The following is a 144179-nucleotide window of genomic DNA, read 5'->3' as shown; positions in this document are numbered from 1 at the left end:
GCTCAAGTGTTAGCAAAAAACCTAGAATGCGGTAACTGGGAAGGAACATTCCCTTTAATAACCTGGGGAAGAGGTTATGCTTGTGTCTCCACAGGTCATGGTCCCCAGTGGTTACTGGCAAGTTGTGTGCAACCATACCTGAGGTGTGAGAGGCAACTTTTGATAGACACTCAGGAGCCAGCTGTGGGTGATGTGGATGCCCCTGTGCTGACAGTTTGCAGTCTCTTCTACTGATCATTTAAGCCAAATGTATGGGTAATGCTTGCTACTTCAATAGGACAAATTACACTATCTCTGTCCTTAATCACAGTATGGTTGCCAACTCTTAAAAGAGAAAATGTTAACAGTAATTGCAACTCCTTAATGAAGTATATAGACTTACTAGTAAATAGTGAAAGATGTAGCTTAGACAAAATGTAGTTATTAATAAGAATGAAATGCTATAAGATTGTGTGTATTCAACTTTCTTTGTTTAGCAATATTAAGAATTAAGAACTCAAGCATTTAACCTTATTAGAAACTCCCTTGGTTTTCCCCCTTGAGTGGTGGCCACACTCTGGACCCTACAGGAGCATGAAATCAGATGTTTCTGCTAAAAGAAAAGTGCCAGTTATTTTGGCTTATTGATTTAGAGGCTGGACCTTCTTGCAGCGACTTTGGATGCCTCACTTATGGATGGACGCATTGCATAGAATTTCTGGTTTGCTAGGAAGGGTACTCTAAACCCTCATTGCACTCAGGGTTCTCCAGCAATTGTGGATCTGAATATTAGTACCCCATTTAGTAACTGTACTATTCTGTATCTTCCTTATTTGATAATACCTAGTCAAAGACTGTCCTACTCTTTTTAAATAGTAACTGCAACTACTGTTTTATTTTTAGCCTTTTGTAGAATTGTTTTAGGTATACTGTGCTTTTTGAAGTTTGTCTAAACCTTAATTGATAAAGCTCTTGCAGATGCAGCTATAAAACAAAGAAGGGGGAGATATGGGAGACATTGGCCTTTCCAGCCTTGCACATCCTCTAAAAAGTAGCTAGGCTTTCATGAGAAACAGGCCTTGGGAGAAAGATAAGAAACTGCTGAGTTGTGCCAAGGTGGTAAGGAAAAAAACCAGACAGCTGCAACACTGAACTGTGGAGAAGTACTGAACTGTGAGAAGTTACCGCCACGTGAACAAGAAGTTGATTGATCTGTACAGACCGTGTTAGAGTGGTCTTACACTGAATCACAGAATCATCAAGGTTCGAAAGGACCTTGAAGATCATCTAGTCCAACTGTTCACCTAGCACTGACAGTTCCCTAATACAGCATATCCTTAAGTGCTAAATTGACCCTACTCTTAAACACCTCCAGGGATGAGGACTCCACCACGTCCCTGGGCAGCCCATTCCAATGCCTAACAACCCGTTCTGTAAAGAAATACTTATTGACATCTAGTCTAAACTTTCCCTGGTGCAAATTGAGGCCATTTCCTCTTCTCCTGTTGCTTATTACTAGGTTAAAGATGCTCATCCCCAGCTCTCTGTAGCTTCCTTTCAGGTAGTTGTAGAGGATTATAAGGTCTTCCCTCAGCCTCTTCTCCAGACTAAACAATCCCAGTTTCCTCAGCAGCTCCTTGTACGACATGTGCTCCAGCTTTATTGCCCTTTTCTGGACAGATTTGAGTCATTCAGTGTCCTTTTTGTAGTGAGGGGCCCAAAACTGAACACAGTCATTGTGGTGTGGCCTCACCAGTGCTGAGTACAGGGGTAAGATCCCTTCCCTGTCCCTGCTGGCCACGCTATTGTTGACACAAGCCAGGATGCCATTAGCCTTCTTGGCCACCTGGGCACACTGCTGGCTCCTGTTCAGCCGGCTGTCAATCAACACCCCCATGTCCCTCTCTGACTGGCAGCTCTCCAGCCACTCCTCCCCAGCGCTGCTGGGGGTTGTAGTGGCCCAAGTACAGGACCCGGCATTTGGCCTTATTGAAACTCCTCCAGTTGGCCTTAGCCCATCACTCCAGCCTGTTCAGGTCTCTCTGCAGAGCCTCCCTACCCTCGAGGAGATCAACACTCCCACCCAACTTGACGTCATCTGCAAACTTACTGAGGGTGCCCCCGATCCCCTCATCTAGATCATCAACAAAGATGTTTAACGGGAGTGGCCCCAAAACTGAGCCCTGGGGGACACCACTTGTGACCGGCCACCAACGAGATTTAACTCCATTCACCATAACTCTATGGGCCTGGCCATCCAGCCAGTTTTTTACTCAGCAAAGCATGTGCCCATCCAAGACATGAGTAACCAGTTTCACCAGGAGAATGCTATGGGAAATGGTGTCAAAGACCTTGCTAAAGTCAAGGTAAATTACATCCACCTTTCTGCTGGCGGACGGAGTAAGCAAGCAGTCAATTCAATGTGAATAATAAAGCAAGCTTCACTTTATTGCAAGAAAGCACACCTTATCTAAGCGCTCACTATAATTATGCATACTAATCATAAATCTATTGGATACATCTAACAGGTTACATTATAATATCCCAGCCCCTTGTGGTATTTCGAGTATGTCACAACATCCTCCTTCTTCTGGCTTGTTTTTCCCCAAAGGTTGTTTACCATTATAATCAAGACCACTCTGTACCTCGGTTTCTTCCTTTGTTAGCATAACTGTCCTTTGTTAGCATAACTGCGCCCTGAATCTCCTTCCTTGTTAGCATAAATGTACCCTGGGTTTTTCCTTTGTTTACATCAGATGTCTGTAATCAGCTCCTGCACAGACCCATGACCTTGTTCTGCAAGCCATTCTCCAACACCTTTCCTCATCCAACAAGCAAGTCACCCTGTTGTAGAAGGAGATCAGGTTTGTCAAGCAGGACCTGCCTTTCACAAACCCGTGCTGACTGGGCCTGACCATCTGGTTGACCCTCATGTGTTGTATGATGGTATTTAGGATGAGCTGCTCCATCAGCTTCCTGGGCACCAACGCCAAGCTGACAGGCCTGTAATTTCCTGGATCATCCTTCTGACCCTTCTTATAGATGGGTGTCATATTGGCCAATTTCCAACTGGTAGGGACCTCCTCAGTCAGCCAGGACTCCTGGTAAATGATGGAAAGCAGCTTGGTGAGCACCTCAGCCAGCTCCTTCAGCACCCTCGGGTGTATCCCATCCTGTCCCATGGACTTGTGTACGTCTATGTGATGCAGTAGGTCACTGACTGTCTCCTGGATTGTAGGGGGTCATTCTCCCCGTCTCTGTATTCTGGCTGTAGATGCTGGATTTCCTCAATAAAACTAATCTTGTTATTAAAGACTGAGGCAAAGAAGGCATTAAGCACCTCAGCCTTCTCCTTATCACTTGTTACCATGTTTCCTCCTGCATCTAGCAGGGGAAGGAGACTCTCCCTGGACTTTGTTTTTCTACTGACTGTGATGGTTTGACTCTGGCTAAATGCCAGATATCCACCAAGTCGCTCTATCACTTCCCCCCCCCTCCCCTTTGTTTTCTCAACAGGGTAAAGAGGGGAAAGAAGATAAACGAACCCTTGTGGGTGAAACAAAAGCAGTTTTAATATAAGCAAAGCAAAGCAAAAGTCCGCGCGCGAAAGCAAAAACAAACAGATTTATTCTCTACTTCCCATGAAGAGGCCATGTCGGGCCTTCTCCGGAAGCAGGGCTCCAATACGCGTAGTAGTTGCCTCAGAGGACCAAGGGTGACCCCACCCCCTTCCTCCTTTCTCCCAGCTTTATACTGAGCAGACGTCACATGGTATGGAATATCCCTTTGGTCGGTTTGGGTCAGCTGTCCTGGCTGTGTCCCCTCCCAAGATCTTGCCCACCCCGTCCCACTGGGGAAAATATCAGAAAGAGCCTTGGTGCTGTGTAAGCACTGCTCAGCAGCAGCCACAACACCAGGGTGCTACCAACACCCTGCCAGCTCCCAGCATAAACCACAGCACCGTGAGGGCTGCTATAGGGGAAAACCGATTCCAGTTCAGCTAGACCCAATACAGTCTCCACCCCTTATTCCATACCATTTACGTTATGCCCAGGTCCCACATAACACTCATTTATCCATTCCATAAGCTTTCTTCACTCCTTCAGATGTTCAGTGACTTGGCTTCCATCTGCCAAGATAGATGCTCAGGACAGAAGTATGCTTGACCGTTGGACTCCAGCACTGGCTAGGTTTGGGTCGTCATTGCACGTATCTGGTTCACTCTTCATCGTTCCTACTTCCTCCATCACTTCCTGCAACATACAACTCATCCCACAGATTACTTTCCCCCCAAGGTTAAATGTTCTTGAGGCACACACTGAGTAGTCCCATCCTCCCGCATTACCCACCAAGTACATCCAGGTCCCTGAGCAAAGACAATCCCACGAGTGGGCTTGCCTTTTCCCAAGGGAGGAGCAATCCACACTGCCTTCCCCAGCCACCTCCCTGTGTGTACTACAGGGACCTTATCTCCTCCCACAGTATGAAGGGGGTTTGTTTGGGCAGACCCAGGACGGTTAACAGATCCTCTGGTATTAATTAGCCAAGTGGCTTCTGCTAAATTTATATCCCAATGCTTCCATCCCCCATTGTCCAATGCTCTCAACATAGTCTTCAACAATCCATTATATCTTCGAATCTTTCCAGATGCTTGTGGGTAATAAGGGATGTGATACACCCACTCAATGCCATGTTTCTTTGCCCAGGAGTTTATAAGATTATTTCAAAAATGGGTCCCGTTGTCTGACTCGATTCTTTCAGGAGTACCATGTCACCATAAAATTTGCCTTTCAAGACCCAAGATGGTATTTCGGGCAGTGGCATGATTTACAGCGTACGTTTCTAGCCAACCCGTAGTTGCTTCTACCATGGTGAGTATGTAGCGCTTGCCTTGGCGTGTTCGTGGCAGTGGTCCAATATAGTCAATCTGCCAGGCCTCACCGTATTGAAAACTCAGCCATCGCCCTCTGTTCCAGGGAGACTTTACTCGTGTGGCTCGCTTAATTGCAGCACATGTTTCACATTCGTGAGTGACCTGTGAGATGGCCTCCATGGTCAGGTCCACCCCTTGATCATGAGCCCATCTGTACGTTGCATCTCTGCCAAGATGCCCTGATGTTTCTTGGGCCCATAGAGCTACAAACAGCTCACCCTTACGCTCCCAGTCCAGGTCCAGCCGAGCTACTTCAATTTTGGCAGCTTTGTCTGCTTGCTCATTGTTTTGATGTTCTTCAGTGGCACGCCTTTTGGGCACATGAGCATCTACATGACGTACCTTTAGAGCCACGTTTTCCACTCGGGCAGCGATGTCCTGCCACAATGCAGCAGCCCAGATGGGTTTACCTCTGCGTTGCCAATTGGTCTTCTTCCACTCCTGTAGCCACCCCCACAGGGTGTTAGCCACCATCCAGGAGTCCATGTAGAGATATAATACTGGCCACTTTTCCCGTTCAGCAATCTTTAGGGCAAGTTGGATCGCTTTTACTTCTGCGAACTGACTTGATTCTCCTTCTCCTTCAGTGGCCTCAACGACTTGTCTTGTGGGACTCCACACAGCAGCTTTCCACTTCCGATGGCTTCCTACCACACGACAGGATCCATCAGTAAAGAGAGCATAACGCCTCTCATCTTCTGGTAACTCGTTATATGGCGGTGCCTCTTGGGCACGAGCCACCTCCTCAGGCAATGCTCCAAAATCTCTACCTTCTGGCCAGTCCATGATCTCTTCCAGGATCCCTGGATGGTTGGGTTTCCCCAGTCGAGCCCATTGCGTGATTAACGCGACCCATTTACTCCAGGTAGCACTGGTTGCATGGTGTGTGGAAGGGATGTTTCCTTTGAACATCCAATGTAATACAGGCAGCCGTGGTGCCAAGAGGAGCTGTGCTTCTGTACCAACAACTTCTGAAGCAGCTCGAATCCCCTCATATGCTGCCAATATCTCCTTTTCAGTCGGAGTGTAGTGGGCTTCTGATCCTCGATATCCCCGGCTCCAAAATCCTAATGGTCGACCTCGAGTTTCACCTGGTATCTTCTGCCAGAGGCTCCATGTGAGTCCGTGCTCCCCAGTTGATGTGTAAAGTATATTTTGCACAGCTGGTCCTGTCTGAACAGGCCCAAGAGCTACTGCCCAAGCTATCTCTTGTTTGATGTGCTCAAAGGCTTGTTGCTGCTCAGGACCCCACTGAAAATTGTTCTTCTTTTGGGTCACTTGATAGAGAGGGCTCACAAGCTGACTGTAACCTGGAATATGCATCCTCCAAAATCCCACAAGTCCTAGGAAAGCTTGTGTTTCCTTCTTGTTGGTCGGTGGAGACACAGTTGCTATCTTGTTGACAACATCCAATGTCTTGTTGACAACATCCAATGGCACATGACGGCGCCCATCTTGCCATTTTATTCCCAAGAACTGAATTTCTCGTGCTGGTCCCTTGACCTTGCTTTTCTTTATGGCAAACCCAGCTCTCAAAAGAATCTCAATTACTCTTTGTCCTTTCTTGAACACTTCTTCTGTCTCATTGCCCCACACAATGATGTCATCAATATATTGTAGATGTTCAGGGGCCTCACCCTTTTCCAGTGCAGTTTGAATTAGTCCATGACAAATAGTGGGGCTGTGCTTCCACCCCTGGGGCAGTCGATTACAGGTATACTGGACACCCCTCCACGTGAAAGCAAACTGTGGCCTGCACTCTTCTGCCAAAGGAATTGAAAAGAATGCATTGGCAATGTCAATTGTGGCGTACTACTTGGCTGCCTTTGACTCCTGTTCATACTGGAGCTCTAACATATCTGGTACAGCAGCACTCAGTGGTGGCGTCACTTCATTCAGGCCACAATAGTCTACTGTTAACCTCCACCCTCCGTCAGACTTTTGCACTGGCCATATTGGGCTATTAAAAGGCGAATGTGTCTTACTGATGACACCTTGGTTCTCCAGTTGACGAATCAATTCTTGGATGGGAGCCAGAGAGTCTCGGTTTGTATGGTACTGCCGTCGGTGCACAGTCCTCATAGCAATTGACACCTGTTGTTCTTCAACTTGCAACAGTCCCACAACAAAAGGATCTTCTGAGAGGCCAGGCAGATTAGACAACTGTTTTACCTTTTCTGTATTCACACTGGCCACACCAAAAGCCCATCGGTATCCTTTTGGGTCTTTGAAGTATCCCCTCTTGAGATAGTCAATGCCCAAGATGCAAGGGGCTTCTGAGCCAGTTACAATGGGATGTTTTTCCCACTTGTCCCCAGTCAAGCTAACCTCGGCCTCCAATACTGATAGTTCTTGACAGCCCCCTGTCACTCCTGAGATCCCGATAGGTTCTGCCCCTCTATAACTTGACGGCATTAGTGTACATTGTGCCCCGGTGTCAATTAAAGCCTGGTACTTCTGTGGATTTGATGTGCCAGGCCATCGAATCCACACTGTCCAATACACCCGATCATCCCTTTCCTCCTCCTGGCTGGAGGCAGGGGCCCTCTATTCCCGTTCTTGGTCGGAGTATTCACTGTCTGACTCTTGCCGTGCCAGGCCGGAGGTTCCTTCTTCAGGGTCAAGGGAGGTGATCTCAGTCTTTCTGTATCTGGGAGATCGCTGGTTACTTCCTTGTGGTTTTACACCAGCTACGTTAACAACCTTCTTAGATGTCTTCTTGTTGGCAGGGGTCTTTCCTCGCAATTCATGTACACGTGCTTCCAACTTAAAGGTGGGTTGACCATCCCACTTCCTCATGTCCTCCCCCTGGTCGCGCAGGAAGAACCAGAGTTCACCACGTGTCATGCGCCTTGGCTTTCCTTTCCCCCTGACTGGGACAGAAGAGAAATGATTTCTTGGGGAACTCCTAACATCCAGGGCACTCGCCCGTAGAGATGAGGAGGTACCAAGACTCTCTTCAAAGTTCTGAAGCCAGGAAGAGACTGCCTCCACAGTTGGCGTACATCTTAGTCCTTCTCCTGCATCCATTTCTGGGTAGTACATTGCGGCCAAGCCAGCAGAATACGAGGATGGCGCACCTTTAATCACCTTCCTCCACATGGCCCGTGTGCATGGGACATCCTCTGGATTTTTAGGGGCTTCATTATCTGGATCACCATAGATGACTTCCATCACTGCTAATTCTCTCAGGTACTGGACACCTTCGTCTGCAGTAGCCCGCTTCCCTGGGGTGTGGTCCATAAGATCTTCCTTAAAAGGATACCTTGCTTTAACACTTGAAAGGAGCCGTCTCCACAGACTGCAAATTGCTGTCTCTTCTCCAATTCCCCTTTCAATTCCTCAATTTCTAGCAAGGGAACCCAGCTGTTGGGCTTCCTTACCTTCCAGCTGTTGAGCATCTGACCCATTATCCCAGCATCGCAGCAGCCAAGCAGCGATCCCCTCACCCGGCTGGCGGCAGTAGTCTTTCTGCAGATCTCGCAGTTCTGATGACGTCAGGGACCGGGTAGTTTCTGCCTCCTGTTTCAGTTCTGTTATTCCCTCTTCTGATACCTTTGCTGAAGGACCAGCTTCTTCTTCCTCTTTCTCCTCCCTTATTAATCGAGGGTATGGGCCTGTTGTTCTCCTTGTCCATTGTTTCCTTTTTACTACTGGGGCAATCTCTGTTGTTGTTATTGTTTGAGTTCCCATGTCAACCACAGCCCTTTGAGAGTGCTGAACTGCGGCTCGATAAGCACAGGCCAGGCCCCAGTACAGCGCTAGAAGTTGCTGATTCTCTTTGGGATAGGCAAGACCTCTATCAGGTGATGTGTCAATTTTGTGGGGTTGCTTGCCTGTTCAGGGGTGAGATCCCAGGCTACAGGAGGTGATAACTGTCCTAGGAATCTGCCCAACACCTTCCACTCTCCCTGCCACCCAGGAACAGGCCGCCTCAGAGCACATTTTGGCACCGATTCACTCAAAATTTGTGTTCTCTTACACCAAGAGCATACCGAGCTCCACACAACCCACAACAGGCGAACAGCATTAATAAAGAGTATCAGTGAACTAACATAAGGATGGCTAAGTACCTTGGGAGCCTGCAAAATAAAACCACTCATGATGTTCCCGATTCCTTGCAGCATGTTCCCGAGCTTAACAAAATAAAGATAAGCAGTGCAATAAACAAGCCTGTGACCTGCACAAGAGCTTGTTGCTTAATAACTACTAGAGCTACAGCACATTTAATATAAAACTGCCGTTGTTTTGCCCCACGTTGGGCGCCAGAATAGACTGTGATGGTTTGACTCTGGCTAAATGCCAGGTATCCACCAAGTCGCTCTATCACTTCCCCCCCCCCCCCCTTCCCTTTGTTTTCTCAACAGGGTAAAGAGGGGAAAGAAGATAAACGAACCCTTGTGGGTGAAACAAAAGCAGTTTTAATATAAGCAAAGCAAAGCAAAAGTCCGCGCGCGGAAGCAAAAGCAAACAGATTTATTCTCTTGTTCCCATGAAGAGGCCATGTCGGGCCTTCTCCGGAAGCAGGGCTCCAATACGCGTAGTAGTTGCCTCAGAGGACCAAGGGTGACCCCACCCCCTTCCTCCTTTCTCCCAGCTTTATACTGAGCAGACGTCACATGGTATGGAATATCCCTTTGGTCGGTTTGGGTCAGCTGTCCTGGCTGTGTCCCCTCCCAAGATCTTGCCCACCCCGTCCCACTGGGGAAAATATCAGAAAGAGCCTTGGTGCTGTGTAAGCACTGCTCAGCAGCAGCCACAACACCAGGGTGCTACCAACACCCTGCCAGCTCCCAGCATAAACCACAGCACCGTGAGGGCTGCTATAGGGGAAAACCGATTCCAGTTCAGCCAGACCCAATACACTGACATAAAAATATTTCTTGTTGTACTTGATTGCTAAGGCCAAATAATTTCCAGTTGGGCTTTAGCCCTCCTGATTTCCACCCTCCATAGCCTCACAGCCTCTTTGTAATCACTGTGTGTGGCTAGCCCCTTCTTCCAAAGGCTGTAAACTCTCATTTTCTCCCTGAGTTCCAGCCAGGGTGATCTTCTCTGGCATCGGCTTCTCTTAGAGCACCTGGGGACCACCTGCTCCTGAGCCATTAACACTTCCTTCTTAAAGAGCGCCCAGCCTTCCTGGGCCCCTATACCCTTCAGGATGGTCTCCCACGGGATCCTTTCAAGCAGATGCCTAAACAAGACAAAGTCAGCCCTTTTGTAGTCCAGGATGTCAGTCCTGCTTAGCCCTATCCTGGCGTCTCTAAGAATAGAGAACACTATTATTTCATGATCGCTGTGCCCTAGTCTGCCTACAACCACCACATCATCCACCAGTCCTTCTCTGTTCATAAGAGGTCCAGCAAGGCACTTTCTCTCGTCAGTTGTCTCACCAGCTACATCAGGAAGTTGTCTCCCACACATTCCAGGAATGTCCAGGACTGGTCTCGCTCTGTTGTGTTGTATTTCCAGCAGATGTCTGGGAAGTTATAGGTGCCCACAAGAACAAGGGCAAGCAATCATGAGTTTTCACCTAAATGCCTATAAAATATCTATCTCTCTGTCCTGGTTGGGTGGCCTGTAGTAGACTCCTACTACAACATCTGCCCTGTTGGCCTTCCCCCTGATTCTAATGCAAAGACACTCTATCTTGTCTTTACTACACTTGTACTCAAAACAATCATAACAGTCCTTAACATACAGAGACACCCCACTACCTCTCCTTCCCTGTCTGTCCCTCTAAAGAGCTTGTAGCCATCAGTTGGCGCACTCCAGTCATGGGAGACATTCCACCATGTTTCTGTAACAGCAACAACATCGTAATTTTCCTGTTTCATCACGGTTTCAAGCTCCTCCTCTTCAAGTACCCATGCTGTGTACATTGGCATACATGCACTTCAAATGGGCCGATGTTTTGTCCCTTTCCCCCTTCAAATCTAGTTTAAAGCTCTGTCAATGAGTCCAGCTAACTCCTGCCCCAAGATCCTCTTCCCTCTCTGGGATAGGTGCATTCTGTCTAATGTCAAAAGGTCAGGTGCCCTGTATACTAACCCATGATTGAAGAATCTAAACCCCTGATGGTAACACCAGTCTTGGAGCCACGCGTTCATCTGCTGAATTCTCCTGTAATCTTCCTCATCCATCCCCCCAACCAAAGGGATGGAGGAGAACACAATTTGTGCCCGCGACCCCTTAAGCAGTTTTCCCAAGGACCTGAAATCTCTCTTCATTGCTTTAGGCCTTCTCCTGATGATAGGAGAAAAGGTTGATAGCAGTCTAATTGCTGATTTGCTAATTATGAAGTAAGACCTTTGGCGAGAGCATAAGTATGTACTATTAGAAAAATAAACAGCTTTGCTGGATATAACTCTCATAGAGTTGTGCAAGTCTGATATCCTCCTACAACATACCAAGAGGGAATGTTGTTGCTGCCCTTCACCCTCCCTTTGCAGCCTGTTCAAAGCTCTAAGATATTTGGGGCTCTGTGCTTGCTTAGAGCCCAAGGACACACTCATGCTATTCCTGGCCTTCACCATCCAATTGCAGGCCATTCACAGCAGTGTCAAAACTGGGGTTCTGCACCTGCTTAGCCCCCAGACACATGCTCATTGCAGAGCCATCAACATCTAAATGCACCCTCTAGGAATCCCACAGGGAATGTAACAGAAGGAAATGTTATTGCTGGCCTTCACCACCCCTTTCTGTGTTCACAGCAGTGTCCAAACTGGGGTTCTGTGCTTCCTTAAGATCCAAACACACACTCACGTTAGATCCAGTAACAACATCTAAGCACACTATCAAGTAAACCTACAGAGAAGATGCCACGATGGAATATTGTGGCTGTTCTTCACCAGCTTTGCATTATGTTCACAGCCCTATAACAAATGGTGCTCCTCACTTGCTTAGCCCACTAACATGCACTGGTGCCAGAGACAGCAACAATATCTAAACACACTGGTTGGTAATACAACAGACGTACGAGGTGGGAGTGTTGTTGACACCTTTCACCATCCCTTTGTAGCCCATTCACAGCCCTAGCAGAACTGACAGTCTGCTCTTTTTAGGCCCAGAACATGGAACTGTGTTAGAAGCAGCCACAAAATCTAAACGCACCAAGTAAGACGACCACACAGAATGTGCCAGGAGAGAATGTTATTGCTGCTCTTCACCATAAGTAAGCAGCCCATTCACAGCCCTAAAACAACCGAGGCTCTGCTCTTGCTTACCCCTTGACACCATTCTCTAGCTTGAGCTAGAAACAATACCTAAACATGCCATCCAGTAATCCTGCACAAAAAGTTCCAGGAAGGAATGCTTTTGCTGGTCTTTCCCATGCACCTGCAGCCCTCTCACAGCTCCACCACAAATGGTGTTCTGTGCTCACTTAGCACTTGAACAAGTACTCATGCGAGTGACAGCAAAAACATCTAAATGCACCAAATGGGAATGCAACAGAGAACTTAGGAGGTGGGAATGTTGTTGCTGGCCTTTGCCATCCCTTCGTTGCCCATTCACAGCCCTACCATAACTGTGGCTTTATGCTTGCTTAGCCCCCAGACACATACTTGTGCCAGACATGCATCAGACTCTAAACACACAAGCTGCGAATGACACAAAGAGGGTACCGGGATGGAATGTGGTAGCTGGGTTTCAATGCACTTTTGCAACCTTTTCACAAACCTACCAGAACTGCAGCTCTGTGCTTGCTTAACCCCTGAATAAATACTTGTAACACAGCCACCACAACCAATTAAATGCACCAGCTGGGAAGGCTAGAGAGAAGGTACTAGGAGGGAATGTTGTTCCTGGCCTTCACCATCCCTTTGCAACACTTTCACAGCTCTGCCATAACTGTGGCACTGTGCTCTCTTAAATCCTGAACACGTACTCACACCAGAGCTAACACCAACATCTAAAAGCACAGTCTAGGAATCCCACACAGAATGTACCAGGACAGAATGTTGTTGCTGACCTTCAACATCCTTTTCCAGCCTGTTGAAAACCCTAGCAGAACTAGGTCTCTGTGCTTATTTAGCCCTCAAGCATGCACTTGTGTTAGAAACAGCAAATATATCTAAAAGTACCATCTAGAAGTTCCCCACAGTATGTGCCAGGAGAGAATGTTGTTGCTGGTCTTTGTGATTCATCTGAAGCCCCTTCACAGCCCTACCAATACAGCTTGTCTGTGTTTGTCCCTGACTACATACGTGAATTTGTCCATCAAAAACTTGTAAATGCACCATCTAGGAATCCCACTGAGAATGTACTAGAAAGGAATGTTACTGCTGACCTTCACCATGCTTTTGCAGCCTGTTCAAAGCCCTAACATATTTGGGGTTCTGTGCTTGCTTAGAGCCCAAGGACACACTCATGTTAGACACAGCAGCAACATCTAAAGGCACCACAGGGGATCCGCACAGAACATACCATGAAAGAATGTGGTTGCTGGCCTTCATCATCCCATTGGAACCCATTCACAGTCCTATAAAAAGTGGGGCTTTACACATGCTTAGCCCGTGACTATGCACTCATGCCAAAGCCAGCAACAACATCTAAACGTACCATCTAAGAATCCCACACAGAAGGTGCCAGGAGGGAATGCTGCTGGCCTTCACAATCTGTTTGCAGCATGTCCAAAGTCCTACCATGTCTGGAGCTTGATTACCCCTGACAACACACTTACCCCAAAATCAGCAACAGCATCACAAGGCAGCACCTCAGAATCCCACAGAGAACGTGCCATGATGCAATGTTATTCCTGGACTTCACCGTCCAATTGCTGCCTGTGCACAGCACTGTCAAACTGGGGGTCACTGCTTGCTTAGTCCACAAATATGCACTTGCATTAGAACCAGCTACATTTAAACACACTATCTAGGTATCCCACAGAGAAGGTACCAGGAGGGAATATTGTTGATGGCCTTCACCATCCCTTTGCAGCATGTTCACAGGCCTAGAAGAACTTAGGCTTTGGGATTTTTTAGCCTCCAAATAGACGCTCATGTTAGAACCAGCAACAATATCTAAATGCAGTAGCTAGGAATCCTGCAGAGAAGGTACCAGGAGGGAATGTTGTTGATGGCCTTTAACAACCCTTTGCAGCCATGGCAGTGTCAAAATGGGGAGTCTCTGCTTGTTTAGGCTCCAAACACGTTAGAATCAGTAACATCTAAATGTACAACCTAGGTGCCCCACAGAGAAAGTACCAGAAGGGAATGTTGTTGATGGCCTTCAAGATCCCTTTGCAGCCCCTTCACAGCAGTGTCAAAACTGGTTCTGCACTTGCAGTCACTCAGTCTTCTTCATATCCTTGGTAACCAGGTCTTCTATTTCCTTCTGGAGAGGGCCCACATTTTCCCTCATCTTCCTTTTATCACCAATATACCTATAGAAGCTTTTCTTGTTGCCCTTGACATCCCTACCCAGATTTCATTCTATCAGGTCTTTGGCCTTTCTAACCTGTTTCCTGGCTGCTCAGACAGTCTCTTTGTATCTCTCCCAGGCTATCTGTCCTTGCTTCCCCTTTCTATAGGCTTCCTTTTTGAGTTTGAGCTTTAGTGGACAATGGTGCACAGTGTATTCTAATAAATATCTTTGGATTACAAATGAGTGGCAAAAGCATCCTACTGTGTCTGGTCCAGAATGCTTCAGGTACCCTTGGCAGAGACTACTTCAGAAAAGGGTACTTTGAAGACCCAAAAGAGGGATGGTGGGCTTTTGGCATAGCTACCTTGAGTACGGAGAAGTGTAAACAGCTCTCTAGCTTTCCTGATCTCTCAGATAATCCTTCTGTTGTAGAGTTGCTGCACATAAAAGAACAGCAAATGCCTGTTTCCTGCCATGACAGTGGCACTGGAGACAATATCCCACCCATCAAGACTCCCTGGCTCTCCTCCATAAGCTGACTCAGCGACTGGAGAGTCAAGGAGTGATCAGTAAGACCCATTCACCCTTTAATAGAGTGTTCTGTTGTTGCCTGGAATAAAGTAAATAATATATATGCAGTAAAGTTGAGCTATGTGATACCTTACTTGCAGTATATTCTCCCTGTTGTGCTGTTTATCATCCACTGGGCTAAAGTCATGATGTCGTGCTTTGTAAAACCAGTTTATGATATGATAGAATTGCTGGTCATTAAGCTAATCTGGTATTTGTACTCGGCATTGCCATCATCCCTGTGCTTTGGGAGACAACTATTGGAAACTCTTAATAATAACACCTTTTACCTTTTCTCCTTAGAAAGCCAGTCCATCGTGAAGACACTTTCTTTCACCTTCCCATTCTCCACCAGGCAAATTACAATAGCTCTTGAGAATTTTGAATATCCTTGGGATATTCAAACCAGCATATTCTTATTGCTATGTCTCTGAATATGTTCCACGTCTTGTTTAAGGTTAAACAACTGTTTAAGAATATCATACAGAGATCTGCCCCAAGGCTGGAGAATCCTGGGTGGCATGGCATGTGGGAGGGCATGGGCAGGTATCTAGAGAACTTCTCCAGTAGTTTGGAGCTTCACTCCTGAAAAACTAGAGAATGCTTATAAAGTGATAGAATATTTCAAAAGAAAATGCTGTGGCTGTTCCAAAGAGGCACTTACTGCACTGTGCTGAACCCCACCCAGTATCTACCAAACACTGCTCGATATTATGCAGCACCTCAGAGAGATGGACATTGCAGCTACTCCAAACCCCATGACAGGTGCTACAGTTACTTCAACCACTGTGACAGGCACTACACCAGAGAACCAACCCATGCTGGTGTCAGTTGACCCTATACAGAAGAACAAATATCTCAAAAAATCAGTTCACTTAGTAAGGGTTGAAGATGAACCAGGGTTATCACAAGAACAGGAGAAAGAGATAGAACCAATTATAATCTCCTGATACCTATCTCTGAGTAAGCTGCAAGATATGAAAAATATTTCAGCCATTTTCCAGGTGACCACATTGTCATATTCAGGATGAATTGCCTGGCTGACTCTAGCAATACAAAGAGTCTCTCTTCCTCTCTTGTTGTCCTGGTTCAGCTAAGATAGGGTTAAGTTTCTCCCAAGGAGGGGGAAGGGAGCTCAAGCCAGGTTATTCATACCATGCTGACCTCAGGTCCGGCACGGCAGTGCGGGAAGCTTTCATTGTGGCTTTGGTCATGGGAAGCAGGCACGAAGGCTGGCTGTGTCCATTGTGGTATTTGGCTATATAACTGTGGTCTTGTTTACTGTTATTACTGTTCATTGCTGTTATCATTGCTACTGTTGTTGTTCAGATTGTTATTTATTACACTGTTGTATTAAATCTCTTTTTATTTCAAACCCAAGGGTTTGTGCCTCACTTCCAGCCTGACCGGCTGAGGGTGGGGAAGGGGCAACAGCAACGTGATCTCCGGTCCCAGCAGGGCCTAAACCAACACAGCCTTTTTGGTGCACCAACGTGGGGCACAAGAGGGTTGAAATAAGAATCAAAAAGGGACAGACCCTGACCAGAGTGTGTTAGAGTGATGTTGGGTGTAATTTTTCTGTTTGTATTTATACTGTTTGATAAGAAAATATTTTCAATGCTGGCCTGCTTGCTTGCATGGTGGGGCTGGATTATTCCTTATATCCACTGTGTGTTCCCAGTGCTGATATTTGTTGTCTGTGGAAAATGTATAAAGGGGCTCGTTTTGTTATACTGACTACTGACTGCTTATAAGGTGTTTGTATCACTGTTTGTGGGGGCAGGCTGGTACCTGTTTGCTGTCTGGGCTTTTGATAGAGGTCTCACCCCTTATATGGGTGAGAAAGGGGAAGAGATCCTCTTGGTTTTGGGGAGTTTCAATTATCCTGGGGGCATTCAGGCCAGTGTATTTGTGGCACACTGCTTTCTGAGTGTCTGCCAGATCTTGCTTTGGGCCAGGCAGCACTTCTCTAACAATATCAGTGCCCGGAAACCTGCCCTGAGGTCAGAAAATAGTGAGTGGGAAAAGAAGGGCAAAGGTCTGAATCACCTCCTATACTTTGGAATTTCACTCCCAAACAAATGCAGAGCCATACAACTCGCTGCAATGTGTTGAGCACTTGCCCATGAGTACCGTGTCCTCTTTAATACCACTCACTGCCCTCAAGGGGGAGAAAGGGCTACAGGATCTGAGAATGCACTTACTGGTACAGCAGCTGGGCCAGGGGAACAGGCAGAGTCAATATCAGTCGCCTCCACCAGCACAGCAACTGGGCCAGAGAGACAGCCAGTGCCAGTATCAGCCGCCATGATACAGAAAACAAAATATTCGGGAAAGTCAGCTCGCAAAGTGGGGGATGGAGATGAACAAGGCCCAGCACGGGAACAGGAGGAAGGGCCAGAGGTGATCGTCCCATCTCTATCCCCGACTGAGTTGCGAAATATGCGGACAGATTTCAGCCACCTGGGAGGCGAGCAGATTTGCACCTGGCTGCTCCAATGCTGGGAAAATGGAGCCAGTGCTTTTGGAATGGAGGGGAGAGAGAGAAGCTGAGATCTTTGGCCAAGGAGGCTGGCATTGATAGGGAAACAGACTCAAACCCTCAGCTTTTGGAGTTAATTCCTGCTCAGAGTAAGAGAGAGGTACCCCTACAAGGATGATATCCTATGACAGCTAGGCAAATGGACCAGCATTGAGAAAGGCATGGAGAACCTCGGGGAACTGGCTGTGTTTGAGATGATCTGTGGTGATCTGAATGATGAGCAGTCACCCATGGACCCAGATCAGGTCCCTTGCACACACCTCATGTGGTGAAAGTTCCTGAAGAGTGCACCAGAAGCACACTCGAAAGCATTGGCAATAGTGTCCTGGTGGCGACGCCGACACTCTAACAATGGATGGAGTTGTTGGCAAGCTCCGGCAATATGAGGGAAAACTACCTTCATCTCAACATTCCTGGGTCTCAGCTGTGGAGGAACTGTCTCAGAGGGTCCAGAAAATGGAAGAGGACATGTCCTACATTGCACCTGCACGGTCTGATGTGTCAGCCATTAGAAGTAAGCATTTCCCCACCCAAGAGAAAGGCAGTAGAAGGTACACACCACGAGGCACCCTGTGGTTTTTCCTCTGCAACCACGGAGAAAACATGAGGAAGTGGGATGGACAGACTACTCCCATCCAAACTGCACGAGTAGAGCAGCTGGAAGGGAAGACCATCTGGAAAGGGAAGTCCTCCAAGATAAGCGCAGCTCCAGGGTCCAGTAGAAATCCCCCAGGCAGAACAGAATGGTGAACGTTATGTCTGACCCTCTTGAGGGGACCAGTAAATCATTCTTAGAAGAAGTGAGTGATGATGAGCAGGATTAGAGGGGCCCTGCCTCCAGCCAGGTGGAGGAAAGGGATAATCGGATTTACTGGACAGTGTGGATCCGATGACCTGGCACGTCAGACCCACAAGGGTATAAGGCTTTGGTGGACACTGGCGCAGAGTGCACCCTGATGCCATTGAGCTACAGTGGGGGCTGAATCCATTTGTATCTCCGGAGTGACAGGGGGATCCCAACAGCTGAACCTACTGGAAGCTGAAGTGAGCCTGACTGGGAAGGACTGGCATAAGCACCCCATTGTGACTGGCCCAGATGCCCCGTGCATCCTCGGCATAGACTACCTCAGGAGAGGGTACTTCAGAGACACAAAAGGGTACCGGTGGGCTTTTGGTGTGGCTGCCCTGGAGGAGGTTGAACAGTTGTCCACCTTACCCGGCCTCTCAGAGGATCCCTCAGTGGTGGGGCGGCTTAAGGTTGAGGAGCAGCGAGTGCCGATTGCTACCAGGACGGTGCACCGGTGGCAGTACTGCACCAACCGAGATTCCCTGGTCCCCATCCATCAGCTGATCCGTCAACTAGAAAGCCAGAAGGTGATCAGCAAAACTCACTCACCCTTCAACAGCCCTATATGGCCAGTGAGAAAGCCCAATGGCGAATGGAGGCTAACTGTGGACTACCGTGGCCTGAATGAAGTTACGCCAGCAATGAGTGCTGCAGTGCCAGACATGTAAGAGCTGCACTATGAACTGGAGTCGAAGGCAGCCAAGTGGTACGCCACCATTGACATTGCTAATGCTTTCTTCTCCATTCCGATAGCGCCGGAGTGCAGGCCACAGTTTGCGTTCCCTTGGAGAGGCATCCAGTACACCTGGAATCGATTGCCCCAGGGGTAGAACCACAGCTCCACCATTTGCCATGGACTGGTCCATACTGCACTGGAGAAAGGTGGGGCTCCAGAACACCTGCAGTTCATTGACAATGTCATTGTATGGAAGGACATAGCCAAGGAGGTCTTTGAGAAAGGGAAGAAGATAATTTAAATCCTCCTGAAGGCCAGCTTTGCCATTAAGCAGGAGAAAGTTAAGGGGCCTGCAAGGGAAATTCAATTCCTAGGAATAAAATGGCAAGATAGGCATCTCCACATCCCAGTGAAGGTGATAAACAAGATAACAGCCATGGCCCCACCAACCTCTAAAAAGGAGACTCAGTCTTTCCTGGGCTCTGTGGGGTTCTGGAGGATGCACATCCCAAACTACAGCCTGACTGTGAGCCCTCTCTACCACATAACCAGTAAGAACGATTTTGAATGGGGTCCTGAGCAACAACAGTCCTTTGAACAGATTAAACAGGAGATTGACCAAGCAGTAGCCCTCGGGCCAGTCCGGGAAGGGCAGGAGGTTAAGAACATGCTCTACACTGCAGCCGGGGAAAATGGCCCTACCTGGAGCCTCTGGCAGAGAGCACCTGGGGAAACCCGAGGCCGACCTCTAGGCTTTTGGAGCTGTGGATACAAAGGTTCTGAAGCTAATTACACACCAACTGAGAAGGAGATACTGGCAGCGTACGAAGGAGTTCGGGCTGCCTCAGAAGTGGTGTGCACTGAAACACGGCTCCTCCTGGCACCACGACCGCCGGTGCTGGGGTGGATGTTCAAAGGAAAGGCTTCCTCCACACATCATGCAACAGATGCCACATAGAGTAAATGGGTTGCATTGATAACACAATGGGCTTGAATAGGGAACCCCAGCCGCCCAGGGATACTAGAGGTGATTACAAACTGGCCAGAGAGAAAAGATTCCGGGATGTCACCAGAACAGGAGGTGACACGTGCTAAGGAGGCCCCACCATATAACGAGCTGCCGGATGAGGAGAAGCGATATGCCCTGTTCACTGATGGGTCTTGTCGCATTGTGGGAAAACATCGACGGTGGAAGGCTGCTGTATGGAGTCCCACACGATGCGTCACTGAAGCTGCTGAGGGACAGGGTGAATCGAGCCACTTGGCAGAGGTGAAAGCCGTTCAGCTGGCTTTGGATATTGCCGAGTGGAAGAAGTGGCCAAGGCTCTACCTCTACACCGACTCATGGGCAGTGGCGAATACCCTGTGGAAATGGCTGCAGCAATGGAAGCAGAACAACTGGCAACATAAGGGTAAAACCGTCTGGGCTGCTGAAGTATGGCAGGACATTGCAGCCCGTGTGGAAAACCTCGTTGTGAAGGTGCGCCATGTGGATGCCCATGTACCCAAGAGTCGGGCCACTGATGAACATCGACACAACCAGCAAGCAGACCAAGCTGCTAAGATTAGAGAGGCTCAGGTGGACTTGGACGGGGAGTGCAAAGGTGAACTGTTCATAGCTTGGTGGGCCCATGAGACCTCGGGTCACCAAGGTAGAGATGCGACATACAGGTGGGCTCGAGATCGAGAGGTGGACCTCACTATTGACACCATTGCTTTGTTGTGCTGCAATCAAACAAGCCAAGTGGGTGAAGCCCCAGCAAAATGGAGAGCGATGGCTGAAATATAGATATGGAGAGGCCTGGCAGATCGACTACATCACACTGCCACAGGCCTGCCAAAGGAAACACCACGTGCTCACAATGGTAGAAGTAATCAGTGGATGGCTAGAAACTTACCCATCATCCCACGCCACTGCCCGGAACACCATCCTTGGCCTTGAAAACCAAATCCTGTGGCGACATGGCACCCCAGAGAGAATGGAGTCAGACAACAGGATCCACTTCTGAAACAACCTCATAAGTGCCTGGGCACAAGAGCACGGCATCGAGTGGTTCTACCATATCCCCTACCACGCACCAGCCTCTGGGAAGATCAGGCGCTACAATGGAGTGTTATAAACCACATTGAAAGCATTGGGAGGTGGGACCTTCAAAGACTGGGACATGCATCTAGCAAAGGTCACCTGGCTAGTCAACACAAGAGGATCTGCCAATCAAGCTGGCCCGGTTCAGTCAAAACCTCCACGTGCTGCAGATGGGGATAAAGTCCCTGGGGTGTGCATGAAGAATATATTGGGAAAAATGGTCTGGTTTAGTCCTGCACCAGGCAAAGGTAATTGCAAACCCATCCACAGGATTGCTTTTGCTCAGGGACCTGAGTGTACCTGGTGGGTGATGCAGGACAATGGAGAGTTCTGATGCGTACCACAGGGGGACTTGATTTTGGGTGAGAACACACCATGAATTATGCTGTGCCTTTGTTAATTGTTGTTTTGTTATTGTTAACTGCTAAATGGCAGCTGGACATGATGCAGATGGTACAGAATAAAGTGGTGGATTATGTCCTGGTTCAGCTAGGATAGGGTTAAGTTTCTCCCAGGCAGGGGGAAGGGATCTCCAGCCAGGTTATTCATACCATGCTGATGTCAGATCTGGCGCAGTAGCGTGGGTAGCCTTCCTGTGTGGCTTTGGTCATGGGAAGCAGGCGCGTGGGCTGTCTGTGTCCACTGCAGTATTTGTCTGTATAACTTTTGTCTTGTTTACTGTTATTACTGTTTATTGTTGTTATCATTGCTACTATTGTTTTTCAGATTGTTATTCATCATACTGTTGTATTAAATGTATTTTTATTTCAAACCCTGGGGTTTGTGCCTCACTTCCAGCCTGACTGGTTGATGGTGGGGGAGGGGAAATGGCAACGTGGTCTCCAGTCCCCGCAGGGCTTAAACCAACATACTTGTTCTGGCTGTGGATAAACTTCCAGAAATACTAGGCAAGAAGCTGTCTTGAAAGTTCCAGCAAATAAAAAAGGAAATCCTAGAACCCCCTGTATGGACCAGTATCTCAGCTACTAGGAGTAAATGTTCCCCTGCTCAGGAGAGATATATATAAGGTACACAGGAATATAAGGCTCTAGTAGTCATTGGTGTACAGTGTACTCTAATGCCATCAAGTTATAAAGGGGCAGGACCCATCTGTACTTCTGGACTGACAGGAGCATCCCAACAGCTAACTGTATTGGAAGCTGAAATGAGTCTAACGGGGAATGAGTGGAAAAAGTACTCCATTGTGACTGGCTCAGAGGCTCCATGTATTCTTGCCATAGACTATCTCAGGACAGGGTTTTTTAAGGACTCAAAAGGGTGTTGGTGGACTTTTGGTACAGCTGCCTTGGATATGGAGGAAATTAAATAGCTGTTTACCTTGCCTGGTCTCTCTGAGGATCCTTTGGTTGTGAAGTTTCTGAGGGTCAAAGAACAATAGGTGCCGATTGCTACCACAACAGTGCACCAGTACTACTATCACACCAACTAAGACTCCCTGATTCCCACCCATAAGCTGATTTGTCAGCTGAAGAGTCAAGGGGTGATTAGCAGGAATCACTCACCCCTTAATAGTCCCATACGGCTAGTGCAAAATTCTCTGTTAGATAATGGAGATTAGGAGTAGACTATCATGGCCTTAATGAAGTCATGCCACCGCTGAGTGCTGCCATGCTGGATATGCTAGAACTTCAGTACAAACTAGAGTCAAAAGCAGCAAAGTGGTACACCACAATTTATATTGCCAATGCATTTTTCTCAATCTCTTTGGAAGCAGAGTGCTAGCCACAGCTTGCTTTCACTTGGAATGGCATCCAGTACACCTGGAATTGACTGTCCCAGGGGTGGAAACACAGCCCCACCATTTGCCATGGACTAATCCAGACTGCACTGGAAGAGGGTTAAGCTCTGGAACACCTGCAATTCATTGATGACATCACTGTATGGGGCAACACAGCAAAAACTTTTGAGAAAGGGAAGAAAGTCCAAATCCTTCTGAAAGCTGGTTTTGCCATAAAACAAAGTAGGGTTAAGGGATCTGCACAAGATATCGTGTTTTTAGGAATAAAATGGCAAGATGGGTGTTGTCATACCCCAATGGGTGTGATCAGCCAAATAGCAGCTATGTCTCCACATAAAAGGAAAAAGGAAATACAAGCTTTCTTAGGTGTTGTGGGTTTTTGGAGAACGCATACTACAAATTATAGTCTGATTGTAAGCCTTCTCTATCAAATGACTCAGAAGAAGAATGATCTTACATGGGGCACTGATCAAGCAGCAAGCCTTTGAACAAGTTAAACAGGAGATTGTTCATGCAGTAGCCCTTGGCCGGGTCTGGGCAGGACAAGATGTTAAAAATGTGTTCTATACCGTTTCCAGGGAGAATGGCCCTACCTGAAGTCTCTGGCAGAAAGCATGAGGGGAGACACGATGTTAATGCCAAGGGTTTTGAAGTCAAGGATACAGAGGATCCAAGAGCCATTATACTCAATCTGAAAAAGAGATATTGGCAGCATATAAAGGAGTTAGAGCTGCCTCAGGTCCCCTCTACACTTCATGCAACTGATGCTGTATGAAGTGAGTTGCACTGATCACACAAGAGACTCGAATAGGAAACATCAGTCACCCAGAAATTTTAGAAGTGATTATGGACTGGTCAGAAGGGAAAGATTTTGGAATATCACCAGAGGAAGAGGTGACATTAGACCCCACTGTATAATAAACTGCCAAAAGAAGAGGCATTTATGCCTCTGTCACAATGTAGGGTCCTGTCACAATGTAGGAAAGCATCAGAGATGGAAGGTGGAGTCCCCTACAAGTTGCAGAAACTGCTGACAGAAAAGGTGAATTGAGTCAAGTTTGCAGAGGTGAAAACTATCCAGCTGTCTTTAGCCATTGCTGTATGAGAAAAAAGGCCAGTATTTTATACTGACTCATGGATGGTGGCAAATTCTCTGTGGTGGTGGGTGCAACAGTTGAACCAGAGCAACTGGCAATGCAGAAGTAAACCTTCCTGGGCTGCCACATTGTGGCAAGATATTGCTGCCCAGCTGATTGTGAAGTACATCACATGGATGCTCATATACTCAAGGGTTGGGCCACTGAGGAAGATCAAAACAACCAGCAGGTGGATCAGGCTGCAAAGATTGAAGTGGCTTAGGTATATTTGGACAAGCAACATAAGGGTGAATTATCTATGGCTTGCTGGGCCCATAGATATGATACCTATGATACCATAGGTCATCAGGAAAGAGATGCAACATAAAGATGGGCTCATGATTGAGGGGTGGACTTGACCATGGATGCTATTGCACAGGCAATCCATGCATGTGAAACGTGCTTCCATTAAGCAAGCCAAGTGGTTAAATCCTCTGGTATGGAGGATGATGGCTGAAATATCAATATAGGGAAGAGTGGATTGATTATATCACACTCCCACAAACCCACCAATGCAAGTGCCATGAGCTTATAATGGTGGAAGAAATTACCAGATGGCTGGAAACATATCCCAAACCCCATGCCACCATCTGGAACACTATCCTGGGCCTTGAAAAGCAAGTTTTATGGCAACGTAGTACCCCAGAAAGAATCGAAGCAGACAATGGGACAAATTTCTAAAACAACCTCATAGATATCTGGGTCAAAGAGCATGGCATTGGGTGGATATATAACATTCCCTATCATGCACCAGCCTCCAGGAAAATCAGATGATACAATGGACTGTTAAAGACTACACTAAATGCAGTGGGGGTTGGAACCTTCAAACACTGGGGTACACATTTCTCAAAAGCGACCTAGTTAGTTAACACTAGAGGATCTGCAAGTCGGGCTGGCCCTGCTCAATTAAAACTTTTACATACTGTAAAAGGGGATAAAGTCCCTGTAGTGCACATAAAGAATATGGTAGGGAAGACAGCCTGGGTTACTCCTGACTTAGTCAAAGGCAAACCTATTCATGGGGTTGTTTTTGCTCAAGGACCTGGGTACACTTGGTGTATGATGCAGAAGGACGGAAAAATCCAATGTGTGCCTCAAGAGGCTTTAAGTGAGAATAGCCAATGAATTAAATTAAATTATGTAATTACTCTATAACTCTGCTACTATATGTCATCATTACTATAATTGTTATATGCTATATCAATGGCATTACAGTAAGACTCACTTAGATTAATGAAGAATGAACTTTGATAAAACCAAGTGAACGACAGTAGTGATGGAACCAGAACTGACTTCAGCATGCAATCATCTAACACTACACATGATTCTCTTGCTGTGCCCAATGTCACCCACCCACCCACCCCCCAGTGCACTGAAGCCTGATTCTGCTCTGCTGTGCTGAATTTGCACCATCCCTCCCTCCCAGAAAGACTGTTATGACACATGGAGCCCAAAGTCATGAACTACATGAACCCGACATACATTTTAAAAGGACATTTTAATGAACATAAAGGAACATTTAAATTAACATTTTAAAGGCCCATAAACTAAAGAAATTATATCTGTGTGTATACAGGTGTACCAAAAGACAGGAAGTTATTTGAAAAAGGAAAGTGTGGGACCTGGCCATGACATAGATGGTATAGAATAAGGAGTGGCTATTGTCCTGTTTTGGGCTGGAATAAAGTTAATTTTCTTCCTAGTAGCTGGTATAGTACTGTGTTTTGGATTTAGAATGAGAATTATGTTGACAATACATTTTAGTTTTTGTTAAGCACTTTAGTTGTTGCTAACAGTCAAGGACTTAACAGCTTTTCATACTGCCCTGACAGCAGAGGCTGGAAGTGCACAAGAAGCTGGGAGGGGACACAGTAAGGACAGCTGACCCAAATGAGCTAAAGGGGGATTCTATACCATATGACATCATTCCCAGTATATAAAGCAGGAGGAGTTGGCTGGGAGCACTGCAGCTTGGGGATTGGCTGCGCATCAGTTGGCATGTGTTCAGCAATGTGCTGTTCACAATATCACAATGTGCATCACTTGTTTTGCATATTCTTATTTTCCCTTCCTTTTCTGTCCTATTAAACTATGTTTATCCCAACCCGTGTGTTTTACTTTTTTTTTTTCCTGATTCTTCCCCCATCCCACTGCAGGGGGCAGTGAGGAAGTGGCTGTGTTGTCATCTGGGGTTAAGTCACAACATAGTCCCATATTGCCAGTGCAAAAGTCTAACAGTGGAAGCTAACAGTAGTCTACTGTGGCCTGAACAATCATGCAGCTGCTGACTACTGTCATGCTAGAATTCCAGTATGAGCTGGAGTCAAAGGTAGCCAAACAGTGTAAAACAACTGATACTGCTAATATGCTTTTCTCAATCCCTTTGGCAGCAGAGTGCAGGTCACAGCTTGCTTTCATGTAGTTGGCTTTCCAGTATACCTGAAACTGACATGGTAGAAACCATGTGACCCATGCCATTGCCCAAAATACTATCTTGGGCCTTGGAAAGCAAGTTTTATAGTGACAGGACACCCTTGAAATAATTCAGTCAACAGGACACATTTCCAAAACAACCTCATAAACACCTGGGTCAGGAAGCATGACATTGATGAGATGTATCACATCCCCTATCATGCACCAGCCTCTGGGAAAATTGAATGATATAATGTAGTTAAAAACTGCACCAAGACCAATGAAAGCTTGGACATTCAAGCATTGGATACAAATTTAGCAGAAGCCACTTGGCTAGTTCACACTAGAAGATCTGAGTTGACCTGGCCCTGCTCAGTCAAAACCCCTGCGCACTGTGGAAGGAGACAAGGTCCCCACAGTACATAAAAAAAGTCTGGGTTATTCCTTCCTTGGGAAAGAGCAAACCTACTCATGAGATTGTTTTGCTCAAGGACATGGGTGCACTGGGTGGGTAACGTAGAAGGATGGGCAAGCCCAATGTGCACCTTAAGGTGCTTCAATTCTGGGTGAAAATAGCTCATTATTTGAGTTGTATGTTGTCAGTGTTACATGATGCTTTATGTCACTATTGCTGTGGCTACCTTATGTCAAAGGTGTCAAATATTACAGCAGGTACCTCTTACTGATAGCCAGGCTAGAGGCAAGAGGAGGAATTCATTACAGAGCTAAATGTTATGGCCTAGTCCAAAAGGACCAGGGGTGGAGACTGTAATGGCTATATCTTTAAATTGTTGTAATTCACGATTTGTGTTGCATGTTATAGGAAGTACCACAGCAGAAACCACCTCAGCCAATGAAGAACATCACAAGAAGCAGTGCAAGTGCAGCAGTGTCCAAACTTGAGCTGCTTTTCATGCCCTCTCCTGTCCTGAGTGAATACTTTAACAGATGAAGCCTGAAGTCATAGAACAAATGCACTCAATGAACATTTTATGAATATGTATGGACTTTTTACAAACATTTTACAGGGGAAGGGGTGGTTAATGAGGATATATTGTGTGTGGGGGACCTCAACATAACATAAATGGTATGGAGTAATGCGTGGAGAATGCACAGGCTTTGGCTGGGTTAGAGTTAAATTTCTTCACAGTAACTTGCACAGGGCTATATTTTAGATCTGTGCTGAAAATAGTGTTGATACTCTGATGTTTCAGCTTCTGATGAGCAGTGCTTACGCAGTGTCAAGGCCTTTTCTGCTCGTCACACTGCCTTACCAAGTACGTTGGAGATGCAAAAAAAGTTGGGAAGGGAACACTGTTGGGACAGGTGACCCCAACTGGCCAAAGGGATGAATATTCCATACCATCATGGTAATAAAAATGGGGTGTGGGGTGGTGGTGTGTGGCAGAGGGAGCTGCAGTTCAGGGACTGGCTAGGTATCAGTTGGTGGCGAGTGATTTTTTTCATTTGTGTCACTAGTCTTTCTTGGGTTTTAATTTTCCTATCACTTCTTTTTTTCTCTTCTCCTTGCAATTCTTCTTTTTTTTTTTTTTTTAATTAGTATTTCTTTTTAATTGTTCAATTGTTTTTATCTCAACCTTTTTTATCTTAACCTTCCTATTCTCCCTCCATCCTACTGAGGGGGAGTGAGCTAGCACTTGTGCAGTGCTTAGTTGCTGGCCAGGGTTAAACCATGACACCTGACCACACCTGTGTGGGGAACCCTATGTGGTGGATGTCTGTTTTGGAGCTGTGCTCTGGTGGTAGGGGGTGTATGAGCGTTATGTGGTAGAGTAAGTGCAGAGCCATAGTGTTAAGTGGGGCTGGGAAGGGCCTGCCAAGGGAAGGTGAGGGCTGCTAATAGCTTTCAGTCCTGGCCACTTCTGTGTGGGAACCCTAGCAGATGGGTATCTGTTTTGGACTTGGCCTCTGGCTAGGGTGAGGGATCTGGTCCTTGAGATGGTGCAGAGTCCAAGTATTTTGGGGCTGTGAGAGGAAGGCCATGAGAAGGTGATGGATTCAAAATGCTCAGTTTTGCCAGGGAGACACAGCTATTAGAACTGCATGTTTGACCTACACAAGGGCGAGGATCAGGAGAATTAATGTTAGGTGGAGAACAAATAATAGAGATGACTGTTTGAGATTATTTGAAGAGGCTGCCAATAGATGGTGAGAGCTGCCAAATGCTCATTCCTGGGGACTTTTTTATGTGATTCATTGCTGGCAAGGCTCCATTTTGGACATGGGCTTGGGGTAGAGTTGGGTAGGGTAGGCCACAGCAGCAGCCAAGAATGAAATATTCTGGCAGCTCTCAGCTTCCATTGGTAGCCACTTGCTAGTCCCACCAACACTTTGGCTCTGTGCTTGTTCTAGCACTTAATAATAACCCACACCATGACCATAAATCTAGCCACAGCTCAGCCTCAAAATGGACAACTGCCAGCTAGGGTCTCACACAGAAATGACCAACTCAGAAAGCTTTTGGCAGCCCTCACCTTCCCTTGGCAGCCTTTTCATGGATCACCTATCATGTGGCTATATACTTTGTCTTGCAGCAAAACCTAACCTTTTCCTGACCCTCACCCTACCCTAAGCCCATGTCCAAACTGCAACCTTGTCAGCAATGGCTGTCTGTCCTGCATCAGGTCTTAACCATTCCAATCTTCATCAGTTCCTAATATACTCAGAAAGGAAGAAGTATACTTAAGTATTTGTCATGGACGGACTCCAGCACAATTTTTAATAGAGTTGGAGACTCCAGGACAGAAAAATAATTTAAAAATCTCTATAACTGAGATACCAAAAGTGTGCATATGAAACAAAAAGTAAAATGAAAAATTACTCAATAATTCCTCCACAGATCCCCCAACTTCCCAGATTTTCTTGGTATAGTTTGCTGTCTAAAACTCAGCTCCATGCTATTTCTTCATAATTGTCATTAAAGCATATGAATAAAATTGCAATTTTTTTAAAATTCCACAGAAGAAATCAGGAGGAAGATGAGATCTTCTTCCACAGTTTCCATTTTAAATTTTATATGCCTCAATACTGCAGTGAGTGATGAGGTAGAACATATGTGAGGGGATAGAAGGGATAGAAAAGTGGAAGTTTACAACTGACTTCTCATTTAAAATGAAGTGACTAGAAAGAAAAAGAGATGACATATATATAGACACAAATATGCAAAGATGGGACTAGCACTTCTGTAGAGAATCCAAAGATTAAAGGAAGAAATGAAGCCATAACACATGGCAGTACAAAATTTCCAAGAACATACTTAATTACAATTCTAATTCCATAAGTTATTAGGAAGTATGATTTACTTTTAATTATCATACTGCCAGTTTATTCTTCAGTGCATGCAAAAATTATTCATTTCTGGGCCTTTTGGGCAAACAAGTATTTGCACACTCTTAATGTCTAACATTCTTTCTGATAATTTCAAGGTTAAAAAATGACATGTGTGATTCTGCTGTGATCTGGAAAATGGGAGTTTTGACAGATACTCTGAAAAGATGGGAAACGTATGGTACGGCTTAAGCAATCATAGCTTACAATTTCTGCTAACCGAATATACAGCCAGTGCTACAGTTTCATAAATGAAAACATTCAGTTTGAATTACCCTGTGACAAGTTTTTAAGTCCATTAATTTTACTCTAATTCAAAGTCTTATCTTCTTCAGAATTTACTGTAGCTGAAATTTAATTAAAGTAAAATAGCACAACTTTTAAATGTTAGTGCTTTCATCATAGTTTATAACTGATCACATAATTGGATGATAAGACAACGGGTCTGAATCTGCTTGCATGTATCCACGAAAGGTGCATCAGTACTGAAATGAATAGGACAGATCTCCAGATAAGAAGGTATGTTTACTCATGTATGCGTTGTCTATATATGATATAACTCAAAAATGGCCTTTTTCACTGCTTATGAAAGAGATGGAAATTGCACAGTAGGTATTTTGCCTTTCTAACATAGCACATTAGGGGTTTAGATCCTTTTCCTTAAAAGACTTTGAAGATTTGTCTCATAAGGTTTTTCATAACAGGAGAAGAACAAATCATTAAAATGTAAATGAGAACCTTTCCTAAAGCTAATGTCATAGAGTGAGCAATGTTCACAAATTATACTGTGATATGCGAGTTATCAGGAAGGAAGAAACAGAAGGTTACCCAAATGAAGTGGCTGCCACATCTATTAATTGCAGACCATCTGCAACAAGTGATGAAATTAAAAATCAGTGGTCAAAAAGGCACAAATCAGTAGTCAGTCTAACAGATGAACCAACTTGGAAAATCCAATTTCGTGCAGTTGCTTGGAGATCAATACAGCAAACAGCAAAACCAGTTAAAATTCAGTGATTAATGATGAGATTCTCAAAAATGCCTAATAAATTCAGAATAAAAGTTCTAAGGTCACATCAGTATTTCTGGAAATCCTGTCTCTAAACCACTTAGTTTTACTATCTGGATTTTCTTTTTAATACTACTACCCAGCCACTTTATACATCAAAGTGTATATTATTAGTATGATATATTATTCTTATTTTTTTCTGTAATTCCTAAATAATACTGTGAAAATAATAAAACCAAACTTAAATAAAATTGAAATCTTATTTATTTTGCCTCAAGCTGCTGTACTTTAAGATCCACTACTGCTTATGTATCCCAAGTATGATTTTGTTTCACAACAGCTTCTGTATTTACAAATGTGGAAACCACCTACAGTTTTGCATTAAAAAAATCTACTGCTCAGTGGGCAGCCTGCAAAGAAGTAACAGTTTATGGTAACTCTTTGTTTATTTCTGACCCTAATTGTCAATATTAACCCACTGCTAAGAAACTACAACAAACACAACTCCAAATGAAAGGGGATATGTTTCAAATATAAAATTATTTTTAATTATTTGTGGAGAAGTTTGGTCTATAGTTGAAAATAATTTCAGAATAAATATACTTACATCTTACTCATAAATGCTCCAAGGAAAATAATATTTTATCTGAGACATACCCTGAGCTATCTAGACTCCTTAATAGTGCAAACCATGTTGCAGTGATGCCTGGTTTCATCCTGGCTTTTGTAAAAGAAACACAGCAACTGCCCACAGAGCTCCTAAATGGCTGACACACCACAGCATTATGGTCACTACATCAGTTCTTGTAGTTTTGCTAAGTTCCTCTCCATCCACTGGATATTAAGCTGAATTGTGTCAATTGCCTCTTTTACACAGCGCAGTTGAGAACTCTCCTCTGATTTTGCCTCAAAAAATGACTTCACCTGCATAGCAAGATAAAAGAAATAAAAATAAAATTTTCATTAAAATCAACACTGGTCACACAAATAGGTTCAGAAGCAAAGGCTACACATATGTTGCAGGAAATCTATTATTCAGAATTATTTTTATATATGCAGGAAGAAAACCTCTCAAAGGAGTTCCCAAAATGCAGGAAAATATTTTTCATGGTAACAGCAGCAATAACTCATCTGGTTCCAATAAATTATTTCACCAGTAAACAGACATTCACTTATCATATTGATCACAGAGCAATTACAAAGCATCGTTCTGGAAAATGAGTCTTCTTCTGTGACAGTTGATTGTTGCAAGCAATCCTCTTCAGCACTCTAGAATGACCCACATACCCACTCATAACTGTCAATGCTAACACTTAAAATACTACAGAACAAACCTTGAATAACTATCTCTACGAATTAATCTGAACAAAAACATTAGACCAAACCATAAACCATTCTTGATACATTAAATTCAAGGCCTCGTTAAAGAAGACAGCAGGAATTTCTAATGGCTATTGACTGGCTCTTAACTGATATTCAACCTCCACAACATCTCCTTGGGACTGTTGACAGCAAAAAAATAACATAAAGCAATTCCTATGGCACTCCATTGCATTCCAGAGAGGCAGAAAGCATAGCCTGTTTACAAAATTTAGACCAAAATTCTAGACTAAATCATTATTTTGGGAGACAGTGTGTTCCAGTGAACAGGAAAACAAAACAGCATAAACAGATAACTGGGTTCAACTCTATCACAGATTCGGTATGTAAACTTTAACACGTTTATGTATATATTTGCCTTGTGTGAAATAGGGAAAGCAATAGGTGTATATCCTTGCAAAAGGGCCTCAAGGACAGAAATAACATGTTTTCCTCATCCTTCAATTAAATGAAAACAGCACTGGCACTAGAAAATATCCCGTTCTAGTAGATTAAACCACCAACCTCAAGTAGATGTGCCTTTGTTGCAAATTGAGAAGTTGATAAACTAATGATATTCTGGATAGTATATGAGCCTCGGTGAAACCTGAAACACAAACAAATAAGTTATTTTGAACTAGAAGCCACTTTAAGATGCACGTTCAGTACATGTACACATTCTTATTTCTCCTTTTTTGTTTTAGTAGTTGGAAATCATTATAAGAACTTAAATTCAAGTTTACATATTACATATGTAATTTTTCAAAAGAGATACAAGGTCTTAGAAGCCCAAGCCTCTAGTTCCCTAAAAATTAAACTTTAGATCAAAAAGACATGAAAAATTTTCAAACTTCTATCACAGCTCAATTAGTAAAGAACTGAGGACACCACACACTGAATACTAAGACCTGCATTTGTGATATGTATTCAAAAATTCTACAGTAATTGAATTTGCAACAAGATTTCATTTCAAGCAAAGTAATTTTGTAATATTGCATAATAAGAGCTTGCTAGGGCAGAAATTTTCAACCAGGAGAAGCATTTTTAGCAATGTGAAAATGCTCCAGATCAAAACTAGGATTTAGAAATAGTTTTCCACATACTGTTAGCTTTTGGAAGACTTGCGGGACAGCTGTCCTGATGGGTACCCTTCTAGGCCAGTTAAGTAGACATGTATTTCTAAAAGTAAGTGGGATTTTTGTTTATTAGGTTTTGGGATTGCTGTAAAAAGGCAGAAAAAAAAAATCTGAATGAATTCCCTTGGTGTGCTTTTTAATGCGTTTGATCCACATAAATATCCTCTATGTGCAGCAATCACCTTAGAGACAGCATCCTTTTAACAGAAATTCAAATTTTTTTTTAAATTACTGTGAGGCTCTAGGAGGTTCCAAAGTCCCATCAACTACTGGTGAGACTTCAAACTTTATGTTCCAAATTATTTTTGTAAAATCAGATTTCAAAACAGGCTTTACAAATTTAATAGAAATCTTATACGAAACCAACTGTTTACTATCTTGCTCTTGAAAGAAACAAAAAGGTGCTTTTTATACAGTGAGTATGAAATTTCAGCTACATCAGAAGACTTACTTTCGTGTAAGCTTTTCCCAGTTCTCTTTGACAAAGTCCCAGGCCAGCAAATACCCAGTCAAACTCTGGCTAACAGTTGATATGATATGTGAAAGCTCCTGTGCCCTAATGACTTCTCCTTCAAGGCTGTTCTGCATTAACCTAAAAGACAAAGTATATGAAAAGGGACAGGAAAAAACAACTATTCTTATCTTCGCATGATCTCCTAATACTCCTGAATTAGATGGAAAAGGTTATATAATAGATATAATATAAAGATTATGTAATAGACTTCTGGCATCCGGAACACACCGACTCTCCATTTTATAACTACTGTACTTGTTTAGCTTTAGTTTCCAAGTGCCAGAGTGACCTTAGCTCTAAACCAAGTACCTGAATTTTCATTGCTGTTGAAAAAGATGAAGTAAATTCTAACAACTTGTAAAAGAAAACATAATACATTGTGTGGTGGTTTAGGCCCTGCTGGGACTGGAGACCACGTTGCCATTGCTCCTCCCCCCCCCTCAGCTGGTCAGGCTGGAAGTGAGACACAAACCCCGGGTTAAAACAAGAAGAAATTTAATACAGCAGTGTAATAAACAATCTGAACAACAACAGTAGCAATGATAACAACAATAAACAGCAATACAGTAAGCAAGACAAAAGATATACAGACAAATACTGCAATGGTTACAGAACAAGCCCGCCGTGTGCTCCCTGCCACCAAAGCCACAAAGGAAAAAGTTCCTGTGCTCCCTCGACGAACCTGATGTCAGCATGGTATAAATAACCCGGCTGGAGATCCCTTCACCCTCTCTCTCTTAACCCTATCCCAGCTGAACCAGGACACATTGAAAAGTTAAGAGAAAAAAGCTGTAACGAGAATCACCTAGCAGCACAAACTTGGTCCTCCATGCAGTACTGAGAGTTGGTCTATAGAGAGTTGTTGGAGCATAATGTAAAGTCAAAATTTTATGCAAAGAAAGAAAGAAAAGAAAAGAAAAAAAACCCTAAACAATACCCCTCGCCCCCAACTAGTTATTATCTTGTTTATAAAGATAGACCAATCTTTTAAGACTCCATAGGACAATCTGCAATTTTGTTACCTTTACCACAAAGTCTGCAATTTTGTGTTACCAGTAGTGCAAAGCCTTTATGTGAAATTGTTTTCTCTTTACACATATTTAGAATTTCGCCTTTTGAGCTACTCTGTTACATAAATTATTTTAAAGTTAAAAATATCATGTTCTTCATGTTTATGGAAGCCTGTACAAAACATGCAGATAGACCAGCAATCACAAATTTTTTCAACAATTCAAAGATTTTAGCACCTTTAATTTTCACAACATACAATTCTTTGGCTCCCTCATACCAGATCAGCTTTCTGACGTCTTCTGTGGTGGCCAAGGCTTCAATCATCTTGCTTTTCTCTGCTTCAGAAACTGAAGATGAGTACATCTTTAGGAGGAATTCCCAGCCATCACTAGATTTGGCTCCAGCTATAAATATGGCTTTCATAACATCACTCGGCAGACTACAGGGAAAAAGAAAACCAACAACAAAACAACAAGAAAATAAACAAAAGAGGGACATATAAATGCCTATCTGGCAAAAGAAGGAAGAAAAGTTACAAAATTAAAATATTAGCATGAAAAAGATTCCTCTCTTTTGAGCAGTTTAATTCAGTAGAAATTGTAAATTTGCTGGATTGAATTCATGCCAGTCTAATACTTTAAGTAACTGGGAAAAAGCGAATTGTGTTAGTCATGTGAAAGCACAGTAAACTGTGTCAAACAAAAATCTGAGTAATTTTCTGTGGCTAAAAATGCAAGAATACAGAGCAGAATGAATTCTGCAAGATAAAAAGGCATGCTTTGACATTACTACTAAGTAATCCTCGAGCATACATCTTAGGAAATGCAGATGGAAGCAGTTTGTGACTGGTTTTGCAGTCACACTTAATAAGACTGCAGAAAAAGATTTAAATTCTAGCACACTTCTCCCTCTCATCTTGAAACAGCAACTACTTCTACATGAGGAGCAAGTCAAAGACAGAATGAAGTGCTTGATCAATGCTGTTGGTGCTGGCATGCATTTTTTTTGTTTATTGTTTTTTTTTCCAAAAATGGTGGCAAGGTAACAGGAAAACAGGTAGATAAAAGAAGTAGAATCCCATTTTTTGTGGTACCTCATTGTTCCATTAGACTTCATCCACTTTTTAAACATCTCATTGGCAGTTGTTCTACAGTTTCTCATATCATGGGTGCAGGCAAAAGCTAGCAGCATTGACCGGAGCTCTCGTTCAGACAGGGTCCCATCATCTGTCCAGTGCTGTTGATCAATTTTATCTCCAAGCAGGTGTTCTATTCTATGCTAAAGGAGGAAAAAAATATTATCAGTAGCTAATTCTTCCCAAGAGGATTTTCTATATTAAAAAATTAGTTTCAGAAAAGAAAAGAAGTTAAATTTTAGAACTGTGGAAGTTACACATAGTAGCTTTTCATCTAAATATTCCAATTCACATATACCATTTCTTACCTGTATGAATCAGGTACCATATTGATCTGAAAGATGGGCCAGACCTACATCTTAAATTGCACATGGAAACTGAAGACTACTCCAAGCTATGGTTCAGACTTGTATGTAGTCATCTTACTAGCTCAACTAACTACAACTCCTGTATGTTTAACTGCTTTTAACTCCATTAAGCTACAGTTAATACACCTTAGTTTAGCACAAGTAAATCAACAAACCTTTATCAAGAGGCTGAACACCTTTCAGATCTGTAATTTTGTAGCTTGCCAAAACACAGCAAGGTGACTGACCAGCTACCACATCTCAGCTGAAATGCTTGAACTTAAATATAGCCTCACAGACACTGAATTTCAAACAATAGTTTGGGCTGTTTATCACAACAGATCTGTAAAACCTTTGAATAAATACTAAATAAAATTATTATAGTAGTGGGGTTTTGTTTCTTGTAAATTTCCTTAAGTACTCACTAATTAAACTTACTTAGTATAAAGAAAAACATCTGCTATTTTATCTAATCATTTAATAGTTCTCCTTCTAGACTAAATCCCTTTGCTGATGTTCTACAATGTATCTACAGTACAACCTTGCCTTGTAAAGCAAGGATCATTTTATATCTGTAGATAAGTACAGACAGGATGCTTCATACTAAGAAGATAAACAGAAATGAAAGACATTTCCTCAGTAAGAACTGAGGTATGATGTTGGTTTCATTGCTAAATCTGTAGCACTGTAACATGTTAATCTATCGCACAGCTGGAATGGGACAGTGACAACCATTCGTGTTCCTATTTTTACAGTTAATAAGTTTTTTTCCATTGCTCTATAATCTATGTTCTCCATCCACTTTAATGATTTTGGAAATAACTTTTCTATCCATATTGTCATGGACTCTGTTTAATTACATAACTACATTGACCTTCATAGCCACTACAGCAAACACACAGACACTACTATATTCCCACTGCATTACACTCCTTACAAAACATTGCTGGGGGTTGGGAGGGAGTGAGTAGGTGGAGCAAGTCGATCCAAAAAAAAATTAGCATTTCAGTAAAATGTCACTACTACTTAAGAAAAGCAGACAAGACTGGCAAGTAGCTAGAATACAACCAAACTCAGTAACATTACTGAATATGTTCAACACTCAACACCTAAAAATATAATGTAACTATAAAGAACATTACAGCTACTTATTTCAAATCATAATTTACAGAAAACTAAGACATACCATGACTCGTACTGCCAGCTGTTGTTCACCCTTTTTCTCCAAAAGGCTGTATATATGACTCAGCTGAAATAAAGCTTGAGTGAGTGGTGCAGTGCTGCTCTCTTTGTTAACGTAATCAATCAGCTCAAAGGCCTTTTCCAGAGACTCTTTTCCTAGACTATAGGTCAATGAATACAAACATTAAAATTGTTTCCAAAGCAAAAGCACTCCCTGAATCCAGAAGTGATGCTCTCCATTGCATTAACAGAGCGATAGGTGAATAGAGGGAATAACATGAGAAACACTTCAAATGTACATATTTTTATATTATAGCATTGGTAGGACATCAACAAAACAACAATGGCCACTAACATGCCTTTAATTAACAAAAAAAAAAGAAAATAAGTAAGGAAGTGTGATGATAATTTCTGAAAATATTTATTATAAATGAGGGTACTCAGATACAGGACGTAGCTGTCAAAGAGGCCATCCAGAATGCTCAACCTCACCTGCTATGATGGCAGTGGTGAAAGACAAGAGAGGGAGCCAATAAAAATTTGAGAGGAAAATAGATTATTACTCTAAATAGCTTATTACTCTAAAGTGGAGCACTCCTTGACAGAGTAAGGAAAACAGTCCTCGAGGCAGATTGTCAGACACTGAAGAAAACAGTGTCTTTCAAAAATGGAAGCTATCATGTGTCTCTTCGTGCTGCAAAAAAATTAGCAATATGGAAGCATCAGCGAAATAACTTTTTTTAAAAAAATTAGTGAATGGTGAACAGTTTCAATAGGCTAATAAAGACTGAATTAAAACTCATCTGAGTCAGTCTTCTCTAGAATCTAAGTGTGATCTTCTTTAACTTGAAAAAACAATAAACACCTTCTAACTGTTTTCCAAAATAAAAGTCTTACCCTGCAAGGCTGAAGATATTGTTGATCAGATTGGCTCTGTCTTTAGGACTCAAAGCAGTGTGGTTTTTTTTCAACAGATCAATTAGTGTTTTCCAGTCTTCAGCATAGTGTACTATGTAATAGCCATTCATGTCCACATTGAATTTTATCCATTCCACTTCTTCTGGAAGTTCAATGACAGCTAATGGACAGACAATCAGTTAGCAGCTGAAACAAACATTTAGCAACTGTTCATTCAAATCCAAATCTGTGAAGCAGACTGGTTCCAGAGACAATAAATTATTTTCCACCCACTAGTTCCCCTTACTATGAAGAAAGAATAGCCAGTACAAAGCTTCTACGAGAAGGCTCCAAAATTCCTCACTGTACTTCTTCCTCCTTCTTCTACATCTGATTGAATGAACAGTATCACAATCTGCCCAGAGTTGTATTTATGCAATTAATTACTTAGTGCAGTAATTTTTCTCCTTCTGTCCAGTTCTTCTTTCAAACAACCCCATGTACTCTCTGCTCACTTTCGTATTTTAAATATATATATATGAAGAGTAGTTACACACACTGTATAAAGAAATAGAGAAATGAAGATGGAATGAAGTAAACAAAAGGCCACACTCTAGTTTCAAAGTCAACTAGATACAAAAAGAGAGGCTTTGGGAAAAAGCTCTTAATTTCAGTTGATTCTGTAAGTACTGCCAAAAATGTCAATGCATTTGAAATGTAAGTATTCTACTCCAAACTGTTTTGTACATCTCTTTTACTCTCATATCCTCCATGTCCAAATTTCTACAGTGAGTAAGAAATTAGTATGATGAATATGAGACCACCAACAGGGCCATTTAAGGTGGAAAAAAGAATGAGGAAATGAAGCTACTCACCTATTAGTTCTAGTAAGATCAAGAACACAGTCAATTAAACAGCTTTGTTTTTCCATTCTGATAATTCATAGTATTTTTTTCTAAAACTCTATCTCAAATGAAAAAGGCCAAGAATAACTTGTAGGTTTTGTAAAAGCAATGTCAGAATGACATGAACTAAAATTATTTACTGTACTTATAGTACTTCTAAAGTAATTTTAGAAGGGTGGCACTTTGTAAGAGTCAGTAAACAGTAAAAATGACAAGATCAACTCTGAGAATTTGGTTTTAGATTTCTACAGCTTTATTTCAAGAAGTAGAGGTGCAAGATAGGTTTATGAATTAAGAATAATTGCCAGTTAAATGCACTGAATAGTAATTTTAATGGGGGAGAAGAAAATACATCAGCAGAAGTGAGATGAGTCAGACCAGCCTCAATAAAATGCAAAAACCTATTCAAGTCAGTGGAAAATGATTGACAAAGTGATTTTAGCACAATACTACATAAAAGTGTATAGTAACTATTCACTTGGTAAGGAAAAACAACGCTGCATAAAAAGCACTCAAAGACTAGCAATTTAGGATTAAACTAGCCACTGCAGCAAAAGCACAGAGTTTATGTGAAAAGATCTAAATGCTTCAAGTTCTACAGCATTCTCAAAAACTGAATCTGTTCCAGATGCAATATTTGCTTTAATGTTATAAGAAAATAAATAATATTTCAGTGGAAAGTGACTTCCTCACATTTCAGTACACTGGCAGAGCAACCTTCCCATTACTCACTCTCTAAAGGACATGCAGTTTGAGAGATTTTGTGCATACACTGGGACGAACAGAGTACAAACTCCAAACCTGTGCTTCTGACCCACTTGCTGCCATTCACTTGTATGTATCCATTCTGATAACTCATAGTATTTTTTTCTAAAACTCCCTCTCAAATGAAAAAGGCCAGGAATAACTTGTTGACTTTGTAAAACTGATGTCAGAATGACATAAACCAACTTTCTAAAGAAGACCACTGGTAGTGCTTGGCTCCAGATCTCTGTGATTATTTTGTACTATGTATGCCCTCATCTGTACACCTCACATAAGGGTGCGCTTAGAAAGGTCAGTAATCTATAACATTTACGTAACTTGCTACTGAAATTTTGAGTAACATACCTGACTTCTGGTCCAGTAAATATGCACTAGTACAATGGGTAAAGTTGCAGTTACTAGTTATGTAGGTGAGAGGAATATGCCACAGATAACTGCAAAGGAAAGCAGGTGTTTACTGACATACTATGCACATGTTCTTTGACTTGAAGGGTTTGTTTAGACTTTTTTCATTTCAGTATTTAAATGTATCAGTAGTATTAGAATCACTACATGCTATTATATAAATCATTCATATAATAAAGTATATATCATACATATAATCAGAATATGATAAAATAATACACGTACAGCATATACAACAATTATTTTATTCCCACCATATTGAGAAGTGGGAAAATGTCATTGAATCATAGAATGGCTTGGGTTGGAATGGACCTTTAAAGGTAATCTAGTCCAAGATCCCATCATAAGCAGTGACTTCTTCAACTAGATCAGGTTGCTCAGAACCCCATCCAACCTGACCTTGAATGTTTCCAGGGACAGGTCAACAACAACTTCTCTGGGCAACCTGTTCTAGTATTTAATCACCCACATCACAAAATAATTACTCCTTATATCTAGTCCGAATCTACTCTCCTTTAGTTGAAAACCATTTACCTCCATCTTCCAGACACTACTGAAAAGTCTGTCCCCATCTTTCCTTTAAGTACTGAAAAACTGTAATAAGGTCCACTGAGAGAGTTCTATTCTCCAGGTTAAGCAATCCCAACTCTCTCAGCCTGTCCTCATAGGAGAGGTTTTCCATCACTCTGAGATCTTCTGTGTCTCTCCTCTGGACACACTCCAACAGGTCCATGTTGTTCTTGTATTGAGGACTCCAGAGCCGGATGAGTACTCCAGGTGGGGTCTCACCAGAGCAGAGTAGAAAACCAGAATCACCTCCCTCAACCTGCTGGCCATGCTTCTTTTGATACAGCCCAGGATATGGCTGACTTACTGGGCTGTGAGTGCACATTTCACTGGTGGATTAAAAACTGCACGAGAGCATCCAGTTTTTAATCCACCAGTATCCCCCAGTCCTTCTCCACAGGGTTGCTGTCCATCCCTTCAACCCACAGCCTGTATTGATACTGGGGGTTGCCCCAACCCAGGTGCAGGACATTGCACTTGGCACTGTTGAACCTCATGAGGTTCACATGGGTCTACTTCTCGAGCTTGTCCAGGTCCCTCAGGCATGTCAACTGTACCACTCAGCTTGGTGTCATCTGCAAATTTGCTGTGTGCACTCGATTCCATGGTGTATGTCATTCATGAAGACATTAAACAGTACTTGTCACTGTACAGATGCCTGAAGGATACAGCTTTTCCTAGTACTTCTTCCTCAGTTCCAGCATGCTAAGTAGCTTGTCCAAAGTCATATGGACAGGAGATCCCTGGCTGTATTAGAAATTCAGCCAGTATTACTTTCTTTTCAGTCCAATGTTCTCTTCCTGAAACTTTATAAGCTTTATTAAAAAAAAAAAAAAAAAAAAAAAAGGGGGGGATTCAAGTACAAGACTCAAACTCCAAATCATGGTGTGCTGGGTTTGTGTGTATGGGGGGGCCTTTGGGTAGCGGGGAAGGGGGCTACAGTGGTGGCTCCTCTAAGAAACTTCTCAAAGCTCTGTCAGTTCCAAGTTGGACCCGCCTCTGCGCCAAGGCCCAGCTAATTGGTGGATGATGGCAGTGCCTCTGTGATAATTTAGTTAAGAAGGGGAACCTGGGAGGGGGAGTTGGAGTTATGAAAAGGAGTTGCAAGGAGAACACCTGTGTAAACACTAAGATCGGGGAAAGAAAGGAGGAGTGAGGGGGGGAGGTGCACCAGTGCAGAGGCTCTTCCCAGCCTGTGGTGAGGTCACTGGTGGAGCAGATGTCAACCTGAAGCCCATGAAGGACTCCACTCCAGAGCAGGTGACTGTGCCCAAAGAAGGCCGAAACTCTGTGAGAAGAAGCATCTGCTATTGTAGTTTGGCCCTGGGAAGACTGCAACACACGGGAGGGATCCACACCAGAGCAGGTCAGAAAGAGTTGCAGCCCATGGGAAGGACTCATGTGGGAGAAAGTTCACGGAGGACTGTCTCCCATGGGAGCAACACCATGCTGCAGCTGGGGAAGAATTCGAGGAGTCCTCCCCCTGAGGAGGAAGAAGCACAGGACTAACCACACACCCCTATTCCCTGACCCCTGCACCTCAAGGTGGGAGGAAGAAATCAGGAGCAAAGCTGAGCCTGGGAAGCAGGGAGGGGTGGTGGAAGTGTTTTTAAGATGTGGTTATACTTCTCACTGTCCTACTCTGTCTGTTAAGTGGTGGTGTTGTTAGTGTCTGAATTAAACTGATGTTCTTTTTTTATTCCCCTAAGGAGTCTGTCTTTTGCCCATGACCATAACGGGCAAGTAATCCCTCCTTGTCCTTATCTTGATTCCCAAACCTTTTGCTTTTTTCCTCTCCCTTCCTGAGGGAGAAGGGGTGAGTGATGGCTGCATGGTGTTCAGGTGCCCTTTGGGATCAAACCACAATCTGTGATAATAGAAACCATAATTGATTGCATACTACTGTCTGAAGTAAACTGCAAGCTGGAAAAATAAATGCTAAGGTGGCTCATTAATGATGATAAGGACTTGACTAGAGAAAACAAAACTTTGAGTGAGATAAAACAAGTTTCACATTTGCTTTCCAATTTTGACAGGGACACCTTATGTGTATGACTCACACAGATCGCTCTTCTTCAAAAGCTTTTCCTGCACTCACCAAATTGGTATCAACTAGAAACAGAAGAATAATTAAGCCTAGCAATCCTTTTCTTTCTTACTTTTCAACCACACATTGCTTTCCTCTCTCCACATAACAAAAATAAAACAAAGCCCTGTAACTTCCAACATTCCAAGAGACAAATTCCTTTCATATGCCTGGTTCTACAAGATGATGCACTCAGTTTCTGTTAAGACTTCAAACAACCGATTAAAACCAACAAAATCTCAAAATGATTAAAGCTTATATATTTTGTTTTGATACAAAATACACTAAACTTCATCACATAAAACATATTTGCAGTACATGCATCTTTACAGTTATCAACTGCCACATCTTTGCTTCTTCAGCATTTGTGTATATACTTCCTCTCTGATATATTCAGTCATTTGCTGTCAGGCATTAGTGCCATCGTAAAATTTCTAAGCCAAGTAAACTTTGATTCTAGCATTTCTACCTTCTTCTGACAAATCCCAAGATCCACAATGAATTTTGGCAGGAATGAGCAGCGGCTCTAAAGCCAGACGCATGTATCTGTAACTTCCGCAAACTTCTGCAACCTGTCTTTCTTCTCATTAACCACACAAAACTTTCCGAAATCAAAAGAAAACTTTACCTGTGAGATCTGTCTTTTGTTATTAAAAACTCTTAAGAATTCATTCTGCTCTTTACCACAACATCATCTCAATCTTAAAAGTTTCAGGAAAGGATGCAAATAAGAAACTCAGCTTACAAAGGTTGCTACAGATTTTTCCCAGTTACTTGGATGGAAATAGTCAGGGATCCTCAGGCAGATACTAGATGTATAAATCTCTGTGCCAAATTCTCTATTACTACCTGCTTTCAAAGAAAATATTAGAACCCCTGAATTCAAGCAAGAAAAATGTACAAGATACAAAAAAGATATCTGAAGGTAGATTTTAATGGACAAAAGGTATTAAGAAGGTAATAACCTTGTATCTGATGTCCAATTGTCTGGTTCCATGTGATACAAAAATTTCTCTTGTTGTAAAGAAATAACATTTCTCTTTCGAACAACAGTGACTAAAGGAAATCCTTTATGCTGAATCCAAGTTTTCATCAGCTTTTTTACATCTAGTGTTCCATTGGTAACCTGTAAAACACAATCATAACATAACAAGAAAACAGCAAATGGAGAACATTTTAAAATCTTCCTCTTTAATTTGACAAGTAAGTAGTGGCATGATTCTGCACCTGTAAACAATTACTTTGACACTGAGCTTGTACATTTTGTAAGCAACAATTTAGTGGAGCAAGTGGTTTTTATTTTCTTAAGTTGAGGGAATCCTGGCCAAGCAGTGGAAAGACAAATTGGAAATATCAGGTAGGTTGAACTGGTATGTCATGAAAGTGAAGAAGGTAATGTTACAGAAAGGAAAGTAATGGGAAGCTCTCAAGCTCCCCCCAGCCTTTCTCTCTCCTTCTTGGTATTCTGATATTATGTGGGTGTTTCAGGTAAAAGATCTTACAATTCTGAAATGAATATTGGAAATTGAATTTTAGGTTGAGCTATCAGGAACATAAGGAAATTAAAATGTCATTATTCAAGTTACATTTAACTTTTACTAACCTATACTGGGTCTTTCGCTAGTTTATCTCATTAACATCTCACTGCCCATTGCTGTCTGTCAAGACAACAATAACATGTACAGTTGACACTCATGGGAAAATACTGTATTATTTAGGTAGAGAACAGCCTTAAAATTTAAATAGGGGTTTCAATTCCAGGGAAGCAATTCTCTGTCAAAAGCTTAAAATTTATAGAATTTGAAGTCTACATGAAAAAACATACTTTTTATATGCTTCCAAACTGCACACTTGGCTAAATCCTCTTCCTCCACCTTGTTATCACAAGTTATCATTGCTACTACAATGTTACATTATGCAATCCCTTCATAAATTGCCCAAGATGTGCTGAATGCATGCTCTCACTTTCTTTTTGCCATTATTCCTTTTTTACTTTTCCACTTTGAAACCACCAGAAATTTATAAGGTCATTGCTACCCAGAAAAAAAAACCAAACCAAACCAAACCAAACCAAAAACCACTAGAAAACACCAAACCATAAAAGGAATGTTAAGAGATCCAGAAACTAATTAAGTCTAGTACTTGCACCTTGAAAACTTGCCTTGACAACTTGCACATCTCAAATCTTTCTGTGTTAATATTGTGAGCCACCTATAAATTTTAAATTTGATCCACTGAAATAATTCTGTTTCAAAGTAGAACCCTTTGCAATCACCTGAAATTAAACCAATTTGTTAGAAATTATAAGTTCGTTATTTCATCCTAGCAAAACTTTTATTGACTTTAATTGATTTTATTGACATATCTTCCTTGAACAGCTCCAGTGAAAGCAACACATCAAAATTAATTCAACCATCTTCCTTCTAGGCAAGGTATACAAAAAATTTGCTCACTGTGTTACAGGTTTTTCTTTTAATTCATGTGCAATTTTCTCATCTTCACGCCAACTATGACTGTCAATTTCCACAGAGAAAGTCCAGACTTAAGAAATGATTATGCATCTTGTTATGTGGACAGAAAAGTTTATGATCAAAGAAAAAGCCACTTTTACAGTTGAAATTTTCAAATTTACATTCAGCCTAGGTGTAATTAATGAGAGTAAAAGAAAAGAGCCAATCTGTGTGCTGAATATCATAGATCTGGTTTTACTATTACCATAAATATGGGAAACAACCAAAACCAGTAACAAAGATCTCACTACATAATAATACTAATTATTTGATTGTCATAAGGGAGACAATAGTTCACATCTAAAATGGAGAAGAATCAACAAGTTCAGAAACAGATATGGCCCCTTGTATTATGAAGATAAAACTTTGAAAGAATTAACATATCTAGGCACTGACTAGAGTCCAAGGGTACTAATAATGGTATCAGTCAGTTCAAAGTTCAGATATGTACACAATAATTTGTGTGAGCTACTCACATCCATATAGTTCATAAAGTTTTAATATTCGGACACCTATTGGGGTAAAATATTATTGAGCAAAGACTTTCCATCAAGTTTCTAGAATGGATGAACTTTTGATAACAAGAGCAGAGCAAGTAATCAGAGATGCAGCCTGTCTAGATTTGACTGTTAATCAACAGAGTCTGGCTGAGAATCTGAAGGTGAAAGTCCATCAGAAAAATAATGAAACTAAGCATTCAAGATACAAAAAGAAAAATATTTAAGACAGAAAGAATACCAAAACAAAGGAAAATGGACACAGGGACAATACCTATATTTCGGTTAATTCAGAGAGGCAATAGCTGAAAATCAATGGAAAGAAGGTAGTTGAGAAAATGTGCCTTCCCAGGGGAGCAAAATAATAAAAGCCCAAATGTAAACTCATTGTAATACCAGACCAGTCCAGCTAAACCAAAAGTCTTTGTAAAAAGGGAATATGAAAGTGTACACAAGTGAAAACACAAAACTAACAGCATTTACACTTATATGGAAAAAACCTCACAAAACAAATCAAAGACTCAGGCATAAAATGAGGTGCAGTCAGAAATGGACACAGAGTAAAAGGCAAACACTGTAAGCAGCATCAGAAAATATCTAAAGAATCAGTTGGTGATCTCCTACACACAGAAAGGCAACTTCTAGCAGACAATGCTGTTAAATATCTGGTGTCAGTGGGAATTTGGTAACTATTAAATTAGCACCAAATACAAGGGGTTGTTTCTCATTAAAATAGGAAATACACACTGAGCTCTAACATTAGATGTTACTAGGTTGGTTGGATGCAATTCACTTAATAATACTAATAAACGTGGGTGAAGCAACCCCAGAGTTCTTAACAATTACTTTGGACTCTTAAAAGATGATGACTGAACTTCCAACAGACTGGAGAAAGAGGCCTGCTGAGTTTGCAAAAAAGCCAAACTTTCCCCATGGTCAAACAGCAGGTTTATAACTAAAAGAAAGTTATTTTCTGAGTTAGGGAGACAGACTAAGTAAATAACCTAGTTTTGAGAACAACTCTTGTCCCATGCCATAGTAACAGTTAAACTCTGCATCTAGCAACAGTAAAACCCTAACATTAACTAAAAGTGAGGCATCTGTGAGGTCTTGCTAGCCACTTTATGTGGTACTACCATCACTGTGTGATATGTTCTCTACGTGTGCATGACTGAAGATGGTTGATCAGGAGGCTCCATTTTGCAGAGGTTGAGAAGAGGAAAGTCTAGTTTGCACTATAAAAAACACTATACAAACCGAAGAGTTCTTGTCATAAGAGAATCGCAGTCTGATATCAGTAATAATCCATCACTAGCTGGCAAACTAGTGACTATATGTGACTAAACACACAAATTTACAGCCACCTGTGACAGCTGACAATAACTAACAGTGGCTTCAGTTCTGCAGTTCAAATATCATAAGGTAGATGCCAAGAACCAAAACTAAACATTAAGTTAGTATCCTGTCTAGCACTCAGCTTCCGTGAGGGAAGCTCACATGTATTTCAGATACTTTAATACATACTATGCAGTACATACACTCACAGGGAAATCTGTTCCTTTCCCTTCTACATCTACCTTGACACTCCCTGAGGACACTCAGCAGCTCTTTCTTGTTGGAATCACTGTCAATCTTGCACTCTCACTGTCTCACACACTCTCTCCCTCTTGCACACTCCCCTCTTTGCACTCTCCCTCCCACTCTTCCCCTCATGTGCTGTCCCTCTTGCACTCTTATACCCTCATCTTTTCTTTCTCTCCCTTCTGCTGTCTCTCCCCGCTCCTTCACATGCACCCTCTCACCCCTGCCCTCTCCAGCTCCCACATGTCTGCTGACTCTCACCCTTGCTCTCTCCTGCCTGTGTTCCTGCTTTCTTGTGCCCTCACTCCCCACCCCCCACACCCAGTCAGACACAGTCTTATGCCTGCCTTGCAATTTGTGAGCTGCTGAAGTAAATTGTCCCCTAAAATTTATCTTCCTACAATTCCAGCACAATTTGCTGAAACAGAAGCCATCACTGAAGCAAGTTGCACAGGTAGAGAGTATCCCAAGACCTCTGCAGTGGTCTACAGTGATTCCTTGAAAGTAACTTTTTGTCCTGCATTTAAGATAACTATTTTTATTCTGGTCTTAACACACTAACAGTGCAACTGTAGAGAGGATATGTACATACTGACATGTCCATACATGTAGTGCATACCCACTTCCAGTGCTTTTTTGCAATGATACTCAATGGAGTCCTAGAAGCTACAGGAATCTCCATATCTACATGACAGAACTTTGTACTATGATAAGCAAGAACTCTTCATCTGCAGTCTATTATCTTATTTTGGTCATAAACAAGGAAATAAATACAAATTTACAACACAGATAATGAAAAAACAAGAACAGTGTATCAAAGATGGATACCTCATTCATGCTGTCCCACAAGTCATCACTCTGGGCAGATCCATAGTTATGATTATGCAAGTATACCTCAATGCCAGCTTGGAAAACATCCTTGGTGAGATAGTGCTTCAGCATCAAAAGAAGTGAAGCCCCCTTTAGGGAGAAAAAAAAGAAAAGAAATGGTAAATTAAAGTTATAGAACTTGTTGAAGCACATGCATATGATAGCTCTTTCACAGTACAAGAATAACTCACAAGCTGCCAGATTTTATCCCAAATGATATAATTTGAATAATTACCTTTAACTCACTTGCCTTGGAAAAATATTTTTTTAGTATTTCATAAACTTCAAATATGGTTACAAAAAAAAAGCTATTACAGCTTGAAATATTTTACCAGCTGCTTTGGAAAAAAATATTTTTAAGTATTTCAAAGGCTCAAAATAAATTTACAAAACAGGCTAATAAAGATTAACATTTTTTCCAATTAACATAATCTCAAAAATATCGCCTTCTTACTGATAAGTCTCTGCTGGCTGCCATATTTCATTAGTGATACTCCTGCATGGTACAGAACTGCACTTGTGAGACAGTGTTTAGAAGTCATATGATTACCAGTTATATCAAAAACCTAAAAATATAGGAGAAATATGACATACACTTAGTAGCCTGGAATTGAGTGTAGAAGGACAAGTGCATTTTGACAGTGTTTAAATGCAGCCATGTTTTGTTAAAAAAAAAGTAGTAACTGAGTTATTTTAGTATCAAAGTGGCCACAAATGTGTAGACAGAAAGGTGGTTTCTGCTTTTTTCAGCCATAGCTGAAAGCCATTTTCTTTCCATAGAAATGCTTCTATGTCACAGCCACTAATGAATAAATTGCCTGAGGACTTGCACACTGTACAAGTGAATGTGGATGAGCAGCCATAGATCATGAAGACTTTAATGGTGCACTTTATATTCTTGGTATTATTTCTGAAAAAGGATCAAGAAAAAAATTAAAAGGAAGATTTTAATGAAAGCATGTATGGTTCTCGCACATTCCAAATTCAAGTTTTGGAATTTAACTAACATCTTGCCTGAAACTGAAGGCTACCTTTGTTATTCTAATTGTTCATGAAACTGCAATGAATACCCCTTACTATAGTTTTTTATAATATGGTCACAGTTTCCTCTCGCATGCATTCATACGTGACCCATAGCTCTATTACTTTTACATACTGTCATATCCTCCCAAACACTCTGTTGTTGCAGGTGGATTGTTGTCACACCCCTGAGTGTCAGGTTTACTGATAGTCTGCAAAACAACAAGGCTAAAAATAATTTTGTACAATAATTTCTATTCCAGACAATAAAATGTAGAGGCCACTTACTGAGAACTGTGTCAGTTGGTAGTATAGTAAAACAAAGCAAGTTTTACAATTCAGTAACGGACCACCCTTAGCTGATTAGGGACCATGTTACATGTGTCTTCCCACCCAAATTGCCAAAAGCACTAGCTAAGATACAGGGCCAAGAGTAGTGGAATACAAAGATGGCGTGCATAAATAAAAAGCTATCGAATTAAGGCCTCTGAAACATAGAAAGCAGAATAAGAAACCTGTTTCTGACAATGCTGGGCAAAAGTTCTTCCGGCTAGCTCCTTAACTCAGAGCTGTAGATTTCTACATTTCTATTCAGAAGGTGCACATACTCATTAGTGGCAGTAAAGTAATTCTCCAAATATAATGTTTTACTAATTGACTGAAAGTCCAGCCCAATCACTTATGGGCATTTATGAGTCAAAGAGTGACAGAATTGTTATCTCTGATGTTGGCTGGTTACAGACATGTAACCAGGACATGGTTCATAGCTTCCAGAAACTCACCAAAAAGGGAATTACTTGAGATGGCAACTCTGAAACATGAAACAACAGCCATGCCTTTTGATATACAGATTAGGGGGACAAACCAAATCCATTTCACAACCAAGGGAAGCTAAAAATCACACATCTTTGTTCTTGTAGTTCAGGAAACAGAGACCAAACAAAGAGAAGCACATCACTATTGTAGGTCCATTTGGCATCTCAGACTACTCAAGGATGCCAGACAACATATGTTAACTCATTGAGACTTGCAAAAAAGAAATCAGACAAGACAAACCAAGACCGCTGTGTGAACTGTATTCCACTGAGCAGAGGAAGATGTAGTATTTGACTATTTTCTAGTAAGCACTAGCTGTTCCCATGGTTCCTTATTAGATGAAGGTATAAGCATACAAAGACAGTGAGGGAACAAAAATAGAGCCAATACAAAAGATATGTGTTGAGTTTGTGTTTGGCAGGGGTTTTGGTAGTGGGGGAAGGGGCTACAGTGGTGGCCCCTGTGAGAAGCTTCTCAAAGTTCCCCAGCTCCAAGTCGGACACACTTCTGGCCAAGTCTGAGCCAATTAGCGATGATGGCTGCGCCTCTGTGATAACATATTTAAGAAGGGGAACTTGAGGGGAGAAGTTGAAGTTGTGAGGAGGATATGTATGCCAACGAGATCAGCTGAAGAAAGGGGGGGGGGGGGGGGGGGGGAAAGGGAGGTCCACCAGAGCAGAGAATCCCCTGAGGCTTGTGGTGAGAGGGGAAGCTGTCCCCCTGCAGCCCATGGAGGTCCACAGTGGAGCAGATGTACAATTGCAGCCTGTGGAGGACCCCATGTCAGAGCAGGTAATTGAGCCCAAAGAAGGCTGGGACTCTGAGGGAAGCTCCCGCTGTAGCAGTTCATCTCTGGGAGGACTGTGACCTGTGGGAGGGACCCATGCCAGAGCAGTTCATGAAGAGCTGCAGCCCACAGGAAGGACTCATGTCAGAGAAAGTTCATGGAACTTGTCTCACATGAAAGGGGCTCCACACTAGAGCAGAGGAGGAGTATGAGGAGTCCTTCCCCTGAGGAAGAAGAAGCAGCAGAGACAGTGGGTGGTGAACTGACTGCAACCCCCATTCCCTGCCCCCCTGCACTGCTGGAGGAGAGGTGGTAGAGAAAATTGGAAGCAAAGCTGAACCTGGGTGAAAGGGAAGGGTGGGAAGAAGGTGCTTCTAAAATGTTGTTCTATTTCTCACTGTTCTACTCTGTTTGATTATAAAATTAAGTGGTCATGTTTAAATTAAATCATGGTTTCTTCCCCTAAGGAGTGTGTCTTTTTCCAGTGACCATAATCGGTGAGTCATCCCTCTCTGTCCTTATTTCCCAAGTCAGATTCCCAGATTCCCAAGTTGTATTTTCTCCTCCCCATCCCTGAGGGGGAAGGAATGAATGAGCATCTTTGTGGCGTTCAGTTGCCCTCTGGGCTCAGACCATGACAAGATATAAAAGGCTTTCCTCCAATACTACCAAAACCAAGGGATACAGCATTTAAAATCTGAGACAATAAAGTAAGAATTTGGCAAATACAGATATTTTCTTTCTCAAGCATTTTCAAGTAAGGCACTGTGCACCTTTTAAAACACAAACTTCACACACAACCCTCACTAGATGTGAGAAATAATCAAGTTGCAGACAACCAGGATATGCAGTGAAATAATTTTACATCCTAGACACAAGCCTCCATCTCAGGAAGTCTCTAAAATACTGTTTTTTTAAAAGCAGAAGGAGCATAGAAAGGAGTGATTGCTTCAAGTTAAGTGCTTTGTTGTTAATTTTTTCTTAAGTACTTGTTACAGTCTGCTATCAGAAAAAAGGTTATATGTCTAACTAACATCTTAATGAGTATTTCATTTGTGCTGAAGCATGCGCCAAGCAGAAGGATGTTAAGTAAGGACACAAATACACATACATAATGTTTTCCTAATTAAAAGCGATGTAGATACTCAGAGACAGTATTGAGAGATCTACATTGTGCCAGGTGTAAATTACCACCAAACAATTGTCAGTACATGCCTACTTACTCATGATCCACATTCATGTTTTCAATAGCTAATATATCACTTCCCAAATATTTTCAAATATTTTTAAAGTTACCTTGATATAAGAAAGTGCATCAAACATTTCTTCAATTTGTTCTGAAGACTGAACAGCAGAAGAGACTGGATGTGAAGAATTTAAAGAATCCTTCATCATAGCCTTGAAAATTAAGTTAAGGAAATCTTCATCCTAGTAAAGAAACATTTATGAGTGTCTGAGAAGTCAGAAGATGCATGGTATGCAGAACAGTAAAAGTTGTCTGGTTTGCTCTTCCATTAGTCGAACATGCCATTCATTGCTCACCTTTCTGCCAGTGGAGGCAGCAAAAGAACTGTCAGGGTAGCATTCATAAAATCTCTTTCCCTGCCACATTATCCAGACCCCTAAGCTACTGTCTCAGGTAAAAACATCATTGACACTAGAGAAAATAAACATACCTACTAAGCAAGTATGTGCCAAATTTCAGATTTGGTTCATCAATACTTTCAGTTAATTTTTTAGGGAAATTACTCACTAAACTGATGTTTGTGTGAATGTAAACACCACCTTACCTAGTGATCCTAAGACCAAAGTATCTTCTTTTCTTCTAGAATGAAGATATTTGCATTTAATATACTGTTACCAGAACAAGACAATCCCAAACACTGAAAAGAAGCTGAATGACCATTTCATTAATTTCACTGAGATTTGAATAAACAATTCTCTATACAGTTTCCTCTATGCAGTAGAGAGTTACCAAAAAAAAAAAAAAAAAAAAAAGGTAAGATCTGTGTACAGTACAATAAAGATAGCCTTTAAAGTTCAAAATTTTAAAGCTGTAAGCTGTTCTCATTTACTGTAGTTCTGAGTGATTTTTTTTTTATTTTTACCAAAAACATTTTGGCACCACCAAGTGGTGAAGTGACATGTTGGTGAAGGCACCTTGTCAAGCACCTTTCAGAATAAAGTATACAAGTGTTAGTTGTGTCCTCATTAAAACAGACTATTTTTGTGTCCTCCTCTCACCACATACGCAGAACAGCTACACAGTGACAAGCAGAATGGCTATACAAACATACTTTCTGTGGCCATCAAACCCAACAACCAAGCTAGGCCAAAGGAAAAACTTGAACACCCAGGTCCAAAAAGAATTATACTGAACCAAGTTAGTAACCCAAGTTTCTTAATGCAGTAACAAGGGTGAATTAAGAACTCAAAACACAGTCAGAATGCTGAGAAGAACACAATCCATCAAGCAGGAAACAGTCAGTACACGTCAAGTTTTTATTCCCATGACTAATGCAAATCACATATGCACTCATAGAAGCTGGTTCCAGAAGCCAGGTAGTATTTCTCCTAGGAGACACCTTTACACCAGATACAAAATTAGTCTCCCCACTGTCACCCCCATTTAGTTCCACTAATCTTTATGTCTCTGCCTGCATTCAGTGACAGGGACACATTACAGCAGTAGCTGGTATCCATCCATTGGAGATGAAAGATCAAGTTGAATCCTTCATGTTTTCCAGAGTCTGAAAAGTTAGCTCACTTAGTACTTCAGTGAGTTTTTAAATGATCGCTAAGTTATTATATGAAAAAGATTCTATCCTTCAGCCATATGTGTAAACAGAAGTGCCTGTGGGAGTAGTGCATTGTACTATTAATATAACTCAATGATATCAGAATACATGGGGTGGGAAATAAGATACTCTGATACCAGGTACCCTAATCCTGACACAAGCAAGTACCACAACAATGGAAAGACAGGAGTTCCTCTAGGCATATTTAGTAACCTAAAGCTCTGGAGCTTCCTAAGTCTACTGGGAAATGAAGAGGCAGACAAACTTGGTCAACAACGTGCCAGGACTTCCTGTATAAAAACTTTAAGTTATTATTTGCTATATAGACACACCTTTCGACACCTACTATTTTGCACAGAATGCATTAACCTACAAAAACTACAAAGACAGCATGTAGACTACTGTGCTGGTTTAAGCCCTGCCGGGACTGGAGAGCGCATTGCTGTTGCCCCTGCCCTACCCTCAGCCTGTCGGGCTGGAAGTTAGGCACAGATCCGGGCTAAAATAAGAGGAAATTTAATACAACCATGTGATAAAACAATCTGAACAACAACAGTAGCAATGATAACAACAATAAACAGCAATAACAGTGAACATGACAAACAATATACAGAGAAATACCGCAAAATGGTCAGGGAACAAACCCGCACCGTGTGTGCGACGCAACCCGAAAACCAAGAGAGAAAGTAAAAAGAGGTTCTGCCAAGGGACCTGACGTCAGCATGGTATGAATAACCTGGCTGGAGATCCCTTCCCCTCTCCCTCTGCTAGGGAAACTCATCCCTATCCTAGCTGAACCAGGACATAATCCACCCCTTTTATTCTATACCATCTGCATCATGTCCAGCTGCCATTTAGCGGTTAACAATAACTAAACAATAATTTACAAAGGCACAGAAAAATTTACGGCATGTTCTCACCCAGAATCAAGTCCCCCTGTGGTACACATCGGACCTCTCCATTGTCCTGCATCACCCACCAGGTACACTCAGGTCCTGGGGCAACAGCAGTCACGTGGATGCGTTTGCCTTTACCTTTGCCTGGTGCAGGACTAAACCAGACCATTTTTCCCAATATATTCCTCATGTGCACTACAGGGACTTTATCCCCATCTACAGCAAGTGGAGGTTTTGACTGAGCCGGGCCAGCTCAACTGGCAGATCCTCTTGTGTTGACTTGCCAGGTGGCCTTTGCTAGATGCATGTCCCAGTCTTGGAAGGTCCCACCTCCCAATGCTTTCAATGTGGTTTTTAACAGTCCATTGTAGCGCTCGATCTTCCCAGAGGCTGGTGCGTGGTAGGGGATATGGTAGAACCACTCGATGCCGTGTTCTTCTGCCCAGGCATTTATGAGGTTGTTTCGGAAGTGGGTCCCGTTGTCTGCCTCCATTCTCTCTGGGGTGCCGTGTCGCCACAGGACTTGGGTTTCAAGGCCCAGGATGGTGTTCTGGGCGGTGGCATGGGGCGCTGGGTAAGCTTCCAGCCATCCAGTGGTTACTTCCACCATTGTGAGCATGTGGCACTTCCTGTGGTGGGTCTGTGGCAGTGTGATGTAGTCGATCTGCCAGGCCTCTCCATATCTATATTTCAGCCATCGCTCTCCATTCTGCTGGGGCTTTCACCCCCTTGGCATGTTTGATTGTAGCACATGTCTCACATGCGTTGATGATCTCTGCAATGCTGTCAATAGTGAGGTCCACCCCTTGATCTCGAGCCCACCTGTATGTTGCATCGCTACCTTGGTGGCCCGAGGTCTCATGGGCCCACCAAGCTATGAACAGTTCACCTTTGTGCTGCCAGCCCAACTCCACCTGAGCCACTCTAATCTTAGCAGCTTGGTCTGCCTGCTGGTTGTGTCGATGTTCATCAGTGGCCCGACTCTTGGGTACATTGGCATCCACATGGCGCACCTTCACAACGAGGTTTTCCACACGGGCTGCAATGTCCTGCCATACTTCAGCAGCCCAGATGGTTTTACCCTTATGTTGCCAGTTGTTCTGCTTCCATTGCTGCAGCCATTTCCACAGGGTATTCGCCACTGCCCACAAGTCAGTGTAGAGGTAGAGCCTTGGCCACTTTTCCCGCTCAGCAATATCCAAAGCAATCTGGACAGCTTTCACCTCTGCCAAGTGGCTCGATTCATCCTGTCCATCAGCAGCTTCAGTGACCCGTTGTGTGGGACGTCGATGTTTTCCCACAATACGACAGGACCCATCAGTGAACAGGGCATATCCCTTCTCCTCATCCGACAGCTCGTTATATGGTGAGGCCTCCTTAGCACGTGTCACCTCCTGTTCTGGTGACATCCCAGAGTCTTTGCTCTCTGACCAGTTCGTGATCACCTCTAGTATCCCTGGGCAGCTGGGGTTCCCTGTTCAAGCCCACTGTGTTATCAATGCAACCCATTTACTCCATGTGGCATCTGTGGCATGATGTGTGGAGGAAGCCTTTCCTTTGAACATCCACCCCAGCACTGGCAGTCGGGGTGCCAGGAGGAGCTGTGTTTCAGTGCTGACCACTTCTGAGGCAGCCCAAACTCCGTTGTACGCTGCCAGTATCTCCTTCTCAGTTGGTGTATAATTAGCTTCAGAACCTTTGTATCCACAGCTCCAAAAGCCTAGAGGTCAGCCTCGGGTTTCCCCAGGTGCCCTCTGCCAGAGGCTCCAGATAGGGCCATTCTCCCCGGCTGCAGTGTAGAGTATGTTCTTAATCTCCTGCCCTCCCCAGACTGGCCCGAGGGCTACTGCTTGGGCAATCTCCCGTTTAATCTGTTCGAAGGACTGTTGTTGCTCAGGGCCCCATTCAAAATCGTTCTTCTTACGGGTTACATGGTAGAGAGGGCTCACAATCAGGCTGTAGTTTGGGATGTGCATCCTCCGGAACCCCACAGAGCCCAGGAAAGACTGAGTCTCCTTTTTAGAGGTTGGTGGGGCCATGGCTGTTATCTTGTTCATCACCTCCATTGGGATGTGGCGACGCCCATCTTGCCATTTTATTCCTAGGAATTGAATTTCCCTTGCAGGCCCCTTAACTTCCTTTTGCTTAATGGAAAAGCTGGCCTTCAGGAGGATTTAAATTATCTTCTTCCCTTTCTCAAAGACCTCCTTGGCTATGTCCTTCCATACAATGACATTGTCAATGAACTGCAGGTGTTCTGGAGCCCCACCTTTCTCCAGTGCAGTATGGACCAGTCCATGGAAAATGGTGGAGCTGTGGTTCTACCCCTGGGGCAATCGATTCCAGGTGTACTGGATGCCTCTCCAAGGGAACGCAAACTGTGGCCTGCACTCCAGCGCTATCGGAATGGAGAAGAAAGCATTAGCAATGTCAATGGTGGTGTACCACTTGGCTGCCTTCGACTCCAGTTCATACTGCAGCTCTTACATGTCCGGCACTGCAGCACTCATTGCTGGCGTACCTTCATTCAGGCCACGGTAGTCCACAGTTAGCCTGCACTCGCCATTGGGCTTTCTCACTGGCCATATAGGGCTGCTGAAGGGTGAGTGAGTTTTGCTGATCACCTTCTGGCTTTCTAGTTGACGGATCAGCTGATGGATGGGGACCAGGGAATCTTGGTTGGTGCGTTACTGCCGCTGGTGCACAATCCTGGTAGCAGTCAGCACTTGCTGTTCCTCAACCTTAAGCCGCCCCACCACTGAGGGATCCTCTGAGAGGCCGGGTAAGGTGGACAACTGTTCAACCTCCTCCAGGGCAGCCACACCAAAAGCCCACCGGTACCCTTTTGGGTCTTTGAAGTACCCTCTCCTGAGGCAGTCTATGCCCGTCAGGCTCACTTCAGCTTCCAATAGGTCAGCTGTTGGGATTCCCCTGTCACTCCGGAGATGCAGATGGAGTCAACCCCACTGTAGCTCAACGGCATCAGGGTGCACTGTGCGCCAGTGTCCACCAAAGCCTTATACTCTTGTGCGTCTGATGTGCCAGGCCATCGGATCCACACTGTCCAGTAAATCCAATTATCCCTTTCCTCCACCTGGCTGGAGGCAGGGCCCCTCTAATCCTGCTCATCATCACTCACTTCTAAGAATGATTTACTGGTTCCCTCAAGAGGGTCAGACATAACGTTCACCATTCTGTTCTGCCTGGGGGATTTCTGACTGGACACTGGAGCTGCGCTTATCTTGGAGGACTCCTCTTCCATGATGGTCTTCCCTTCCAGCTGCTCTACTCATGCAGCTAGGGCGGCATTGGGCTGTCCATCCCACCTCTTCATGTTTTCTCCATGGTCGCAGAGGAAAAACCACAGGGTGCCTCGTGGTGTGTACCTTCTGCTGCCTTTCTCTTGGGTGGGGAAACGTTTACTTCTAATGGCTGAGACATTAGCCCGTGCAGGTGGAACATGAGACATGTCCTTTTCCATTTTTTGGACCCTCTGAGACAGTTCCTCCACAGCTGAAACCCAGGAATGCTGAGATGAAGGGAGATTTCCCTCATATTGTTGGAGCTTGCCAATCACTCCACCCACTGTTAGAGTGTGGGTGTCTGTCCACCAGGACGCTATTGCCAGTGCTTTCGAGTGTGCTTCTGGTGCGCTCTTCAGGAACTTTCGCCACATCAGGTGTGTGCAAGGGACCTGATCTGGGTCCATGGTGACTGCTCATTATTCAGATCACCATAGATCATCTCAAACACAGCCAGTTCCCCGAGGTTCTCCATGCCTTTCTCAATGCTGGTCCATTTGCCTAGCTGTCATAGGATATCATCCTTGCAGTGGTGCCTCTCCCTTATACTGAACAGGAGTCGCTTCCAAAGGCTGAGGGTTTGAGTCTGTTTCCCTGTTTCCCTATCAGTGTCAGCCTCCTTGGCCAAAGATCCCAGCTGCTTGGCTTCCCTCCATCTCGAAAGCACTAGCTCCATTTTCCCAGCACTGGAGCAGCCAGGTGCAAATCTGCTCGCCTCCCAGGTGGCTGAAATCTCTCCACGTATCTCGCAGCTCATTCGGGGACAGAGATCGGATGATCACCTCTGGCCCTTCCTCCTGTTCCCCTGATGGGCCTGGCTCATCCCCATCTCTCACTCTGCGAACTGACTTTCTGGTATATTTTGTTTTCGTTATCGGGGCGACTGACATTGGCACTGGCTGGCTCTCTGGCTCAGTCGCTGTGCTGGTGGAGGCAACTGAGACTGGCTCTGCCTGTCCCCCCGTTTCAGATATTGTTTCAGCTTCTATAGCCTTTTCTCCCCCTTGAGGTCAGTGGGTGGTATTAAACAGGACACGGTATGCATGGGCAAGTCCCCAACACATTGCAGCGATTTGTGTCTCCTGGGTTTTGCCAGCTTGGTAACACACCCTTTCTAAGCACTCCATCAGCTCATCAGGGCTCTGCACTTGCTCAGGAGTGAAATTCCAAAGCATTGGAGGTGCCCACAGAGTCAGGCCTTTGCCCATCTTTTCCCACACCCCTTGCCACTCACTATTATCTGACCTCGGGGCAGGTTTCTGGGCACTGCTACTGTTAGAGAAATACCATATGGCAAAAACCTAAATCAGGCAGACATTCAGAAAGCACTGTGCCACAATCACACTGGTCTGCAGGCTCCAACGATAATTGAAACTCCCAAAAAATGGCAGATCTCTTCCCCTGGCTCACCCATAGAGGGGGTGAGACCCCTAACAAGAGCCCAAACGGCTAACAGGTACCAGCCCGCCCACACACACAGTGATACAAAGGCAGCATAAGAATTCAATAGCCCGTATAACAACATAAGACCCTTTATACATTTTCCACCGATAACAAACGCCACCACTGGGATTATGCAATACATATAAGGATTAATCCAGCCCCACCACACAAGCACTTGGGCCAGCATTGCAAACATTTTCTTATCAAACAAATACAGACAGAAAAATTACACCCAACAATTTCTCTATCACACTTTGGTCAGGGTCTGTCCCTTTTTGTTCTTATTTCAGCCCTTCAAGCCCCATGTTGGTGCGCCAATAATGGCTGTGCTGGTTTAAGCCTGGCGGGACCGGAGAGCACATTGCTGTTGCCCCTCCCCCACCCTCAGCCAGTCGGGCTGGAAGTTAGGCACAGATCCGGGCTAAAATAAGAAAAAATTTAATACAACCATGTGATAAAACAATCTGAACAACAACAGTAGCAATGATAACAACAATAAACAGCAATAACAGTGAACATGACAAACGATATACAGAGAAATACCGCAAAATGGTCAGGGAACAAACCCGCCACGTGTGTGTGCCGCAACCCGAAAACCGAAAGAGAAAGTAAAAAGAGGTTCTGCCAAGGGACCTGACGTCAGCATGGTATGAATAACCTGGCTGGAGATCCCTTCCCCCTCTCTCTCTGCTAGGGAAACTCATCCCTATCCTAGTTGAACCAGGACAACTACCAAAATAAAAAAAATTTAAACCCCCCCAAAAAAATGTACCCTCCCCAAAGCCCCCCAAAACTACATCAAATATAATTAAAATGCCAAAGCAGAAGAGATATAGTCTAATCTCAATGGTGCCCAAAGCAAATTTCAGTATAAGTTTATAAGTATCAGTCTTTTATGGGTAGCATTAAAAGATGGATCTTAGTGAAGGTACAGAAAGTGTAGCTACATAAAGTACTTACTGAATGTAATTCTGGAAAAATCTCCTCCATGGCAACATACTCCATAAAAGTGGCAAATCCCTCATTCAGCCAGAGATCGTTCCACCATTCCATAGTTACTAGATTGCCAAACCACTATGCAAGATCAAAAATGTTATTCTTTTTCAGAAATAAAACCAAATTAGTGCAATAACATGCTATCCATCCTCAGCTTTAGCTTATGGCAAAATCAAGTTCAGTCAAAACCATGGTAGTGCTTTTGCACGAACTTCTTAAGTGAGAGTTTGCACTCTGCCTGTTATATTGGAGAAAATACACCTGCAGGTATTCTGAATACATTGTACAGCCCAGTCACAGTGAGGGCAGAGGTGAAGGATAGAATTACATTTATTTTTTTAAAAAAAAGAACCCACCACATTTAAACAAAGACCTCCCGAATCTAGTACCTGATGGGCAAGCTCATGTGCTATCACTGCAGTTATTAACTTTTTATCTCTTGCTGAAGAAGTATTACTGTCAAACAAGAGTGCTGTTTCTCGGAAGGTGATCAAGCCCCAGTTTTCCATTGCACCAGACTGAAAATCAGGAATTGCTACCAGATCTGGAAGAGATTTGAAAGAAGCTTTTGAAAACAGCTACTTAGAGTAATTCTGTATTCCAGGTCTACCTATTCTACTACATAACTCCTAAAAGCCTCATAGTTAAATCCTGTGGTGTGGACATGTGCTCACATCTCAAGCATAGAAGTCCCACACATTTATAGTCATGTTTCTCTCTTAAACAACTTAAAGCACAGACACTGCCTACAGATCTTGCATGCACACAATTAACAAGGAAATGTGGCTGCCCCTACTGAAAGTAATGTCTTAGAAGACTGCATTTCATTACCTTTACAGTCAAATTAATACATGTAAAGTATGGCCACAGATTTTGGACTGGTGAACATGGTTCACAAACTGAGAACTGTGTATCTCCCTACCTAGGCACGTGACGTTAAATGTACACTGAATTACTTTTTTGAATGTTATCTACAAATATAAACAATCCACTGTCAAAAGGTCATAAAAATTTCCTCTCTTGGGAATCACTTAATACTTGGATTCAGTCAAACATATAATGAATTTTAAAAATAATTTTGGGGCAACCTTATTTCACAGATGTTTGATGATGTTTTTTTCTTTTTAAGAACACCTTTTCAGAACAAAAGTTCCCCTACATTTCTCAGAATTGATTAGGGCTGCTTCTTCTGTTTTAAAAAAGTTCAAAAGAACTTACCTAATTTTTCAAGAGGGTAGTTTATTAGAAAGTATTTTTGATAAAATTCCAGAAGTTTCACTGCTGTGTTTAGGGCATATCCAACTTGATTTAAATGCTGTGGTATGGCATAGATAGATACCTAGCCCAAACAGAGAAGGGAAAACATTTGGAAATGTATAGCCACAAAAGCTTTAGAAGTAAAAGAGAAGCTGGCAGAAGTTCCTGAAACAGGTAGAACATGGTTTTGAGAGTACACACACAAGCTAAAAACACCAGTTACGAAGCTGTCAATAAACAGTTATTTGGTTTGCTAGAGCTTATTCACTAATCAAAATATGGAGAGACTATCCAATTGAACAATGTGTATACAAGAATAACTCAAGGTTCACACCTTTAAGGAAGGTGTTCAGGAAGGGTCGACATGAACAGAAATTGATTAATTTTCTTTTCTAATCCCTCATGAGTTATTAAGTGACCCTCCCTGCATACCTCAATTAATCTATAAATTTAGACTATCAGTATGCTAATACTAGTATCATCTGCAAGAAATTATCCCAAGAAATAATAACTGGCACAAAGTTTATCCATTCCCCTATCTAAGGTAGGGCCACATTAGACATGATATAAGAAGCATTCATAAAAATTTAGAGGTTACAGTCTCCCTCTACTCATGTTGAAGCAGCTATATCAAGAAAATAAATTTGAGCAGGTTGATCCAGTTTGGGACACCCCTTCATACACAAACACAAAATATGTTGAGACTAATTTTCTTGTTCTATTAAAAAAAAAAAAAAAAAAAAAAAAAAAGGTCCCTCTTAACTAATGCTACAAATCAGTAAAAAAATGACATTTCCAATAGATGGATAGGGTGACCCTTTGAGTTTGCATCAAGCACATACCAGTAAGGGTCTAATCTAGTGTTCCTGGAATAGAAGAGTATTATTTGCTGCCAATTTTAAGCTCAAAACCAAAACATAAAGATCCCCCAGAATCTTCTGGAGTTGATAAAAATGTCATTGCATTATGAACACAAAGTACCTTTTCTTCAACTCTAAGCTTTATAATATTCAGGACAATAAACTTATCATGTGTAAACTGGTTGGCTCAAATTCTTTTAATCTTCCAGCTACAAACTGCTGGAAGCATTTTGAGAGCGTATTTCATGGAAAACATCATCATATGCTTCCTTCTTACACTCTCCATTGGCCTACTAGACAACCCATAAGCTAGACTCTGGCCTTACTTGGTATGACCGTTCTTATGCTTTCTCCCTTTAAGCTGGCAAGTACTCTTATACATGGTTAGATCCCTTGTGTTTGGTGCCTTCTGGAAGTCTGCTGGACTTCCCTAGCTTGGCTAGATCTTGTTTAGTGGTCACAATGAAGGAGAAGCACAGTTAAGAACCACTTTCCTTAGTTAGAATATATCACTCAGTCTTTTTTTTCCTCTCCTACAGGCCTCTGCCATAAAATATTTTTGAAGTACTGACAGTCCATACAAGTCAGTCTCACTATTATGAAATAAGGAAAGCACACCACATAGATAGTTGTTTTGGCTCTTTGCAGACACCAAACATTTAGTACACTGATCAGTTTTCTGCCAGGTAAAGAAGTGGCCACATGATTTTAACAGAACACAGGTTCAAATACAGGTCTGAATAGTAGCCACAAGGACTAAAAAAAAAAAAAAAAAAGATTTAACTTTTCAGGTTACACCTAACAGTCTGTCCTATTCAGCTATAATTAGGAATCCTTGTCCAAGTCAGAATCAAAGCCTATTGACCAGTATCTTTACTTGGGTACACTGGATTAACGAGAGGGCTGCTTCTCCTTCTGCAGTGCTACTACCACTATTCTCTCCACCTCTTTCTAGACAGGTACTGGTACTTCTGACATTTCACCACAAAGCGGCATAGTCATGATAATCATTGTTCACATGAAACTCCTGCGTCTCTTAAAATACAATTAAGGAGAATGTCCTAATATTTTTCTTCAGTTACTTTAATTGCACACTTGGAACTGCTCACTGACCCTGCAGGTCATATCCCTGCAAATGACAAAGATCAAACATGACCAACTGTTTGATTCTTGTGACCTTTGGAAAAACAAAAACCCCACAATGAAATTGTATATAAGTGACTAAATTTAGACTTACTTCAAGTTAGTCCAAATTTGCTTTACTCAGGGCATGGGGTTTTTTTTAGGTACGTTATATTTGCAGGTATAGAACATATTTGCAGCACTGCTTGAAATAGTATTTCAATAGACTGTCTTGGGATCTGTAATGTTTTTATACATCATCAGAACAACTCTTGGTTTGCATGACATTACTGCTTCGCAAATGAAGCATTAAACCTGAAAGGTTAAAGTTTCCAGCTCTGAAAGTTCTTAGGAATTTTAGATTTTGTAAATTTCCACTGTTAACAAGACTTGATGCTGAATCCCTTGCTGTAAAAGTATTCTCAATATGGTATAAGCCCTGAAGTCAGTCCGACCTACAGCATATAGCTTTTGTTCCCTCACTATGATGAGCGTAATAAAACCAAGAAAATAAATACATTTAAAAGAGACAGAGTTTGCATGTTGGTTTGGGGATTTGTTTTGCTTTGTTTTGTTTGTCTGGTTGGCTTGGGAGGGGTGAGGGAGAACTTAAAGTGGAACAAACATACCAGACTCCCATTAGTTTCCCTACTGATGTTTTTCAAGTCTGCAACAACAAAGGCTACTAGGTAGGTGCTCATCTTCAAACTCACAAAAAACTCATCTTGAACAATTCCATTTGTCACAGGAGTAGTGGCTTTCTGCAGGTGGAAGGAAAACACTGTTATTAATGCACACAAAAGAGTACTAAGACATGCAAGGAATTGATGTTAAAATCAAATAATTACCACACACTAGGGAAAGTTTACAAGCAAACTTGCAGAACATCTTTATATTTTGGTTATGTTTCAATGGGATAGATGGCACAACCATAGTGTAACAAAACTTAAGGAGACATGGTACATTTTAAGCCTATATACCCAAAAAATTATTTGTTAGACTTTTATTATGCTGTATTACCAGACAACTGCATTGTTGGAGAAGCCATCAATGTAATTCAGTTCACACTTAAACCCCCAGTATAATCTAAAATCAACATAAAGATTAACATTAATTCAAGAGAACTTAGGGCTAGATCTGACACACAGCTCAGCATATCCTACTAAGAACACTTGTACTGTAAATGTTAAACATTTATTTGTTCTCAGAATCCTCTTCAAAACTAGGTAACTGGATATACTCATTATTTTAAAACAACAGAATGAAAAACCCCTCACACATATACATACAAATCAAATGAGACTATTTTAAAAAGGGAAGAAAACCTAAGGTTTCAGTTAGTTCAAAGCAAAACCATGCCCATCTTACACACTGCCAAAATTTACTGTCTGCTCAGTCTTCTGAAGTAAGAAAATATGGTGTCTCTTAAATTACTTCCAGTGCAATTTTTCTTTAATATTAGTCCTGGAAAGGCATGCTCTATGCCTAGAAGTACTTTTCTGTATAGTTCTTCACTAACAAATTACATGAAGAATAAAGAGAAATGTTGAAAATCACTGTAGTGCAGACTAGTAAAGGTCTGGAGGCAGGGATGACAGTTAATGTGCCTTCTGAAACTTCATAGATAAGTTTGTATCTAGAAACCACAAACATTTAAAAAACAATAACCTTAGTTTTAGACAAGATCATTTCAAACCAAACAATGATTTAACTGCCACTAAAAATTTAACTCCTAGATTTAAAGAGGAGTAAATTTTTTAAGCCTGAAGACAGAAATCAATATAATCATCTAGTCTGACCACTGCATATGAATAGTACGCCACTATTGAACACCTTCAGCAAATTCATAAATTTCTGGTCTTTACTAGAGTTTCATCTTCATAATGAGGTGACATCCTATTTAAGAAAATCTGTGGCTGTAGATAAACTGGTTCAGAAATCAGTTATCTTTATTTAAAAAGCAAAACAAACCAAAACAAAGCAACAAAAACAAGCCCAAAACACACAGAGTTTATTTCGAGCTTTAATGTGTGTCAGCCACTATTATTGTCGTATTAGGAATGTACATGCTAGATGAGAAGGCCTGCTTCTGAGATCGCTTGCTCATGTAGGTATTTATAGAAAATTATGAAGTACACATTTAATCTTCTCACGGATAAACTAAAAAGACTCTCCATTCAGCACAGATTGTTTCTAAGACCTGTAGTTATACAGAAGAATTCGTGCCACTTTTTTTCTGAGAGGGATTTGTTTGTTTATTTTCAGAAGCGAGCCTATTGTTGTAATGATCTCACCAGTGCAATATACTCCTATACAACATGATCCTCTTCAATTTTCAAACTTCTTTCTTTAGCCACACAAGAATCAACTCACTAGCCTGTACTTACTGCATTGGGAGCCCACACTACCTAACAGAATACGTAATCCAGGCTAAGTAAGCTAAAATGTAAGAATTCAACATGTGCTAGAGCACTTGTGAGATCAGGGACAAAAACCATGAAATAAATCATAAAAACATGTCAATTAAAAGAAGCTTTGCATATAAAAATGGGTACCATTACAAGAGGACTCACTGATACAAGAAATGCTTTTGAGGTAGCATATTATTTAACAGAAACTCCTGTGTCTAATTTCTTTATTTGTACAGTTACAAAAATAAGGACTTTAATGTAATTCACATGTGCAAATTATCTTGACAAATTACAAAACCCAAAGGAACCACTTCTGAACCCACTAACAGACTGCATGTTTAGATGTCATATAACAAAAGTGGAATTACACAGTATCAAATTATCAGGGCATAAAGTTGGGGGACAAAACAAAAGAATATTGTTTGCAGTATAAACACAAATGAGCAATTATCTTAGAGATAACGTCAATCAGCAAAACTATCAATTTACATGCTCTGTATGTTCTTATATCTTCTTGATAAACTCTAATTAAACCTGACCTCCTCTTTCAACACCAGAACTCGCATTTGATCCCCAGCACTAAACATACAACTTCATTCCTTTAAATGTCTTTTTAAAATATATCTTCGTTCCACATGCGGAAGCTTCCTCAAATTTTTAGCAATCATACAGATGATGTAACAGTCAAGTTTTAAAACAGAGATGGAAATAACAGAAAAAGACGCAGATGAAATTTGTAATACACTCTTAGAGACATTCTCACTATAACAAGCTCAGTAAATGTTACAAATTAAAAAAGAGTGGGCAAAAAGGAAGTTCAGTGAAAAGGGTCTGATACCAAGAACAAAGGTAGCAAGACAGAGAAGGGAAATTAAAAAGCAGAGAACCAAATGATGGAAGAGTCTGACAAGATGGGAAGGAAGAAGAATTCTCAGCTTGAAGGAAGCATGGGACCTTCTGCCTATGGCATACATAGGTAGCTGAAGGAAAGACACGTTGTATGCAAGGCAGAATAGGAAGAAACATATATGAAGATAATTCAAGTGATATGACAAACAGTAGGGGAAATCAAAACACCAAAAAGATATGCAAGAAAGGCATCACATAATTTAAAAGGGAATTAATCATGCAGAAGCGGCACAAGTCATGGGAAGAACAATTCTATGTAGAGAAAGATGGATAGGAAAAAGACACCTTTTCTATGCAGTGCAGGAACATCCAAACAGTATGTATCTTATTGTGACCAATAGGGAAAACACATGTTTAAGACCATACAAATTGCAATACCAACCCATTTTTCACTGCAAGAAGAATATGTACAAGGTCACATCTCCCAAATGTTAATTTTTCAAATGGCTTCCTATCTCCCTGAAAAATGAGCAATGTAATGAATGCTACTCTGCAAGCGAGAAAGGCTAGAAACTTAAGTGTAAATGTGTCCTGGAGGAAAAAACAAGATGCAGCACTGATAACTTTACAGTAAAGGCAGCTCATCAGCATGTTTTCTCCGTGTGAATGATTCCTCCTTGTGCACACATGTCAAGTACACAACATTAGTACCCACAGACAGCACCAAAAGAGCTACTGCACACTGTAACAGCACTCAGAGTTGAGCAGGGACAGATGGGATGGGGAGCAGCTCCTTCCTAAGCACAGAACCCCACAAGCACAGGCATTGCAGGACTGTCAATGCAAGGCAGGAATTACGGGAGGATGCAAGACTAGGGCAAGTAAAAAAACTCTCTTTTCCAGATCTAATTCACATGTCCTGAGGTGTGAGAGTCAGCCATTTTCAGACTAGAGGAAGATTCTCTGGCAACAAAAACACACTAAGCACACAGAGTTGATGTTGAAGGCATGTTGGTCAGACCAGTTAAGCCATAATTCTTGTCAACACAGAGCTTGAGCTCTAAGTAGTTTCTCTGCAGATTCTCTCAGGAAGGCTGAAAAGCCTGCTCATATCTCCTGACACTCACTGTTCACTGCATCAAGTGACCCACTTGCACAGTTTGCAGGAAAAGACGATCTGAAATCTCAGATGCCTAATCTAATCTAATGCCACAAACACATGCAGAAGTTTTCCAGTTGACTTCTTCCTGTCCATGTAAAGTTGCATGAACACCTTGCACAGAAGATATAAAATCTGAGAGAAATCATATAAGAAAGTAAGTAAAGTGATGGAGGGACTAGATTAAATGACTCAGTGTCCTGGGTTGCAGTGTACTCCATTACCATCCTCATGAGCTGCTGTAATCAGGTGGGGCAGTGTTTCCTTGCCTCCCCCCCCCCTCCCCGCCTCCAGACTATCTTTCTGTTAATGGCCCATCAGTGCCATGCAGCATGACTCATTATCCCATTGTGAGATGCTCCACCCAGAGGGAGAAAACCAGCATTCCATCCTGAATATAATCTGAGATTCTGAATACCAGAGACACTCTCTTTTCCACTGGATTTCCAGAGGACAGGAGCTACTTGGCCACCACTGGACTTTTCTGAGGAAGAGCAGATCTTCTTTCTACAGGATCACTGCTTTGGGGGGACTGCAGCCACCATTCTACCAGACTGCTACCACCACCCTGATTAACAGGGTGTCAGGTTATATCCTGACCCTGTTAGTTTAACCCAGTGTTATCTGCCTTTTATAATATTTTTTTCCTTTTTTTTTCTTTTTATTTCCCTATTAAATTGTTATTCTGACTTGGTGTCTCCCACTAGTTTGTTTTCAAACTAGCACATATTTTGGTGCCCAATGTGGGGCTGGCTGCTGAGAAAAGTCAGAATTACAGTTTTGTATTGTAAAGGTCACCTACTCGCTATGATGTTCAACATGCTTACATGGGTCTTGTATCTAGCTCTCTATATTTTTCCACACATGGGGAACTATCTGCTGATTTTAATGCTCCTGTGTAGACCAGGGTATGGTATAAAATTTGCTTTATTAGTCTATTATGCCTACTGCATGATAACCTCCAAGACAGTGAACATAATTCAGAATATATACTCAACTTTGTCTGTATGTCCTACTTTAGGCTGCTACATCTGGGGCCTCAACAATCATACCCATACCCTGGGGGGAGGGTTAAAGAGTGTTTTTTTCCAGCTTTTCAGGCCGGACACAGCAGGTTTTGGAAATATTGAGTTCTCTGTGGATGTTAAGGATGGCACAATCTTCTTGTCAGTTCTTTTTTCTTTTTTCTCTATGGCCTGACTGTGTACACCATGCTTAGGATGGCACAGCATCCTCAGCATGAGAGGGAAAAAAAGAGCAGAGCAACAAGCACCATGTCTACACAGACTGTCACAGAGGAGAAAGAAACCAGACGTAAGACAACAGCATCCATGTCTATGCAGACTGACACAGAGGAGGAAAAAAACAAAGGCGCTGAAAGCATCTCCACACAAACCGTCACTGAACCAGAACAGCCTAAACCGATTGCATTTGCCCCCGTGCAGAAGAAGAAATCAAAAAGCAAATCAGTCCACATAGTGACTGACGAGGATGCAGCAGGACCTTTGTACGCAGCAGAAGAGGCAGAGCCAGAGATCATCACTCAGTCGCTATCCCTGGGTGAGCTGCGTGACCTGCGGAGGGAATTCACCCGTCAGACAAACGAGTCTATCCTGACCTGGTGTCGGGGTAGGCAGCGGGTCTGCTGAACGCCTGGCAGAGCAGAAGGAATTTGACCTTGGCCAGATCATCCCGTACCCGTGAGAAGTCTGCATGAGGGAGAGCATACCACAGATAAGGAGCAAGGATAGTGAACATCTGCAACAAGAAACGTGAAACTGTTGAACATAGATAAGGAACTGCGTGAATCATGTTCAGAAGTAAAAACTTTAAGAAAGCTATCTAATCATGTACCGTTGCTATGGGTGTACCGTTGCTAAGGGCTTAGCCAATTATGTTAGAGCTTGCAGTAGTTGTAGAAGATATAAAAAAAGGATGTAAAAGAGCAATAAACGATTCCACTTCTTTTGCTTCTTAATTAATTGTCAATTGTCGCATGACCGTCTCGACCACGACAATTGGTGACCCCGACGTGATATGATACAAGTGGAACATAGGGGATTTTTTATGAGCTGCAGGGCGAGGTGCAGTGGAGACGGAGACCGGTGAAGCTGAGAGCAGAGGAGATTCTGCCTGGTCCGGACCTGACATTTTGACACCTTCGTACAAGGTGAGCCACCGGGGAAAACTTATTAAGATATAATATGGGGCAGCAATTAACTAAAGAGGAGGAGACAATTTTGTCTGCCTGGAAAGCCCTTTTAAAAAGAAAAGGGGTTAAAACCCCAGAACAAAGCCTGAAGAAAATGTTGATATGGAGTAAGACGCAAGGCTTTGAAGCTAACGTAACCACTGCATTTAGTGTGACTGTGTGGCAGAGAATAGGCGAAAAGCTGTGGGATGAAGTTTCAAAAGGACAGAAAGAGGCGTGTGAGCTAGCAACTACATGGCGCGTGCTAACTGAGACGCTGAAGGAGTGGAAAAAGGAACATGATGCTGAAGGAAAGAAAGAATCCACTCCTGCTTCTAGTTCATTTGGTCCTGGTCTCAGTTATGGTGATCCCACACTGTCTGCAGTAGCGGGTCGAAAACCATTGACAGGAAAAAGCAGGGGGCATTCTCGTCCACCTCCCCCTGTGCCGATACAGGAAGACCCTGGAGGGGCTTCCCCCTCGCAGGATTCTGATACGATAAACGTGACACCATCAGCTCCCCCGGAGGAGCCAGCAGTATGTAGTGAGTCTGACAGAGACTCTGAGGGTGATGAATCTGGCACTAAAGAACTTACTAACAGTTTGCGAGCGTTGAATCTGACTGATAAACAGACAGAACAAAAAGCTTCGCCATGGACACTTCCTCCAGCCACTGTGACTGTCCTTCCTAGATCCCCAGAGCAGTTTTGGGAGGGTGTTCGTAAATATGCAGCTGAGAGTGGTAACTGGGACTTAGTAGAGCGAATCACTCCTGGTTCTTCCCTCCTGTCCTCCTCCCGTTCAGTTCAACTACAAACGCAGGCTTTCCCTGTTTTTAAAGCTGCTCCTGCTGTGAACGCCTGTCGGCAGCCACGGCAGGCTCTGCAGGGCTGGATGTATCCACCTCCGACACAGTAACAATAACTACTAAAGAGATCGTTAAAGTACCACTCGAGGCTGTTGGGCCCATAGGGCAAGGACTAAGTGCATTGTTAATTGGAAGATCCAGTAGCACTTTAAATGGACTCATAGTACATGTTGGAGTTATTGATGCAGATTTTACAGGACAGATTTGTGCCATGGTTTCAACTCTTTTTCCACCAATAACAATACCAAAAGGTACTCGCATTGCTCAACTTGTTCCATTTTTGAGTTGTGTTTCAAAAGCAGAACAGCGCCTGCGTGGAGACGGCAGCTTCGGATCTACAGGACCTCCGCAGATCTGCTGGTCACAGACTTTGTCATCATCCCGACCACACATGGTGTGTACACTATCAAATCGTGACCGATCGCCGACCACAGTAAGGCTTGCTGGGCTCCTGGATACTGGAGCTGATGTGACTATCATTGCTGATTACCTGTGGCCACCGACCTGGCCAACGGAAGATGCAGGAGCAGGGGTACTAGGGCTGGGAGGGTCCACACGAGCTAGAACGGCAACCACGCCAATTCTTGTTACCAATCCTGAGGGCCAACAGGCAACTGTCAAACCGTATGTGACAGCTGCCCCTCTCAATTTATGGGGGAGGGATTGCTTGTCACAATGGGGGGTAAAGATTACTACGGATTTTTAACAGGGGTCACTGTTCTGCAGGGCGTTAAACGACCTACACTGGAATTAACCTGGTTAACAACTGACCCTGTGTGGGTAGATCAGTGGCCCCTGCCAATTGAAAAGTTAAAGGCCCTGCAAGAATTGGTACAAGAACAGTTGGTTGCTGGACACACTGAACCCTCTCAGAGCCCTTGGAACACTCCTGTATTTGTAATCAAAAAGAAATCAGGTAAATGGAGGTTTTTACATGACCTGCGGCAAGTTAATGCTGTTATGGCCACAATGGGGGCTCTGCAGCCAGGTATGCCCTCACCTGCCATGATCCCTCACAATTGGGAAATCATAGTTAGAGATCTGAAAGACTGTTTTTTTACAATACCATTAGCTTCTCAGGACAAAGAAAAATTTGCATTCTCTGTGCCTTCTGTTAATCATGCAGAACCTGTACAAAGATACCACTGGAAGGTGTTGCCGCAGGGCATGAAAAATTCTCCAACAATATGCCAATGGTTTGTGGCACAAGCATTGTCACCTGTACGGGAGAAATTTCCCACCAGTTATTGTTATCATTATATGGATGACATTTTGTTGGCATCAAACAGCGAGGAGCAGTTGTGTGACATGGAAAATTTGACTAGAGAATCATTGCAACAGTATGGATTGATTATTGCCCCTGAAAAAGTGCAAAAGACAGAGCCCTGGAAATATTTGGGGATGACAGTTACTAACAATCAGGTTATTCCCCAACCTGTGAAACTTGACCTCGAGGTTAAGACACTCAATGATGTGCAGAAATTAATGGGATCTTTGAATTGGATCAGGCCTTACCTCGGGCTGACCAATTCACAACTGCAACCATTGTTGGAATTGTTAAGTAATTCCAGTGATCCAACAGAACCCAGAACATTAAATAAGGAAGCACTAAGTGCAATTCATATTGTGGAGCAATCTATACACAAAAAATTTGTTTCTCGAATAGATCTGTCTCAATTAGTACAATTCTTTGTACTAATTGACAAAACTGTGCCATTTGGTGCCCTGGTGCAGTGGAATCCTGAGTGGAGTGACCCCTTACACATTTTAGAATGGATGTTTTTACCATTTAGACCACAGAAAACTGCTCCTGGATTGTTTGAGTTAATTGCTGATGTGATTATAAAAGCTAGAAAACGCTGTTTGGAATTAACAGGCCGTGATCCAGGTACGATTGTTTTACCTGTTCAGAACTGGTATTTTGAGTGGTGCCTTGCAAACAAGTATGAGTTACAAGCGGCCTTAGCGGACTTTCAGGGACAAGTGTCTTATCATCTTCCATCACACCCGCTACTAAAATTTGCTCAAGAAATACAATTCGGTCAGAAGCACTTGAGCCAGCCAGAACCTGTCAAAGGCCTTACCGTATTTACGGATGGATCAGGAAAGACTGGTAAAGCAGCAGTGGTGTGGTATGAGAATGATGTCTGGAATAGCAAGGTTGTTTACCAAGAGGGTTCTCCACAAATTGTTGAATTACGTGCGATGACCCTTGTTTTTTCTACCTTTTCTGTTCCTATTAATATTGTAACTGATTCAGCTTATGTGGCTAACTTAGTTTCCCGACTGGACAAAGTAGTCTTAACTTCGTCAAGCAATCAAATGTTATTTGAGGTTTTGAGAGAACTCTGGAAAAACATTCAGTCGCGCACAGAACCCTATTTTATCATGCACATCCGCAGCCATACCACCTTACCTGGGTTTTACACAGAAGGTAATGCCAGAGCGGATGCTCTTGTCTCTGCAATGACTTTGAGTACTGTTCCTAATATGAAACAACAAGCTGTTCTATCACATCAATTTTTTCATCAAGGTTTTCGAGCTTTGCGACGGCAGTTTGGTTTGTCTCATTCTGAGGCTCGGTCTATTGTTGCTGCTTGTCCTGATTGTCAAGGAACTCATACTCCAGCGTATTTCGGTACTAATCCCAGAGGTATTCAAGCTTTACAGATTTGGCAAACTGATGTTACTCATATACCTGAGTTTGGTCGACAGAAATATGTTCATGTTTCTGTTGATACTTATTCACATGCTTTGGTGGCAACAGCACATAATGGAGAAACAAGTAAGGATGTAATCCGACATTTACAGAAAGCTTTTTCTGTCCTTGGGGTGCCACGTCAAATTAAAACAGATAATGGTCCAGCATATGTTTCACAGAAGGTTCAAACATTTTTTAATTTATGGGGTGTTACTCATGTTACGGGGATTCCCCATTCCCCAACAGGACAAGCAATTGTCGAGCGTGCACATGGCACGCTGAAAAGGCAGCTTCAAAAACAAAAAGGGGGAATGGTTGGGGAACCACCTCAGGCATGTTTAGATAAAGCAGTTTATGTTCTTAATTTTCTTCATTATGGAGATGTTGTTTCCACACCTCCTATATTGCAACATTTTTCCTCTCTTTTTTCGAAACAGAATGTGAAAGAGGGTGTTAAAGTACATGTAAAGGATTTAGTTTCTGGTCAATGGAGTGGACCATGTGAATTATTAACCTGGGGTAGGGGTTACGCTTGTGTCTCCACAGATGCTGGTCCTCGCTGGGTTCCTGCTCGGTGTGTTCGGCCTGTACTGGAGTCTACATCAGGGTGAAGGCTGGGTAGTGCCGCAACCAAAGCAAAATGTATGGGTAACTTTGGCAAACATGACACAACAGGATACCCTGTGTCTTGCCACTGCAACCCCTGAAAATCCATTTTCCACGTGCTTGGTAGGAATACCTGTAGACACATGGCCGAACCCAGTGCCGGTTGCATCTCTTTGTGACTCTCCAAAAACCTGTGCAAACAATTGGGATGGTGTGTATGCATACCTCCCGCAAGTTACTCAGGAGCCTCAGGAGTTAGAATTGTTGGGATCTGTTATGATGGATGCATGTGTGTTTTTTAATTATTCTTATGCTAATCCTGCTCGTCGAGGCCAGAATGTTAATGCAATCAGCACTCTCTATCGCAATGCAACAGCATGGTGCAATTATATTGCACCCGAAGCTTCTCTATCCTTTAACATACCTTTAGCACTACCCCCTGGTGTGTTTCTGATTTGTGGAGACAGAGCTTGGAGTGGTATCCCATCAGCACTGCACGGCGGACCTTGTAGTCTTGGTCGCCTTACCCTGCTGACACCAAGTTTGTCACAGCTTGTAAACATGACTCGGAAGCATAACCGGGCCCGGAGAGCTGTTCATTCATTTGACAGTCAGTGCAACGATAATGTTGAATTTTGGAATTCAGGCGAAATCATAGCAACTGCTCTCTTAGCCCCAATTGTTGGTGCTGCACCTGCTTTAAGAACTTTGAATAAATTAGGCTGTTGGCTTAGCAAGCAAACCAATACTACCTCTATAGCTTTAAGTGGTCTTTTAACTGATGTTGATAGTGTTAGGCATGCTACCTTACAGAACAGGGCTGCGATTGACTTTTTGCTTTTAGCACAAGGACATGGTTGTGACGAATTTGAAGGGATGTGTTGTATGAACTTGTCTGATCATTCTGAATCTATTTTCAACAGTATTCAGCAGCTGAAAGATGGAGTGCATCGCTTAACAGAAGATGATGGTCTTGACTGGCTAACAAAGTTGTTTAAAGGATGGGGGTTATCGGGCTGGCTAATCTCTTTAATCAGAACTACTGGAATGATCCTGTTAGTCGTCATAATTGTGCTCCTAATGTTGCCATGTATCATCAGTCTTCTGCAAAAGGCCCTGCAGAAGGCTGCTCATGCAATATTTGTAGCACAAATACAAAAAGGGGGAATTGTCGGGGTAGGCAGCGGGTCTGCTGAACGCCTGGCAGAGCAGAAGGAATTTGACCTTGGCCAGATCATCCCGTACCCGTGAGAAGTCTGCATGAGGGAGAGCATACCACAGATAAGGAGCAAGGATAGTGAACATCTGCAACAAGAAACGTGAAACTGTTGAACATAGATAAGGAACTGCGTGAATCATGTTCAGAAGTAAAAACTTTAAGAAAGCTATCTAATCATGTACCGTTGCTATGGGTGTACCGTTGCTAAGGGCTTAGCCAATTATGTTAGAGCTTGCAGTAGTTGTAGAAGATATAAAAAAAGGATGTAAAAGAGCAATAAACGATTCCACTTCTTTTGCTTCTTAATTAATTGTCAATTGTCGCATGACCGTCTCGACCGCGACAACTTGGCTGCTCCACATCTGGGACACTGCAGCCAATGACACCATTCTGGACGGAAGTGAGGCCAGGCAACTGGGATCTCTGTCCCGGGATGTGGTCATTGACCAGGGGATCGGGAGAATCCAAGAAACTCTCAGCCTCTGGCAGCGACTGCTGACAAGTGTAAGGGACAGGTACCTTTGTAAAGAAGACCTCCAGGTGCACCAAGGAAAATGGAGCACAATGGAACAAGGTATCTGGTGCCTGAGGGAATTGGCTGTGCTGGAAATAATTTTCTCAGAAGACAAGATATTTCCTAAGAGCCCGGATGGTGTCCAGTGCACGTCACAGATGTGGTTGAGGTTCGCATGCCTTGGACCAGAGATGTACTCTCTGTTACCTGGCAACGCTGCAATGAAGGGAGGGCGAGGACAGGGTGGGCGTATTGGTCAACAAACTGAGAATTTACGAGGACACTGTCACAGCCCCATTTCGCACCCATGTCTTGTCCGTAGAAACAAGGCTGGCTGAGCAAGTCTGAAGCTTGGTTGAAGAGGGCCATCAGAAACTGAAAAAGGAACTTAAGGAAGAGATTTACCACATCTCGCCAGAACCAACAAGAGTCTCTGCCATTAGGAGCAGGCGTCCCCCAACCAGGGAGAGAGGATACACCCCACGAGGTAATCTCTGTTTTTTTCTTCAGGAACATGGAGAAGACATGAGTAAGTGGGATGGAAAACCCACCTCCTCTTTAGCAGCCCAGGTATGTGAACTAAAAAGAGGGACAACTACCACAAGAAGCTCATCTAGAGTCAACGCTGCTCCACTCTCTCGCACACAGAATTCCAGACGGTATAGGAATGATAATATGACCGATCCCCTTGAAGGGACCTCAGGATCATATTCACCGGAGGGAAGCACATGTACCATGACCAGGAATAGAGGGGCACTGCCTCTAGCCAGGTAGAGGAAAGGGATAATTGGATCTTTTGGACTGTGTGGATCCGATGGCCTGGCACATCTGACCCACAAAAATACACAGCTTTGGTTGACACCGGTGCTCAATGTACTCCGATACCATCAAGGTATGTGGGAGCAGAACCAATTTCTATTTCTGGGTAACAGGAGGATCCCAGCAGCTGACTGTACTGGAAGCTGAAGTGAGTTTAACTGGGAATGAGTGGCAGAAACACCCCATTGTGACTGGCCCAGAGGCCCCGTGCATTCTCGGCATAGACTATCTCAGAAATGGATATTTCAAAGACCCAAAAGGACATTGTTGGTCTTTTGGGATAGCTTCTGTAGAGACAGAAGATACCAGACAACTGAGCACATTGCCTGGCCTCTCAGATGACCCCTCTGCTGTGGGACTGCTAAGAGTTGAAGAACAACAGGTGCAAATCATCACAGCAACAGTGCACCATCGACAATACCATACCAACAGAGACTCTGTGGTTCCCGTCCATGAGATGATTCGTAAACTGGAGAGCCAAGGGGTGGTCAGCAAGGCCCATTCACCTTTCAACAGCCCTATATGGCCTGTGCGTAAGTCCAGTGGAGAATGGAGGCTGACAGTGGATTACCGTGGCCTGAATGAGGTCACGTCACCATTGAGCACTGCCGTGCCAGACATGTTAGAATTCAGTACGAACCGGAGTCCAAAGCAGTGAAGTGGTACTCCACTACTGACGTTGCCAATGCCTTCTTCTCCATTCCTTTGGCAGCAGAATACAGGCCCGTTTGCTTTCACCTGGAGGGGTGTGCAATACACCTGGAACTGACTGCCTCAGGGGTGGAAGCACAGTCCCACCATTTGCCATGGACTGATCCAGACTGCACTGGAAAAGGGTGAGGCTCCAGAACATTTGCAATACATCAACGACATCATCGCGTGGGGAAACACAGCAAAGGAAGTATTTAAGAAAGGAGAGAGAATCATCCAGATTCTCCTGGAAGCTGGCTTTACCATCAAAAGGAGCAAAGTCAAGGGACCTGCCCGAGAGATCCAGTTCCTGGGAGTAAAGTGGCAAGATAGATGACGTCAGATTCCCACCGAGGTCATCAATAAGATCACTGTGATGTCTCCACCGACCAGCAAGAAGGAAACACGAGCTTTCCTAGGCGCCATAGGTTTTTGGAGAATGCACATTCCCGAGTACAGCCAGATTGTGAGTCCTCTCTACCTGGTTACCCGCAAGAAGAACGATTTTCACTGGGGCCCTGAACAGCAGCAAGCCTTCGCTCAGACCAAGCAAGAAATTGCTCTTGCAGTAGCCCTTCGCCCAGCCAGGACAGGACCAGAGGTGAAGAACGTGCTCTACTCTGCAGCCAGGAACAACGGTCTGTCCTGGAGCCTCTGGCAGAAGGTGCCTGGTGAGACTCGGGGTCGACCACAGGGATTCTGGAGCCAAAGCTACAGAGGGTCTGAAGCCAACTACACTCCCACAGAGAAGGAAATCTTGGCCGCCTATGAAGGAGTTCAAGCTGCCTCAGAGGTAATTGGCACAGAAGCACAGCTCCTCCTGGCACCCTGACTATCGGTGCTGGGTTGGATGTTCAAGGGAAAGGATCCTTCCACGCATCACGCCACTGACACCACATGGAGCAAATGGATTGCTCTCATCACACAGTGTGCCCGTATTGGAAATCCAAATCACCCTGGGATTCTGAAAATTATAACAAACTGGCCTGAAGGTGAGACTTTTGGATTATCTTCTGAAGAAGAGGAAGAGCTAGAGACTCGTGCTGAGGAAGCTCCACCATATAATGAGCTACCGGAGACTGAAAGACATTATGCCCTCTTCACTGATGGCTCCTGCCAAATTGTAGGCGCTAACCGGAAGTGGAAAGCTGCAATATGGAGACCCACACAACGAGTTGCACAAGCTACTGAGGGATGAGGTGGTTCGAGTCAGGTTGCAGAGCTTAAAGCCGTCCAGCCAGCTTTGGATATTGCTGAATGAGAGAAGTGGCCAAGGCTCTATCTCTACACTGACTCGTGGATGGTAGCTAATGCTCTGTGGGGATGGCTGGATCACTGGAGACAGGCCAGCTGGCAACGCAGAGGGAAACTCATCTGGGCCGCTGAGATTTGGCAGGACATCACCACCCGAGTAGAGAAGCTGACCATGAAGGTTTGACACATGGATGTGCACATACCCAAGAGTCAGGCGAATGAAGAGCATCGCAACAACGAGGAGGTGGACCGAGCTGCCAAGGTGAAAGTATCTCAGGTGGATCTGGACTGGCAGCACAAGGGAGAATTATTCCTAGCTTGTTGGACCCATGATGCCTCTGGTCATCAGGGGAGGGATGCAACCTACCGATGGGCCTGTGACCGAGGGGTGGACCTTACCATGGACAGCATTTCACAGGTCATCCACAGTTGTGAGACCTATGCTGCAATCAAACAGGCCAAGCGGGCGAAGCCTCTGTGGTACATTGGACGATGGTCAAAATACAGGTATGGGGAAGCCTGGCAAGTTGACTACATCACCCTTCCCCAAACCCACCAAGGCAAGCGCTACGTATTGACCATGGTGGAAGTAACCACTGGATGGCTGGAGACCTACCCTGTGCCTCATGCTACTGCCCGGAACACCATCCTGGGCCTGGAAAAGCAAGTCCTGTGGAGACATGGCACCCCTGAGAGGATCAAGTCAGACAATGGGACTCATTTTAAGAACAGGCTCATCAACACCTGGGCCAGAGAACACGGTATCGAATGGATATATCACATCCCTTATCATGCAACAGCTGCCAGGAAAGTTGAATGCTGCAATGGACTACTTAAAACCACCCTAAAGGCACTTGGTGGGGGGACTTTCAAAAACTGGGAAGTGAACTTAACAAAGGCCACCTGGATGTCAATACCTGAGGGTCCATCAATCGAGCTGGTCCTGCCGAGTCTGAACCCTTGCACACAGTGGATGGAGATAGAGTCCCTGTGGTACACCTGAGAGGTATTTTAGGAAAGATTGTTTGGATTAATCCCACCTCAGGTAAAGGCAAACCCATCCGTGGGATTGTCTTTGCTCAAGGACCTGGTTACACTTGGTGGGTAATGCAGAAAGAGGAGGAAACCCATTGTGTACCACAAGGAGACCTAATCTTAGGTGAGAACTGTGTGTAGGGTTTCATTGTATATATATGTGGGGGGGCGTGTGTAGAGTTTAAGGAAGGTATTGATTTGGGATGATGTAGATGATAATAGAATAAGGGGTGGATTATGTCCTGGGTTGCAGTGTATCCTATTACCATCCTCATGAGCTGTTGAAATCAGGTGGGGCAATGTTTCCTTGCCTCCCCCCCCCGCCCCCCCCTCCAGACTATCTTTCTGTTAATGGCCCATCAGTGCCATGCAGCATGACTCATTATCCCATTGTGCGATGCTCCACCCAGAGGGAGAAAACCAGCATTCCATCCTGAATATAATCTGAGATTCTGAATACCAGAGACACTCTCTTTTCCACTGGATTTCCAGAGGACAGGAAATGGCCACCACTGGACTTTTCTGAGGAAGAGCAGATCTTCTTTCTACAGGATCACTGCTTTGGGGGGACTGCAGCCACCATTCTACCAGACTGCTACCACCACCCTGATTAACAGGGTGTCAGGTTATATCCTGACTCTGTTTAACCCAGTGTTATCTGCCTTTAGATATATCTATATATTTTTTTATTACTTATTTATTTTTATTTCCCTATTAAATTGTTATTCTGACTTGGTGTCTCCCACTAGTTTGTTTTCAAACTAGCACACTCAGCAAAGCATTTACTGAAGAAGGCAGCTTGGAGGTGCTGCACAACCACATATGGTGGGGAAAAAACCAAAGTAGATATGCCTGCTTGCTACTGTGAGGGCTCTTACTTATTCTTCTGGTGCAGTGAATTACTACAATAGGCATTAGCAGACATACCAAAGGACTGTAGGCAGGTAACTGCTACCAAAATAGTAGAAACTAGGAACCTCAGGAAACACCCTTCTTGCTCTTGAATTGTCACCCACCATTCTCCTTTTGATAGCCAACCACAAATGACAGTGAAGAAGAGTTGACGATTATTTTGCCTGCACTCTACCTGCCAAACATTATCAATCAAACTGGCAACCAAGGCAATAGATGCCAGACACATACCAGATAATTCTGTCTTAACTAACAAAGGTGAAAATTGTCACAGAATATGCTCTCATCTTCTTTATAATGATGTCATCATATACCAGGATTAGGGTGGCAGTAAACATTCTATGGTAGTGTGGTGCAGCAGAATAACTGAAAATAAAAATACTCTTGGTCTTTCAGAGTACTCATTATCTGTGGAAGGTACACTGAAGATCAAGATAAGACTTTCAGCAACTATGTGCAATTAGCTCAGCAATGTCTGACACACACATGCAGCAATGGTATAGTTTAGTTTTTGTACATGAAGAACTATGGAAACTATTGAAAGTTGCCTTAGTCACTTGTCCAACCCCTAGCAGAGGAAAGCAAGCGAGGACCCTTTCTTGTTGACAGAAAACAGAAGAGCTGTACAGCAGAGTCTGTTTCTTCTTTCAGTGAAGAAAAAAAGCATCAAATGAATGGTTCTTAGGCCTGGACATAAACTAAAGTGCTGCAATCCTGTTAAAGTTGTAATAAACTATTGTAACTAATTTGCTAAATTAATCAAGGCGGGTTCTGTAATAAACTATTGTAACTAATTTGCTAGGTTGGGCAAGGTGGGTAGGATGCACTTGAATGATCTGTAAATATTGAACAATTAAATGTAAAGTATGCCATTCAGATTGGAACATTGTAACCTTGTCTCAGAAACCCCACCTAGCATTCAGTTGGAACAATGTAACCGTGTCTCAGAAACCCCACCTAGAGCTGACATGTAACTGCTGTTTGAAGAAAAGCCCGCCAAAAGCATGAGACTACGAGGCTTTTAAAAGATCCAATAGGAGAAAAGCGCGCCAGGAGACCAAGGCTTCGAGTCTTTCAAAAGACCCAATAGGAGGAGGACATGCACCCCAGCAACCCAAATGATCCAATGGAAAAGAGCAGGACAACTATCTGACGGGAGGAGATTGGTTAAAGACAATGGCACAAGAGTATAAAAAACGCTGCTTTTTGGAACTCGGGGTGCGTGTGGCAGAGTTGTGGCTCTCCATGCACCCAGCACTGCTTCGCCTATTGCTTCCCACCCTAAATCGATTGAACCCAAATAAAAATATATATTTTTATAAAAATTGGCTTTGTCTGATTATAACAAAGTAATGGTTAAGAATCACCACAAATCCAGGAATATTAACATTCATGCACTGTGAAAAAGATACTATTTCACAAGACTGCAGTTATTATCTTGGTCTGCAAAAACATAGTAGCTCCTTCAGCACCTGAGCTCTTGACAACCTTCTGGAACCCAAACTACACAGTGTATATGTCCCATCAACACCAAGGGTGTAATTCTTTTCATTACTGGTTAGATCAATGCCAGTATTAATGAGTTTTTGTTGGGTAATAAATGGTGGCATTGTTAACCTAATAAGTCTGAACTTACTACCTAGTTCAGACACAAACTAGGTAATAAGTTAGTCTTGCTGCTTTGTCTAAATGAATTAAGCTTCTATCAAGGTTTCTCCAAAGGCTGAATGACACAAAGTATCACTATAAAATTCAGATATGCTCTTAAAGATTTTGCCTGAGAAGATCTAGCTGAAGGAACTTCATATCCCTCATTCATATCTTGGGGTTGACTCTGCATTTATGCCCTACTTCCCCTCATTTAGGCTCAAAAGATCAGGCATCTCTTTCACTGAGACTGTTGTTAGTTACACAAACTATTGATAAAGATATTCCAGTATTCTGCACATGTGCAGTATCAGCAAACACAGAAAACTCAAATATGAATCTTAAGGGCTGTTGAGACTGATGTAGCTAATAACAGAACTGCAAAACAATGATTCATTTAAATTCAACAGGGATCCCTCCCATAGCCATTCAACTGTCTCTACAGTAACATCCTACACTGCACATTCAACAGTTCAACAGTTGTTTTCTCTGTGAAGTTACTTAGTTTAAGTCTTTGAGGGAAAGACAGTTTTTACTATAAAGTCATACAGTTTATAGCTTATCTGCTCAAGTCACTCCCCTGGATGTTAATGCAACAAAACCACAATGCAAAGCACTTAAACAGATTACCTAGGCAGCAGCTCTACTAAAAGTCCTCTACAAAAGCAGGTACCTTTGGCATATTTGACAGAGTTGAAAGTTTCTCATCTCTTTTGATCTTGATTAAAAAAGTAGCTTTAAATGCTGGTTCATCAAAGCATGGAAAAGCAGACCTTGCTGCAAGAGGTTCAAACTGAGTTGCTGCAAACCACCTAATGGGAAGAGCAGAGAAGAGCAAATTAAGAATTATGAAAAGGATGTCAGTTTAATTATGATAGAATAGACATTTCCTCCCAAAACTTTGTAATAGCTTGTTATGGGAGTAGTTTTCTGAATAGTAAATGACAGGGTTTGTTTAGTCAGAATAAATAACTTCTCAGAAGTCTATGTTCCTTCTCTAGGAACTGATTTCTGATATCTGTTTTGATACCAACTATGTACTGTGCTCCTGCAAGACAATCCTGGGAGCGCGACAAGAAGTTTGCAAATTGAAGTCGTTTATTTCATGGAGCTAAACAGTGGAGACAACTGTGGTTCATACCGCTTTGTGGTCATTGGTGGCTGTGGTGGTGGTGTTCTTTTAAACCTACTGACAAGCTACCCACAAGTTTGGGGGCTTTTCTTTTCTTCTGCACCATGACTCCAACATTTTTGGACCTACAGCTTTTCTGAGGAGACACACTGCTGACAATTCATAAGATTAATCTCCATGCCTACTTTCTCTAATGCTTCTCTTCCCCTTCACCAACAATCTAGAAGTTGGTGCAGTAAGTTTTTCTTTTTTTTCATTCACCCCAGGATTTTACAGAAAAAAATTAATAAAGAACCATTCTGCATAAAAGTATAAGTAAGGTCCAACTTTTTTTTTTTTTTCCATTTGCATCTGGCAACAGTGTGTTATTTTGCCATTTGATAATTTTAATGTCTTTGTGGCAATAAAAAGTCTTCAAAAGAAAATTAAGCTAAACTAGAAGAAAAGACATGTTCTTGCAAAAGCAGCTTGATAGCTTGAGTTTTAGACAGAAAATGCAACAACAACAGAGGCTGTCAAAGAAGCCTGCATTTGTAAAACCACTGACATTAAGTATACAGAGACAAAGCCCATGGAAATAGAAGAGGCAAGCAAGGCAGTGGAAATGATGGTATCAGCAAAGAGTTATGTGAAAAGGATTTGCTGGAAAGCACACAAGTTAAAGCATGTACTATAGCTTATTCCTGAACAAAAGCAGGTAGCACTAGACTAAAGGGAGACAATAACTCAGGAACTTACTGACAGATCACCTTTTTCCTCTGTGAACACCTACACATTCTCTTTCTAGTACAGCAAATACAAGAAGAAAACAAAACTTCAGCTACATCAGAATAGGGAAAAAAATGGAAATTCAAAAAGAGGCTAATTATTCAAGTCATTTTTGCCTTTGACATGAATTCTTACTCCCACTTCATGGTAATGCATGTCCTTGTGATAAGCTACTTAACTATTTTATTTCACTTTGTGGTTATGTTCTTTGGATGCAATCTACACCTTCTGTGATTCTTTATTGTCCGACACATTTCACAACACAGAGACAACTTGTGGCATTTTTGTTATAATCATGGAATTGTGAAGCCTATCAGCAGTTCCACAAGTTTCACAACAGATTCCCTCCAATGATTCTTGTTTTAAGTAACTGAAAACAAATGCAATCTCAGCATGATTTTCTTTCCGGAGAATAACTTTCAGTGTGTAAATGGTTGGGTTGGTGGTGCTAATGTAAGTTCCCCTGTCAGGAAACAAAATCTACTTACTAATATTTTGGGAATTTCCATACAAACTCCCTGTTGTTGCAAAGATTTGTAACACTGATGGGATTGATTTTTCTTGCTTTTTCTTTTACATCCCATTTAACTTTTCTTTTTTCTAAGCTTCAGATCTCAGCACTTCCTAGCACAAGCTGGTAAGTGTTTCATGTCTTTACTCTATTTATCACTTGTTTTGTGGGCCCTTCAAAACTACTCTCCTGTCAGCTGTTCCTGGACTGACCCATGCTGCTTTTTCCATCTTTCATTTATTGCACTGCTCTGTTTCTAGAAAACCTGCATGGACAATTATGTGCCAACAAAGGTGTGAACGCTCTAAAGTACATGACCAGTGTAAGGCCCATTTGAAGTAGGGGGTAATTTCATTAATCTTCTTGGTAAAAAGCACTGATTTACTATTTTAAAAAATAGTGTAATGCTTCCCTTTTTCCAGTCACTAAAGAACTTTGTCTTAATACCAAGACTTTCCAACTGTGGTAACTACATCGGCCAGTTCCCTTCAGGCTGTGAGATGCATGTCATTGAGTCCCATGGACTTGTGTATGTTCAGGTTCCGTAGATGATCTTGAATCTGATCTTCTCTTATGAAAGTAGGATTTAGTTGCCACAGTCCCTGCCTTGAGACTCTGGGACTGGAGAGATGTGGGAAGAATTTCCAAAGAGAAAAACTAAAAATCAAACAAACAAAAAGCCACACTACAGCTACCTATAATCATTATACCACATTACATTTAACTGATGGAGAGGCTGTCCTGACTTCATGAACTCATCCACAAAAGACATTTTTCAAGTAGATTAATCAGGAGATTAAAGATCGATTTTTCTCAATAGGAATCAGTTGTACAAAATATCCAATAGAAAAATCAACCCTTGTTATTTCTATCATCAAAGCACAATCTAGAAGTGACAGAAAAGAGAAGCTGCATTTGTGGGCATACCTTTGCTCAGAATTCTCATCCTTGTAAGAAATTTTGTAAAAGCCATAATAGGTATCTGATAAATTAGATGAATATTCTATGTTGACAGTATAATTCTGTCCTACAAGGAGAGCTTCAGGAGCCATGATTGCAATCTGGTCATGCAACGGATATTCCAGGAATTCAGCTGGCTTTGTTTGTTGCCCTCCTGCTGAAGTAATTGTTGCCTTCATGATATTAAGTCCTGAGCTGTGAAGTACAATTTTCCAAGTCACCTGGATTACATTAACTACTATGTTTACAGAGCCTGCAAATTTCAGAGTAGTTAGGTTTGGCTGCAAAACAAGATCATAATGCAATGGTACAACATCAGGAGGAAGCCTAATTTTTGACCATGGAAACAGTTTTCCATTGGTTGCCAAAGGGTATATTAGTTCCATTGTATGATTTTTTTTATAGCAGCCTTCTTTGGTAAAGATACATTTGGGAAGAAGATAAATCGCCATTATTAATGAAACTGCAATCACAAGAATGACGGTGCAAACCACCATGGTCCTTGTAGAGGGCACCAAACATGATTCATTTGGATTTTGTCTATAGACAGACATGTTATTCCGGAGACCCGAGCTTCTGTTCATGAAGGACATCCCCAGCAATTTCGCTGATGACTCATAGTCCTCTTCGTCGTCATCCATTTCATGCTCTCCGAGGCCACGAACCAAAAGCCGGGAGCTCCTTGGTTCATATTCCACTTCATCAGGGTCCAGAGGATGTAAACAAGGCTCTTTTGCCAAGTCAACCACGTCAGGCTCTTCTTCAAACATGCTGTTTTCAATCATATTCCTGGGTAACTGAATTTGATCTGAAAAAGAAAAGACCATCTGTTATATGATAAACAAAATGCATGATTATAATACCTCAAAAATAGTTTACTAAATTACAATGGGAAACACTTTTACAGCACATACAATCAAGATCTCTTCAAATTTCTCCCTCAGGTTTGTTTCTAGAAAATATTTCTGTGCTTTTCTGCCTACTGTAATTTTTCATTCAGTATCTTCAAAATGATGTTTCCATTAAGCATACTCATTCACATGTCTAGCATCATAACTGGCGATCAGCTATTTATCTGCATAGCATTCCCAGTTAATTGATGCTAGTGTCTTGGCTACACCTCCTCTAACCCAGTAAATTATATTTGTATTCAACTAAATTGGTTAAGATGGAATATTCTTTATGTCGAAAAGCACAGGCAGCCAGTGCAGTTCAAGAGGTATTTCTGAATATGGTAGGTACTAAGTTCCTTAAAAGGGGATAAAAATCTGCCAAGGTGCTGGCAGCTACACAAATAAAATATCCATTTGAAATTTTTAAACTTTATTTTTAAAACAGCCTCCAAAAAAGATACAAAATATTTCTCACACAAAAAAAGACAGGATAAAAATTATAGCTCCAATTGACATCTTGATTTAAGAGTTAGCTCATACAACCCTTGAAATAATCCATGCAGGTAAGAAGTTAAATCAGTGTCAAGCAGACTGTTTTTTTCCATAAAATTTGTCCTTAATAGATAGCAGATAACTGAACATAAAAGAAGAATTGAAATTCATACCATATTTTAAAAGCGTCAGATACTTTCATATTCTACATGCAGTTGTATTTTAATCAAACTTCCGGTCATGTCTATAACTGTTTATGTAAAAGGTTATCTTTCAGCTAACCTGCTCAGTGGAAAGTGGAGAAAATTAAAAACACTGTTGGAAAGAAGTATATAGAGGGAATGGGATATGGACACCCAAAAGTAGTTAACTTAGGAGCAAGGAACTTTTTTTCCATACTGTATTTAAACCAAAGCACTATAAACAATATACAAAGGATGATGGTTGATTTTTGTTAGGAATCTAGAGAACCAAGCAACTCAAATGAAAAAGCCATCTATACAGAGATTTCTGTCCCAAAAAGCCCAAGAAATCCCATTACCAACTTTTTAGGGCCTTGAAATTACAGTTAATTTGAATTAGTCCCCTGTCACAGCTTCTATCCAAGGTACTAGACAAAACTTTTGTCCAACTGCAAGGCTTCAGAAATTAAACTAACCTTTTTCAGACATGAAGGTCTGCTGCTAACTGGACAATAATCACATCATGCCTCTATCCTCCACATTCTATATTTTCAGAATGAGACAGATAAAATTTTTCTTCTGATCTAAACGTACTGAAAAACAGGCTGACTTCTATTAATTTTTGACAAGAATGTACATTTTGCCAATCTATATACATCCTAGAATATCAGCGTTCCTATAATACATTACTCATTTTACCCATATTGCAATGCTCCCATCCAATGATCGAGGATAATATTATACAGAAGCAAATTACATTAATAATTTGAGGAATACAACTATATATAGCTGCTTGATAGGACTTAAAATGTTGAAACAGACTAATGGAAGATATTGGGAGGATAAAGATTTATTGTTTTTAGCCTTTTTTTCCTTTTTTTTTCCTAGACTCAGGTTTCTATATGGTTGAAATACTCAAAGGTGAAAATAAAGCATCTTAAAGAAAGGATGGCAAGAATCTTTTCAAAATCAGCTACACGAAATGCCTCAACACTTACTCTAAGATGTATTGATACATTTAAGACTTTCTGTTTCAAGGCCACAAATTCAGAAAACTACAGTGTCAGTAGCCCTAACACTGAAAAAGATGGAGCAAGAATTCTTATTCTAGCCCACATTCTACTATGCTTTTCTCTTTGTGTGACATCTATGTATTAAACGTCTAATGATACTTGCCTACCATTTATTTCAGAGTTACACTATTCAGATACCTTCAAAACAAATAACAGCTTCATAAATCAGTACCTTGCATCTCCAACAACAACTTACTGCATTACTTTAAAAAGATCAACCTTGAATATGTCTCTGCAAAGTCCTTAAAATAAAAAAAAAGAAAATTAAAAATCCTACCCCACAAAAGTCAGTAAGAGGAAGGTACACTCATCAGTCCAAAAAATCAATATGGAGATGGATGAAAGCAGCGAGTTTGCTGGAATTTGGATCTACCTGCTCAACCTTTGTCCCACTGTAAACATGGTGTTCTGACTAGGAATAGGATCATAGGGTCACATGCTACCAAGGTTGGAAGTGACTTCAGGAAGGTCAAATACTCCAACCTCCTGTAAAAATCAGCTTCTAAAAGTTTCTGTCCTTATGGCATTTCCAAGTACAGTGCTCATGGTCTGGCCTTCAAGCTGTGGTTGCAATTCAGTAGTCCAGCACTATGGTCTCTACATGTGTACTCACATATCTGATTGGAGGCCTCAAAGAAAGACAGTAAAAAGTAAAGAAAGAGGATAAAAAGCTAAGTTACATGTGAAAACACATAGACAAACTAGTGGAAGAAAAAAAGTGAAGAGACAAAGTACTGTGCAACAAAAGTTCTTTTACAATTCATCTACCCAAGAATAGTTTATCAAGAATTCACTAAACTACTTTTACCAGAGATTCTTGCTGATTACTCCCTCAGATGGTTGCTCTTCAAATCTGCTCACTGACTTCTATCAAATTTGAAAACAGACTGAAGACCAAATTTCTTAAAGTCCCAATGCAATCCCACCCCAAAACAACCAGCTGCTGCTGGAAGACAACCAAATCAGTATCAACTATGTAGAAAAGGCAGGTATTAAGACTCACATCTTAACCACTCCAAAAGGTAGCAGCCAATCAGTACACAGCTCCAACCCCAGCCATGGCATGTGCTGCTGCATGGCCAGCAAAAGAGGTAGAAGACAGGGGAGGCACTGCAGAGGGAAGGAGGAGAAAGATAAAGAGCATAAATCTGGCACAATGTAGGCTTCATCAGCTCTGCTGCTCATAGAACAGTTTGTTGCTTGAAGAGCTTATTCGCTTCTAAGTTTCTTCTAAAGCCAACTTTCTGAATACTTTCAAAGTTGCATGCAGGCACTAATAACACTTTTAGTCAAAAGGAATTAAATTATACCAAAAATCTCAAACTGAAACTAAGATAGAAAAGCTAAAACAGATGTTAGTTTCAAGGCAATTGACAGTTTTAATACCTAAGAGACATTCATTTCTAGGAAAACAACAGTTTAAACTAATTTCTGTGGAAGTATTTGAAAAAGCAGAAGCAAAGTCTTGGTTGTTCTGTAGTGTTGAAAATCTGTTAGATTGGAAATTTACTGAAGATCAAGGGCATCACCAGACTACTATTCTCCAGTGGAAAGCATATGGACAAAATGTCAAAAGGTTACTGTAGTTATGCATTCACAGAAGCATAGAAGTCAGACTACCTTTTGTGGAGGAACTATGGCAAACATGTTTAAAGCTTTTACACTCAGATAAACTCTGGACTGTTTGCTTCCTGCTAGTTCACTGGTATTTCTAACATGATAGAGTGAGTCATCAATCATGTGACCTTTCAGTTTTAACCCATGAGCTGCTACAATATGAGCTAAAAAGCCCATAGGAAGGGCAAAAAGGTATTCTTAAACTGAAACAAGCCATAAGGAACAAGCAGCAGCCTGAAGAAAATGATTGCAACCATCACATTTCAGTCATCTTTCACACCAAGTATGGTCAAGAGGCAAAATTTCCATTATGAAACATGCTATAAGATATTCAAAACACTCATTCAGATACTCAAGCACATTAATTCAAATTTCAATTATGATGCAGGAAAAAAATAGTATGAATGCAGGACTAGGGGACTTTAGTGTGTAAAGAAGCTGCATGGTTCTGGGGAATTACTGCTGCCATGCCAGAGGCTGCAGGTACACTAGAGGCATTTGTGGTCACACTAGTCCACAATTAAGAAAGTATTGATCTGAGCTGCTAAAATGCACTACAAAAATTAGCTGTTATCTGGCATGGCAATTTAAGTCTAAATCTTTACTAAACATAAGCTTAGTGTGAGAGTGAACAAGGAGGTGAAAAAAAGTAATGGAGCTGAGACTTGTTGCTCCCTAATTATCACTGATGACACTAAAAGTTTAAGCAGCTAAAATCTTCAACACACCCAAGTAGAAGTGATTTTACACAATTCTTCTACAAATTTGTAATCTGAAAATCAGAGATTTTTCAGTATCTTCCTCAATACGTGATCTATTATCACATTTATAGTAAGCAAAGTGAATACTCATAGTTTAGAACAATCCTAAGAAGAGATGTGAGGTTAAAAACTAAATGTGATAGTCTAATCCAGACAGCCAGTCCTCCTACTATTGCAAAGCTGAAGGAAAGCAGACTTTTTCTCAAAATTTATTGTTTTGAAAAAGTTTCTTTATAGCTGCCTCCTGCAACACAGATGCCCCAAAACCTATTGTGACATATCTCCCCATTGTAATATTCAGGGAACCTTAATAAGCCTGTTCTGTTGTTTTCTGTAAAGAGGACAGAAGGCATAGCCATGAAAATCAAATTCAGTTTAAAACAGGATGAGCCAACAGTACAATAAGTTTGATGTATATACTGTATCCTTTGCTAATGTGAACTGCATACCTAGGTGGTAAAAAGTGGCATTACTTAAGGACACGAAGGTGAGTAATTAATCAGATCAAGATAAACAGAAGATCCCTTATCTTGTTCCTACAAGACATATATCTTTCACTCCCTACATCCTTTCACAAATTAGTCTTTAAGCTTACAAAGCATCTATATTACAATACTCAAGTTCTTGCAGGAACAATCAAGGGCTGCAATAAAACTGTCTAGCATTTGCTCCAAGTATTTATTTTGTCTGAAGAGCTCTGTTCCCATTAGCAAGGAGACTGTAAAAGCCTCAAGCAACACCATGTAATGAATCTCAGTAGGTGTGACAATGAAATATCTCAGGATGTTTTGGTTTTGGAATCTATTTCAAATATTCTGTAGAATACAAAAAGTCATTCTTTCTTTCTCTTTCAGAGTCAGCATCTTCCCATAGTGTTACTGATACCTGTTTATAATGCTATAAGTACATACTTTCCCCTTGTAAAACAAAATCAGTAATGTCTTTGCTATCAGGATTCATGTCTGGATATTCTGTCTCAGAACTGAAATCTCAGCACTCAAAATTCTTATATGAATCTAAGTGATCTATTCCTCAAGTTAATTCCTTTTCATAACATGCAGGACATGCTTGAAGGCATCTGTTCTTTTTTCAACTTTCCATATTCGAATTAAGAGGTTAAAATTTTTAAAATGCACAATTTCAACTCAACAAATCCTATTGGTAATGTCAGACAGACTGTTGTCACTTTCTAAGACAGAACTTCATCACATTCCCATCTTTAAAAAATGACTAGTATTTTAACTGAAAGAAATGTGAAAATAATTACAGTAATACCTGGCATTTTGTAGCAACTGAACCCCTACTGCAGAGATAATCATAGGAAACTTTTTGTTATCCTGGAATAACCTAGAAGCCAAACAACTATTGGGTAGTATGTTGTCATAGACCAGCAGATGTAGCAAAACCCAAGGCCAGACCAAATGGCCTGGTATAAAGTGTGCCTACAAGCTGGAGTGAAAACTGGTTCCCACAGAATGTAAACTTTATCAGTTGCACTTAAGTAATGTGAGGGTGCGGAGTTACTGCTGCCCAAAAATAGACATCTACTAATATGCTGATATGTTCTGTACCTGGCCTAACAGGAAAGAACACAAAAAACCTATGAACAAAGTATCTGTTTTGCTACCTGACTTGCTACCAAGTAACTCATTGATATTATGTCAAAGAATAATTCTGTCCAAATATTTCAGGAATAGTTACAGGTGTTTAACAGCGGGGTAAATTATTCAGGGCCACAATATTGTTGTACATACCTAACTTGTATGTCCAACTTTGAAAGGATTGGCCTTTTCTTAGTAGAAGCAGCTGCTGACCAAACAGCAAATGCCATAGACAAACCACATGGATTTTGTTCCTACTAAAGGCTGGTTGCATTTTCTAAGACGGGGCAAAAAGCAACTCTAAGGTGTATTTTTCCTTTTAAAGATCTATATTATGTTCATGTACCTGTCTAAATGCCAACTCTTCTAAAAGTAGTGGTGAAACACTTGCAAGATTTTGGCACAGTTAGTAAACTCAGGATATGTGATTCCTAATAGATGAATGAACCACTACCACAATAATAAATTGAGTTTGAGGAAAAGATGCCAGCAGGAACAAATACTGTGCCACACGGTCTAAGGTCAAAAGAGCAAAGGCTCCACTGTTCCTTAGGCATTGGAAAATTAGTTTTACACTCTTAAGTTTAGCAAACAACATAAAGCTATTTGTTTACAGAACTTCAAGAAAATATTTGAAGCACTTACAAGCACTTGCAAATACACTATGTATGGCAGGCAAGGACACTTCAAGTGGTCAGATGTATTGTCATAAAAAATAGCAAGACTGGTTACAGTACATGAAATTTGATCTTCTCTCCTTTCTTTGGACTTTGGGACTAGTAACAAAGGAAAGGAAAGGAGAGTTAATACATTCATCTGTATTTATGAGACAAAATCAAAAATATTCCTATTTCAGGTTTACATAGTGAAATTTCTCACACATATCTCATGTCATCAGTCCTTCCAAGCTAGAGACAAGAACAACATGAAATGTGAGAGCTAATAAAAGGCAAAGGAACTCGCATTGTATAGTCTGAATGCAAGAAGGAGTAAAACAAGCTATAGGAAAATAGCATAAGTAATATCCAGCAAGCTTTCAGAAAATTTATGGGTTTATTAAGATTAAACCAACGTATAAAAAAATACTACTTTTTATTTTAAATTTAAAGTAATTTTATATTTTAAATGTACAAACCACTAAGCCTGTCATTAGAAAAAAATTATTAATGCATGCCAGGGGAAAAAAGCTAGACTTGGCTAGAAACACAAATATTTGGAATCTTGCTCTAAATCTTGCTCAGCCAAAACTATTGTTGCCATTATTGTTTCTGTCCTCGCTGTGAGGAAAGAGGAAGACATGCAGCCCAAAGGGAGTTCCAAAACACAGATTCATTTTCACAGGTGTTAAAACTGGCATAAAGAGGCATTTTGAAGAAAGCTGAGATTCTAAATACTATACTGGAAGTCCAGAAGGTAAGAAGTATTTCAGAAAGTGTAATCACTTCCTTGGTGGAGACTACCAATTAAAAATCACTAGTTCTGAACAATAATAGTTAGAATTTTTATCACTGTTAACAAACATTAGAATCTAAATCAACAGAAATAAGAATATCCTGTATAGATAAATACAAATTGTTATCCAATTTTTTTTTTTTTTTTTTAAAAAGATGAGGAATAAAATGGCCTTGGCTTGCAAAGAAGAATAGGTTTACATGACAACTAAACATCTGAATTAGTAGCCTTTGAAAATGCATTTAAGATTTTGTTAACATTTTCTTAGAAAAAAAAAATATTTTTATAAATTAAAAAAAAAGGTAGAAACCTTAATTTATGTTATTTTTGAACTGCATAATGAAATAAATCAGAAAGGAGTTTCAAAAATCCAGCAGAGAAATAAGTGACTCAAATGCTGTTACACTCCACTCCACTTAACCACTTCAGCAAATAAGACAAAAGAGATCAAGAAACAAAAGTGTGAACCTAGAAAATCTACAATATTTTATGTCAATTTTATATCAAGACTTTAAGAATAAAGTCCTCAAAATACATTAATACTGAGGCAAAGGGGGGTTTGTTTTTCATATTCCCTCTTCCCTTTCTATTTAGTCAACATTCAAATCCCTATCTATTATGTCCTATTCATACACTGTTATCTTAAGATCTTTGATACAGGATTTGAATATATAAATGGCATTATCTCATGACTAGATGACATCCAAGTTTTTCCCCACAAAATTATCAAAGAATACAAATAATTACTGTTGATTAATTCCTGGCTGCATATGTCAATAACTGCTCAGTCTACAAGTGTTTAAGAATAACACAGCTCCTCCTACCTAAAGCCTTCTTCAGACTCTTTTTGAATGTTTGGATGCTGCTTCAGAGTTTCTTTCTGTGATACTGCAATTTCAAAACCTGCTGGTCAAATCAGAAATAACCTTAGTTCTGTAAGAATCCCAGAACATGATCCCTTAGATAAAATTACTGATCTTCGCAAGTATGTACATGTGAAGTGCACTCAGCTGTGTATTAGTCTGTTGTAAAAACCTCATTAGATAAACCAGCAGTAGTTCTATTAAGTCTCCACACATCTCCAGCCTTAGGACTGTTTCCTTGCTTAGGCAAACCATCTTCACTTCATGATCAGAACCAAGGATTATATAAGAGACACTTAAATCAACTGGCTAAAAGCAACTGTACTGGTAGCTAACCTTTACTTTGATTTAAATGGTAATTCCCTGTTCCTACAGCATCAGCAGCTATGAAAGGAAAGCCATGCTTTCCAAGCATGAGCATGCTTATGAAGTTGGGTCCAGCTTTTAAACAGTCAGAGCAAACAGATAAATGGACCCAATCATCTGCAGAACTGCCTGTCATCCTAACGTTTACGGCTGGTCCAGAAGAATGGGATAGAGCCTCTCAATCCACCTAAACATTTGAGTACATAGTAGCTTCATCACCTTTTGACACACTTGAAAGGAGACCACCTCTGCAGTTACTTCTGAAACAAAATTTTCTTTCATCTCTGCTGACACAGAGAACTAAACAGTAGGAATACAGTACTGATTGGAGCCAGTGGAGCTGCACAGTCCATTTCTTGCTGTCATAGACAACCAAAACTGATGGTCAGTCCAGGGAGACTTTACATGCAATTCCATTCTCAAAAAAAGAAAACTGCAGAGAACCTGAAGCCAAGTCCTACAACTTCTCTAACTTGCTTTAGTATACCTTCTGCCTATTTTGTTGATTACTCACACTACTACCTCAAGAAAAAAGCATTCAGCAGTCAAAAACAACAACAACAAAAAAATCAGTGCAACAGAAATTAACTACTTACAGTCTTGGAAAGTTTCTGTAGTTTATTTGCTAGCAATATTCTGTGCTCAGCCTGGAATTATTCCCAGAACTGCAGGTTTCCTGCCACTACCTAACAACCATCCTTTAAGGATTATATTTGCTATTTGTATCAAACTGTTGATTGCTATGGTCTAGTGTCTTATCTTTTCTTGATGAATTGTATGCATTAGGATAGCCAAAATCAGTACACAGTGGTTGCTCCAGATTGCTTTATAAGTAACGAAAAGAAAGTAGAGAATGGGCAAAAAAGATGGCAATTTTATAGAAAATGGTAATAAGAGCAGTTGATTAGACCTGTGCTTATAAACAGTTTAAGTGCTATATGGTTCCTTCTGAGAGGTCTTTATATTTGAAAGAACATTATTTAAATTCTTCATTCATTGTTTGTTGATAAGCTCTTCTGGACAGTATGGAGTGAAGAGCTTTCTGTAATTTTGTGTCCAAGAGTAAAAAATTTTAAAAAAAAATTCTGACTAGTTTTTAAAAAAGGTTATTTCACCTGGTTTTCAGACTTTCTAATCTATTTAGGAATGAGATCATTCCTTTTAAGACATTTACAATTATTTTACCTCAATTTAGAAATATAAAGTTCTCCAAGGGAACCCTTGGCCTAAAGGTTTATTATGACCTGTAGGTTAGACTGCAGTGAGAGTAGATCCCTTCAGTCATAGCTGTAGAGTCAGAAGGAGATTTTAGCAAAACGTTTCAGAAAAAGTGATTAGCAAGATCTGTCTTGTGTTACCATAAATTTGGTCTCAAAAGAACCCTCTAAGAGTCTGAAGTTTTAGAAGGCAGGCATTCTTTATTGCAGCGCCAGATGCATGGGGGATTGATCATTCCACCTAACTTGCATGCTGAAAGACTAGGGGACACTTATATATACAATAAAATAAATGAATATTCATGTAACTTCCAAGAAGTACACACCTATTTCCAGGGAATTGAATGCATATGTGAATACATATCACAAGAGTACTAAAATTTGGGGAAGGGTCTCTGAGGGGCTTCCACAGGTGTCTGCTGGTTTATCTGCCCTGTCCAGGATGTACCCATCACAGTTGCAAATATTGTCCTTGGGCACATTCTTGACTGTGGCCCCTTACAGCAATTATCATCAACTGCTTGCAGGCATCAGCTAGTGGGTATCCACTCCCCCCTTTTATTGAGACTTTGGACTCTCAAACCCAGGGTCTCAATACTGAATACCCTGTAAGGAACTTTTTGGACTTTTAGTATGTCTCAACATCGCTGTCTCCATGACAACCACCTCCTGACTCAACGCAAAGGAGCAAACACACAGTCCCCCACGAAAACCACATCCGCCCTAGATGAGAACATCAGCAGTCATCTATCGAGCTGCGCCTACGCACGCGAGCGCGTGAGCCGGGTGGAGGGGAAACCGCGGCAAGACAGATTGGCCCCTCGCCAGCACGACCACCATGGACACCCAGGCATGCGCGCACGGAGGGCCACGGGGTGGCACCTACAACAACGAGCCCAGTGGAAATGGGTGGACAAACTGTGAGGACGGGGACTATAAAAAAGGCGGACTGCATACTCCAAAGAAGAGGGGAACCAACTTGGAGCCAGGAACGTGGAGCATCATCGGACCGACAGAACATCGCCGGATCCCCAGTCGCGGTGGTGGTAATTAGTTGCGCCTCTACCGTGTTCTTGCTTAGGGATTCCGACCTTTTCCTTTCTTTTCCTCTCTGTCCTATCGCTCTTATTAGTTGTTATAGAAATAAAGTTCATAAGGTTATGCAGCATCTGACCTTGTTTGTGTCTTAATCTCGCTCTCGGGATTTTTTAAGAACCCTCTCCTGATATCGGATCGGGACATACCCATACCTTATTTTCATACAGATTTGGCTACAATGCTTGTAGGGTGGCCATAATTTTGGGGTTTATGTTCTCAATTATAGCGGATATATTTGCAATTGTCTTTTACAATTCACTTACTCCAAGCCAAGGGAAAAATCCTCTAATGAAACTGTGTAATGCATAAGGATGGTCTGTTATAGCAATGTGAATCCTTCTGGTTTGTTTAATGAATGCCCCCACCCATCCACTCTGTTCCTGCAGCTTATTAACTATTGTCATATTTGCGACTAGGGCTCCTAGGGTGCACATTCCTTTCCATTTTAGGGATAATATTTTCCAAGCTCAATTACCATATAGCAAATATCATCCTATTCCTTCTATTTGGGGTACATGCCATCCAATCGAGGGTTTAGTTTTGTTTCATTTAAATCTAAGAAGGCTAGATCAAATTTGCCATCTGCCTATTTCGTATAACTGTTATACGCCTTGTTTAGTCCTACATCTAGTAGTACTGTTTACAGTATAGAGTTACATCATTTAGATGGCATCGCTGTATGAAAGTATAGTTATAGGATACTTGTGGTTCTTCTATTTGGATTTCTTGTTGAGTAGTCATCTTAGCACTGCCCCGCTGAAAGTCTGCGCACATTGTAATCTGTCCATAGCTCTGGCCTTGAGTAATGGTAATATTACTGTGTGAGGGGCTACCATCAGACATTAGAATCCCTATGTACTTTAGTGTTCCTAAAGAGTGTTCTGGTAAATGTGTATAGATCCAACAATCACTTCTACGTAATATGGCTTTTGTAATTTGTCTATGGCATTGGCTATGCAATATGGCTATTGTAATTGTCACAGATCAAACATAAAACTCAATCATGATCTCCTTAATTTCAATTTAAGAGGAGATTACCACTCCACTACCCACGGGGTGGGAGCCTTCTTGATTCTTGAATAATGAATCCAAGAGCCTTTGCCCCAAACCTCGACCACTGTATAGGTAGTTAACAATACTTGAAACGGTCCTTTCCACTCTTCTGTCAGATGTTTAGTGTTCCATGACTTGATGTAGACCCAATCTCCAGGCTGGAAAGTATGTGCTGGTATGTCAAGTTCCAAAGGTCTATCCATCATGACATATTTCTGGAGCTTCTATAAGGTATTCCCTAAAGATGTCAAGTTTTAAAATTTAGTTCTCCCATGATATGAGTGCACATGACACATGTGGAGCCTGGTATGGTCATCCATATAATAGCTCATATGGACTCCAATTACCCTTTCCACAGAGCCAAATTCTAACTCTCAGCAACACTAAGAGTAGAGCCTGTACCCAAGTCATAGGTGTTTCCTGACAAATTTTCGTAAGCTGCTGTTTGAGAGTATAATTCGTTTGCTCCACTTTATTGCTGGACTGTGGTCTATAAGTAGTGTGGTAATGTCAAGTTATAGACAAAGCTTTGCTCAACTGTTTCACAATTCCAGCAGTAAAATGAGGCCTGTTATCTGATGACATCCTCAAAGGTGTACCAAATCGTAGGATAATTTCTTTTAGAATAGCTTTAATTACCTCTTTTACTTTGTTGGTGTGACAGGAGAAAGCCTTGGATCACCTAGTAAAGGTATCAACTAAACCCAAAATATATCTATAACCTGCCTTTTCTAGGTAGTTCAGTAATATCTATTTGCCAATAAACTCCAGGAGAATTTCTTCTTTTGGTAACACCAAATACTACTTTATTACTAGTGTTCAGGTTATTTGTAAGACAAATTTCACACTTTTCTGTAATAGACCAAGCAATGTATGTCATAGTTCTGCTCCTGACTCTTTTCTAAAGGTGTTTCACCAAATTCTCTGTTCTCCAATGCACTTTATTATGTTCTTTCCTAGTAATTTCTCTCATCCATGAGGGTGAAATAACTACCTGTCTGGTGGGCATAACGGTCCACCCATTCACCTGCTCCTTGGCCTGTAATTTAGTCATCAATTTACACTCCTTTTTATTATACTTGGGTGATGTGTCTGGCAAAATTATTTCCTTTTCAGGTACCAGGTCTCTGATGCCTTTTTCTGCAGCCTCCTTTGCAGCTTTATCTGTCAAATGATTACCCAATTCTGGTGTGGTTTTACCTGTCTGATGGTCTTTATAATGTGTAACTGTCCTTGGTTTTTGAATGCTTTCCAGTAGTTCTTGAGCTCAGGGGCATGTTTAATAACAGTTCTTTGTGCCAATAACAATCCTCTTTCTTTTCAAATAGCCCTGTGGGTGTGGACTACCCCCGAAGACATACTTGGAATCTGTCCATATGTTGGGTTGTTTTCTTTCGCTCAGGTCTTGTGCTTTCTTGAGAGCTATTAATTCAGTTTTCTGGGCAGACACTTTGAAGACAAAACTCATTAATCCATTACCTTGTTAATGGTGGTTATGGCATACCCAGACATTTGCTTTCCATCTTGAACAAAGCTGCTTCTGTTGTTGTACAGCTTCCAATCCAGATTTGTTAATGGGGTGTCCTTAAGGTCTGTTGACTGGAGTAGACTTCTTCGACAGCCTGCAAATAATTGTGATCTGGCACTCCTTCTACTTGGTCAGTTGAGAGAAACACAGCTGGGTTAACAACTGAGGTGGTTTTAAGATGAACATCTTATTGATGATCTGGACGAGGGGATCGAGTGTACCCTCAGTAAGTTTGCAGATGACACCAAGTTGGGCAGGAGTGTTGATCTGCTCGAGGGTAGGGAGGCTCTGCAGAGAGATCTGGATAGACTGGAGCGATGGGCTGAGGCCAACTGCATGAGCTTCAATAAGGCCAAATGCCGGGGGCTGCACTTGGGCCACAACAACCTCCAGCAGTGCTACAGGCTTGGGGAGGAGTGGCTGGAGAGCTGCCAGTCAGAGAGGGACCTGGGGGTGTTGATTGACAGCCGGCTGAACAGGAGCCAGCAGTGTGCCCAGGTGGCCAAGAAGGCCAATGGCATCCTGGCTTGTGTCAGAAATAGCGTGGTCAGCAGGGACAGGGAAGTAATCTTGCCCCTGTACTTGGTGCTGGTGAGGCCGCACCTTGAATACTGTGTTCGGCTTTGGGCCCCTCACTACAAAAAGGACATAGAGTTACTCAAACATGTTCAGAGAAGGGCTACAAAGTTGGTGAAGGGTCTGGAACACCTGTCCTATGAGGAGCGGCTGAGGGAACTGGGATTGTTTAGTCTGGAGAAGAGGAGGCTGAGGGTAGACCTTATCACCCTCTACAGCTACCTGAAAGGAAGCTGCAGAGAGCTGGGTTTGAGCCTCTTTAGCCTAGTAGAAAGCTACAGGACAAGAGGGAATGGCCTCAAGTTGTGCCAGGGAGAGTTCAGACTAGATATTAGGAAGCATTTCTTTACAGAATGGGTTGTTAGGCGTTGGAATGGGCTGCCCAGGGAGGTGGTGGTGTCCCCATCCCTGGAGGTATTCAAGAGTAGGGTCGATTTAGAGCTTAAGGATATGCTATAGGTGGGAACTGTGCTAGGCGAATGGTTAGACCAGATGATCTCCAGGGTCCTTTCCAACCTAGATGATTCTGTGGTTCTGTGATTGTCCTGTTTAGCAATACCACTTGGTATTTTAATATGTGGCTGGGAGCCAGCCAATGCCCCCCTTTTTGTTCTAACTAAGTAACCACCATGTGTGGAACATATACAGTAATCTTTTGTCCCAGAGTAAATTTGCAGGCTTTCTGGATTAGCAACACTGTCACTGCTATCACTTTAATTGCTTAAATGTAGTTCTGCCATTATCAGTTTAATCAAGATACTCATTGTGGGAATCTTCTAACATCTCATATAGAGGTTTCACCAGTAATACATAGTTAATGACCCATGGGCAGCACCATCCTAACATTCCCAAGACTGTCCGTAATTCTCTCAAAGTTTTGGACTCAGGTAGGCGGTAGATGGCCTCATTGTGTTGGATCCTAGCTGTCTCTGGTGTTTCAGGATTTCAAATCTCAAATATGTAACTGATTCTTGGGCAATTTTGGCCTTGTCTTTTGACACCTGGTATCTGCCAGGATATATGCCCAGGAAATTCAAAAGGCTTAGGTCAGGTCAAGATAGTGTTCCTCAGTCTCTGCTGTAATCAAAATGTCATCCAAATACTGTAATAAGGTCTTTGATGATTGTCTTTTCTCCAAATTTCTAATTCTTTTGCCAATTGATTTCCAAAGACTGTTGGGCTATTCTTAAAGCCTTGAGGTAAAACTGTCCAAGTATATTGTGTTTTTCTCCCTGTTTCTGGATATTCCACTTGAAAGCAAAGAGCTCCTGACTTTTAGTATCAAGGAGAATGCAGAAAAAGGCATCTTTCAAGTCTGAGACTGAACCAACCCTGTTTGTCAGTGAGGGTTTGTAACAATGTATATGGTTTTGCCTCTACAGGATGAATATCCTGGGTTATCTGATTTATTGCCCTCAGGTCCTGGACCAACTGGTATTCCTTACAATTGGCCTTTTTAACCAGCAAAAGGGGGTTGTTGTATTTGGATTCACATTCTACTAATAACTTGTACTTTAAGAATTTCTGAATTATTGTCACCAATCCATTTCTAGCTTCCAGCTTCAGAGGATGCTGTTTAATTCTTACTGGGGACAATCTTGGTTTAAGGTCAATTATTAGTTTTTCGGCTCTTTTGGATTTTCCTGAGACTTCTCTGGCCCATACAATAGGAATCACAGCATCTTCTACTTTCAAAGGTACCTCCTGTAACTCAGCTTCCCTCTGTAACATAAAGACTTGGGCATCCAAAGCTTTATTTTCAGAAATACGGATTTAGATTTTCCCTTTTTCAAAAGTGATTTATGCATTCACTTTATTTAATATGTCCTGTCCTACTAGCAGCATAGAGCAATTTGGTATATAATGAAAATGATGAGTTAGCACCCTGCTTACAATTCCAAACTTCCAAGGTTGGAAAAACAGCTGATTTGCTTTCTGCCCTGAGGCACTAATCACTGGCATAAAGAGTTTGCTCACGGGCATTTTACAACTATTTAGTACAGGATATGTTGCCCCTGTATCAATGAGGAATTTGTCTCATGCCCCAGTTTAACTGAAACCAGGGGTTTGGTTGGGGAGTTTTAATTCCTTAATCCCCAGTCCCTGTCAGTCCAAGTCTTCAATACCAATCATAAACAAGTCTGCCTCCAGAACAGGTGCAGATAGGGGTATCCAATTAACTAACTGCCTCTTTGGGCATTCATTTTTCCAGTGTCACTATCCCTTGCAGATCACACACTGATCCCTTCCCAGAGGGATTCTATTTCTCCTATTTCCTCTTGTTCATCAGCCTCTTGGGAAACCTCTTCCCCCAGAGGAGGTTTGTGCTTAAGCAAATGTGGTTGCTAAGACTGCAGCATTTGTTAACTGAGATGTTGACATTCCAGACATACCTTCTACTTTTGTAACTTTCTTTTATCTAGTGCTGTCCTGGTTGACCAGGATAGAATTAACTTTCCCTGGGTTGAGAGGGAGCACAGCTAGAGAGCCAGGTCCTGATCAATCACTAGAATATTTCATACCATGTGATGTCATGCTCAGGGTATACAGGTGGGCTCAGGCTCTCTCTGGTGCATGCCATTTTCGGTTTTTCAGTACAGTCATGTGTTGCTGTGGGGAGCGGTCGCAGTGCTTGGTAAGCCACTGCTGCATTTTACCTGTTTCTTTTGGACTCACTATTGTAACTGTTGTTCTCTTATTATACTTAGTGCATTCTTTCTTTTTATTCAACCTACACATCTTCTTTTTGTCCTTCCCCTATTTCACTGGGGAGGAGGGAGGTGAATGTGGGCTGGCCATGTGGTATCTGGCTGCCAGCTGAGTTCAAACCTCAACAAGTGCTGACTGACCTATGAACAAAGTAGTCAAGTGTTGATACTGTTTATTCATCAATCTGCCTCCCCTATATTTAGATTCCAGTCTTGCTCTTGAGCTGGTATAAAATGATCTGGACCATAATACAAAGAACAAATTCACACATGGCATCTCATTCCTTTTTCCTTTATGTCTACAAAACAACAACAGTTGCAACACAGTATTATAGTTTATACTTCCATTCTTAGGCCATTTTGCCTGATAATCTGAAGTATATAAGGGCTATCAATCATTACAATGTTCAGCCAGTTTCTTTTGGGTCAGTGATTCTCCCCCCAGATCTTTCCACTGTTTGAATGAGCAGTCTGAAGGACCAGCCTTTAGAATTCCTCCATTCTGTGACTGGATAAAACTCATCACAAAAATAACACACAAAACAAAATACTACAATAACAATACACAAAACAAAATAGTACAGTAACAACACAAAACTAAACACCTAACACAGAACTACAATACAGAGTTTAGCATATTAATCCAAAGGGAACCCTGCTATTTGCTTCCAGTTCCTTAAAATACATCCTAATGGAGACTTTTTCAAAATTATTTTTTAAGTTTTAGACTGTTTTGCACCCATCTTAGTTAGACCTTATTAATATACAAAGCCAAAAACCATAGTCCAATGTACAAAGTCAGAAACCATGATCTAGTTAACAAAGGTTGTAATTCAAAAATCCAGTAAACAAAGTATGTAATTCAAAATTACCAAAACCAATGGGTAGGACTCAAACCCACAATTCTACCAAAAGGGACTTAAACCCCTATACCAGTTTCAGACCAGGTGGGGCTCAAATCCACAATATTTCAGACCAGGCGTCCTCCAATGTTTCGTCTGGTGGAACTTATCCAGGAGGGGACCAAACCCCTTGCCTACCCTCTGGCCCAACCTTGTGAGGCTTTTACCACATCTTACAGGCGGGCAACCAGAAATCCTGAAGGAATGCCTTTAATTTTACCAGGGAATTTGCTCTGAGCTCTTCGGTCCAGGGATCAGAGGTTCTTCCCAAGAATCCCTTGGTGCCAGCTGGAGGTCCTGTGATCCCACAGTTACATCAAGATTCAGAAGCAGTGTCCCTATGGTTCAACAAAACACTACCGTAAATTCAGTCTCAAAAGAACCCTCTAAGAATCTGAAGTTTTAGAAGGCAGGCATTCTTTAATGCAGCGCCAGATGCATGGGGGATTGATCATTCTACCTAACTTGCATGCTGAAAGATGAGGGGACACTTATATATACAATAAAATAAATGAATATTCATGTAACTTCCAAGAAGTACACACCTATTTCCAGAGAATCGAATGCATATGTTAATACATTTCACAAGAGTACTAAAATTTGGGGAAGGGTCTCTGAGGGGCTTCCACAGGTGTCTGCTGGTTTATCTGCCCTGTCCAGGATGTACCCATCACAGTTGCAAAAATTACATCCTTTGGTGCATTCTTGACTAAGGCACCTTACAGCAGTTATCATCAACAGCTTGAAGGCGTCAGCTAGCAGGCATATGTTACTAGCTCTGACAAAGATATAGCTCCCCCTCCTCTTCCATAAAAGAGAGGTTTAAAAAAAGATATGTGTTATTTGATAGCTCAGCAATAATACTTTCTGAGATTAATTATTTTAAATCTCAGAAGCCCAAGTAAAAACAGCATCTCATATACACACACTCTTCTATGCAGCAGATAATTTTAATGCCCTTGTAATTTAATCAGAAACAGTAATGCAGTGTCTTGTGGTGGTGGTTTAGACGCTGCCAGGACCGGAGATGACATTGCTGTTGCCCCTCCCCCACCCTCAGCGAGCCAGGCTGAAAGTGAGGCACAAACCCGGGGTTAAAATAAGAAGAAATTTAATACAACAGCATAATAAGCAATCTGAACAACAACAGCAGCAATGATAACAACAATAAACAGCAATAACAATAAACAAGACAAAAGATATACAGAGAAATACCGCAATGGTTACAGACAGTTCGCTCACAATGCTTCCCACCACCAAAACCACCAAGGAAAAAGTTCCCGCTCTCCCGAGCCTGGACCTGATGTGAGCATGTTATGAATAACTCCGCTGGATCCCCTCCCCCTTTCTGCTGGGGAAACTTAACCCTTCCTAGCTAAACCAGGACATAATGCACCCCTATATTCTATACCATCTGTGTCATGTCCAGCTGCCATTTAGCAGTTAGCAGTAACAAAAAAACTATTTACAAAGGCACAGCATAATTCACAGCATGTTCTCACCCAGAAGCAAGTCCCCCTGTGGTACACATCAGACCTCTCCATTGTCCTGCATCACCCACCAGGTACACCCAGGTCCCAGAGCAAAAGCAGTACCGTGGATGGGTTTGCCTTTACCTTTGCCTGGCACAGGACTAAACCAGACTATTTTTACCAATATATTCCTCATGTGCACCACAGGGACTTTATCTCCATCTACAGCAAGTGGAGGTTTTGACTGAGCTGGGCCAGCTCGACTGGCAGACCCTCTTGTGTTGACTTGCCAGGTGGCCTTTGCTAGATGCATGTCCCAGTCTTGGAAGGTCCCACCTCCCAATGCTTTCAATGTGGTTTTTAACAGTCCATTGTAGCGCTTGATCTTCCCAGAGGCTGGTGCGTGGTAGCGGATATGGTAGACCCACTCAATGCGTGTTCTTCTGCCCAGGCATTTATGAGGTTGTTTCGGAAGTGGGTCCCGTTGTCTGACACAATTCTCTCTGGGGTGCCATGTCACTACAGGACTTGGGTTTCAAGGCCCAGGATGATGTTTCGGGCGGTGGTGTGGGGCACTGCTTAAGTTTCCAGCCATCCAGTGGTTACTTCCACCATTGTGAGCACGTGACGATTCCTGTGGCAGGTCTGTGTGATGTAGTCGATCTGCCAGGCCTCTCCATATCTATATTTCAACCATCGCTCTCCATTTCGCTGGGGCTTCACCCCCTTGGCATATTTGATTGCAGCACATGTCTCACATGCGTGGATGATCTCTGCAATGGTGTCAATAGTGAGGTCCACCCCTCGATCTCGAGCCCACTTGTATGTCGCATCTCTACCTTGGTGGCCCGAGGACCCATGGGCCCACTGGGCCATGAACAGTTCACCTTTGCGCTGCCAGTCCAAGTCCATCTGAGCCACTCTAATCTTAGCAGCTTGGTCTGCCTGCTGGTTGTGTCGACGTTCATCAGTGGCCCGACTCTTGGGTACATGGGCATCCACATGGTGCACCTTCACAACGAGGTTTTCCACACGGGCTGCAATGTCCTGCCATACTTCAGCAGCCCAGATGGTTTTACCCTTATGTTGCCAGTTGTTCTGCTTCCATTGCTGCAACCATTTCCACAGGTTATTCGCCACCGCCCACAACTCTGTGTAGAGGTAGAGCCTCGGCCACTTTTCCCGCTCAGCAATATCCAAAGCAAGCTGGATGGCTTTCACCTCTGCAAACTGGCTCGATTCACCCTGTCCCTCAGCAGCTTCAGTGACCCGTCATGTGGGACTCCACACAGCAGCCTTCCAGCGTTAGTATTTTCCCACAATGCAACAAGACCCATCAGTGAACAGGGCATATCACTTCTCCTCATCCGACAGCTCGTTATATGGTGGGGCCTCCTTAGCACGTGTCACCTCCTATTCTGGTGACATCCCGGAATCTTTTCTCTCTGGCCAGTTTGTAATCACCTCTAGTATCCCTGGGCAGCTGGGGTTCCCTATTCGAGCCCATAGCGATATCAATGCAATCCATTTACTCCACGTGGCATCTGTTGCATGATGTGTGGAGGAAGCCTTTCCTTTGAACATCCATCCCAGCACCAGCAGTTGGGGTGCCAGGAGGAGCTGTGTTTCAGTGCCCACCACTTCTGAGGCAGCCCCAACTCCTTTGTACGCTGCCAGTATCTCCTTCTCAGTTGGTGTATAATTAGCTTCAGAACCTTTGTATCCCCGGCTCCAAAAGCCTAGAGGTCGGCCTCGGGTTTCCCCAGGTGCTCTCTGCCAGAGGCTCCAGGTAGGGCCATTCTCCCCAGTTGCGGTGTAGAGAAAGTTCTTAACCTCCTGCCCTTCCCGGACTGGCCTGAGGGCTACTGCTTGGGCAATCTACCGCTTAATTTGTTCAAAGGATTGTTGTTGCTCAGGGCCCCATTCAAAATCGTTCTTCTTACTGGTTATATGGTAGAGAGGGCTCACAATCAGGCTGTAGTTTGGGATGTGCATCCTCCCGAACCCGACAGCGCCCAGGAAAGACTGAGTCTCCTGGATTTTACCAGCTTGGTAACACACCCTTTCTAAGAACAGTTTATCAGGGCTCTGCATTTGTTCAGGAGTGAAGTTCTAAAGCATTGGGGGTGCCCACCGAGTCAGGCCTTTGCCCATCTTTTCCCACACCCTTTGGCACTCACTATTATCTGACCTCGGGGCAGGTTTCTGGGCACTGCTATTGTTAGAGAAGTGCCACATGGCCAAAACCAAAATCAGGCAGACATTCAGAAAGCATTGTGCCACAATCACACTGGCCTGCAGGCTCCGAGAATAATTGTAACTCCCAAAAACTGAGAGGATCTCTTCCCCTGGCTCACCCATAGAGGGGGTGAGACCCCTAACAAAAGTCCAGGCAGAAAACAGGTACCGGCCCACCCCCACAAACAGCGATACAAACATATTATAAGCAGTCAATAGCCAGTACATCAACATAAGACCCTTTATACATTTTCCACCGATAACAACCACCACCACTGGGATCATATACTGGATATAAGGATTAATCCAGCCCCACTATGCAAGCAAGTGGGCCAGCATTGCAAACATTTTCTTATTAAACAGCACAAATACAAACAGAAAATTTACACCCTACAGACTGCTCTAACACACTCCGGTCAGGGTCTGTACCTTTTTGATTCTTATTTTAACCCTCTTGTGCCCCACGTTGGTGCACCAAAAAGGCTGTGTTGGTTTAGACCCTGCCAGGACCGGAGACCACATTGCCGTTGCCCCTCCCCCACCCTCAGCTGGTCAGGCTGGAAGTGAGGCACAAACCCTGGGTTAAAACAAGAAGAAATTTAATACAACAGTGTGATAAATAACAATCTGAACAACAACAGTAGCAATGATAACAGCAACAAACAGCAGTAACAGTAAGCAAGACAAAAGATATACAGAGAAATAGCACAATGGTTACAGACAGCCCCGTGCTTCCTGTCACCAAAGCCACCAAGGAAAAAGTTCCTGTGCTCTCGAGCCCGGACCTGATGTCAGCATGGTATGAATAACCCGGCTGGATCCCTTCCCCCTCTCTGCTGGGGAAGCTTAACCCTATCCTAGCTGAACCAGGACACTTGTGTTCATTGACCTTTTTCCCTTTCCCATAGTGCCATTTTTTTGAATTTCATGATATGTGAATGCCAACTAAAGCAGATGAACAAAATACTCAGAAGATTACGTGTTACTGACTTTACTATTTTTCAGCTTTGTAGCTGCTCAATTTAAAACTTACAAGAAATTATCTAGGGCTCGTTCATGAAAATTTCTGCACTTATCAGTTCAAATACATCAAATATGGGAAAAGTGTCGTTCATTTAAAAAAAAAAAAAAAAAAAAGAAAGAAACAAAAAAACAAGCAAACAGAAGTCTGAAATTACCTTGTTGCTGAAAAAGAAAATCCACAATTTGGACGCTTGACAGACAACTTTATCATTTGTATGCCAATACCTAGCTTTCAGAGAGTCTGAGTTACTCTATGGGCATAGGACCAAGACATCCAAACAACAGTAACTTAGAGGTACAGCTATTGTCACAAAAGTTTTTCTGGAAAAATTTATCAGAGCGCACCTTCTTTTCACAGGAATTACAATAAAGAGTCACTTTGGTTCAAGCTACTACCTCATCAACTCACAAAAGCACTACTGTATGTTCAAGATGATGAAACTCATTATATAGATTTAATGGGGTTTTTTTCAGTTGTTCTTTCCAGAAATTAAAGTCTTATTTTGTTAAATCTGGTTTGAGGTATTTCTTTTCCTTCTGATCTATCAACAGGTAAATTAGTCTCAATCTAAGGGAGTTAAAGTAACAGGGACAAATTCAGAGCCAAAATGCTGAGTTATTTAATTGTATGACAGTTCACAATCAAGACAAAGCCCTTACAGTTTTATATCAAATTTCAATTACACATTCTAGAGAACAACAAGAAAACACACCACAAAGCTAAACCAACAGTTAAGTAAGAAATAATTTTCCAAGTTACTTAGTTAGAGAAGACTGGGAGGTGCAGTGAAGTTGGAGCTGATGACACCTGGAAATAATGAATTTTCCTTTTTTCAGTGAGTGACAGAAATCAATACAATATCTTCTGAACAAAAGACTGTGTTTAACTCTTTTCTAATTATATGAATAATAAATAAAGGTAGATTTTTCTGTAAATAAAAAATATTTTTAAGTTATGTAAATATAATTATAAAAATATAACGTTTAATTAATTACAATTTGCTCTCATGCTAGAGTGAGTCACAAAATTAGAAAGTTTTAAAACAAAGATCTCAGTTTAAGTACAGAATTATATTTCAATTTTCTCTCTACTGGTTTGTTACAAAATGAAAACTATCAAAATATAAAATACAGGAAGCATGTCCTGCTAGCTACCAGGATCTGGTAGGAGTGACAAAGATGACAAAAGGGTTGATTCTTCTCAATTACTTCCAAAATGTAGTTGCAAACTGCACAGCACTGTGTCTTCAGAGGATACATTCTCCGTGCACAAAGGCATTGTCCAGGGGGCAGCTGATGGGCAATAATGGACTTGTGAAGTATGGTCTGGCTTCAGCTGAGCTTCATAACTTCTGCTGGTTTCATAATCCAAGGTGAAAGAGTTAGCGATCTGCTACACCACTTTGACAAACACAGGCCTATGTGGTCAGATGCACAAAAATGTTACTGAGGTAGCTGGAGGAAGTGCCCACAAAGCCACTTTCAATCACTTATCAGCAGTCCTGACTAACTGAGGAAGTCCCATCTGACTGGAGGTTAGCAATTGTGATGCTCATCTACAAGAGGGACTCTGTGTGAGAGATAAGCAACAAGGCCTGCAAGAAACTTAGAAAGCCTGAGAAAGCAAAAGTTGAGGCTGATCAAAGGAATGCCTCAAACACTTGCAAGACAGAACTATGAGTCACAGGATGTGGAGGTCAAAGCTGATAAGGCTGCCTGAATAACACAAGATACAGCTGAAGGAGGGAGTCCTGTGGAGACAGAATGGCTCCGCTCTGGTGCACCTGGACAAATTTTGAGGGCCATCTGTCTGGTGAATGACCTTTGCTTCATTATCCATAAAATGCATATTAAAGTTAACACCCCTCAATATGCTAATGAAGGCTAACATGATCATGCTAATTGCATCATCCCATGAAACACCTTACCCCTCCCCACATATGGGGTACCTAGTATGTGGGTCGATATAGTGGATGGACCCAAAGAAAGTGTGTATAAGTCAAGGGGGGGAAAGAAAGGACAAGGGGCCTGGAGAGTGCAGTGAAGCGAAAAAGAAAAATGCAAGTGAAAAAGATGGATGCCTCCTGGAACCCTCACTGGTAGGATCAACACAGAAACCCAGATGGGTGATCTGAATTTCACTATTCCTTCTATCTCCCTCTTTTCCTTCCTCCATTGAGAAATACGAGGCATATGGTATTGCTTGCCACAACTTGCTATATACTTAGCCAATTATAGTGTGTTCAATTAGTTCACTGCGGGTAGTTAATAAATGTTTGGACATAGAGACTTGTTGTCTGCTCTCTTGGGGAGTCATTTGTCTCCGTCATCTGAGCAGGATATGACACTCCCAGGGAAGGTTATGGAGCAGATCATCTTGGGTCCCATCATGTGGCAGATACAAGACAACCAGGTGATCAGGCCCAGTCAACATGGGTTTATGAAAGGCAGGTCCTGACTGACTAACCTGATTGTCTTCTATGACAAAGTGACCAGCTTAGTAGATGAGGAAAAAGCTGTGGATGTTGTTTACCTGGACTACAATAAAACGTTTGACACCATTATGCACAGCATTCTCCTGGAGAAAGTGGCTGCTCATGGCTTGGGCGAGTGTACTATTTGCTGGTTAAATAAAACAGTTGGATGGCTGGGCCCAAAGAGTTGTGGTGAATTAAGTTAAATCCAGTTGGTGGCCAGTCACAGGTGGTGTTCCCCAGGGCTCAGTGCTGTGGCCAGTTGTGTTTAATATCTTTATTAATGATCTGGATGTGGGAATAGAGTGCAACCTTGGTAAGTTTTCTGACAACACCAAGCTGGGTAGGAGTGTTGATCTGCTTGAAGGTAGAAAGCCTCTACAGAGGGATCTGGATAGGCTGGACTGACAGACCAAGGCCAACTCTATAACCTTCAACAGGGCTAAGTGCTGGGTCCTGCACATAGGTCATAACAGCCCCCATGCAATGCTGTAGGTCTGGGGAAGAATGGCTGGAGAGCTGCCCAGCTGAAAAGGACCTGGGGGTGTTTGTTGACAGCCAGCAGTGTGCCCAGGTGACCAAGAAGGCCAAGAGCATCCTGGCTTGTATCAGAAATAGTGTGGCCAGCAGGGAAGTGATCATCCCCCTGTACATGGCACCAGTGAGACTGCACCTTGATACTGTGTTGTGTTGTGGGCCCCTGACTACAAGAAAGATATTGAAGTGCTGGAGAATGTCCAAAGAAGAGCAACCAAGCTGGTGAAGGGTCTAGAGAACAAGTCCTTGTGAGAAGCAGCTGAGGGAACTGGGGTTGTTTAGTCTGGAGAAGAAGAGGCTTAGGGGAGACCTTATTGCTCTCTACAACTACCTGGAAGGAGGTTGTAACAATGTGGGTGTCAGTCTCTTCCCCAGTAACAGTGAGAGGATGAGAGGAAACAGCCTCAGGTTGCACCAGGGGTGGTTTAGATTAGATATTAGGAAAAATTTCTTCACTGAAAGGGTTGTTAAGTATTGGAACAGCCTGCCCAGGCAAGTGCTTTAGTCATGATCCCTGGAGGTACTTAAAAGATGTGTAGGTGTGGCACTTAGGTACATGGTTTAGCGGTGGCCTTGGTAATGTTAGGTTAATGGTTGAACTCAATCTTAAGCGTCTTTTCCAACCTAAATGATTCTATAAATTAATTGTTTACCATAGGGATTTTTAACATTAGGTGTAAGTCTTATAAATCTGACCTAATCAAGTAAATTGCTCAATTTGCAGACTTTCTCAAAGTATTTGCTGACGGCATACTACATTCCCAGCTATTAAAACTGGTGGAACAGCACATAGTGAACATAATTTTGCCTATTACCTCTGATAACTCACCATTTTCATCTCTAAAAGAAAGATACATCACCCTCTCACCACATTCCACCATCCTTTCCCAGACACCTATGTCCAAGCTAATGCAGAGACAGTCTGTTTTCCATCCTCCACTTTGTTCCTCTGTTCCTTTCAGAGTGGCATCCCTTGGACTTCCTGCTGCTCCCAGCAAAAGATGAAATGATTAAAAATGTAAGCAGGTTCTTCCTACTTCTCTGAGCACTATGTCCACAGATTCACTACAAGGACTGTACACCTATTTCCAGGAGCAGTTAACAGAGGAATTAACTTGTGATTCCTTATTCTGGAGCCTGGGATGATCATAAACTCTTAACTAGCTCTTGTCTTACTTCAGTTTCCAAGCAAAGACATAGGATTCACTTAACTTATAATTCCTTCCCCCTCTAACTGCCAGCTCTCCTTCTCTGTCACAGTATGTCTTGTCATAGCTTAGAAAAAAATGCCTCCAAACTTTGAAGGAAGCAATAAAATACTTTAAAGTGGAAGTACTTAAATAACAAATATTAGTTTTAAAAATGGCTTTGTTGTTCTTCTAAAATACCACCCAACAGAGTTATATAGGACTTCTTAAATATTGCCCATGGATTTACAACTGATTTACAGCATAGTCAGTAAATAATCCCTGTTGCTATTTTCGTGCACGGTACATAGACAGAGCTCTCCGGAACATAGAAAGTCACTTTCAGAAAGAGTATCAGGGCATTGGCACAGACTCTTGATGATCACATGCAAACCCCCTGAATATATTGGAAAACCTACACAAAATCCTAACCAAAATCTCATGTTATGGTAAGCAAGCAGCAACATTTCTGGTTTCACACACACACAGAGGAAAGGGAGTGGGAGGAGGACCCTCAAACAAAAAGTTATATTTATTCAGAGTCTGCATGAAAGCAAATTACTCATCTTAAGGGATTTCTGGCCCTGAAGCATATAGAAAAACTCTATGCAGTGACATGCTGCATAGATCCTATAGGAGACAGAATAGCTTCTTAAATTCAAGACATGCTCAAATCTCTGAGTGCACACATTTACAGGAAAACAAACAAACAAACAAACAAAAACAAAAAAAAAACCTACACAAAAACCAACTGAAAACTTACTTATGAAATCTGATTTTTGAAAGATACTACACTTCATTAGTGGAACACTAAGTAAAAAAAAAATCATATTTTCAGAACTCTTGCTGCAAAATTGCATGTTGCTGGAACAGTAATTAATGTCACTGTCATCTATATTGCATTACACTATTTCTTCTTGTGGATAAGTATAAACAGTTACATCATACAGTAAAAATTATAGATTTTAACAAAGTAGTGATTTTTAAAATGGCAGGCTTTTAATTTTTTCAGCTTGTTCTAACCAGGTACTGCTTGGTTTATGTTCATTATTTCTTCTCATATCAATTTATATCTTCTATAATGCAGAATTCTTCCTGAACTGTTATGCTTTGGGCTGTCTCTAACATGTCCATAAAAAATATATTACCTGTTGAAGAAGTGGGCATGGAGGGAATAAAGAAGCTCCTCTTAACTTTTCTAAGAAGCTTGTTCAGCAAACATGTTAGTTATGCTAAGACTCTTACTAAAGGTTTCCTTCTTTTCAACTATGTTTCCCTAACTGTTCTATGAATTTCAAATTCCTTCTGAGCAAGGAAACAATTCAATTCTATACAGAAGAATTATTTGTTATTACTAAAGGAGAGTACACAAAGGCATTTGTGTAATCTAAAATCAGCATTATCCACAGTAAGAAAGCAAACATTTATAACCTTCAATCAGCTTAGAAACAAGGAGACTAGGGAGACTGCCTAGGAAACTAAGCAGAGGAAAGGAAAATCAGAAGTCCTACTTGAAAGCATACTGCCTTCATTTCACCATGATTTCACCTATCACCTTGGAGCTGGGGCACAGGGATGGCAGAGAGAATGGAAGTTTCCATAACAAAAATCAAGTGAGGCACTGAACACCTGAGAAAAACCTTGGAATCCACCACTCCAAAAGTAATACATCATCTTAGAAAATCCAACCTGCCAACAAATTGCAGTTCCCAGCACTCTTAGTTGTACATGCCAAAAGATTCATTTAGAGGTTCCAAATATATTCACATATAGCAAAGTGGTTGAGGTCCTCAGTTTCTATGACATTTCCACGGGTACAACTAAAGGTTCAGTGGCTGTAGCTCAAGCAGCCCTCTCCACACAAGCAGGATCCAACAAAATAACCCACATTTCCTTTATAGCAGGCTAGCAAAAACCTGACAGGTTTCCCAGCTCTGTGGCTCTTTTATTACTGCTTTATTTGAATGCAGGGTCACATCTTCCACTTGTGGAAGGAAAATCATGAACCAATAGAATTTTCTAAGAATTATGGTTTTTTACCCATGCAGGAAAATGATCAAAATTGGAGCTGTGCATGAGATTGAATGGGTTCATTAAAAGTGTATGCCAACTTACAGATGTAAATATTTGCTTTGAATGGAAATATCTATGGAAACATTAGGTGCACTGTTCTGAATTTTCAAGCTGTATATGATTTTCAATCATTATGCAGAGAAGCAGGAAACAAATCATTCAGAACTGAACATTAGACTGAGCCTGAAAAATTTCACAAATGTTTAGGGATTTTACTCACTCATAATAGTGGTTTACATGTATTCCACACTCTCTTACAAGTATTTTAGTTGGCTCCACAGGAATTAATACATACAATCAAGAGCACTTGTTACAGCAGCTCATGAAACAACAAAAAATTACTAGTTTAGTTATGGTGCAAAGTTAACATTCAAATAAAAAAGCAGATACACAAGTACTTCCTGAAAACAGTAATATGAGACAGACCCACAGGAATCCAGTATCAGACCCGCAGACTTGGTTTGCGAATGTCACCCTTGATTTGTGAATATCTGATGAAGTCCCCCTGCAAGTCAATTTAGTATAAGCCTCTCCTGTGTTGGGAAACATGACCATGAGTATCCAGTAGTTATACCATGACATTTTGCAAAAGAGCCCTGAAATTAAGAAAAAACAAACAAACAAACAAACCCCCAAAACAAACAACACTCCCCCCACTTCCCTCCAAAAAAACCCAAAACATAAAAAAAACCACTTCAGTTTCCATCTTTGAAAATTGCAACTGATGTTTCTTCTGCTTTCACCATTTGGGATTTGAATTATTTTAATTTGGAATGAAAGAATTGCGGTTTTAGACCTTGCCAAAGCAGTGCACAGATTTTGGTTCGCTTCTCCTGATGACCCCCGAGAGCTGTGCAGTTAAATTCATACCTGTCTGAGTATATATTCCTCAATATGTTTCCTAGTGGCCCAAGGAAACTGTCCCTCTTTACTGGCATTACACAGCTTCAGACCTAAAGCAACCTCTCCACCATTATGACCCTTTGTCATTTTAAGAATTTTGCAAAACAGGCTAAGGACAACATGTTTTGCCTTGCTTGTGTACACACAGCTTTTGTTTTACCTCTTAAATGGTCTTTATCTCAATCCACAAGCTTTTCCACTTTTATCAATTTTTCCAATTGGTTTTTCCAATTACTTTTTTGAATTCTCTCACCCATCTCACTGGGTGGGAGTGAGCAAGTGGCTCCATGGGGCTTTGCTGCCTAACAGGGTTAACAGAGAGCAAGAAAATTTGAGCAGAATTTATATTTACTGGTATAGCCAGTGTACAGAAGCAATATAGAGTCACTTCTAGGAAACAACAAATCTCTGAATTCAGAAATAAAAGCTTTCGTGCTTGCAGTTATTTTAAATGTGGTAAATCATATTTTTAGAACATTTACATGAGAAAAACATTTATTAAAAAAAGAAGTTAGGCTGCTACAAGACACATAGATGTCAGCACTTTCTCTCTTAAATTATTGAATTAAGAAGACAGAAGGGAATAATCCAGTAGGAGAAAGCACAGACAAGAAATATTTTGAAATAGGAAGTATTGCTATGAAAATCCATGTATCATTCATGGCCTTGCATGCTTTTTAGACAGAAGAGAAGGAATAGGTAGGCTAACAGTATGTTCCTAATTCCCATGATGTTGCAAGTTTATATGTTTACATTTTTAATAGATAAAAAACACAGGCATATATGCATATATACTTTTATATACTTAATGCAATCATTTAAAAAAGAAACAGAAATATTAAACCCACTTGTGCTTCCTGTTGATAAAGATCCTAAATCAGCACCTTCTAGTCCTCTTACTATTACTTAAGTACAAAAAAACCTAGAGAATGGCACATACTGACTCAGACAGAACAATCCCCAAACAGAACAATCCCAAAAAAGCCTTACATAAAACAACCACCTCACTGAATTGAAGTGAGAGTTTTCCTGTGTTGGCTAGAACATCACTGTCCTTCACTGATACAGATTACGGCACTTCCATTTGGTTTGGAGTAAAAATCAAGACAGGCTCTGTTCCTTTTTGAAGTATCATTACTTACATGCAATCATATATGATGACTCTCTTTTTACTATTTTTACTGCAAGCTCTTATCAAAAGGCAGGCAGTCAGGCATGAAGTCTGACCATGATTTGACATACAACTTAGTGACAAATGCCACAAAATGCATAAACCAGATGTTGGTTTGGAAAAACACCCCACTATTTTCACTTGAAAATGAATAGTTTTCTTGTATTGCAAAGGAGGACAAGTGCTGCTTTCAAGGCCAAAATAAGAAAGGAAAGATAAGTTCCAAGCCACCCAAGGTCACTCTCTAATTCCTCTCCTTCAGCCTGTACTAGGTCTACTTTTGCTGTTTGTTTGGTTGGTTGGGGGGGGACGGACGAATTTTTAAATGAATGTGAGATCAAATATTGCAATAGCAACCTTCTGCACATATGCTGAAGCAAAATTCTGCCAGTTGGGCTGTATCATGATAATTAAAACAATAGATGATTATGTGTTTGAAGATCCTCTCTTAAATTGCCATAAGAAACAGGAGCTAAGAGTGTAATCTCATGTAAGTCACAGCTTATTAGTTTATTAGGGCCTCTAAAAGATTTTGTGAAAGTCTCTTTCTGATTTTTAAGGAACAGCTGCATTTTCTTCAGTAGGACCTCAGGGTAAAGAACCACATGGATCAATAACATGTCCACATTTACTCATCAAATTTATTATTTAAATTTACTATTTACTATTTAAATTTCAGTTGTTCTGAGGAAAAACTTTTAGAGAACTTTGCAAGGTTCTCTAAAACAGACTGCTCTAGTCTCTAGAACAGACTGTCAGGCATACAGTCTGACAGACTGCATAAAACCTGATGCTTGCTTAGTCCTTTTTAAAGCAATAAATTTGAACTACCATACACTCTTATCTTGAGCAGTTTCTAAAAAAGCAAGCCAATGTGCCTTACACTATTGTTAGTTTTGTTACTTAATACACACTTGACAACTCCAGTGATACTATACAAAACCATTTGAAGGTCACAAGCAAGTATTGCATGTTAATTTCTTTATAACTAGTATTTCAGCTCACAAAAGCAATAATAGCGAAAAGTTATCACCTATGACTCTCAATGCAGTAAACTTCATGTGGTCTTAACAGAGCAACAACACATCTCCCTAAATTTCTGTGTGTCTCATTATATAAAGGACTTTGACAGAGAAAGAAGTGCCAGGATGGTAGTGCAAGAAATATTGAGATCTGAATTGCTCCCAAATGCTAAGCAGGTATCATATGTCAGCTCTGGATTCATTACAACCACCACCACTGTATACCATACACTTCTCAGAAGGTACCCTGTAGTTATCTCTTTCAATCATTCTCACCACGCAAAAAGCAGGTGGGAGAGCTGCAGACTTCTGAGTGCCAGACTGATCTATACAGAGATGAACACCCCCCACAGGGTTTGTGAAAGGTTTCTGCAGAAATACCAGAGGGAACTTCAATCAACAAGCTGTGCATACAGGCAGCTATTTTGATCTTGTGAGTACGCTGGGTTGCTTTGCCCAGCAATGTGCATATCCTTGGCCACATTGCTGTTATTAGAATATATATGTATTTCAGAACATGTATGTTGCTACCAGAAAAAGAAAGAAAATAGCAGAATGATAGGAGAAGATACAATAGATATAAAAAAAGACAACCTTTGGTTCTTCTCTAGACAAAGCATATCAATTACCAATTTGTATTTAGAAGAATTTCTGTAGATGATAGCCCTGCCAATGATACAGGCCCTCATAATAACAGTTCCATTCTGCACCACATCTGAGGGTTTTTTGCCTTCATTGATCTTAATCCCACAATCATCATTTTCACAGATGAAAAGTTAACACATTATGGCCTGTTCTTTCTGCAAAAACTGCCAAAATTTGGCAAAGACAAGATTTAGAATCTATATATTGTTATTTTAGATACTCCATATGAAGGACTTCCACTGTTTTACATATACATGGAGGGGTAGGGAGGAACAATCACAAAGAAAGTATAAAATATATTAACCCTCCTACATTTTAACATTTACTATAGCCTCTTCTACTCCAGGTGCCAATCCTCAGCATAGCACTAGCCTGAAATTTTGCTAAATTAATCAGCAGAGTTGTCAACAAGTCAGCTGATGTGATGGAGCTTGATAGCCTAACCAGGGTACATAATGCAGGACAAAACAGCCTTCCTACTATTGCAACGCAAACCACTGTCACAGTATTATAAACACAGAAGACAGACATGAAGGAAGATTGAATCTGTTACCTTGGGTTTTGTTTTTTATTTGTTCAAAGTTTAACAGGTTGCATTCTTTTAAATATTATTAGTTCTTATTTTCTTCACATTTGTGGTTTTAATTGATAAAGTGCATATTGTGCAATGGTGCCTTTACTTATTTTTCAGTGATTTGTAAAATAATACTTCACATACAAGTATTCACAATTATGTATATCAAGCTGTGTCAAAAGAGACACTGAGGCCTCATTAGTATCTCCAGCAATGATAAAGGGCACAAATTCGGATAATAAAACTGACAGCTTATACATGCTGTATTCACAGTTCCATTTTCTGACAACCTGTTCTTTGTCTTTCTTTTATAATGGTTTACAGCTCAGAAGTAATGAGGCTTCTGAAGTATTCTGAACTTTTTGGACTCCCATAAATTCAAGCTTGGGTGTTTCCAGAAAGACTGATTTACATGCATGAAAAACAGTTACAAGCGGTTCTGTTGATATGTTAACAATTCATTATTACTGTAGAAGAAATTGCCGGATTTTATACAAATAAAGGCTTAAATAAAAAGCAGTCTTAGGCCCTGAAGAGTAGGTAAGTTAGACAGTTTTAAACCCAGCTGGTTCTCCATAGAGGTCAATGGCACTGACAAGTATTCTTACACAAGAACTCCATTTTTTGCAGAATTGCTTCCTTCAATATCAAAGAGTGATTACAACCCAAGAAAAGCTCTCTGCACTCAATTGTCCTTACTAAAGCATACTGAAAAGACTCCTCCAAACAGTTTTGGTGGGAAAGAAAAAAACCATCCCAAAACCAAAAACCACCTTATCTCCACATGAACAAGCAAATGTTAATTTCAGTGGAATCAGGATTCCTCATTCTCACTATTCACTAGCTGTAGTAAAGAAGATCACTGCTGCAGTATATTACTATACACTCTAATCCAATAGAAGAATTGGGCACTGAGATTTTGTTTGAACATCTTTTTGGAGACAATCCTCATGATGGAATGCAACATCAGATGTGCCTCATGGAGGCAAAGTGAGCAGAACCCAACACACCATATTACCTTGAAATTCCTGTCTCTTTGATCAACTGGATGAGTTTTGTAGAGCTGTTTCCTCCCCTCCTTCCTTTCCATTTCCTTCAAGAGTCTCCATTTGTTCTCTCACTTTCTTCCTGGCTACATGGTACACAATCTTTTTGTGATTCTTATAATTTAAGGTTAATACTTTCACTACTTAAAGCGGTATCAAAAATAGTCAGAACACAGCTATTAGAAGGGATGTATGTACACTTGAAAACACAGGCAATTAAAACTCAGCTCACAAAAAATGCTGGTGTGTTTTAAAGGTTAATTTAATGTTATTTTAAGGTAGCATTGGACAGAAGTCTAAGCAGTAGCTGCCATGCATACAAATTTCTGATAGACAAAGGAATAATATTGCTCTCACTCATTAAAAAAAAATCAAAGTTTTTGCTCTTCTACACAATCTTTGCTTTTATACTTAGTGAAAAAAAGTATTGCCCAGCAGATCTGGAAACTCAATGAACTTCCTTCACTCAATTCACTGAGCAAAGAAGGAAAAGGAAAACTTGAATTATCTGAATACAGATTAATTCACTACTGAAATCAGAGACATGCATTAAATAAAGGTAAATTCAGCTTCTTCATAGGCAATTACTATACCAGTCAAATATGAAAAAACATTCTGATCAGTTAAACAGAAGAGGGTTTTATCAGTTTTCGGCATCTTCTATGGTAGTCATTATGCAGCTTTATCTAGCACATGTGCACACAGTTTCACAAGTGTCACAGACTGGGCTTTGTATCATCTTCCCCAAAAAGACAAGACAGTCCTGGAATACTCTTACAGGTGGATACTGAGATCAACATAAGCTTTTAACATTTTTGACTCGTGAGATATCATGCAGATACTCAGTGTTTTCATTCATTCTGCAAGTGGAATACCATCTCCTTAGTGGAAAAATACTAGCAAACAATCCACAGTGAACATCTATACTCTGCTCTTCAGACACTGTTTTAACAGAGAAAAAGATTTTCCAATCCACAGTGATTGGTGTCGCCAAAACAAAACATTTCAAACAGATTAAGTTCTTTCTCTCTTTGTATGTTCACCTATTTCCCTCATTATTCTTATCACCAAAATGCGAGTACCTCTGTTGCAGATCTGATGATAATACTTCTAGGTCCCAGCTTGTACAGTAAAGTGCCAGCAAAAGAAGAATGTAAGTGTATATACATTAACTGAGCCCAGAGAGAGATGACCACTCTCTCAGCTATACAGACTGCATCCAAATTACTGAACTCATTTCTCAGCATCTATTGCTATACATGGAGTTCACAGAAATGCAGTAAAAGAAAATACATATCAAACTCATTGAGAAAACACTCGTCCTGTTAGCTTAGTTGACACAGGAACACAAGATACAGATGCTACAGCATGGCTTGGTGGAAAAATACTACCCAGAAACATGAACTTGAGCAATAGAAACAGATACAATCAGCATTTATTTCGGTCAGTAATACTTGACAAAGTAAAATTCTGGGATATGTAAAACGTGGGGGGAGAAAGAGACACTGAGAACAGACCTCTTAGATTTTTTAAATCTAAACTTGCCAAAACAGATTACTCAAATTTGTTGTTTAGGACTGAATACTACTGTTTAAACAAACAGGAACCCTTCTGCTCCATTACACAGCAGTACACAACATTGACAGTTAAGGGTATGCCTGTTGCCCCTAAAAGACTTAGGCTATGCACACAGAATATGCTCCTGCAATCTCCCACACATTTATATACTGAACAAAACTAACATAAAGAAAGAAAACATTTTGGAATTAACAGGAACTACCTGAAATAACTAGATTGTGCAAATGACATTTTTCATTTTGTAAATGACATTACCTAATTTGGTTTATTTCTACAAAAACCCCTACTCCTTCCCATGAGAGACTTTTTATTTTGTTCGTCAGTTTAGTTGTTATTTATTTCAAAGTTTCCATCTGATGCTTAAAAAAAAAAAAAAAATCAAGAATGTCAGTGAAAGTGAGTTATTTGCATTTCAGCAGATCATCACAAGTTAAACCTTCTGTGGTTACTTGTTTTACGTATCACCTGTCTTAAGTGAGAAACACTGTAATAACTAATTTCTACATTTTCCTTTCATCTGAAATGGAAAAGTTCCATGTTTGATGTATTAACAGGAAATGGTGAAATGATCTTTCAAAAACCCCATGCAATCTAAAATATTTTGTAATATTGTCCAAAAGAGATGTCCCAAATTACACGACATATTTCTTTTAGTCAGTATTTCACTTCTTTTGGTTTAAGTGAAACTGTTTAGTAACAAATGACTAGTCAGAACTAATAAATTTTGCTCATTAATTTGCAATTCCCAACACAGTAGAATTTGAGATTGTCAAACTTAGAAAAAAAAAAAAAGATGTGCAACAACAAGGAAGTCTTCTATGCACTTTTAATACTTTGATTATTCATATTTCTGGAAAGGTCTCAAATTAAGAATAGTAAATGTAAAATAGAGGAATTTGTCTCAAAAAATAAAATCTTACCAGTAACCATTTCTAAAACATTTATTAATTAACTACATTTATAACATTTTAGTGGAAGTTAGATTAGACATTAGGAAAAGGTTCTTCACGGAGAGGGTGGTCAGTCAATGAAACAGGCTCCCCAGGGAAATGGTCATGGCATCAAGCCTGTCAGAGTTAAAGGTTTAGTTTTAGGTAGTCCTGCAAAGAGCAGGGAATTGGGTTTGTTGATCCCTACAGGTCCCTTCCAACTTAAGATATTCTATGATTGTATGATTTACTCATGTCCTAAAAATAGATCTGCAATTAACTGTTTTTCTGGAGCTATGGACCTCACACATTATCTCCAACTAAACTGGGCAAAAGGGAAGGCATAGCAGAGATCTCTCCAAAGAGGACTGGACCTAAGTTTCCAGTACAGGAATAAGGGTGAAGTCAAAAAAAAGAAAACTTAAATACCTTTATTTAGGTTATCTGAGTATTTCCACTGGAGAAACTATTCAAACAATAAAAAGTTCAGGACACCCACAAGCATCTAAAGGAAAGGATAAGGGTTTCTTTGACTTCTGAAATGAATTATGGATGTGCTTTTGCTTTTATTTAAAGAAAAGAAAAAAGACACCAAATATTGAATTAGAAAAACAGTGATCTTCCATATGCACTTTAGCACTTACAGGCTATTTTAAGATACATATCCATTCTGACACAGTTCTACATCCATAAAGTAAAACAAGAAATTTGGCCATTGGAGTCCTGAATCCAACTGAAATGCTTTTGGAAAATATTAACATTCAGTCTGTTCCCTCTGTTTTACAAAAACCCCAAAGAACTGAAAGAGCTACAAATATAATATTGTAAGCTTCCTGCAGTAGCAATCTTTTCCCCTGAATTTACATGGCACTTTGCACAGGAAATCATACATACAGACTCACAAACAGAACTTGTTACTACTATGTAAGACAACACAAAAAACCTTTCAGTTGCCAGGAAGCACAGTTTATTTGAAACATTTGATGTCTACAAAAGCTTCCAGACCACCAGCTATGGAAATGAAAACTCTATTCAAAAACCCAATAGTAAGCATCCGCTTCAGATTTTATCAGCTGCTACTGAGAACAAAACATGTCCCAACATTGTCAAAATGATAAGCAGCATCTCTGCTCTAATATTTGCACATATTCTCTTTAGTGTCCTTTAAAGAAGGGACAGCTTTCCGTAGGGAATTTATTGATGAGCTTTAGCTCCAAATTTTCTTCCAATCAGTCTCACCATCATCTCCAGGCTTTTCACATCAGGGAACAAAACTAGGAAGCTCAATGCATGAACACTGCTTCTCAGTAGTAGCACATAATATCTTTGAGCTCAGGCCCACACTGCCATTTCTTCCAGTTGCATAGATAAAGAGATTTTTTTTAATGTTTTGTTGCACAATGCAGTAACAGTATTATATCAAACAGACTTTTTAAAGGGATATAAACATGATGGCTGTCTCTCAAAGGGACTGGACTTAACAACATTACTTCAAAAAAAATTCTTCCCAAAACTGCATTACTATTAAAGACAAGGTCTTTTTACCATGCATGTAGCAAGGCAGATTACAATCCTGTGATTGTAATAAATTCTTGTTGAAAGATCTTCTACTGTTGTACAAACTGTACAGACAGAAAAAAACCTCCATAGAAGTGTAATCTTTAAAAAAAAAAAGAAAAAGGTCCATCTTGCTACTTAAAAAAAAATATGCCCAGAGCTCATAATCTTGAGATTCTAAACAGCAGCATATAAAGGATAGGGAAATTTTGGTGTATTTGAGAAAAGGGAGACACAAAGCAATGACAATATATTTCTCAAGTGAAAAAGAAAATTTACTTTTTACTGCATTAGGTTTTCCTGAACTTGGCAGTTTTGTACTATGATTTGGCAGATCACTGAGGAGTTAAAAATATAATGTAGCAAACTCTACCCCGGCTTTAGTTATGTCTACCCAGTATTGTAATTTAACAGACCAAATCCCTCCCCCCTGTAACAAAAGCTCTGCATTTTCAACAGGAAGGCTCTTTACACAGTGTCTTGTCCCAATTCCTTATTTGGCTATGGTCTTGAGTCTAACCAAACATACTTTAGTCTCAGTTTGATCTGAGAGCTTCATTTCCTCCTCTGTCCTGTCTTACTAATACAGATGCAGGCAGTAGTAACACGGAATTGACATGGCTTCATTTCAGTCACAAGTGTGGGATTCACACACAGTGCTGTATCACAAAGTCAACGAATGCTCCTGTATGCTTATCTCACACCTGCAACCACACCGTTATTTCAAGCATTTCTGACAAAGCACGGACAGTTCTGAAAGCTTTCTGGCTTCCAGGAACACTTTGAAACATTGTTTCAAATACCCTAGATACTCCTGTATTTTTATTTCTCCTTTCCCTCGCTGGGAGGAGACACTGTTGAGAGTGTCTCGATCAGGCAAATGGCATAAACAGAGGAACTGTTTCCTCCTTCCCATCAGAGTCATGATGGCTTTGGCACTTCAGACGCATATAAGGCTCCTTCCTCGGAGCGAGAGCACACCTTGGTGTAGAAGTTGCCGGGGCTTCGTATTGCCCGTGATATGCCACCATGAGATTACGGCCGGGCAATACGAAGTATATACAACAGTACCAAATGAGAGACGGAGCCTCCTCTCACCTTCCAGGTTAAAAGACCTGTGGTTATAATTAACCCAAATAAAACAAGATCTGAGGTAGTTTTCAAGCCGCGGACCATGGGGGCGGCACGGCTAATAAGACTCCTCTGGGCAAGCAGCTTCCGCTAGGAGCCCTAGCTGCGTCTGGGCCCTGTGGCGTGAGGGCCGACCCGGGAGCACCTCTGCCAGGAGGAATGGCAGGCTAAGCCTGCCGCGGGGAGGCCGCACGTCCCCATCCGGGGCTCCGCCGCCAGCTCGGGGTGTGCTCGTCGGTAGCACGGCCCTGCCGCGGTACTCACCACTGGGAAACGGCTCCATTTTTCTCCGGGAGTCCGCGCTAAGCCCGCGAGAGCGAAGCCCTGGCGAGGAGGGAGAAGACGACGCAGAGGCGCAGCCACGGCTCTTCACTCCTCTTCCTGCCGCCGCATGCTCTCAGGACGGGCACTGCCTCGGGATCTGCCGGGCCACTGCGGCCCCTCACGCCGCTGTCACTGCCCACCCAACCCTGCAACCACTCCTCCACCAGACAGGGGCACAGCAGGCTTAATCGGCTGCTCCCTGGTCAGCAGCTTTTTGAGGGGAGCTAGCCCCCACCAACCACCTTCTGTCCTGCTTCCCTCTCAACCCCGGCGGGGCCACGCTGCACCGCCTACTCCTCACACAGGCCCGCCTCCCCGCCGAGGGAGGACGGAGGAGGTGCGCGACAGGCCGCAGGCCCCTGCGCGGCTCTCCGAACCCTGGGAAAAAAGTGTCGGGATGTCGGTCCCCTACACTGCTCGTCTGGGTTACTTTGGGCGTTGTCAGACGAATGCCGGCCGCCGCCCTGCAGCTTGCAGAGTCGAAATGACCCGGCCGTAGTGGGATCCGGGCGCTGCCCCGCAGGCCTTGTGGCTCTGAGGCGCGCGGGACCTCTGCACGGAAGCCCCGCAGGCGCCTGACAGCCATTAGCAATGCAGTCGAGCCGGGCCACGCCAGCTTTGCCTGCAACTCACAGCCGTGCTCCCTTCGTCGCGCATAACCATTTTATTTTTAGCCTTATTACTGCCTTACCTGCCGCCGTCTCCTCCCTGACGACTACACTTCTGCTATTACATGATGGACTAAAGGTTTTTTTAAAAAAATAAGGGCATTTTTTAACCACTGATTGTTGGAAAAGAAGAAAATAGACATTGATTAATCCTGAAGAACTCACAATCCAAAGGCCTTATATTTATTTGGCCAAAAAAAGGAAGTTTAACCATTCTTTGAGGGAAGAAAGAAGGGAGGGGATCCACAAGAGCTCAGGCCCTATTCCCAGTCCTGTACCTGTTCTCACTGTTTTACAAACCTGGAAGTGCACTTTTCCCACACCTTAGTGTGTTTCACACACACAGTTACACACTGGCAACCCTGTAGCATAAACTAGGTGGTAAATAGTTTTGCTCTAAATCCCTGGAGTTTAATACTAATCCTGATGCTGGACACATAAAACTATATGAGTTTAAATGATCATTTATTCACCAACATGTTCTTAGACACTCCTCAGCATATGACAACAGCTTATCCTCAAAAGAATAACATATTATTAAATCAGCAAAGCATTTATTTTAATAGCAGAGTATGTCCTGAGAGCTTTTTTTTCTAAGCACTGACCCTGCCTAGCCTATATTTATCTATATTAAAAAAGCATTAATAACCATGTATCTGACTCTGCAGTGCAGAGATCCTACACAGTGTCATGCAGTGACTGCAGAGGCCTGAGTAACTTTTTGTGAGCTTCCCGTCACTATTTTCACCCTTCTTCATTTTTGCCAATCCACAATCTTTAATTAGCATGATACATCTCTGTAAAGCAGAAAAGCTACAATAAGATCATACTCTATTACATGTACATATATTTCCATATCTGGATTTTCCTATTAAAATCAACTTTTAAGAGAATAAAATGGTAACCATACAGATTAAGTTATGTATAGAGGTCATTACACAGTAGTACCTATTTGCATCTGTCCCATATCTGAAGAATAAGAGTTTCAGTGTAAATTTGTATAACATCATTTAGAATACAGATGAACAGAACTGAAGCTCCAGCTTTGCTGGAATTGTTAAAAAGCCAACGTTTCTAAAATATGATTAAAAAAAAGAAAAAAAAAAAGTGTCCAAAGGGTACAGATCATTTTTCACTATAAAATACAGTTTTTAATTATAGGTTAGTATTATGTTTGATTGACAAAAGTTAAGAACATTAAAACAGTTCCTTTTTCAGGCCTTGAGGCAACTATTACCACAGGTTTTTTGGTGTTTTGTTTTTTTTTTTTTTTAAGATGCAGAATAAAAACATGTCTTTAATTTCTCAGAGACCTAAATACATCCTTAAAACATTTGCAGTGTCTTGTATTTCACCTTTGTCTGGCAGCCTCCTTTCAGAAGTACCTTAACTGAGGCTCTTCCATGGGGTAAACGATGATTGCTAGCAATTCTGCCTCTTTCACATCTTTCAAGACCTGCTTTCCTTAAAGAATGCTTGAGGTATTTCAGCTTTTAAACACAGGAAACATCACCCGGCCCTTCTTTGTTCTTATTTATTTTTCTGCTGAGAGGAACAGAGATTTGGCTACGTGAATTCTAGAAATGTCAGATAGACACTTGGGTGTCTTTCACACAGTGGAAAGTCTTCAATTGTTTTCAGCCAGATCTGCACATAAGAAGAAGCTACACTGCAATAGTATGTAGAGCTTTGTAGTTGAGAAGTTGCCAGGACTCCATAGGTTTGAAAACTAGGGTGACACTTCATCAATCTTGCTAAAACGTGTCAGAGGTATCTCAGAATCAGGTGTGGGACTAGTGAACTGTTATTGTTTAAATCATAAAAAATAAATTAACTACTCTAAAAACTTCCAGGTCCTGAAATTAAATTAATCTAATTTTCTCTTTTCCTTGAAATATTTCCAGTATGTGTGTATCTCACCTCCAGACTGTAAAAGCTCACATCTAATGTTTGTTTGTTTGTTTGTTTGCATTTTTTAAAAAACATGTACTAGCTCAAAATTATCATGTATACACCAGATAGCACAGAAGTAACTTGCCAGCTTTTCTGATCAGAATGCTACAGGGCATGATTCCAAAGTTGCTTTTTCCTTAGGTGGCATTAGAATACATTTAAGCTTGATGATTTAGGCAGATCTAACACCTTGTCACTTGACAAAATGACAATGTCCTTTTCCCTGCTCAGCTCTTTCTCTCTGCCTACTCTTTCCTCATCCTCTCACTACTTACCTTGCATCAACTCTGATGCTTGTTAGATTCCTCTGCAGTCTGATTCAACTCTTCAACTGCCTAATCTGGCAGAAAAGTAATTCAGAAATGCAGTGGATAATTTAATTCTGGGTTACATAGTTTTATTAGAATCTGCAAAGAATCTGGATAACATCAGTAAAAGGAGGGATAATGCACATGCAGCTAAACAACCTCAGCTCAGAGTGAGAGCCAAAGAAGAGAAGGAAGATTCTCCTCTGTTTCCAGTGGTGAGATGTCTACAGCAATCTCTCCTTTAGAGCTCAGTTCTTAAGCTTTCTGCTGATACCAAAAAAGTCGGTTAAAATACACTCTCTAAGACTTAAAGTTTTAGAAAGCAGGCATTCTTTATTGCAGCGCTGGGTGCATGGGGGATCGCTCCACCTATTGTGCACACAAAACTTAGGTTACATCTTAAATTCAGGTGTTTTATACATATTCATAGAGTTGCACAATACAAACATACATATACATAACTAAGGTGGGGTTTAGTTCAAAAAGCTTGTGTCAGCAGTTCTGGAATGTTTATTTCATCTTTATGCCTGCGTATTGCCTCCTGGTGGTAATCTTCAGGGGTCTTCTGGAGGAAGGCCAGCAGTCTTCCTCGCTGTCAACTTTTCACCTTTCCCCTGTTAAAACATTGCAGGACCGTATTTTCTGGTTGTCCTGCTTGTTAGCTCCCTTATCTAAGAAATGTTGCACATCCTTCGGCCTTAGTCATTTGAGTAATAAATCATCCTTTATCTTTCATTGCCATGGCTTTTGTTCCTCTTGTGCTTGGGCCTCAGTCTCCATTTCCATAGCTCAGTAATTCTTTAGTTAAACATACAGTTTCCTAGCTTTTAACATTGTTAGTCATTTTATTCTATGTTATGATTATTGTCCATTTTCCAAAATACCCCTATATCACTACACGTATAGATTTGGTGCTCTCTTTCCAGTGATTCCATTCTCAGCTCACCTCAGCTCAGAAAGCAGTCAGTTCCTCTTATCTACCACTAATTGAAGCTTGATAGCACTGAAAATAACTGTTCTTGAACATTGGGGAAAATGGCAGCAAACTGATACACTAAGGCAGAAAAGCAGGAAATCTGGTCAGAATAAATCCACATTGCGACGGGCGGAGGAAGCAAGCAGCCAATTCAATGTGAATGATAGAGCAAGCTTCAACTTTATTGACAGAAATCACCCCTTATATAAGCACTCTACAATAATCATGCATACTACTCACAAATCTATTGGATACATGTAAAAAGCTACATTATAATATCCCAGCCCCCTGTGGCATCTCAGACATGTCACAACATCTTCCCTCTTCTGGCCTGCATCCTTTCCCAAGGTTGTTTTTTACCATCAAGGCCATTGTGTACCTCAGTTTCTCTCTTTGTTAACATAACAGTCTGTTGTTTGGCATAACTGTACCCTGGGTTTTTTTCCTTTGTTTACCTCAGATGGCTGCAATCAGCTTCTGCAGAGACCCATGGTCTTGCTCTCTGCAAGCTGTTCTCCAACACCACATGGAGCATTTTAAAAACACTCAATGCTGGCAGGACTTTTTTATTATTGAAGTGAACATTAAATGGCATGAACAGCAGTAAAGCCACAGTAACGGTCATGAATTTTGAGAACATCAACTACTGTGCTTAATGTATAAATTATAAAAAGGATTCATAAGTATCTTATTTTTTACAGCCATAATAACATTATGGATTTTAAGAAGTTATCCATGCTCACAGCTCATCTCTGTGTACCCCATTAGGCAACTGATTAGTATTATTTTCTCCTGTTGCAAACTGGAAAACTGCAAAAGAACTATGAACTGAAATTATCAGCCACCAATCAGTAGCAGTCCAAAGCTAGCACCAGGGCTCTTAATGTCATGTATTCCTTAATTTTTGTGCTAGTATCAAAAAGTTAAGTGATGTGAATCATGGAAGTATTGCATTAAGAAACAGGAGACTGCTGAATCATCCAAAGTAAGTGGGCTTCTAATAGTCATGTTCACAGAGCACAGACTAACATGGGGTACTATACTGGTTGATGTGTTCTTGATCTTTCATACAACAGGATAAAGCATAATGCAGAGTAGAATGGTCAGGGTGCTGCTACAGAACACATGCATATTACTGCATATATTTCTTGGAAATGTTTAGTGGTGACATCCCTATTTGATTCCAGTTGCACAAGGCTCTCATGCGTTCAAAACCCCTTGCAATCATCTGAAGAGGAATATAAAAAAATTGTAAGGGAACAGTGGGAATAATACTTCCATAGCAAAACAAGGTTCTTTAGTGATGTTCTGTCACAGTCTTAAATTATGTAGAAGGCTGTAGAGCTTTTACTTGCTACGAAAATATAGCCTTCAGTCAGCTAGCATATGTAACAGGATAGAGATCATGGCATATGATAAACAACATGCACATGTCGGTGACATCTTTTAAACTTGCAGCTTCTCAGGGCAACAAGAAAGCATAAAGTCTTGCCAATGTTTTGAGCTCTGATTTAAGTATATATTCAGCAGCTAGAGTTTTCCACTTGCCTGTGGAATCTTCTGGTGTTTTATTTATTTCACTGAAAGCCCATCCATCACATGTTGGCAGTGTTGTTTAAAACAAATTTTTGAGAAAGACAGGTAACAAATAACCTGACAATGTTATATGTTGAAAAGACATATTGTTTCTAATCAAACTTCTAATAACTATAGTTATTCTGCTATGTTTTTAAACAAAAAGTGAAAACAATTTCAGAGATTAATATAACCCCTCTTATTTTCCCTGTTTTAAGGAATACTTAATGCTTTTAGCCCCTTTTTATTTCTGTTATCCAATCTGAGCAACAAATTTGACTCAATGGGGCTTGTGGTCTGCTGCTTGACGCTAGACATGCTTGTATTGTGAGAAACTGAAGATTTGTTACTGGTACTAAAATTACAGTCTCTATCCTGTCTATTGGAAAGTCTCTGTCCATACACTTGTTCCACAGCCACACTCTAGAAAAACTGATTTCATGTGATCCTTGTTATTAGAATTACAAATAATTAAAAAATTTCTGCAGAGAAAGTAAATGCAGTCTGAGTCACAAACAGTGCCACAAATAGTCATGAATAAGATACATGTTCACACATAGAAGTGAACTTTGAAGCTGGTGGCAATTGGAAAAGATAGTTCTGGGTGATACACAAAAATACAGATTTAAAAATCAGCATGTCACTTGGCCAGGATAACTTTTAACCAGTGGATTAAATAGGTGTGAACATGGCTTACTGGTCAGACAGCAAAAGTTGGTGTGGAATAGAAATACATCATCCCCACACCTCTGGCTCCAAAGGCAGAGAATAATTACTAGTTATTAAAGCATTAATAATGCACAAAATGCACAAAAAAAAAAAAAAAAAAAAAAATCTGGATCAGCTTTTAAGCATTGACAAGCCCTTGCACTAAAAACCAAATAATTTTGTGGCTCAGCTTTCCTGAAGGGATTTATCTGAAGATCTCATGCTCATAAAAAATGGCTGGTGTTCCTCTTTTTTTTTCTTGGCACCTTTCACTCTAGTAGTTCCTTCAAGACTGAGTCATACAGTGAAATAAGATAGCGTCACAGGACTCAAAAAGAAATAAAGTATATATATATATATAAAGTATATAACTTATTTGAAAGTCAGTAACATAAAGTATATGTCAGTCCCGAGGGCTCAGAGTTAACCGGTTCTGTATATTTCATTCCTTTATACGGTGTTTTAAATGCATGAATTTTTGAAATTTTTTTAGATAGCCTCCAATTTTCAAGACTCTCTGTATACTAAAGATTGTGCTAATGGGCCACACTGCTGATATGAATGAGTAGACTGACATAGCTCTATTGGACTTTAATAGTTTCACAATGAGTTTCAAAGTCTAAAGATTTAATTCCATAATTTCTAGACTGAAAACAAGTTTTCCTATAGACTGATATGGAGAAATTTTAAAAATCGCTATCTTCCCTGGTAATAAAACCATGGAAAAAATACATATACCTGTACACTAATTGCAAGAATATGTTCGGTTATCACACTGGTGTTTTCTAGATATCCAAGTGTAGAATCATCACCATTATGATGCAATAAAATCTCTCCAGCACATATGACAGTTGCCAGCTAGGTAGAGGACAAACTGAGCTCAGCATTTCATAATAATTTTAATTGTCATGAGTTGGTGAACTAGGATATCCCACTGCAACAGTATGTTTCCAACTCAGCTTCCAGAAAGAAAAAAAGAAGGAAAAAATTATCGTTCTCCAGAATACCAACTGCAAGTATGCATATGCAATTACTAGTCTGCTGTTGCGACATCCTAGCTAGCTTTCCACAATACCCACAACATGGCTGGCACTTATCAGTCCCCACCATAATTAAAATGCCATTCTTTCCATTCTACTCTCTTCACCCACATTATCTCATTAGTGTAAGAAACCTAGGCAAAAAATCTAAGGGATAGTTCAGAAACCTTGGACTAAGCTCCTGAGAATGGAGAATGGTAAACAGCTCACCTGAAGCATATAGCTTTGAACTTTCCACACTAATCTCTAGTTTTCTTCAGTGACACATCAGCAACAATGACCAAATAGCATGATGCCAGGAATGTTATAATTATGTCAACAGTCTTAGCAAGTGTGTATCTATTGAAAATAAAATCTAAGATTGTGAATAATACCTAGGAGTCTTATTGTTCTGTTTCTGAGGAACTCGCATCACTTTTGTTGTGTGTGCAGTAGCCCGTTTTTCTACTCATTCTTAAGAGTTTATAGCACCTTAGCACTCAACAGTGCTACCTTGGCTCAGCATTGAAAATGGACTGTCTTGAAGAAAGAGTATAAAGAAAGCTGATAAGACTATACTGTAACTGAAATTTTCACAGTACTTTTCATGTCTGGAGGGAATCTTGCAAAACAATGTATACCATGACATGCACACAGTATTGGAACAGGGAAGTGCTTGGTAACATGTCTGGCTTGAATGCAGAATATGTATTTTCACAGAATCATATGATCACAGAATTGTCTAGGTTGGAAAAGACCTTGAAGATCATCCAGTCCAACTATCAACCCAACATTAACAGTTCCCAGCTACACCATATCCCTCAGTGCTAAATTGGCCCGACTCTTAAGGGTCAATTAAGGCACCTCCAGGGATGGGGACTCCACCACCTCCCTGGGCAGCCCATTCCAACTCCTAACAACCTGTTCTGTAAAGAAATGCTTCCTAATATCCAGTCTAAACCTTCCCTGACACAACTTGAGGACATTACCTCTTGTTCTATCACTTATTATTTTGAAACATCAGTGTGCTGTGAGGTGATATAATACTAAGAATATGTAATATAATCACCACATAACGATAGGGGTAGTCAACTGGCATTCAACAGCTGCCTCGGATCATTTAGTACTGATAACAGCAGTATGTTTCAAGCATAGGTAATGCTTTAAGACTACCAAATGAGAAGACAAACTACAAATAAAACCAGTCACATTAGAATGAGAAGTCTACTATAAGAAAAAAATATCTCCATATCTCCATCAAGGTGTCACTTCCATATTTTAACAAAGAACTGTGTGAGGTAAGCATGTTGTCCAAATGCTGTACCTAATAACATTGCCTCACACAGGCTCTTTCTATGGCAAAGGTTTCTGGTCACACCCACAATGAGCAAAGCATTTACAAGCAGAGAAATCTGAGCTGATCAAAACCAAGTCAGGCTGGGGCTGGGAAGTAGTGGGAGTATACTGCCTCCTCAAGACAGTCAGCACTCTGTAGCACTAATGTGACACCTGAGATGCATTAAGTGCTTGGGCTAAATTCCTCAGGAGACATTGCAGTCTTCTTGCATCCAGATTCCCCTTCAAAAGAGACTTGTTTCTTCGAAATTACAGTCAAAAAGAAATCAGGTTGAAAGATGAAAAGTACTTTGACACATAAGAAAGTCTAAACTATCTATGTATGTTTTGATGGTTTTACAAAATGTAGATTGGTTTGAGATTTGAATACACTTTGCCTTTGCTTCAGTTGCTGTTCCTGTAAGCATCAGAAAATACCAACTCACAAAAAATAGTTGCCAAACTAAGGAAAATAACTTTTCTGTTAATTCAGTTATGGTAAGAGGCTTTCAAAGAACAAACTAAAAAAAAACATTAACACCTTTATTTATATAAGATAAGATGATACCACATCAGGTGTATTTTAACTCTCCCTTCAAATGTCAACCAATGAATCACAGGCCAGAAATGTAATATTCTCAGAACAAACTTAACCTGTCATGTACCTGATAATATTGAAATACTGTTACTTGCCTAACTACCTTTGAGATCCAGTTATTGTTTAGTATATTTGTCATCTTATAGATAATGTATGTAAGCTACAGAACACATATAATCTTCAGTTATGAGGAAATTGGAGGCACCTTAACATAGGTCATGTGTGCATTTATGCTTGGAAATGCTGATAGTGATAAGTAGTAAAATCTTACAGGAAAACACATGAAATTACTAGAAAAAGTTGAGAGTTTTTACAGTAAACTATACATTTTTGGAAAAATATTACCCACCAAACTGCATTTTTCTCCCAGAAATGTACTGTTGCCAATAAAAGGTTAGTTGGAAAAGATTTTTCACTTCAGGCATGGAATTCCTAGTTGAATCTAAAGGGAAATTAGTCTAACCAATTACTTGACAGTTACAATAGTCATCTAAAATGCAGGTATCTTCAGATATGCTTGTATTTGATATTTAGCTCAGCCTTGAAGAAGGCAATCCTCATCTATCTTTACTAAGAACTAATTATTTCTTGTGCTGTCCACATCAGGCTCTGTCCTTCTTTTCAGTCTTATCACTACAGACAGAAAATGGAGATCAGGATGAGCGAAGACTGAGAATTGTATAACTTACATTGGCTATGTCCTCTGGGTTGGTGTGTGCCTGTAAAATCCACAGAAAAGAGATGTAAACAATCGTCTGATCTGCCAAGATGTTACTTAGCAAGTAAAGGTGAACTATATGATTGTCCTCAAATGTTAGTGTGAACTTCAAGATAGCAAAGACTTGATTTTAGGCTTTTGTGTTTTAACTGTCCTGGTTCAGCTAGGATAGGGTTAAGTTTCCCCAGCAGTAGGAAGGGAGCTCCAGCCGGGTTATTCAATACCATGTTGATGTCAGGTCCATGCGCCAAGCAGGGGAACAGTTTCCTGTGGGCTTTTTTCCTAGGAAGCACGCGCGGGTTGGCTGTGTTCATTGCAGTATTTCTCTGCAGATCTTTTGTCTTGTTTACTGTTACTACTGTCTATTGTTGCTGTTATTGCTATTGTTGTTGTTCAGATTTGTTTATTACACTGTTATCTTAAGTTTTTCCTTATTTCAACCCCAGGGTTTGTGCCTCATTTCCAACCCTGACTGGCCGAGGGTGGGGGAGGGACAACAGCAAAGTGGTCTCTGGTCCCAGCAGGTCCTAAACCACCACATTAACATACTAATCCTCACAGTTTTACGCACAGTATATATTGTGGCTGAGACTGTTTTAAGGTCAATATCTCTCCCTCGTAAATGAATTGCTAAGGTCACTAGTGTGGCAGATGGTGTCATTCTGCAGTCCTGAGATTGTGTCATCTAGTTACATTTGTCACCTCTGAGTCAAGTAAAACAAGGACTGTAATCGGAGTAACCAGGTCCTAGGGAAGTGCCCTGATTACTGAACGGTACAAAACTTGTTCTTATTGGTTGTTTGTTGTGGGGTTTTTTTGTGGGTTTTGGTTGTTTGTTTGGTTTTTTTTTGGGGGGGGGGTGGGGGTGGTTTTGTTTTTTTGTTTTTTTTTTCTGCAGGGGGAAAATAACTTCTAAGGTTCCTAAATTCATTCTTACATAAGCTCCAGTATGATTCCTAATTTCCAAATAAGTTGTCATTCAAAGTTCTCGTCTTTCAGTCCTGACATTACACATTAAACAAAAAATCCTGATTAGTTTACTGGGGAGAAGGTAAATGGGAAAATGTAACCAGTAGTAAAACCAGGCAAACAGAAATGTTACCACAGTGTAACAACCTACATTTAAGGTATATTCACTTATATATTTTATTTATCAGACTACGTGTCTGCACATAATCATTTATCCTGTGCCAAATGATTCAGCAGTAGCTCATTACATCCTTGTAACTTGATCTCTGGCTTGATGTTTTCTCTGTAAGACTATTTTCTTTTGAAATGGAGTTCACCATCTCCAAATACATCACTCCACAGATATTTCCTGCAAATTTACATAACATGAGGAAAACATGGAGTATATCATGGAACAAAGCAACTACAGAAAATGGAAAAAAAATATCCAACAGCAGTGACTGGCCATTGCCAATAGGAAACCCTCTGATTCTGAATGGATACCATTGCCAAATGAAGGAGCAATAGATATAGACATGTACACAGAGACGTGTAGAAACATACCTTTCATCTTTCATAAAGCTTGTGTGACACTGATTTTTTGATCAGATGCATGTTTGGTTTGTGAGCTGCATATGTCTTCAAAGCAAAGCCAGAACACAAACACAGTTATCAGAAGAATAAATCTCCTTCTGTATAAATTGTAAAGGGTTACACATAATTGTAAGAAACTTTGTCTACAGATACATCTGGAGGACACTAGCTTATGCCCTACTATATAAAGACCCGACTAACACAGAAATTGGACTAAATTGTTACCAAATTATTAGGTAAGTATCCAAACTTTGCCTCACCTTCTTTCCTTTTACCATGCAGTCATGTCCCAAAATTGAAAGACAAAAATTTAATGAGACTGTAAGTCAAAATGTCTTGCTAACAATTCTTTTTCCCCTCTTCATCTTGCTTTTCCTTCTGCTAAATATTTTTTTTACAGAGAATAAAGTAGGTCAATGTCCATGTAGCTTCTGGAATCTACAGACACGCTGAAGGTTGGTGCTTTTGTGAAGAAGAAAGGGTTTTGAAGATAAGACAGTGATAAATGAGACAGTTGTGGCCTATTCTTGAAGATAACAGGAACGAGTTTGGGACAAATTAATACAAACCAGCTTAAGACACAATACAACTGCACAACACCTCCTAAACAGACCTGAGGTCAACCAGCAGACATGGTAAGGAAGGCTACCAATGACCACCAGTGACCCCTCAAGACCACCACCCAGCAAGAAAGTGTATGTGTAACTAGGATGCAGATATTGTCATTAGTTCCAGGAAATCTAATGCATATGTAATCTATTTCTCAGAAAAGTTATAAATATATATAATCTCACTGTATATTAGCTGCCACTTATAGATCTGGGGTGTGCTCACTTTTGCGGAACTATTTGTGTGTGCACCTAGAGCTGCAATAAAGAATGCCTGCTTTCTAAAACTCCAGAACAAGTCTTACAGTGTTCCTCTGCTGGTTTTTACGGTAACAAGAGTAATGGTGTTATTCTATCCTTTTGGTTTGATGTTGGTATGTCTAAATATCTTCTACCTCATCCCCAGACAAAAAGTATGATAATAGTTTCAGAAAAATTAGTTCTAAAGAAGAAAAAAGCTAATACAAATCTGTGAAGACAAATATGAACTCTTTTCAGCAATAACGTAGAAAACTGGAACTGTATCATCACAGTGTTTCTCATCATTGAATATATTAATATTTTCCTTCTACTTAAGGCAACATCATTCCCATTAAAAGCATATGTTTTTACCCTGACAGTCAGTAAGAGTGGCTTATGTAAGGAACTGAAGGAAGGAATTCTCACTCATTGAAGAAGAAAACCTTAAGGACAAGCTGTGGCTTTTGTGATTAGTCTAAGGAATGTCACCCAAGGAAGCGGGAGTGTATGGAAGGATGCACCTCCCACTCCCTTGCAGTGGTATTGACAGACTCCTTAAGTAGGCCTGTTATGGATGCTCTCAAATAAACAACCAACCACCAAAAATTGAAAAATTATTACTAACACAGTTAACTAGCTCTCTGTAAATTACAGGTTCAAATGGCTGTGAGAGGAGGACAAAACAGCTTTCTAGGTTTTAACGTCAACCCAAAATTCATAACAAAGAACACTATTAGGTTTAACAGCAACCTAAAATGCAGAACAAAGTCCCACTCACTGGTGTTTAATGGCAACCCCAAATGCTTTACAAAGCCCTGCTACCTAGGGTTTAACAGCAACCCAAAACGCTCTATCACTCACCTGATAAGTGAGGGCTCTCAACCTCGAGGACCTGCTCAGGGCAGCGTCCTGACCCAAGGCACTTAGAGGAGCTTCCTTGGGCAGCATCCTGACCCAAGGGGAGAGTCCTCGACTGCAGCATCCTGCTCCAGGGGACGAGCTCCAAATGGCTCCCCCAGGGGACTCCATTTATACCCAGGCCGAATCTGACCTGTAGTCAATAGCGGCTCCCATTGGCCAAAGGCCCCAACTATGATGAGGTCCTGAGAACAAAGGCAGCCTGGAGCTGCTACGCTTCAGCAGCCAAGAAGCTCTGCTTTCACTGGGCAGATGCACCTGCCACAAGGCCTCAAAAGGGAGAAAGTGGACTAAGTGAAACCAAATGTCTCCCATCAAGCACAAGTACTGCTAATCATTGGCTCCACTGTGTAAACCCATACTGTGTAGCTCTATCATGTAAGCCAGACACCATGCATGCCTTTCCGACTTCACCATTGAAGAGGTGAGAGGTGATCATTTCTGCCCCAGAAGCTGGATGATTGTTCAAGAAGCATGAAGTCAGCAAAATTCTGGGAACTGAGAAAAAAAACAAAGGATGCTAAACAGCTGATAAAATAAACTGTGTGCACCCACCACCCAAGATTACCAGACCTGAGACAACACTGGATCCAGAGGTGGTGACCCAGATTTCTTTGATTCTCCTTCTCTCCTTTCTTTTTCTTTCATTTCCTTTCTTCTCTTTATCATAGATTTATAAGAGACATTGCTTATTATCCTTTTCCAAGTTTAAATTGTTCTCTACCACAAATAAAACATTTAAACTTCTTGTTTGCTGTCATTTCACCTTAATTTAACCCAAGGGGATTACAGAACTGTTGCAACTCTCTGGGCTTCCAATCCAGGTCATGATATTTTATTGGTGTAGTCGGCAGGATCCCCTCATTGGTGTTAAAGTGACCATTGGGACCAGGCATTAACTGTATCCCCTCTCTGAGATGTGTCATACAAAAAGGAGGGGGACAGCCCTCTGAGTGCTGACATGGGATCTGATTCTCATAGTTTTATACTTGTTATAGCCACCCTGGGAGGACTTTTGTAGGTACATTACAGCTTCCCTGGGAGGACCAATTGTAGGCTCATTACGATCTCCCTGTGAGATCTGCTTGTAGATCGCACCCTTCTCCTGGAGAAATTAGAGAGGTCTAATGCTCAGCTTTCTCCCCCTCATGTATCTTGGGCCCGTAACAATTGGCATGATCTGCAAGCAGTAGTGGACAGAATCTCTACTCTAGCTAAAGAATGGAGATTCAAACTAGGAAAAGGAAAAGCAGTGGTCTGTGCGGTTTTGGGAGCTGGTCTGGTGTCAGCACAAAGAGATAAATACATGATGCAGCAGACAGAAGGGGAGGCAATAAAAGCCCTTCTAGATCTGGTAAAGGCTTTGCAAAGACAATTAGAAAATGAGACAAAAAGCCTCTCCAATCAACATGGTGCTGAGTGAGTGACTAACCAAAGGTTACATGCCACTTTAACAGAGGCATTGAAGGGGAAGAAAATATTAAGGGAACAATTAGATGAAGCCTGTTCCCAAATTGTTGTAGAAAATTTGAATGCAGATTCTGACAGGAGAAAAGAATCAAAATTGTTATAGCCCTTTAAAGACCTAGAGCATACAAAAGAAATATATTGCCTTGAGGGGGGAGGGGTGTTTATGCGACAACTGATTAAAACTGAGGCTGTCGATGACGGTTAGGGAGGGGTCCATAATAAGTTTTCATGACAGCTTATTAAACAGAATTTTTGTAAACCTAATTTACTTCTTACTATTATAAGAATCACTCTATGTTATTTTAATCTCCTGATGTTATGTAAATTATGTTGAAACTGTTGCCTTTTCTCTGGTTTGTAGTTCATTTCCCATAGGATGTATGGATTGAGTGCTGAAAACAATTGGTAAAGGTTTCTTCTGCAGTTGCAGCAGATAATCACCCATGTTTTCTTCTTTATTTCTCCTGCTTCTGTGATAAAGACAGTGTCCTGGTTTTGGCCATGTCCCGATCCGATATCGGGGAGTGTTCTTAAACGATCCCAAGAGCGAGATTAAGACACAAACGAGGTCAGATGCCGTACAACCTTGTGAACTTTATTTAACATACAATTGGTAATAGTGTGTGTAGGTTTAATTCCTGCTGGAATCAGAGAGCATGTTGCCGTTGCCCCTCCCCCACCCGCGGCCGGTCGGGCTGGAAGTTAGGCACAGACCCGGGCTAAAGTAACAAGGAGTTTAATACAACAGAGTGATAAAACAATCTGAACAACAACAGTAAGAGTGATAATAACAATAAACGGCAATAACAGTGAGCAAGATAAAAGATATACAGAGAAATACCGGTAGCTGGTTTAGGGACAAAGGATTCCCGCCACCGAGCCCGCCAAAGAGCAAGGTGAAAAAGGTTCCGCCCCTGGACCTGACGCCAGCATGGTATGAATAACCCGGCTGGAGATCCCTTCCCTCTCTCTCTCTGTTGGGAAGCTTAACCCTATCCTAGCTGAACCAGGACAAGCAATAGGACAGAGAGGAAAAGGAAGGAAAAGCCAGAATCCCTAAGCAAGAAAAAAAACAACAAAAAAACCCAAAAAAATGGCAGAGATGCAGCAAGGCTAGTTACCACCACCACGAATCCAGCGATGTACTGTTGTCTTGATCCCCGTGCAGACAATGGTGCTCCAAGCTTCAGAAGTGATGACAAGGCTGAGAGGGAGAGAGAGAGGTAGAGTAGAATTCCAAGAGAGGAGTACGCCATCCTTTTATTTTATTGTCCCAGATTCCTCCAAACAGTCCGTGTCAAGTGTGCATGCCCCAGCGTTCATGGTGGTCATGCCGGCCTGCATGTCTTCTTCGTCCTGCACGTCTTCTTCGTTCTGCATGTCTTCTTCATCCCGATTTAACTTCAGGCGGATGTTGTGGTTTCGTCTGGGACAGTTTCTGAGCATACTTCTCCCTGTCCACCGGACTCGACAGCAGGAAATGGTGGGGGTGTGATAGCAATGTTGAGACATACAGTCTGACACAGTCCCTTACAGGCCAGGATAGAGTTAACTTTCCTTGGGCTGAGAGGGAGCATAGCTAGAGGGCCAGTCTGGATTTGTTATTGAAGTAATCCATATCATGTGATGTCATGCTCAGTATATAGGCGGACATGTGCTCTCTCATGCCCCATTTCAGTTTCTGGGTTGGTGTGGCAGGATTTTTTGGTGCAGTCAGATCACTGCTGTGGAGGGGAGGGCTGCGTACCTGTTGCCATGCTCGGTAAGTCACTTAGCCGTTTTGGACTTACTATTGTTACTGTTGTTTTTCTTACTATTTTTTTTTTTTTTTATTCAACCTAGGAATTTCTTCTTTTGCCCCTCCCCTGTTTCATCAGGGAGGGGGTGTGTGTGGCAGTAAAAAACTGGCCATGATTTGCTACCGGTGGAATTCAAACCACAGCAGACATCTATCTACATTGTGAATAACTGATATTAAAAGAAGTAAAAGAGATAAAAAAATGAAAATATAATTTATTAAATTCTGACTTGGGACAAAACAAAAAAGCTAGAATTGCATTGAGAAACATTTCTCAGTAACAAACCTACATTCCTAGCTATCTGGCTATCCCAGAAGACTGTGCACCTTGGATAATACTAAGGTGCCTGTCAGAGGTCATCTAAGGGGAGGACAAGCACCTACATCTTCCTCAGAGTTTATCGGGAGAGAAGAATACCATCAGTGATAATCAGGTGATTTTCATATTGGTAGGATTTTAGAGGTTTAACATCACTTTACAAACCTATATTTGTAAGCATTTAATATTTTTCTTTTGAAGGTTCATGGCATACTGTAAAAGCTGCCAGTCATTTAAATCAGGTGGGAACACATGTCACTGAAGACAATTTACTGAGCAGTTCAAGGTATAGGCTGCTTGTTAGTACTAGTTATACCCAGCATTTTTGACTCTCATGGGCTGAAGGAACAGGAAGCATACAGGACAACATCTGCCAAGAAGCAAAAAAAGTTTTTACTAAAATGAAAGCAATTTGAGTCGAAATTGAGTTAGAATTACTCACACAGAGAGTGGAGATGTAAATAGTAAGGCCCTCCCAATGACTCACGAGGTACGGAGTGGACTCCCTTGCGTTCTAAACTACTTATGGAGCCTAGGTGCAGCTAGGTCCAATCTTAGACTTGAACAATGGTTTATACCTAATGGATTTTATTTATACATTTATTAAAATATTTAGTAGCTGCATGGATTAGTAACATTTCATTAGTATTAATTCAGCATGCTATCAGTCACTTACCCAGGATCTGTTGTGGGTAAGGGATCTCTCCACCTTGGGTAAGAAAAGGTCTCTTAGTGTCAGATAAGGAAGCTCAGACCTTAAGAGGCATCCCTGCTGAAGGGGAGAGTTACCTGACATGCGGTCCAACTGCAATTCAGGGAGAGCTCATATTGGACCCATCCTGATGGTAATAGTAGTTGGCTGCTAGACAATAGTACAGACAAGATAGATGTCTTTGTTTTATCTTTGTTCTGTACTTCAGTTATCTTGCATTTTGGGGTTTCAAAACCACCTTTTGAAATATTTTTCTAAGGTACCTTCACTCCTTTTTATATGAACCAGGAGCTTTTCAGCTCACAGGTTCACCACAGGACGTGAGGTCTGTTGCTCCTTAGTCAGTCTGAACCAAAGTATAGCTAGGGGTCAAGTGTATCTGTCACAATCACAAGATCAATGCTTAACTTATATTTCCTGTGGTTTTTCTTAATGCATTTTAATGAACCTGATATTTCTCTCTTATTGACTTAG

The 144179-nt window shown here is 41.5% G+C and overlaps 1 protein-coding gene across 3 annotated transcripts; it reads right to left on the bottom strand.

The window, feature by feature from the left end:
- Positions 1-25373: 25373 nt before the first annotated feature.
- LNPEP (leucyl and cystinyl aminopeptidase) lies at positions 25374-126544 on the bottom strand. 3 transcript variants are annotated; one of them, XM_074932990.1, is made up of 20 exons: positions 126181-126544; positions 89618-89724; positions 85942-86782; positions 84474-84518; positions 83277-83415; positions 64357-64488; positions 61707-61827; positions 60878-61032; positions 60453-60566; positions 52350-52481; positions 48389-48520; positions 43938-44098; positions 40260-40348; positions 38245-38425; positions 37352-37508; positions 35777-35961; positions 34961-35122; positions 33610-33750; positions 32548-32629; positions 25374-31587 (listed from the first exon to the last, which is right to left on the bottom strand). In XM_074932990.1, the coding sequence occupies exons 3-20, from the start codon at positions 86757-86759 to the stop codon at positions 31456-31458; spliced, it is 3078 nt and encodes a 1025-aa protein (XP_074789091.1). In that variant the 5' UTR covers positions 86760-86782; positions 89618-89724; positions 126181-126544; the 3' UTR covers positions 25374-31455. The 3 variants fall into 3 exon arrangements, with proteins under 3 accessions (XP_074789091.1, XP_074789090.1, XP_074789093.1); XM_074932989.1 differs by lacking the exon at positions 89618-89724; XM_074932992.1 differs by lacking the exons at positions 84474-84518; positions 89618-89724.
- Between the last annotated feature and the right edge of the window lie 17635 nt (positions 126545-144179).

The sequence above is a fragment of the Athene noctua genome, chromosome Z (assembly GCF_965140245.1).
Source record: "Athene noctua chromosome Z, bAthNoc1.hap1.1, whole genome shotgun sequence".
NCBI lineage: Eukaryota > Metazoa > Chordata > Aves > Strigiformes > Strigidae > Athene > Athene noctua.
This window is presented reverse-complemented; position numbering and strand designations above follow the sequence as displayed.

Bases quoted from the DNA above. Each gene is read 5' to 3' on its own strand.
- LNPEP (XM_074932989.1), bottom strand. The intron at 84,519-85,941 runs GTATGCCCACAA...TTGCTGTACTAG, and splicing joins GATGAGAATTCTGAGCAAAG to AAAGAGAATGTGTAGGTGTT. The intron at 64,489-83,276 runs GTACCTGCTTTT...TTCCACCTGCAG, and splicing joins CTCTGTCAAATATGCCAAAG to AAAGCCACTACTCCTGTGAC.